Source organism: Lissotriton vulgaris, chromosome 7, assembly GCF_964263255.1.
Source record: "Lissotriton vulgaris chromosome 7, aLisVul1.2, whole genome shotgun sequence".
Classification (NCBI taxonomy): domain Eukaryota; kingdom Metazoa; phylum Chordata; class Amphibia; order Caudata; family Salamandridae; genus Lissotriton; species Lissotriton vulgaris.
This window is the reverse complement of record NC_141695.1, coordinates 1,630,954,253-1,631,076,148: the sequence shown is the minus strand read 5'-3', so window position 1 is coordinate 1,631,076,148 and position 121,896 is coordinate 1,630,954,253. Positions and strand designations below refer to the sequence as shown.

Below are 121,896 nucleotides of genomic sequence, written 5' to 3'. Positions count from 1 at the left end.
AGAGTATATCCATTTGTATCTCCTCCTTGTGTGACTTTACATCTTGTACATTTCCAATTTTTTCTGTTAGTATCCTTTATGTAAGGCATGTAATCCTAAATCCTTATGTTTCTCAACTGGTTCTTGTGTAAAGCGCTCTGACACCTTCGGGTAAAGTTCGCGCTATTTAAAATCGCATAAATAAATAAATAAAGTGTGTACCACCCACTCATTATAGCAATACAGCTCAGATACAGTTGCTAGCGGATTTCACAGCTAATCAGCACTCCAATATTCTGTATGGCGCACTAGGATTGGCTAAGATGTCCACAATGCTCCAATCATAGGTCACCTAAACCATTAGCAGTTCCGCCCCCTCACAGGCCATCCTACAAATGTTCAGCCGTGGGATTGGTTGTTACATATCCATAAGTTTTACCGACAAACTACGTCAGTGAAACAATATAAAAAAAATGGATGACGGACATTCTATCTGAAGTCCTAGACAGTTAACAACGTCTGCAGCTGGACAGAATAGAGGAGTTTTCCCTATGGTGAAGAAACGGCGGTGAATGCAGATCTCTGGCTGATCGAACGGGTCATTGGTTCCGCCTCCAAGGCAAGTACTAATGCAGGAAAACGACAGCCTTGTCAGTCCCTTTCTAGCCATAATAGCTTTGTGATACGTGGCGCTGGTGCAGAGGACATGCTGACGTCTCACACCTGAAAATCCATTAGAGGGGGGCGGGCCAGCACAACTAACATATTTGTTTTGGCTCTAGGCGCCCATGCACAAACCGATCCATAAAGATGATTGGCATGCACAACCTGCAACACACATCATTTAAAAACATGACGGTCTCTTCGAATTCAGGAAAAATTTATTTCTGATGTCAATTTATTAAACGAAATTTGATATGCATAAACTTAGGGTGTGAGCGTTTCCTTGTACCAGCTCCTCTTCCGCAATGTAACACAATCGTATGTATTTATCTGTAACATGTCTTTTCTGTCTTTGTTTACTTCAAATATTAGGATACATCATCGCAGCTCTAGAACACGTTTAAAAGTGCTTTCACTTTATATTTGCTGTTTGAAGTATTTTCAGATGAGGCTCAAAAAAATACCAGCTTTTCGTGATTTTGTTTATTTTTGTACCGGCCGTACATTAAAATGCAGGTGGTGCAGGTAGAACTGTTTGGATGACAACACTAACCTCCTTCAATCGCACATACAATTCTAATGACAGTTGCCACATATGTGACCATTGCTCAGAGTAAAATGTAGAGAGCCCAAGGATTTGTTGAGCATGTAGTTTTTAACACCTTTCTGACCAGCAGAAGAGCGCTGTTAGAGACCTGTATTGCAGGGAAATGTAGTAATCGCGATACTCACAGATATATTCCAAATAGGTTTATTGGGAACAACCTCGGAAAGACTGCTTCTCAGCAACTGCCTACAATAACATTCTAACTAATGCACGCACACAGAATATAGAGATCGAATATAGAATACAATAAATACATTCTAAGCACTAATAAAGAATCACTACAGGATACTCAAAGTACGCCTGGGGGCCGCGTGCTGCCGTCCTGACCTTTAAATTGTGGCACCCTGGTGAACAGCAGCACTGAGCCGCTGTTAACTTAACAGAGCAGGACGATTCAGAAAGCTGCAAAACATTCGGGCATATTTTAATTACACGTTTTACACATTAGCTAAAGTAACCATAAGGAAGAAAAGAAAGTATCCTAGACAACTTAACCTTAGGAACACCTTTAGTTTCAAAGACCCCTTTAGTTTTAAACTCTCTGCAAACCAGTGTATTTTATTAACGCGCATTAGAGTATTTCCTTAGTAAATCAGATTGTCATTGCATCGAGAGGCATTTATTACACTGATAGTTTTCAAGCATGATCTTGTAAACTTTAATGACCCCCCCCCCCATTCTGAAAAGAATGCTTTTAGTGAACCAAGAGGGAAGTAATTTGTCAGGTGCACCTTGTGTGTAGCCTTGGTTGTTATATAATTGGAACACCAGTACAGTTTGTTAAATGAAACACAAGAAGGTTTTGTACTTAACAACTCATGTATTTTAAGGGGCTCCCATATGTGCAAATGAAGAAATAAGAGGCTAAGTGAAATTATCAAATTGCCTAGGATCACACAATTTCATCAAGTGGAAGAAGTCAGGACTGATATCAGGTTTTCTGGTTTCACATTTTGCAATTCAGACACCAGATGAGTATCTCTTTCATTCTCATGTTTTACATTATAAATGAATGCTTTACCTTTAATTCTTGATGCATGAGAATAGAGCATAGGTGGCAGACGCAAGTCACATGAAGGCTTGGTTTGTTGTCCACACTGTGCATCTGTTTCGAGTCCCCCTACACTCACCATTCATCACCCCAATCCTTCTATTGTTGGCATTGGTGCAGCCCTTGGGCATGCCACAGACAGTACTTTGTGACTATCGGGGTAATGTTTGTGAGTATCCATGCCGTATTTCCTTCAACCTCAAATCTAGATCTCTAAATTGTTCCCTATCTTGAGCACCCACCCACAACCTGAACATACCAAGGCACCCAGAGGCACCCCATTTCACAGTATGTGTTGTACAGCAGTCCTAAGTTACATGAGAAACTTACTGAAATGCTACATCTTGCAGTAGTATTTTGCCTGTAAAATGAAGGACACAAATATATGGCCGTTTATAGACCTATTTCAAAGCCATTGTTTAAAGGTCTTCCCTGGACCTGATACAAGCATCCTGGGACTGGTTTTGGGGTAACACCCCATATCAGCCATACTAGCTTGAATCCAGTGGCAAAGTGAGCATGTTTCAGCGCTCCGTCCACATCTCCTTGTGCTTGCTGTGTTCGCCCTAAGTTGGCAGGATATGGCCTGACGTGGGTCCCTTGGTCACTTTGTCACTGGATGCAAGCTAGGCCTGGCTGATGAGGGGTGTTACCCTGAAACTGGTCTCAGGATGCTTGTTTCTGTTCCAGGGAAGACCTGGCTTGGCAGTTCAGGCTGGAATGTTCCAATGAGGAAAGGGATCAAGACTGATCTGCATATGGCTGAGTCTGAACTGGGGTGGCAAAGTGAGCTAAAGAACAATGATGGATTCAACCAAGATCTGTGACTGGGGTTCAGTGTCTGAAAAGTTTCAGCGCTTCATCCATCATCTCCTTGTGTTTGCTTCAATCAAAGTTTGTAGCCAGTACAAGGCTCATATTTGCCAGGCTTGTATAGTAAAATGGGCCCTACTTTTCATTGTGAAATCAAAGGCTCCCCTTTATTTAAGGCTCCTTCATATGCCTCTAGCAATGTTCAGGCCAGTGCATATGTGTTTTCCATGTAAAAGTTTACAAGTAGGCTATCGCAGACCTGAAGCTCTCCTATGCACATGTTCTGAAAGGCCTCATATGTTTCAGTTTGATGTAGCTGGAATTTACAAATAGCTGACATCCACAAAGAAGTCCAACATTTGCCTCCTCCTGCGGTTTAATTAAAGTTCAAATTATATTTATTTAGTACTTAAAATTCCAAAAAAATGTGTATTGATAAAATACATACATAAAACATATCCAATAAAATGTCAAAATAATTTAAAACATAGATTCAATAAAATCTTAAAAGTAGAACGATAACATTTGGTGCATGGAGCTGAACAAGATTTGTTAGGAGTTTAACTGTTCATAACGGTTTCTTATTTTTAGAGTGCCCTTTATAAAAATGCAGTATTCCTGTGCATATTTCGAAAGAGGAGAGTCTTTGTGAAAACTCCATTGCAGGCATATATTTTTGATACAACCAGCTTAGGGCAGTAAAGGTTTTAGGAAACCGGATCTGGGCTTGCATACAGGGGACAAAACTAATAAAGTGGAATGTGAATTGTTTGGATACATGATTAAATGACATGGGGGTAAATCATGTTTTCAAGTACATTGAATGGGGAAAGCCACTTTAACCCCTTCGGTGCTCATGACGGAACGGTTCCGTCATGAGCGTCGGTTGGCCTGTGCTTATGACGGAACCGTTCCGTCATGAGTCCGTTGGCCCAATAGAACCTTCAGCACAGCGCGAAAATTCGCGCCGCGCTGAAGGGGAATGTATAAGATTAGATCTAAAAAGGACTAAAAGCAAACAGTTAAAAGGGTGTTCAAGCCAACACAAGTATGGCTCAAGGCTTTTAACTGTCACAATGCGGATGTAAGCTTCCACAGTTTTTTCAAATTCAACATCTTGCATAATCTTTTGTTGACACAAAATTCCTGGCAGCGTGACTTCAGTGTCTTTTGTGTGGGTGTAAATTACAGATAATTCAATAAACGTTTCCGGGAGGCCTAAATTGTCAAAGCGTTTTTTAAAATATATATTTGCCAGCCAAGGTGTCTTAGACGCGTTTTGGGGAGACAATCGGTTATACACTGTACTGTCAAACCCGCCTCAGGATTTAGCTTATATTTCAGCCGAGCTAAAGTAGCACCAATTTGATTTGATCTTCTAAAAATGAACCTCCCACTTCATGACAAATGAGATCTGCTACATTTTTGGGGGTAGCCAGCAGCCTATATGTGAAGCAGTTTTCAAAACGCTGGAGCAGGGGGTCTCTTAACATTTCTGTACTGAGAGGAACATATGTTGAAAGAAACTCATTAAGAGCTACTAATATTATTAGTGTTGTATAATATACATTTTTTATATGTATATTAATTCAACCAAACAAAAGTTTTCTAATTTAATAAACTGGGCTGCACACAGATGAGCTGCTCGGAGGTAGCTGGAGAGTTACAGTAGCTCACGAGCTAATGGTTGGAGATCCCCTCTAAAGTGTCTGAGTTGTAATATCCCCCATACCCCGCCCCATAAATAGTGGGTGAAATGGATTTAGTTTTGAATAAAGTAATTGTCTCTGGCAATGGTTTTTGGCTTAGTTTTCTTGAAGAATGGTTTCTGTGCTTCTTCCATTCTTTTGGAATTTCACCTGGATATGTGCCTTCAGCTTACGTTAGCACTAAAAGTAATCCCCAGATAATTACAAACGTAGGCCTTACTAAGCATGCCCCCACCCAGCTAAAATGCATGGATTTAAAGTTTAAGGGTCTAGATGTCATTGTATATGATTAGACTGGTTTATTTTAAGATCCTGTCCCTCCATAAACTCAGTAAAGTGGTCAAGCATTTTCTGGGAGCTAATGGGTGTGCGGGCAAGCAGAAACGCATCATCTGCGTATAAGAGTATGGGTAATGAAAGGCCACTCTTCCTTGGTACGGGCACCCCAGCTTTTAATAAATGTTCTGTTATACCATTTTTGTAAATCAAGAATAAGAACAGGACTAAAGCCTTGTCTTAGGGGATTCAATTAGTGTGGTTAGTTCCCCTTGGAGGACAAAGCGCATAGCAATTCCTAACTCCGAATGTAAACCTTTTATCAGAGTAATGAGGTCTGATTGAAAACCCATTTTCTGCATTATTACCCATGGTTTTACCCTATTGGCTAGGTCGAACGCCCATGAGAGCTCAATAAAAGCCAAATAAATTCCCCCCTTTTTTGCCTTAACATATTTATTAATCATGAGATGCAAATTTAGTATTTGCTCAGTAGTACCGATACCAAGTCGAAACCCGTATTGGACATGAGTTAGGATCTTACTTTTGTTTGCCCATGATTCTAAGCACGGCAGGATTACCTGCCCTAGGTTTTTAGCAGTAGCATCGATGAAGAAAATTGTACTGTAACAGATAGGGAATAATTTGTCCCCTGTGTTTTACATTTTTTTTTTTATATAGATGAGGACCAAAGTTGCATGTCTCCATGATTCAGGGATTTCACTCTCCAGGGCACTTCTCAGAACATTTGTTAGGATTGGGGCTCACAGTTGGATGTCGGTTTTGAATACATCTACTGGATCTTCGTCCGGGCAGGGGGCTTTCCCTGGTGCTGATATTATTAGGGCTCTTAGAAAATCTGTGTAGGGTTTTGTAGTATACAAGAAAAAGTGGCGCCTATGCTGGTAGCGGTTAGTGTGGATAAACAGATAGTAAATGCAAGAATGAAAAGTAAGTTGAACAGTGCAACATGGACAGAGGAGACCCCAAGAACCTCTGTAAGAGTTGGCAAGGGCCCAACCAAGTAACCACAAAACAATTCCAGTGCACACGTTATAGTCAGTTAATCATATAGGTTTTGTTTATTTCTTTGAGCAAACGAACAAGCAGTGTAAATCCTGAGTAATGAGACAAGATGGACACAAGTAGGCCAAATAATTTAGGATGTATTAAGCCCTTCTGTTCTAGAAGGGTGACATCAAGACAAAAAAATATAGTATATGACCAGCCGACACGTGTTTCGTCTAGCGAGCTGAGGCCCTCGTGACTCTTCAAGGCTGAAGGTGGTAACGTTAGTGAGTTTCGGTAGCCGGTGATACTTCCAACCCGGCGTATGTCGGGTGAGTGAACAGGATCGTTAAGTAGAATCCAGTATTGGAAATATAGTATCATAAGGCAATGTACACTGGAAGAGCCGTTGTCGGAGAGTACCATCACTACGATGGATGTACCCGCCCGCCGCTACATTGCCTTATGATACTATATTTTCAATACTGGATTTTGCTTAACCATCCTGTTCACTCACCCGACATACGCCGGGTTGGAAGTATGTATTATTAGGGCTCTTATTACTTTGTCTAAACTTATGTGGCCGGATAGTGGTACAGGAGTTAAGTCCATAATCAGTCTTCGAATTTGATATGATACTGGAAGGTACCTGTAAAATTCGTAACCCAAACTGCTTCGGGGATCAGGGCTTCCACTTTGGGTGTATTGTTGCTGGGGAAAAAAGGGTGGTTTATTATTCCTCAAAAGTTTGTGCTGTTCTTAAAGGTAGCAGCTTTAGACAGATCCTCCCAAGTGATTGTCATTAACTTACTTTTCCTTTCACCTAGTGTTTCCTTGTAAAAGCAGTAGGCGTTTCTCACCTCCAGCGAGCACCTGGGGATACTGTTTAGGGTGTCTTTTAAGCGTTTGTGGGCTGTAGAGCTTGTATTATTGAACCATTGATACAGGGGGCATCCTTTGGTGGTTTGCTGGCTGTAAAACCCTCGCTAATTGCTGTGCATTGGTTATTAAAACCCTCTGGTACCACCTGGTTCGAGGGCTCCTCTGTCAGGCGTACATTTATGGACTCCATGTTCTTCCTGACTATTTTGTGTGTAAAGTTTACCGGGTCAATATGTTCAATTGCAGTCTCAAACACCTGTTTTTGCCTTTTCCCGGGGGTTTCATTTTTGTATTTAGGTCCAGGGTAATGCAGAGTTGTGATCACTTAGGCAGTTTGGGCTAATTTTGTCATCTATAACCAAGGGGATGGGCTCAGCTGAGGTCATCATAAAGTCTATTGTGCTCCCCTGGGTGCCCCCATGAAAGAAGGGATATTTTCGCCGGCGTTTGCCCTGGGTTCCGAGAGAACTTGGAGGACTTGCTTAGAAATGAGTCGCTCAGTATGTTTGAAGTGGACCCTATCCAATTCCTCATCTTCTCGTGGAAAGTGCTATCACCCTGGGTGCAAAGTGACAGATTGAAATCCCACACCCAGAGCACCAATATTTTCTTATTGAAGTGCATAAGGAAGCTGTCCAAAAATGCTTCAAGGTCTTCTATTACCTTGTATGCCTGTTTATTGAAGATGTTATTATGGAATTTTTAAAACAAAATATCCCACTCACTAGGGAGAGAGATTTATGCTACGAGTGATGCCACAGCAAATTGAAATAATGCATGGAAACCGTTTAAATGGAAGGGGTGTGCCGTCCAAATTTCTTTCACACATATCAAATCAAACAAAGACAGAAGTTTAGCCAATTTGGATTGCCCAACTTGCTGCAACCCCCTGCAATGTTGCACGTGGCAACTTTTAAACCTTTGTTGGGGTCATTTGGAGCTGAGGGGTCGAAAGCAAAGTTTGTTGTTTCTAAACCTCCTATACCAAAGTCCTTCCCAGGCGGGATTGGAGTAGTGAATGCCCTGCAAGAGTTCCGGCAAGGAGCTGGATTTTCGTACACTGTTTCAATGCGGACCCTGGTTATACACGCAACTGGGGGCCATTTCTCGCCTACAAAGAAATATCATGAACTGGCGTGTTAGCATGTGGGTGACAGGCCCTGGTGAAGAGTCCATCCTTTTAGACAAGATAGGTGAGAGTCGTGAATCTATTTCCTGCTAAAACCCACAGATCAGGTTGGTCACTCTGACGGCTGAATTGGTGTTTCTGGTTTTATGTGACCCACCTATTTAACAAATGTAGGTGTTATGTTAAAAAAAAAAAAAGCAGAGGGGCAGGATTTTTATTCTGGTGTGGTTTTTGTCATCCCAGTTTTCACCATTTCCAGGACTTCCCCATTTCCAGGACTTCCCCTTCTTTAAGTTTTTGAAGTTTATAACAATTGAATCCCCTGTTGATGTATGTTTGAGTGGACCAACCCCACCTCACTTCGAGCAAAAATAATATAGTTGAACAGATGCCTTTTAGTACTAACAATTCTGTTTAGCAAATGCGTTACTTTGTTCAATAAGGTTGTGGTTGACTCCACCGTGTTGTCTGGTATAGGGGGGGAAGTTCAAAAGGATCACCAGTTAGGGACCTGCAACTGGTGGGTAATAGATTACTGGGTGCTGGGAACCTCTGGGTTCTGGGTCGTGCTGGTTTGGTCTAGGTGTTATAGGTGAGGAAAGTAACCCTTGGCCCACAGTTGTGGAATTAGCCTATTTTGGTAGAGTAATATGGTTCCTTCCCAATGCTGGGGCCTGCCTTAGGGGCTTTGTCCTGGCATATATGTGGGGTGATAGCATGCATTCTGTGGCCCGATAAACCTCCTTATCACTCCTTGATGTGAATGCAGTTTGGGGTGAATTTAGAGTGGCTTTATTTGGAGTGGACAAAGATTTCCATCCAGCTTCAATGATAGTGAGTCTTTCCATTATTGGGCACAGCTTTGAATCCAGCAACTCGCTGAGTGGTCCAATATTGGTTTCCCATATGGCCATGATCCAGCGGTTCAACAACAGATACTCAAATACAATATAATCACCTGGGCCCATAAACTCAGTATGAGTAAAACCGCTGGGGTCACGTTTTTTAATTTTCAAAGTGTTCAAGATTAGTTATTTTAATACCCCCTAACTAACCTTTTCACTGATCAAAAAGGTCTTTCCTCTGGTCAATGGACCATTAGTTGAACTAGTTTATGGTGAAAAATAACATAAAACGAACTGTTTATTTCTGGAACGTTTTAAATCTTTATCTAAAATTGATGTATGTGAACCATTCCAAAATACAGTGCATGCACTGTCATTCATAGGAGAGAACATTTATTTCATAAACACCAAGCATATACTTTGGACTCCTACAATGATCAATGCTCAGAAAGGGAGAGGACAGAGAGAAAAGGACATCAACAAATAATGAGAAAAATATAGTTACCAAGGATGGTGTGAAAGACCAACCCCCTGGCCAAAGGGCTGGTGAGGGTCCCCTGGGATAGGGCAGGAGACAAAGACTTCTGGACAGGAATCTGGACAGGATAGATGATCTCTCTAGAAAACAGACGATTGTGCCGCACCCCTCTCTGACACTCTGTCTCCCCCCGAGATTCTTCCACAAATCTTCTGATCTAACCCAATTAAATTAGGATAGAAAGTTCTGCTTCAGGTTCTGCATTCGGTTCTTCATCAGCATCTCTCCCAGCAACAGCATCTCCCAAAAAATTGCTATCTAACTAAGCTTATCTTAATTATACCTTTTTGTTATTCTTGTTCCACCCACTAAAGTTTAAATGTCGTAGAAATACGAAATCTGGTCAGGCAAGGGGGAAGCTCCATCCCACCATGCTTACATGTCATTAAAATCAGTTCAACTATTGTTTGCAAACCCGTCCCCTTAATTTCTATTAATAAATTTCGTTCTCATACGGTTCTGAATTTACTTTGAAACATTTTGTTAACGTTCTGAATAAGATTCTTCTGCGTTGAACTCTTCACCATCTGTTCCCATGCGTGTAACACTATCTTGGCTTTCGTTCAGCATCTTAGTCATGGCCTTCATGGCTCCACTCAGTGAGCATGCGCGGGCATCGCGTCACTTCATTCAGTCCAGTTATGCAAGAGAGGCCCAAATTCGCACTAGTGATAACGTCAAAAGACGAATGTTACTTTTCACAAATAAAATGGTCGCCCTGTATACCACCCACCTCTATTCTAACCCAGTTTATTTATTTGTCTTTTCCCGCATTAACATTAGTAGAAACCACCCGTTAGCTCGTCATACTGCGTAGATGCAGTTGACGCATGTGCACAAGTTTCCCCGTTTAAAGCGGTTTTAGTCCGTTTTCATAATCTGCATTAGTACACACATAAGCAAGCTTCACTAACCCGCGTGTTCAGTGTGGTGCGTATTAGTTATTTACAAACCTGATTAATAACTTGTTAGTGAGTTAAACAAGTGAATTGCTCCGAGCAAGTCTCTTCTCTACGAGTCCTTGCTCCATCAGCCGTGTGTGGCGAGAATGATGAGGCTGAGGTGTTTTTGCCCGAATCCAACTGGTCTTGCCCGGCTTTGTTTTTGAAAAAAAAAAACTAGTTTCCTGCACTTTGTGGCCTGTTTATGATCGAGTGGGTAGATCAGTTATCTCTACATTGAGAGTCTATTGCTAGACACATGCATTTCCCCTGCTTGGCCCGCCTTTTCTACAACCTCAGAAGAATATTCATATGTACTTCCTGGTATTTCTGATATGGGGAAGTTAACACTGGCAGCTGTGGTGCAAGGATTTGCTGAAGGGCTGGAATTGGTTGGTGAAGGAGTCCGAGATTGCAACAGATCCTCCGCAGTGAAAGAGAGCCTTCTTTCCGCCAGGCTTTGTTTAATTTGAAATCACATGAACTGCTCTAATCAAGAAACTGTCAATTGGAGTTATTCGGAGTTGGGCCTGTGGGCAAGACTGGGCAGTGATAGCCATTTTCCTTTTCCCCATTATCCCAGGTCAAGTATAACACAAAAGATTTGAGCAAAAGATCTTTGAACAGTACCTTCTGTGGGAATGAGATTGCTGAACAGTCAAAGGCTAGGGAGAGCCCTTTAGGGAACCTGGTAGGCTACTTGAAAGGGGGTGTCCCGGCCTTTGTCGGTATGACAGGCTTAAGCGCTTTCCATACTGTGGGCCTCCTTTGATTATGTAGCTCTCTTGATGCTTAGTGTGACCACTCTGGAAAGCTGGGGAATGAAGTTTCATCCCAGCGAGTACGGGAGTACACCGGCCGGCTTAGAAGTTGTGGTAGCAGTCTTTCTGGCAGTGTAATTGTATTTTTATAAGGATCTCTAAAGTGCCTAAGGAATACAGTTAATGTCTTTTGATATACGCAAGTCACCCTCTGCAGTCCCCTCTTTTTCCTATCCACTAGCCAGGCCATAACTGTGCCCACTTTATCTCCCTCACTAGTCATGTATTGTTTATAATCAAACTTGCTCATGCATTCTCAGTGTGACAAATGTTCAATTCGCTGTCCAGGTTTCCAAGGGGCCACTTGTGGTTTTCAGTCTAATGCCTGAAAAGTAGGTGAATGTCTACTTACGCAATGGGCGAGGACCTTTGAGAATGACGTAGAATAGCGAGGCATTGTAACATGAAGGCCTACCTAGTCGATCCAGTAGATGAAATTTATTTGTCATTGCCTGCAAAAGAAAAAATAATCTCTGTTTACATCGCTTTTGAAAGGAGAGTCTTGAAATGTCGTGGATTGTTACATCTATATATGTATCCAACTGATGTCTGGCTCAGTTTGGAACTACACATCGAAAGGCACACGTCTGAAAACTAATAATCTAAATACTATTTTGATGTGATCTTGTCTGTATGACAGTAGTTTATTTTGGAATATGTGCGGTGCCCTGCAAAGTTAAAACAGAAACCGCATTTCATTTACATGTGGTGTTCACATGCTTCTAGCAAATTCTAATTCTTCATTCAGACCGGTCAGGTTTTGGTGGGTATCTCTTTCTAGTGCTGGCTCTTGAGGTGTCCCTACTTTTGACCAGAAAGCATTTAAGTAAATCATTCATATTAACTGTAGACCAATATGTTCCCTAATGAGTTTTGCCATTCTTAAAGGACTGTATTATTGATGCTAGACCTCTCTCGAATACCTCTGAGGTCCTAATGAATCTGCCTGCATTGTTTTATGTTGACTGATATTTATAAAATACTGTAGTGCCATTAGTTTTGCTTTGCATCGTTGTTAGATCTGAGAACTATAATTCCCTGGTCTTGAATACAAAACAGCCTGAAGTCTGTTTTTTCTTCAAGTGGATCATCAATAGTTTGGGTGCAGTTACTGTTTTTGTATATGCATGAGTGTTCCTTGAGATGTGTAGCAACTGTTTCTACCTGTTCAGGTGCATGCCTTTGAATGATTTGGAATGTACGTATCCTGCACCAGCTAGGTACCCGAAACTCCTTTTCTAGTAAGATTCTAACCACAGATTCCTCAACGATCCTCCCTGTTCTGCGAACTGGGCTCTTCATTCTAAAGATCCAATTAGATGGGGCACACTGGTCAAAACATTGATTTATGTGGCTCTGAGTTTTTGGTGTGGAAATAGCTAAAAAACTGATTTCAGTGCATCAGGTTGGCGCATATATGGGACCACAATGGCATTTCCTTTAAGCCGATTGACATCATCTACCGGCGCTCAGAGGTACTGCTTAAGATTTTCCAGATCCAGCCTGATGCCTGTGGAATATTCCAAGGTGAGAAATTTCTGGTTACATTGAGTCTCTACCAGAAAAGGCATTACCGAATGGAAGTAGCTTGTTCTTTTAGTTCAAGTCTACCAAACAGCACAAACTGTTTGGTTGTGAAAGGCATATTGTGGACTTATCAAGAACTTGCAGGGACGTAGAGCCCACTCATTGCTTACCATCGATTGGCTTTATGGTTACACAGTGCTTGCTTATTTGATGTCTTTCCTTGTACTTCTCCCACACCCCCATGTTGCTGTTTCCCTTTTGTGCTTCAACCTCTACACCGTGTTGCATTATCCCTTATGTGCTTCTCTACACTCCATGTTGCTTTCTCCTTCGTATGTTCCTCCCCTGACCTTGTGGTGTTCTCTCCCTCGTGTCCTGACCTGCTCCCTTTTGCTTTCTCCAGCCTACTCCCCCACCCGCTCCTCCTTTGCCCCCCACCTCTGCCATTCTTTATAAAGTATATCTTTTTGAAAGACAAGATGTGAAAAATCTCTTTATTCGCTGTAAGTCTTCTAATTTCACTACTATTCTTGGTGACTCATTTGAGATCTTTCTAGCATTTACTAGCGTTCCTCGGGTGCTAGCTGTGTGTAGCCTCCTCCCACTGTGATTTTGTCTACCGTTAACCCCTCCCATGCTGATGTCATCAGCCACGGCGCTCGTGTGCTGATGACTAGCTGAGCTCGTCATGGCCATTAGAACGCTCGCACGCTGGGATAATTCCCCTGCTGTGCTGAACGTTCTAAGGAAACGGGTGTGGCCGTGACGAGCTCAGCTCATCATGAGCACAGGAGCACTGTAGCTCATGACGAGCTGAGCTTGTCATGAGCACCGGGGCGCTGTGTGCGCCCCCCCGCCACAGCAGGAAAATTACCCCAGAAGCCAAGGGGTTAATGGCGGTGCCTTGCTCTTGTCTACCACCAGTTTTATTAATTGTGACATTTACCGTTTATGCACTTTTGATGGTGCATCATATATGACCAGACATTTGGAATTGGGGAAACCTAGTTTCAAGCTATTTTTTTTTTAGGGATCAGTGCTTTCCTGATGTAAACAAATAGGTCACGGCACTGAGACAATTATCCTTACCCCATACTTTATGGTACTTGATCGGGCTCGGGTTTATTTAAACTGTAATTTAGCTCGTTTATTTCTAAATTTTAATGTAAACTATCCTGCACTTTTAACAATGTGTGTATATATATTTGTGGTTCAGGTTATCTGAATCAAATAAAGTTATTTGAGACGACGGGTAGCATAAGCAAGAGGGGACCGGGATTTGCCGGCATTTACAAGCGAAACACTGTGCCATTGTAAACTAAACTATATTTTTTAGCAGGGGCAGGAGAAGTATTCACATGTAAACTACTTTGCTCTGTCTGGGGGGGAAATACATGGATTGGCAATGTCATATAGGTCTGGCTTATTAATCTAAATGCCTTTTATGCGATTGAGTTTAGAGATTTATAAGTCGTCATTATGCATGTGTTGCCTAGGACTATTTTGTATATGTGTCTTGATTGACAACTTGTTCTCTACGCGAGAGAGGGATACTTATTGCTAATATAGACCGAGTTAGGCACACAATCTATTCTATATGGTTGGTTGGCTTATCAAGTAGTTTCCTACTTGGTAGATTAACGAAGTTCTCTTATATTTTCTTGTGTTCCAGAATACGTGTCAGATGGCTTTCTCCTGATGACACCCTTTTAGCAAACTTTGGGTCGAACGTCAACTGCATAGTAGGGTTCAGTTACCATAGAATTTGGGTATATAGGGTTAGTCCATGTTCATACATTTCCGTATACTACACTTATACAAAGACATTCATCATCTGTACAACAAACCCGTTCACAAGCACACACTCCAGCACAGCGATGCAGCGACGACCTGCTTTCTGTAGAAGGTTATTTGGAGAATTTAAAAACAATAACCAAACAAACTTGAGATCAACCATGTTCTGTTTTGCTGCTTGAGTAACATAACATTAAAAAATAAAAACTAGCTATTATGTATAGCGGCACACATTACAATCTTGAGCGCACCAGGAAGCTGGATTCAGCCATTTATGGTTTACAATCCAGGATCCTTGTACAAAAAGCTTTTTAAATCCGCACCCAGAGAAATATATGGGTTAAACTAATATCAGTCACATCTTTTTTTGTTCCACACACTTGATGCTCCAAATTTGCTGTTTAGTAACGCTACAAAAAAAAATCAAACTCCTAAAACATTTTATTCCGAGGAACTTTTTTAATCACGTTGAAGAAAGACTTGACCAATCAGACCAGGATTCGACTTTACAGGGGATGTTTTGGACACTGTACTTTGCACTGAGCTCTAAAGTTTATGGTGCATTTTATTGATTGAAATGTCTGATATGGTACAGGATCCTCACTACAGTTGATGTATACTTTTCACTACCAGCACAATGCAGAGCACGACCTTCATGGAGGCCTCTGGTTGGTCATTGGAGCTCCATTGGAGCTGGTGGATGCTGAGCCTTCTCCCCACTGACACAGCCGGATAATTACATGCACTCACCCAGATTTAAAAGCAAACACACATTAAGAAATCCAAAAGTACGCTTAGGCATACAAACATTGATATGCATAACAAACAAGTACAGAGACCCAACCACACTCCAGCACACAGATGCAGTGGTGCCCATTCAATCTAGTGAGCACTAGGAGCTGACTCAGCTCAGATCAACGCCATGCCATGTTGGACACTCCATGATCACTGGACGAGGCTGGGCTTTCAGGTAGAGAGGTGTTGGCTTAGGGATTCACATCAGCAAATGACATAATTTCAACACACTTGCCTGAGGAATGTCGATGTATATTGTTAAGGTTGCATGTACTATAACAAAGTCAAATCTGTTACCTTAGCCAATGCTGTTTTAGTTTGTTTTGTTCACCGATTAGACTTCTGTCTGCCATGTCGGAACGCGAAAAGCCAAAATGGCTGCTGTTACCTTCTGAAGGCGAGGCCTATAGGCATTGCCAGTGATTGTTCGGGTTGTGAGTTTCCGGGTTGTGTAGGACCTGGTCGTGTAAAAAGGATAGGCTGAGAAATGAGCCTGTGAAAGAGCAAAAGATAAAGGGTTAGTCAACAAGATATCGATGGATGTTAGTGTGAAGTCTCCCGTGTGAAGCATAGATATTTAAATAAGGTCCAGGGGCTGATTGGGAAAGTTAATCGAACTGAAGTACTGTGTCTGAGGGCAAACCATATGCCGTTTGTCGAATGACAACCAGCTTTTTACAAAGGTGTTGACCGTTGTCGCCATCAGCAAATACCTGGGAAGACGTTTTAATGCGATTGAGGGCTATATTCTCTTTGACCATAATACAATCTTAGTTACCTATTTAAATTAGGCTGGCCTTTGGCTTTATTAACACAAATGTTAATTGATGATTCTGACGCGTATCAACTTAGAGTGACAGTCCTGTGTGGAGAGCACTAGGGTTACATTGACTATTTTAACATTCGAGCGAAAGAAGGGTGTTATTTTGCTCAACTGCTTTGTGGTGCCAAAGGAGGCTTTGGGCCCGGGGTCTAGGAACGGAAATAAAGGCAAAGGAAACCGTGATATCAAACAGGACTTCAAAAGTTTTTGCATTGACACAAATTTCTTTGTGAGGGATGTATTTGGGCACCTTATTATATGACTTTGTCTGAAGCTAGTTTGTTCCGTGCGGCGTCTGTGGTAATTATGTTTTGATCTCATTGCGACAGAGCCCATTGGTTAATATGCAATTTTCGATTGAGTTGTCTGGTAGGTTTGTTTGCTCAGGGCCGGTGTTAGGTTGTCAGTTGTTCTTGGTTGGAAAATGTTGCAGAAGCAGACTTTATCATTGTATTCAAAGAAAGGAGAAAACCAGCACTCAAACCTGAGACTATCGCATGCGTCCGTTTTAACTTTACGCATACCATACATTGAACAGCTGTTCAAAAGTAAGAGAACAGAGCTATGCTTTTTTGTTTTGAAGCTGTAGGGAAAAAACATCTAGATTTTGCAGCCTTAGAAACAAGGGCTTTGCATTTAAGGGTTCCCTGGGAAGTTTTTGGACTTTAGTGATGGTACTAGAGGATGCGTATCAACAGTTTTAGAAATTGTTCCTACAAACATGTTTGAACATGTGAGCAATATAGAGGAGTAAGAATTTCTTTTTTGTGTAAAATTGCATTCCTGAATGTGCAAGGGTGTTTGACACTGAGGGCCACCAACCCATCCTCTTGGACAGTAAATATTGATGGACCAGATCTTCAAGCAAATCTAGTTGTCCTGTGCTTGCTGAGATACAAGGGATCCTGCCCCCTGATCATCCTGCATCGTTCATCTGTAGACTGAGTAGTTTAGGTGTGAATATGAAGCAATGCATGGGAGTGTTGTTTTTCAGCGTGTTCCTGTTTGGATCAGTGAAGCTAGAGGAAAATGGCTCCAGGCTTTGCTTGGGTTTCCTGTACAATAGAATATAGCGAGGAACAGTGCCTCATTGTCAATTATGAAACACCGCTGAGAGATGAATAAAACCAAGCAAACGGGTAGTCTCACATATAATTTACTTGTGGAATCCTGTGTGATCTGGCAGATGCAGGATTCCGTGCTGCATATGGGTAGAAACTAGACCGGGCAAAAAAGGAAGCACTCTGCGTCGCTAGGCGAGACCTAAAAATTTGCACCGGTGGTGAAATTGCTTCAAGACCTGTTGGGAAGAGCTTGTGGCTGCTGTTTCAGCACGTAGAATCGAGTTGCTTAACATGGAGACAATGCAAGGCGGCACTTTTTTTTTGTAGCTCGAAATGCATATGTGATAACTTATTTCGTACTACAATGTAACACTAAGTGCCAGATTTGCATTTACTTTCTTTTTCCTAAAGTCGTGTAATTATTTAAAAGGAAATTATGTGAATTTGCATACCCCTTGTTGTTCCACCAAATCGAGCAACACTAGGTTGGCAAAGCGGCAATAAAGAACACATGTAAGGGGAAATTATTGAACTAGAAATGGAAAGAAAGAAGAGGATAATTAAGTGTGGGGGGTGGTGAAGAGAATGCTATTGTAGAGGGGCAACCATGAGGTGTGGGAAATGGGCAAGGCTGGGGAGGTCCTGTTTATTTAGAATAGACACACCCAAGTTTGAGACCCATAACAGTTTCTTTTTAAAACATGAATATCTCCACCTTTACAGGCAGCATGCAGTGTATTTCTTTATACTTGGTGTTCGACTTGGCCCTTTTGGCAGGTTCACCCCAAAACTTTTTGCATTTTCCTAGCCTGTTTCTGTAACCTGGTGTTGGTGATTTTAGGCTTCTGCACACTTTTTCCCTGTGGTCCAGTGTAAAGTGCACGCGCTCTGTGTATGTGTGGTGAGAGTGGCCTGCCCTTCCATGGGAATGCATGGGGAATATGTGTGTCCATGGTAGTTCCTGATGTATGGGGAGTACAGAGACTAGTTTGGTATGTGCGAACTCGTGAGATTAAATGCTGCGTGATGATGTGCGCAGATTTATTGTGTTTAGTGTAGAAGTGCCACTTTTAGAAGTTGGCATGTCTGTGCAGTGAATGTGAATTGACTGATTGGCTTGTGATTGACTGGAGCTGGGTGGTGTGCTTGGATCGAGGAGCCAAGATGGGTCTGCCCGGTGGTGAATGGAGAGATCTGCATGTTGATGGGAGGGAGGAGTGCACCTGGGACCTGAATAGGGCTAGGCCTTCCCTCCACAATGCTGGCTCCACCCCCTGTGGTGTGTCTGATGTCCCTGACCCACCCTGTGAATAGGCAGAGGGGCTGAGCAAAACAAAGTGCTCCAGAACCAGTTGCATCTGGTTCGCCCCTTGCCTGCACCTTTGGAAACAAAGGATATCCATATCCATACTAATATAATAAAGAGAGAGCCCAAACCTTTAAGGCAGGTAATCTCAGGAACCACAGCACCAATCACAACACCCAATACAGCGTTGGAAAGGGCAGTTGCAGCAGAAGAACATAGGCTATGCAGACGCCCACCATATACATTTAAAAGGTTAAAGAACCGTGCCAGCAAAGTAGTCCCTTGTGGGCGTGTCTGCGTTGTGCTGTGGGCGTGTGCTGGGGGCGTGACAAACGCTGGGGGCGTGTGGTACGTTCCGCCCTTCATGCCATGTCTCATATTGTGTGCTAATCCCACCCTGCTCCCTTTAAACACCTCTGCACCCCATAATCATAACCCACCCATACTCCTTAAAATACCCCAACACCCTTAAACACGAACCTATCTTAACCCTATAAATATACCATGTACCCCAAAACCCAAACCTATCCCTAAACCCTAAAAATACCCCAAAACCCAAACCTAGCCCTGAACCCTATAAATATGGCTGTACCTCAAAACCCAAACCTACCCCTGAACCCTAAAAATACCCCTGTACCCCAAAAGCCAAACCTAGCCCTGAATCCTAAAAATACCACTGTACCCCAAAACCCAAACCTACCCCTGAACCCTTAAAATACCCCTGTACCCCAAAACCCAAACCTAGCCATGAACCCTAAAACTAACCCCATAACCCAAACCTACCCCTGAACCCTAAAAATAACCCCAAAACCCAAACCTAGCCCTGAACCCTAAAAATAACCCCAAAACCCAAACCTACCCCTGAACCCTAAAATACCCCTGTACCCCAAAACCCAAACCTAGCCTGAACCCTAAAAATACCCCTGTACCCCAAAACCCAAACCTAGCCCTGAACCCTTAAAATACCTCTGTACCCCAAAACCCATACCTATCCCTAAACCCTAAAACTACCCCTGTACCCCATAATCCAAAACTATATCTGGACTCTTAAAATACCCAAACACCTCAAAACATATACCTCAGTACCCCAAAACATATACCCCTATACCCATACTTACCTTATCCAAACATAAAAAAACAAAACCTTTTACCATTCATGCATTTACAACGAATTTCGTTGTAAATGTAGACGTGGTAAAAGCATATAAAATGTAATGCCATGCGTTATAATGGCATTGCGGAGTCATGGTACTTTCGTAATGAAAGTATGCGGAGTGATGGTATGCGGAAAGAAAGTTGTGGAATAATGGGTATTTACCCTCCCCCCGGTAAGTACATTGGTGGCACGGCGGCCCAGATCTCTAGCAACATACTCATATTTTTTTCACCACCCATTTGAAAAATGCACAGGTCTCTCTCATTGATGGCCAGCACCGACATACACTTTTAGACACACCTCTCGCCACAAGTTTTAGAATTGCGAACTTTTGAGCCGGGGAGCTACGTTCGAATCTCGGCATCAGCTCAACATCCTGTGATGTTGAGCATGAAAATGTTCTTGTTCCTGCTTGTGACTCGAATCTACCAGGGGCGTGCTGCTGCTGGGGCCCAGGGGAAGGCTTGCCTCCCTGGGCCCTGCCCTACCTCTGGATGCTGGAGAACCTTTTTGCTGGAACCCTTTGTTTGCTTTAGGGGTCATTCCTTGGGGGCTTGGTGGTTTCTGTGCCCCCAGCGCCTCGTGAGCGCTTCATTTTTAATTGTGGGCAGAGCGCTGTTTTGCTAGAAGGAAGCGCTCCTGCCTGTTTACTCACAGCGCGGGTGCCCACCCCGCTTATTTTCATATTTTACATAGCGGGAGCCTAGTCCGCAATATGGGGGTTTTATTTAAATTACGGGTGCCCACCCCGTTAATGCCGCCATGGAATCACCGCTGCTGCCTAACACGACCCGGAAGTAGAGTAGGTGGGCGGTGGCCGATGCCGGCCAGAGTCTCGCGGGCTCCACTTCCGTTTCGCCCCCCCCGGTCGGGGAGAAGCCGCGCAGAGCCCGCTGGCTCTGTTTTCCAGTCCCGGTCCCGAGAAGGGTAACCGGATGAAGATGCACCCGGGTGTGCCTAGCGGGGCTCCCAGGAGTGAGCGGAGTCCCGCAGTACCACCACTGTCCCCCGAGAGGAGACGGCACCGGCGAGAGGAGAGACCAGGTGAGTAGGGCTCACAGTGCTTAGTCAGAGCGGCCTCGTGTGTGCAGCGGGCCGCTCCAACGTGGAGATGGTGGCCAAGAGGGCCCCGCGGGGGTCCCAATGTCTGTGGCCATATCGCGGTGCTTTGTCGGCGCCTGGGCGGCCCCGCTTGCGAGAGGGCCGCCCCAACGACCGGGGGCATATTTGTTTAAGGAGCCTAGGTGGCTCCCCTGCCCCCCGCCCCCCCCATTAGTTTTCTGAGCCAGATGGCTCCAGCAAGGGCGATGTTATTTTAAAGAGCCCCCAGCAGGGCCCAGAGGACACAGTTGTGCCGGGCCCATTTTGTCCTTTCCCCCGCAGTTCATTAGGGGACGCCTGTTTTTCAGAGCCCCGTGGTTCCAACCTGTGGCGCAGTTTATCCCAAGAGCCAGTGAGAGCCCATGCCGCAGTTTTGCTTTCACAGCTGCCCAGCAAGTAGTGGGCCGCTGCACCGTTTAGGCATTTCTTTTCAGGGGACATGTCTTTGTGAATCTGGGAGTGAGACGCACTCCTTCGCCCTACCTTGGCCTTCCACAGCTGCGCAGTACTTAGTGCCAGCTGCAGCGTTTAGGCCTCCCAGTGATTGTTCCCAGCTGCCCAGCAAGTAGTGGGCAGCTGCAATGTTTAGGTCGGCGCAGATGGCGCACCCCTGACTGGCGCTGCCTTAGCAGCGCGCCCTGACATTCTGGACACAGGGCCCCTTCTTGGATGGCCTGTTGGCCAGGGGGGCTTGTATATGGATCGGGCGCAAGGCCCTAATGTTATTTATGTGCTGAAGTGATAGTGGTGCTAGGCAATGTAGTGCATTTAGTATGTTTTATGCACCCTGTTTTTGATACCTCTAGATATGGTGTATGGTTTATGAGGTTGTTTTACCTATTTAGGTTTGAGTTGGTGAAATTATACTTCTCTCTGTGATTTACGCCCTTAATGTGAGTTCTACTTAGGAGGTAGGGTCTAATGTGTTTAGACTGGTGAGAGATCGCATAATGTGTTTATGCTAGTGAGGTTGGCGCAGGATGTAATTTGCGCCCGATGTGACTGTGCATAATGTAAAGTTATGTTACAGGTTGAGGTGGAGTACAATGATTACCAGTGGCTACTGGTTGTAAGTTTATGATCTATTTTTACTTTTACCAATTTCTGCTGAGTGTTGATCCTGGCAGTGGCCCACGTGGCCCTGTCCTCTGTAAATAATCCCTTGTGAATATTGCCCGTGCCAGTTGGCACAATGTTTATTGTGTGATTACTATCTGATGTGTTTTGAGAATACAAAGGCTATTTGTATATAACCTTGTGTGGCGTTCCTTTTGTAGTGTGCCTGGGATGTTGTTGCTGTGTGCGTGCGCAAATGCTTTACACATTGCCTCCGGGATAAGCCTGACTGCTCGTGCCCAGCTACCAAGGGGGTGCGCAGGGGTTATCTTTGGCGTGTAACTCCCTTGCCCTGACTAGAGTGGTGGTTTCTGCCTGGCTTTGGCGCAAGCCTTAGCCAACCAGAAACCCCAGTTCTAACACTTGGGTTTTGTAACTTTTCTCAATCACAAGGAGGGCTAAGTATTTCTCTGTCATTGGCGAGCAGTCATTTTTCTCCCTAGCTAACACTGTCTCCATCTCTCATACAGAGTGTTGTGCTGCATACTTTCTTACATGCCCTTACTGTTCCAATTTATCAACCAGGGAAGTTAGACTCTTCTTATTGTTTGGATGAGGTACTAACAAATTAATTCCTTTTTACTTTTTTCTTTCTTTAGACCTTTGAGAGGAGGGCGCTCATGGTGCTACACACATGGCATTCAGCAAGTGATGCAAGCCAGCGCCGCAGGAGACAACTCCAATCCATGCACGAACAGGATAGCGATACACCAGAAAAGAGCTGAACCAGCACCCTTGAGCAGTCATCCTGCTGCATGTGGATACAGGCTGAACCTGTGTTTTATGGCAGGCTCAATGCCAGGTACTTCTGAATCGTCTGAACTCGAACATTGCTATATGAGCTGCCTTGCACTCCACTGTTAAAACTGGAGGAACTTGTTGCTTGCTGATGAGGCAGCTGCATAAACCGGATCTGGAGATGCAAACAAAACTTATATTTCAATATTTTTTTACCCTGCGGAGCCCGCTTTATCATTCCAAAGCCATAGCTTGTAGGCTGGTACTAAACAAAGCTGCACTCTCCACCTTCTCGAATACCAGGCAAAGGAGCCGCTCAGGGTTGTTGCTTTTATCGCCCTCACACAAGGGCGGAACCTGGGAGCCCACGGTGCACTGTGTCTCCTGAGCTTGCATCCTACTGTGACCTGAAGGGAGCTGAGATTCCAGTAGTGACCATTGCGGATGGGGAAAAAGGCACTATGCTACGGATTCCTGAGAAAGGCACTCCTGACTTTAGGATTGGTTCTGTTCTACTACTGCTTCTCCATTGGGATCACTTTTTACAACAAATGGCTGCTGAAGGTACCTACTCGCTGTGTGCAGTTCCCTGTGAGGTGCTGTGGGGCTGAAGGAGAAAGCATTAGTTGTCTAACAGCGCACCAGCTTTCTAAATGTATACACTAGTACTATTCAACTTATGCTTTCCTCGAAATGGAACACCTTATCCTCTGCTGTTGAACCAACATTCTGTACAGTCTGTCCCTTTGTTTCACCACCACAAGGGCATTTAAACACTTCTGGATTACATTGTATACCTGCATAATATGTTATTCCAGAACTTGCAACAGCTTTCAGGTCTGCCATGGGGCCTCACATATACTCCCAGGACTACCTTCTATCCCAGTATGCTCCTCCTTCACCCTTCCAAGCATTGCTCTACTAGTTCTTTATACTTGCATCTCACACAGCTCATTATTAACAATGTGCTTTCTAATGCTGGTGCTAAACCCAGCATTGCCAAAGGACCACACTTTTGTCTAAGCCGAACTGTGCAAGCCCCACAGTATTCTCTGCTCACCTGAAACGCTACCTGCTGCATTCCCTGCTTTTAGGCATTCAGTGAAACCCTGTGTCATTCTGCCACTTGGACCCCTGCATAATTGTCATGCTCTTTAATCCTGACCTTTTCTGTGCCTTAAGGCAATTTGAGCACTGCTTCATTCTTTACGTTGTCCTTCGCTGTCTACTCTGGCACCTCCTACTATCTTCATGTTATGTTTTCTCGCTCCGTCTTTCTCTCTGTGTCTCTCTCTCTGGAACAGGGTAGATATACCAAAAAACAAGTTTTACATAGCTGTTAACCATAGCCACGATGGGATGGGAAACAACTTTTACAATTCAGTCATTACATTGCACTACCTATACATAGCAGTCATTACATCGCAACATCCCTTACATCGCAAGTCATTACATCGCATGTCATTACAAAGCATAGTACCCTTACACTATCCCACACTTACCCTACTGTTGTACTCACTGTAGTTAGAATAGTAATATTTACCTCTACAACTGTAGGGTAAGTGTTGGATAGTGTACCCACTGGAGATAGAATAGTAATTATTACCCCAATGCTATCCAACACTTGCATTCAATGCAATGTAATGGTATGCATTGTAATTGTATGCATTGTAAAGGTATAATGCGATGTAATGGAATGCGTTGTAAAGGTAGTTTCTGAAAATGCGATGTAATGGCATGCTATGTAAAAGAATGCATTGCAAAGGATTTTGTGATGTAAAAACTGAGTTGTAAAGGTATGCATTGTAAATGTATGCATTGTAATGTCATACATTCTGGTGGGGGGTGTATGAACTTTAAGAGTTTTCTAACTTTTACACTGGTGGCCAAACTAGTATGTGGGATGATGGCATCATTCACCTACGTTGTAAAAAGTAAAGAGGAGCCCCTTAAGGCCAAAGGATTAGGGCACTATACAGTGATCAAAAGGCGATATCCTTTGGGCCAGATTATATTAGCTACACAACATCCACTCCGTACGTAGCATTCAAGCCTGAATTTTCCCCTCTATTTTCATTTATCCATACTTCAGAAGATTGAATCATATATAGCCAACATATAACCAGACCGGATGATCAAATGAAAAAATACAAATTGATTTATTGTTAAAGAAGAGAGAGACAGTTGTTGTTCATACCATAGCTCGTAGTCCTGGTTCATCACATAATTCATTGACAAATCTTTTTTTAATTAAAATTGTTTTAGTTTTATTTTTGTTTTTTTTATAAATCTTTTTATTGCAAAGGAAACAAAATTAGGTGGTCATCACATACAGGGAGTACACTTGTTACATGATTATTGTTGGAAAACACAGTTTACATAGATCTTTTATAATACAGGAAAGCTCTGGATAGTGCCAATTCAGCTATAGGTCACATTTTAATCAGCTCGTCAATGGGGTTAAGTCGAGGGGGTTCACATATGTTACCACGATAATCATTCCAATTGGACCACACTGCTACCCACTTCCGGGGGCAGCTCCGGGCCACATATACTGTCTTCTCATGGATCATACACCTGTCCATGTCCTTCTTGCAGGAACAGAGCGTTGGAGTTGTTACTGCCCCCCACAGTCTCTCTATGTTTCTCTTTGCAATTGTCAATCCTAACGTTACCCATATTTTGCCCTTTGATGGTAGGTCTGTGGGCTCCCAAATGTTCAGAAGGCACCTCTTAACTTCTGGACGCAACTCTACCCCCACACCTCATGCATACAATGAAGTACCCGTTTCCAATAGGTGTGTAGCACAGGGCACTCCCACACTATGTGAAAGAAGGTGCCAACCTTCCCACACCTTCTACGGCAGAGTCCATCTTCACTTCGGCCCATCAGGATCAGCCTTGTGCCAGAGATATAGACCCGGTGAAGGATTTTCAGTTGAATCAGTCTAAGTTTGGCTGATATTGCTATTTCCTTGGGGGATGCAAGCGTCTCTCTCCACTCCTCATAGTCCTTTTCGAGTCAGTCTGCCTCCCATTTTCCCCTAAGAGCATTTCGGGCCCGGACGAGGTTGCCATTTGACCTGAGCAAGTCGAATGGGCAAGGTAGTGAATCCGGGACAGGGAGAGAAACTGAATGAGAAGTCTAGCTTGGACATTTAGAAGCTAAATCAGACGAGAGACCACCATGAAGGTGCATATGTACTTAAGTATGTATACCTTATGCCACTTACTATTGCAGGATCTGTAGTGCAAGTGGTGTTCGCCTTTGTTCAAGCTAATACATTAACTGTCACATACTAATAATGGATAATGCCACTGAAACACTTCTAGGCGCCACACGAGAATGGGGGCTCAGTACATTTCTTTCGACTACCAGGGTACCTGCTGAATATTAACAACTATAGTAAAAGCAGTAGCCCAATGAGAGCCATGCAAGTGACATGAAACAAACTGACTACAATACTTGCACTTCAACCTTTAGGGTCCTACTGCTCATGAACCCCTTACCAAAACAAAGATTCTCAGCCCAGCCAACGCATTTAGACCCACACGACGAAATGCGTTGGCGTCGAAATGCGTTGGCTGGGCTGCAAATCTTGGTTTGATGAATATAAATTTTGACCTCCACATCACTGACTCCTGTGTATTAATGGTCTGAAAGAAGAAACGTCACTGTTTCATATAATTTGGACATTGGTGATTAAAAATGATAAGCTGCTGCTGTGATATTGGAAATTTTACTCTTGTTAGTTTGTATGTACTTCCCTGAAGGTTGCATGAGATTGTTGAGACGGGCATAGCTTTCCACTGCAGTTTGCTTGCTTTAAATTTTCTTTTCTCTTTTTTTCTTTCTGTTTTTCTTCAATATATATATATCATATCAATGATGGCCATTGCACACGCAGTTTAGAATGTATCTGAAGGTCTGAGCTGTATTGTGTTGTATTGTGCTGTAACATTGCTGCTACTTGGCTCTGGGTGTTTCGTGTGTGTGATTCTTCTTGAAAATTAATACAGCGGTGTGTCACGTACAAATCAAGTCCACTCTTGATCAGCTCTGATGTCAAACTGAAGTTGAAGTCTGAAGTTACTACAACGATGGTTGTCTCAACAGAAGAATGTGCTGAAGTGAGCTATTTCCTTCTCATACTTAGCTTTGCTGAGTAATAACTGCACACTCGTTAGAACTTCATTTCAGAATGACAAATCTTTCGTTGCTCCGGGTTATCGTCTGGCTACATGTACCTTTTTAAACACTCCATTCTTGTTTAAATGGACAACACAAACAACCGAATACATTGGGAGAAGATCTAACAATTTGTCACTTGTTAGTAGTAGGAATCTCTTGCACTGCATCTGCTCACCTTCCAGGTGTCTAGCATATGAAGGCTGCCATTTAGACCAGAATCGCCTAAGAGAACTTGAAGGGTGTCTGTGCTTCTCCCTTCCTTACTCCTAATCCAAACGATCTCATCAGTTCTGAACCTGTCAAACATCAGGATGATTCTGATGGGTCTCGAGTAGCTCCAGCTTTTGCTCCCGAATTTCCTCCAGATGTTCAAAAGACCACACTTAAAATGTAATGGATCCTGAATCGTGTCTCCAGGTTTCAGCGAAGGATACCCTAAAAGAGGCTTCCAGCATTTAGGTTTTCTGCCTGGCTCAGGAATCTTTCCTTTATTGGCATCCTGAGTCAGTCACCATATGGCAGAAAGACCTTCAAGGGTGAAAAGTCTACCCCTTCAGCTTGTCTGAGCAGAAATGCATTAACTCCTCAGCTTTCCGAGAAGAAACAATGTTGCCATACCCTCCCCACTTAACCAAATCCTTTCTCTCCCATTAAGTTAGGCACGATGACTATGAAATTGAACATTAAGTAAAGTCTTTGACGCAGCTACCCTTTTCTTTTAATTTCTTTTGAAAGGGATTTGGAAATTCTAAATAAGCCTTTTAGTTTCATTATAATTTATTCCCTGATTGTATTCTTTATAGAGCGAAAATAAAAACATGTAATATTGCCTGCAGAGAACCGATTGATCTGGGATCTGCACATGGGCAAAGAGATTCAATGTTTAAGGTCGAATTAAGACTCCCAGTACGGAGAAGTGAAACGTTAGTTATCTGTAACAATTGCCTTGCATCTTGTAGTGCAGTAGTTTCATATGCTCTGCGTACTCCTACCATCTACTGTTTTATATTAGATGTTGCAAGTTGTTTTTCTTAGGAGTTTCCGTTGTGAAAGGACTCTCGGTCCTTCCCCTGAAATAATGCACCAGGATACAGACTCCACCTCCGATTACGTTGTTCCCCTTGGGTAAGTGTTAGTGTTGAGGCACACATGAATGGGGGTTCAGAAGGCGGCCCCACACATAAAGGTGAATATTGTAATCCGAATAAATAGATTGGTACCAGTGTAGATGGTATTCCACCTTAGTTAACATTGCATAAAGCTTTTAACAAGAGGATTTAAAAAAAAATGGACTGATGTTGCATGTTCTGCAAGTAAGCAGCTGATGCCGCGAAGTGTATATGTATTGAAGAGTGTGCAAGCTCTGACTTTTGCAAAGATAACAGATGATAATTTGTTCTCCGACTGTTAGTGGCTTGATGTTTAAATTATGGCAGCAATGGATAAAGTGGTTTCATATAGCAGCATAACCTGCTCAAGTGGTAGGTTTTATAGCCTGTTAGCATTACTGTACTTTCTCTAGGAAGCTGTAGATACCTAAATTCTAAAAAGTCCTTCGGATGCGTCCTCCCTGAGGGTGGGATGTGCTAATGTTGATGTTGAGTTGACCGATTTGGACATAGTTGCACCTTTTCATGAGGCTTAATTGACATTTTGAGAAGTACTGAGAGCTATGGATGTTTAACCAGGTCGCAGCTATGAATACCAACCTCATTAGATTAATGTATTTTTCTGGTAAAATACAGAACTGGTGGTAGCATGGAAAACATCTGCCAATATCCCTGACCAGCTGATTCATGGGGCATTGCCTATGGACTGCTGGGGATGATACCTGGACTCTACGTTTTGGCATTTTGCATTCTTATGTGTGTCAAACAGCTCAGCTACTGAGGTGCGCTAATATTGACAGTAATGGTTGATAACCTTAGTGAAGAGGTTCCGCTTGTTAATCTGCTGACGGCTTCTGTTGAGCATGTCTGTAAAGTTGTTGTCCACCTCTGATATTTGTTTCTCCTAAAAATGTGCTTGGTAGCGAATGGGCAATGCCAAATTTATCTGTTAGATGGAACAGTTGTGATGAAGTGGTGCCCCTTGCTTCTGATTGTAGTACATGATTGTCATATTGCCTGTATGAATGAGAACAGCGTTGTTGTGTATTTGCTTCTGATTAGCTGAAACAGCAAGCTGCACTGCTGCTAGGGCCCAGCACATTGATGTGTAGTAGCCTTTCTTGTGCTGAACCACCTGACTTCGATTGTAAGGTTGCTCACATGTGCTCCTGAACACATGAGGGGGCATGACCTTCCCGGAAAAGTGTTATTTAGGCTGGGCTCCACCAACACCAGATCCTCCCATTTTCCTCCGGTACTGGCTTAGAGCATAATGGATAGGCATATGGAAGTCAACCTTGAGGGTCTCGTATAATGCCACACTAGGAGCAGTGAAACCACACCCTGTAAAGTGGTCATTTTAAGTGATTGGTCGTGATGCAGCAGTTGAGAGCTTGAAGATGTAGTATCGCTTGCAAAGGCCTAATTACCTTTCTACACAACTCTGAACTGTAACAACTATTACTCTGCAGCAGCCTGGTGCTAGATTTGTGGACCTTTTGAGAGAACGGCCATGTACAGCTAAGGAACACTGGTGTTAAGACAACCCGAAAATCTGTTCTTTAGTCAAGCTTAGCCGAAATATACTTGTTGCTATGCTTTTACCAAGGAGCTGGGATCTGAGCATGTACTGAGCACGAAAGGGCAGGTATGGGAAAGTGGGAAAGCATCATGTGGGGTGAACGCAAGAAAAACACATGGACTATCATTTAGTGCTCCAAAAAAATCTATATATGTATATAGTTCCCTGATATGAGCAGTCGAAGGGCATAAGTCATCCATTCAAATGGATAGTAAACAAGCATTTGCAATGCAATAGGTCTCGCATTAGGAAAGCGTGAGCTATTGGTATTGTAAATGACAATTTTTTTAAATATGTGTTGTCTTTGAAAATATATAAATTAATAACGTTACTCACAAAGCCAATAGCTTACACTTACCTAATGCGAGTCCTATTGGCTATGGCAATGTTTATTGGTAGCAAGCAAGGACAGTGCTGTTGTAGTGCTGAGTGATGATGTGGTTGGGCTGAGTGATGTGATGGTGTATTAGAGTGATGTGGTGGTGTATTAGAGTGCTGTGGTGATGTCCCCGAGTGATGTGGTGGTGTCCCCGAGTGATGTGGTGGCGTCCCCGAGTGATGTGGTGGCGTCCCCGAGTGATGTGGTGGCGTCCCCGAGTGATGCAGTGGCGTCCCCCGAGTGATGCGGTGGCGTCCCCGAGTGATGTGGTGGCGTCCCCGAGTGATGTGGTGGCGTCCCCGAGTGATGTGGTGGCGTCCCCGAGTGATGTGGTGGCGTCCCCGGAGTGATGTGGTGGTGTCCCTGAGTGATGTGGTGGTGTACCGGAGTGATGTTGTGCAGCAGCACAGAGACTGAAGCTAAGCAAACGCAGGGTTGAGTGCTACAAAGCCCCTTCAGTTTATCACAGCACAGAATGATGGAGCCGGGAAAAAGCAAGGGGAAACAGGAAAACACAGGGAGAGTGTATAATGATAGAGGCAGCGAGGGTTGGTGCTTGAACAGCTATCAAGTACGGGGTCGAGAAGGCACTGAATGGGAGAACACGGAAAACACCCAGGGCCAAGGAAGGAAGAAGCAAGCACACAAGCAAAACAAGCTCTCAGCATTGCTGTGGCTGGGGGCGAGGGAGTGGGAGCGCATTCCTTTGAATTCTGATGCGGGGGAGCGGCAGCCTTTGAAGTCTGATTGGGGGGGGAGCGGCAGCCTTTGAAGTCTGTTGCGAAGCACAGACAAATGGTGGTGTGTGCTGGATTGCATTGTGCATGCGCATAGATCACATGAACTGTGTCTAATCCGCCGTTTTGGTAGACTGTTCTTTTCCCCTTACTATAATCTCGCCGGAGCAATGCACAAGCGCATTGACTCAGGCGAGACCTAAAAAGCAATGCTCTGTGGAATGAGAAACTCAAAGAATAGGAAACCAAGCCTTCAATAAGATGCATCCAAATGACATGAAAGCCATCCAGAGATAGGCAGTGGGTTGGCTCTAGGACCACTAAGGTACTGCCGTGCCCACAAGGAGTTGTTTGAATATATACATCTTAAAACCTGTCTGTATGCAATGCCTAAAAGGAGCAAACGTTTTTTCAAGGCTGTGTTTCACCTCCTTAGGCTTTAAAAAAAATAGTTTTATAGAGCTCAAAGGGCTGGAGATCTAATTAATTCTGGGGCACTTTTTGACACAGTTGATCAGCAACTACATTGTATGTTTTAGAAAATGGGCAATAGCAGGTAACTTTTACCTCATCAATCTGTTCTTCCTTTTTCTCTGTTGTCTAGATGGCACACTCTAGACTACTTCTTTATCCAAAAAGAGTGAATACCCCAAAATCAATTGTGAGGCTCTGTGGATTACCTCCTGGGTCATCTCTAAGTTAAAAGGACCATCGCTCAATAGTGTCACTAGTGGCATGCTTCATCCTAGGGTCCTCACCAGAGCTGCCTAGTGTAACTGGGCGGGCTCGAAATTTTTGAGACAACAGAGTGCTTAATTGTTCTTGGGATCTCTAGCTGTAAAAATTGCCTACAGGTACCTTTTTGGCTTGTTATGTTTATTCTCTGGATCCTTTAACCAGACAAAAATAAGGCTGATGTGTATGGAGTTTTAATGTGCTTCTATATCGAGACATCTACGTATTTCAGCCATATCTTGGCTAAATGGTTGGGTGGCTTTCTTCAGGACCAGGCTATGCATTAAGATTTTGTGAGTGAACTCAACCTTTAGCCGCTCTATATGTGTGTTGTTCACGCTTTGTGTAAAGGCCTAACTCTTTGCATATTGTTGCATCCAAGCCTCTTTTATTCGTGCATGCCAAACTATAACCATTAAACCAATGGAATTCCTCTTTGGGTTACTTTTTACCCCCACAGTAAAACTAAAGTAAAATGGAATTTTTTATTAACTGATCGATTAATTAAAATCATAACCGTTAAAACAACAGCGCTTTGGGTGCATAGTGCAATCCCCAATATTACCCATTTTTCATTTATACTTAAAACCATTGATACAGAACGTTAAAATGCTCGGACTTGATAGTTTTGAGTAGCTGGGTGAGACCCCTTAGTGCCTGACGGGGGCCACCCTGATTGCTTCGGCATCATTTGGCATGTCCATTACAGGAACAAGGTTGCATTCCTGTGACTCCTTTAAGGCAATCCTATTCAGATTCGTCATTTTCCTCATCTCATTCTTGCTAGATTAATTGTCGTTGATTTGGAGAAGCATAGGGCTGAGGCCTCTCCAGGTCTTTGCCCCGTTGGCGAAATAAATCAGGCGAATAAGTCACCTTCGATCAATATTTAGTTTGGGGCAGCAAACCAGGAGATGCAGCCAGGATTCCTTCTGAAAGGAGCACAGCCGGCAATCTGTATTTCCCCCCCCCCCCCATACATGCCCATGCTGGATTGAAATCCGTGAAAAGTAGCATTAATAGTCTCATAAAAAGTATTTTACTGCAGACTTGCAGTGTCAGGGCCTTGTTAAGATGGAGTTGGGCTTTTCCCGGCATATATGATTTATTCAGTGGCTCTAAGTTGGATCTTGAGCAGAGGGCTTTGATGTCTTGAGAAAAGGATGTTTCATGAACTTGCTTGTTTACTGCTCTCTTCCAGGCCGTAAGCGGGATTTACAAGAGTCGCAGGCTCGCTGCCTCTATCTTCAAAGTATTGATTCTGTGGCCCAGATTGGCGTTCCAAACTGTCCCTACCTCCTCCAAGGCGGATCTCAGTTGGTATCTTAGGGAGTCAGCTGCGGCCCTCAGGATCCTTGGGTATAACTTTATATGGTCCCCCTGGCACGTCCGGTCCAGCCTCTCAAGGCCGAGCTCCAATCTCAGCCTTGGTTTTCTGTCAGCCCGTGGAACAAGCCGCACTGATTTATAGGCTTTAGCTTGGACTTGGTTCTAGAAGGCATCTAGTGATCCTGGGAAGGCCAGATGACCTTAACTGATGGCTGGAAGCAGTTTTGCTTTTAGTGCCATCAGTATTGGGGCCACTGTAGGGCTTAGCAGATGTTGGCTCAGCTGCTTTAGCGAGTGTATGACGTTCTTGGCCTTGGAGTTCAGATGGTTTATATGAATATTTGCATTGGCCCGCTTAGAAAACCAAACACCAAGATAGTTATAAAAAGCCACTGTGCCGATTTGTAAATCCCCCAAGAGCCATTGTACTTGCCTTTTGAAATGATGGCTCCCAAAGACGATTACCTTGGTCTTCCCCTGGTTGACCATCGGGGAGTTTGCTTTGTTGTATCTGTCCAACGCATGCAGGGCTCTCTGGAGGCACACTTTAGTGTGGTCCATTATTACTGCACCATCAGCATATTGTAGTACTGGCAGACTCGCACTTCCCAGCCTGGGAGCTACTAAGTTGGCACCTTGCAAAGCAGCCCCCAGATCAGCCGTGTATCGGGTGACGACGTTGTTCGCCAACACACCGTATCCCATGCAAAAGAGGCAGTCTGCTTGCCCTGTATGTACACCCTCATTCCAGCCCAATATCACTAGTCCATAAAAAATGTATTAGGATTCGCCTGCATGTTTTCCATGCAAAACAACGGTGGTGGTGGGGGTGGGGGAGGGGGAGGGGGTACGGGGGCTATAAGATTTTTAAAATCTCTACACGTTCATCGTTTGGCAAATTGTAAATCTGTACTTTTGTGTCTTATTCCCAGAGTTTCCATTTTCCCCTCTTCATGACTCTTGTGCACCTAGTAATGATTTTTGGAATGTCTGCACTGAGCAGAGTGGCAATGCGATGTTACAACAAGAGGTCAAGGGTCGTCCTACCATGGTCCCAATATCTGAAAAAAGTGGCTCCGACAGGTAAGTGCTAGCATTGTTGACGTTATGTATATTTGTGTGTGTGTGTGTGTGTGTGTGTGTGTGTGTGTGTGTGTGTCTGGGCTAAAAATGCCTCCTGACATTTGACCTGTTCTGACCAAACTCTATTATCTAATGGCTGGTACCCAACTCCTCAAAGATCGGAATCAGCATTAGGTGATCTGTAGCTAGAAAAAGGTACAGTTTTGCTGATCCATAGCACCTCATTGAGCTGGAAATATGGCTTTGAGTAAGATTATTTTCACGAGAAGCACACACAGCATTTACCATGTCACTTTGATCTCATTAAATGTTTTTTAATGATAGGGTTCTCATTGGCTCAGGTCACCTGTTCGCTAGAGCTCCATCTCCTAAACTGAGCCTCTATTGTGTAAAACCCACATAAAGAAAGTCTGGTTATGGGTGCGGCCTGTTATGTTGCATGCAGAGAACCTTGGGCCAGAAGCATTGCCTCTCTTAATTCAGAATACCATATAAGTGGCCACTCGTTTATGCCATCTATTTGTATTACCCCTTAAAGACTTAGCTATCCTAAGTAACACCCCTCATATACATTTACAGGGTGAACTAACTACTACTGAACCATCAACATCACCTATATAGCCCCATTAACCATGGTTACAATCGCTACACCGACACCCCACAACCTATTGTAAGCAAAATACAGTAATTGTAAAACAGCACTCCCTAAACAGCTGGCATACACAATATAACTTGCCCAGAGAAAATTAAAAATCAAGTGAGGGCACAAAGATATGCTCACTAGGTTCCCCTGCATCTTCCACCACCCTCCTAGTACTACTAGGCCCTACACGCCCTGTTCAAACCACCAGATAGCATAGCAGCCTATGCAAAATAACTTGCACCCACCTTTCAAACATCAGTATTATTGGACTATCAAGACTGATTTGCATATGGCCATGTCTGAACTGGGGTGACGTGAGCAAAATAGCAAAACATTCACCCCCAGTCACAGATCTGGGTTTAATCCATCGTTAATGTGTAACATTCCATCCATCATCTTGTGTGTTTTGCTGTTTGCCCTATGTGAGAAGGGTATGCCCAGACGTGGGTCCTGTGCTCACTACGCCACTGGAGTCAAGCTTTCCTGGCTGATGTCTGCTGATAGCCAGAAACCGGCCCTAGGATGCTTGATTCCGGTCCAGGGAAGATATGGCTTGGCAGTTCGGGCTGGACTGTTCCCATGAGGCACAGGCTCAAGACTGATTTGCATATGGCTATGTCTGAACTGGGGTGACGTGGTGAGCAAAATAATGATGGATTAAACCCAGATCTGTGACTAGGGCTGAATGTTTTGCCAATGTGCATCATTCCATCCATCACCTTGTGTGTTTTACAGCCTGGGATCTAGCCAAAATAAACTGAGATAGCTAGCGTAGCGCTTTCCCAGCGAAAATGTGATCGAATGCCAAGAACTGCTTTGTAGACCTAAGACTGTCAGAGCTGCTATGCCATCTTGATCCTTCAACCAATAGAAGATGCTTCATGATGACTTGTAAAGTAACGCCTGTTGCATGTTAAGGGCGAGAACTAGCTTGTCGAGTCACGTATGCGGTCAACCAGGTGAAAGTCAGAAAGCGTATGATTCATTCTATTAGCTTTGCCTAAATGTAATGCAAGAAGTGGTGTAGAAGCTGCTAGGATTAACTGGTACGACATTGGGATCCTTTAACAATCAGTCCTCAGTAGCTTCCTTTCAGCTATTGGGTGCGATGGTGAAGTCAATGGATTGATTGTAAATGGTTACGGTATGGGCTTAGCAGACATGAGAAGGTGTGTTGGCACCTTTCCCCTGTCATGGGTTCTGCTTGCTTGAGGATAGTGTTTGGCCCTTGGTCTGGTTGTGAGCATGGATATTTGGGTACTTGGTGGTATACATTGTGTTCTTGTGCTCTTATCCTTTGAGTAGTGGAGTATGCCTGAGTTGTATCATTTGAGCCCATTTTATGTTGTTAGTCTCCGAGTGCTGTAGAAATGTCTCTTAATACTGTGTAGTGTTGCATGAGTTCCCCAGTCTTATCAGATACGGGAGGCCTGATGCTTGTTTGTTAGAATTTGCTGTGTTTATCTTGGTCCCTTGTCTGTGCCTTCATTTTACATACTTGTTGTTTGTGACTAATCTCGCTTTAGGGGTGGTGTTCCATGTTTTGATTTTGGATATTGTGCTTGGTTGTTAGTTCATTGTGTAGAAAACTTTGCAAAATCATTGCTGAATGTTGATCTGGGCTTTTGTATTGCAAGGAAATGAGGTACCATATGTCTTGTGCTGTGAATGGTTCATTTGGTGTTGTATCTGCCTCTGCATCTAGCTGATGTATTAGGACTGTGTTCTCTGTGTGCCAGCTACCAAGCCGTCTGACCAGAGGTCTTAACTCAGCTGTAGATCTTCTGGGTTTCTTGATCGAAACCTGGTTAGACCAAGCCTGTGTACATGTACTCTAACTGGAATAAATTACCTTGAAGATACTGGCCTACAGTCACTGCCGCTTAAGTGCCACTGCAATGACTCGACTCGTATTGCTGTGTACAGAGCCAGCTGTTACGATTTTGTGTTCTGCTATACTTTTTGGTAACCTTCTTCTCTTGCCTAGTCAGACTTGTACATTTTGAGTTCATTGCTGTTGCACTTCTGTGGTCTGTTTGGGAAAACATCTGATCATCTTATTTGCTTCTCACTAACTCTGATCCTTTTGTCTTTCCTATTAGCTCTGGCAACAGCGCTAGACATTGGCCTGTCAAACTGGAGCTTTCTGTACATCACTGTCTCGCTGTAAGTATTTGCAGAGCATAATCTGTTCCTGAATCTTTCTAGTATCTTGAACTTTGTGGGTGGTGAAGATTGCAGTGGGGTTACTTTTAGAAATGGTCGCAGGTGATAATGGGAGAAAAAAGAGCAGAATCTCTGCTGTCACTAGCCGGAAAGGTAGCTCAGCGACTTTCTTGTGGATTTCAAATGTGTCGACCTCATTTCACGTTTATAGATTTGTGTCGGGGTAGGCTGAACCTTTCATCGTTTTAGTGATCAATAAGTTGAATTCCATACATTTGGCTAATGGGGTATACTGCTTTGCAACGACAAAACCGTTATACCTGTGCTATATAAAAAAAAGTCTAACCTATACACCAGTGTGGCCAGGGCAGCGGTGAGGGTAGGCTCTTGTGCAGGAGTCACCTGCTCTTCCATATTGTGGGCACTGATCGACTTCCTTGTTCACTCCTGTGAGCGGTCCACTGACCTCACCTAGCATCCCTGAGCCTTACGTATACCTTACACATTCACACTGGATTAGAGGCGCTGATTCGCCCTTTCATTGGAAAGAAAAAGTAGGAACTGTGGTAGTAGTAACTGCACCTCTGATATTGGTTGTGGGCCCACTCATTTTCACCTGTCTGGATATTAACCATTTGCAACATTCAACGCCTGCATCCAGAATTTTAGATAGTGAAGTGGAATACAAATGACTTGTCCATGTAAATGAACTCATGATAGCCACTTTCTCACAGATTTTTGTCTTCGGGTAACCTTTAATTGATTGGCTTTTTTTATGGGTCATAAAACTTTTTTCATAGAACTTTTGCCATATAAACAATAATGTGACATAGATTTGATAGATAGATAGTGCTCTAAGCACTTGTTACTGGTGTTGAGCACTGCACATTAAGTGTAAAGAAGCAGACTGTGAAATAGGGTGCTTTGGAATCTAGTGATGTCTAGGGAAATCGAGCTCAGTGCATCACATTTAAGACTGTACAGCCATAAGAATGTTCTGGACATTAAAAAATTTACATTTTGACACAACAAAAAATTGAAGTGACAAGGTTATAGATTGCAACACCTGTATGTTACCCTCATAATCTTGAGACTTATATTATGGTGCTCCAAGGAGAGGAAGTGGTCTGTCGCGTCCAAATATCAGAAGCCTGCCCACAAACTAAATAGTGTAGAGTCTCCTGAGCAACCCCTTATATACAAAAGTATGCTGTTCAAATGTCAATTCAAGATTAGTTTTTCTTCTTTTTATTCCTTCATCTTCACATATATTCAAACGACTTCAGCAAAGATGCGTAGCCAACACGTGTTTCGTCTTTCAGTAGATCAAGCACTGGCTTCATCAGGGCTCCACGTATCACTATACTATGTCCTATAGTTCTGTGTTAGAATGAATTAAATTGTAATCAAAGGACCAATATCGTGGTTTCCTTGCCAACATTTCACCTCACTTGTTAGCAGTCCACAGTCCAAATAATCATTCCCGACAGTCCAGGCATCCGTCTGTATTTCAGAAATTCATTTCGATCCTTTGATGACCATTTAATTCATACTGACACAGGACTGTAGGAAATAGTTTGGTGATACATAGGCCCTGATGAAGTCAGTGGCTTATATACCGAAAGACGAATCACGTGTTGGCTACGAATCTTTGCTGAAGACGTTTGAATGAAAGTGAAGATGAAGGAATAAAAAGAAAGACCAATCTTAACCTTTGAACAACCTATGGCTGTATATAAGGGATTGCTCAGGAGGCTCTATAATATTTACATTTTGATATGTAGGGTTGTGCCACTCCGTTTCTGAACATTTCTTGGCTAGGGCTTCATGATTTGTAAAATGAAATGATAGAAACCAACGTATGTTGGTGAAATCTCACTCAAAAACATTGCATTCTCGATGCTAATGAACCTAGACTCTAGTGGTCGATCACAGTAACCAGGTTGATAGATTGCCTGGTGGGACCAGCTGCCAAATTTATTCATGAACATCTTCACAATATTTGTGTTAATAATGTCCCCAGTCTTTGGATTACATTTTGAACTTCCAACCCTAATCTCTGTACTCTTCTAACTCAGGGAGTCGATTTGCAGAGACCTGTACAATGATTTTAGATCAATGTTCCTAAACGGAAATCACAGTATATAGCTCCAAGTTACCGGATAAAAAAAAAAACGTTTTAGACAATCATTTAATTGGGACTTCTCATCCAACACGACATCATCTGGAATGCAGACAAATGTGTCACAAGCAGTTTTCTGGCAATCCAGTGTCTTTGTACCTCAGCCTTGTTTGATGGTATGTTGTGTTTTAATTGTCCTCTGTCACTTGCTTCTCTGCTCACGCTCCTCCCTTTCCTCTCTCATTCCTCCATTCTAGGTACACAATGACCAAGTCTTCAGCGGTGCTCTTCATTCTTTTTTTCTCGCTGGTATTTAAGTTGGAGGAGCTGGTGAGTTAGCTTTTTCTGCAGCCTTTTTATTTGTGACATGGTCCTGTTCGATTCACCCTCCTTATAACTAAAATTAGAAGGAACAGACTCTTGTTAGACAGGCTACCAAACTCAAATGTGACTGCAATGTAAACATGTTCTGTTGAAAAAGTATGTACAAGTCGGGTGCAAATATTTCAAGAGGAGATTATCCGTTGTGTTCCTGTTGTAGGGATACCATCATATTTTTTAATGAAAAGATCGTAAATACCTGATCTCTGCTTTAGCTTTTTTTGTGATCAACAGATTTTATTGATTGAAAAATAAAAAACGATAATGACAAGTCACAAAAAAGCAAAGACTATAATAAAGGTGCTTCAAGTCATCATGCCTCCACCCCACAACCTCCTCTCTGCCGTCTTTTCCCGAGAATGAATTTACATGACTCCCCAAGGAGTCCAATGTTGAGGATAAGCCATAAAAGTCCCACCATTTGTCCCAAATTATAGAAAATTTAGCCGGGCAGTCCCTGGCAATATAGATGGGCTCCTCCAATTTAGCGCACCAGTCCATGCCATCAGGCAATTGTTTCAGCGACGGTGGGTATGGTTATTCGCAAGTTCGAGCCATATCCCTTTCCGTCCAACTAGATTACCTACTCCCCCCTCCCGCCCCCACCACCACAATTTTCATCCAGCACCCCCAGCAAAGCCATTTTGGGTGACGACTGTATGGGAATGCCTAGAACCACAGCCATGTCATGTGAAAGAAGTTGGCGTCTGAGGAGTGCAGCCTGCTTTAGCTTACTATGCACACTTCAAATTCCTTTGTGTAGATCTAAGACTTGGATAAATATATTTGGTGTGAATTTCATTTTTTTATTGATAGAGTAATGACATTCCAGAATTGCTGAAGGGTCTGATACATTTTATTGTTGTTGATGGATATGCCAATCAATCTGATCAAGAAGCATCTTCCAAAGGGCTTCTTCAGTCACAGGAAAACGCTTTAATTTCTAACTTGATTCTTTATGGTCCTAACCAGAAAAAGAACACATTTCAGATTACAGAAGCTCTTGGTCAAGCCCCAGTCTACTTTGGTAAAGTTTTCCAATGCTCCGGATGTCCGTGATCTGCAGTGTATGATTTAGAGAATCTAGTCCTGAAAGTTGTAGTGGGTAGATAAATAGAAAAGCATATTGGTGTACACAAAGTCATGGAAATCCTTATTAACGGAAAGTCATTAATAACGGAACATCGAAAACTAGAGGAAACATTTAAATGGAAATGCATTTACATCGAAAATGTTAAGGAGCATTTAACTGGTGGAAGCACACATTAATCAAAACTACCGTAAAAACAGAACAGTGTCATGGGTGATTTATTGAATGTGAAACAATTGTTAGTGTCACTAGAAATAGAACTCCGGAGGGAGCAATTGTAGGGCACAAGGGTTAAAGTTCACACGCAGACCCGCCATTTTAGAAGACCGCTGCTGCAAGGGGACGGTGTTTGCCTGTTTGGATCACAGTGCTGAAGGAGACAGCACACCTCCCTGAGGGGGGGGAAACGAGGTTTTCAACTTTCCACATGGAGAACAGACGAAACAATGGCTGTATTACACATTTTTTTGTTTCCAGAGGTTCTGTTGTGTTTTAATACCATGTGAAAGTTGATTTGAATGGGTTATTTGTGCAGTTTCAAACTAAATGCAATGGCTCGAAGAAAATCATGTTTGCTATATATTAGAATATTGTGGAGAATAAGGATTTCTGGTTTGTTTGGAAATATCATCCGCACCAATAAATTGAGATACACGGTGTATAGCCGATTTGTGTCAGCAAATGGTTAACTTTACCTTTTGTTTGACTGACGGAGCTAGTACGAGTCTTGTGGTGCTGCTCTCTCTGCTGCCTTCCAGTTAGAATGACAGTTGATCTATCGAAATATCAATATTCTAAACTGCTGCCTCATAGGAGTAGAAAATAGTTTGCAATGGACTACAAATAACCTTTCTAGAGAAAAAAGACATTCCTCCAAAAGGTTTCTTTCAAGCAAACAAACCAATGTTATATTCAGAATTCGACAAACACTTTTCTCTTACATTTTAACAATGTAAATGTAGTTAGAATAAAATGTTTTCCATTTATTCACACACAACCCTCGAAGTATGTAACATCAATAGGACAGCACCTTTTAGGTCCTGATAATGACAATTGCATGGAACTGCAAGGTGGTCTGCAGCTTAGATATTCTTACACTGAACGTACTACTCAGACTACCATTTAACATAGAAGATATATATATATATATATATATATATATATATATATATATATATATATACATGCATACATAATATATTTCTATATTATGTTCTGACTCAAGGAGAATGAAGTTATGTGCTTCGGCAGCTGAGGCATTTCCTATTTAATCAAATATTTGACGCAGTTACATGGCATCTTACCCTAAATATTCTGGGTTTAAACCTTGCAGTGACTGATGAGCAAATGTGCATCACAGCCCCGCATGACATCTGCATGTGGTGCCTGAGGCCGGACCACCTGCGGTTCCTGTCTTAGTATGCACCCAAAAGCTATCAAAGGAACAGGAGGTTAAGATGTTCATGGCGTATGCTTGGGTTGAACATCGACTGAAGAAGAGATCCAGACCCAAAACAAGAACACCGGAGTTGACACCTTTTTCAAAGTTGTGAAAACACAAGTAGAGTTGTCACAACCCCAAGCGACGCTGATCTTCCAAGAGTAGCTCCTCCCAAAGGCCCCCACACTCCTCAAGCAGCCTTTATTCGGAGCCAGAACTCTCGGAAGAACCTCCTTCACACCCGGTACCGATTGCGGACCCGCTATCGCCTGTGGTGTCTGCTCAGGCTGGGTCCTTCATACAATCTTGGTGGTGGTGAGTGGGCAGTGGCAGTGTCCACAGCCATTGTGCTCGGCGCTGAGTATTTTAAAATAGCGTGTTTGCGCTTTTACTTTTAAATTTGCTTGTGGCAACAAAAACTTTTATTTCTGGGGTCTATTGCAGGCTTACCTGCCTTAGCGGACGCCGGGGCTGTTCTCTTCTCTCCTCTCCTTCCCGCCCTGGTCCGACGCGGTGACTAGCACCGTTGCGCGGAGGGCGTGGAAGGTCGAGACTGCCACTTCCGGTGAGCGGGGGAGACCGGTTAGCGGTCTAGTCATCCTGAGGCACTCGCTCTGGGGCATATAAGGCGGATGTTGACAAGGCAGCGCAGCGGACGAGCGCAGCGGGCGCGTCGAAGGCGCGTCGAAGGCGCGCCGAAGTGTCGCCAAAGTCGAGCCCGTCTGCGCCCGTCCGCGGCCGACTGCGGGCTAGGGCGATAACCCCTGGTCGTAAGATCTACTGGACTAAGGAACAACTCCTTGGTTTCCGTCCCCGCACTGCCTCCATATTTATGCACGGTATGATGAGCAGCGATAGGGTATGTCCTCACTGTGGTTTCCGTGTGACTACTATGCCGCGGGATACCACGGAGCAGGCATTGTCTTGTGGTCTCCTTAACGTCAGGTCACTACGTAAACATAGGCTTGATGTGTTCGAGCTGATTACTGATAAAAAGATCGACCTACTGTTTCTAACAGAAACGTGGTTAGATCAGTTCTCTGACTCTGACATTATCGAGGCCACGCCGGAGAATTACTCCTGGGTCAGGCAGGATAGGCCAGAGGGGGTGGGAGGGGGGATTGCGATTATTTTTAGGAAAACTCTGGGCTGTTGCTTAGAGCGCACGCCGATCGTGGAGAGTGAGGCAGGCCTCTTCTCGATTAAAATCAATGGGGGCACGACGATCAATGGCTGTTTGGTATATCGGCCGCCAGGGGCCTGCACTAAGTTCAGGGAGAGCCTGCTAGAAAGCCTCATGGAGGCGACCCTGCGCAGGGACAAATTCCTCCTATTAGGAGACCTGAACTTGCATCTTAACTGCCCAGAGGACACAGGGGTCAAGGACTTTTGTCGGGACATGCTTGCTCTCCAACTGGATTTGAAGCTAGTGGACCCCACGCATCGACAGGGACACCTCTTGGACCCTGTCTATGCTAATTGGGGAGGTGGGGAGGTGTCAGGTGTTGAGCCCATTCCCTGGACCGACCACTTCCTGGTGGCATTCTCCATACAGAGCATAAAATCCAACAAAGCCAGTCAGGTACCCCCTAATTATCTTAGGAGGAAGTGGGCTAAATTCTCGGTGGAGGATTTTAATCAAGCCTTAAGTAGGGATGGTCAGCCTGGGGGCGAGGACATAGAAACAGCGGTCTCCAACCTGAATCAGCGCATCACTGAAGCGCTTGACCAGACAGCCCCACTCTGCCGTACAACCACATGTGCTCGGAAAGATCGCTCAGCCCCATGGTTCAGTGCTGAGCTGAGATTAACAAAGGCGGACTGTAGGCGGGCAGAAAAAGTCTGGAGGGTGTCTTATGACAACAAGGCCAGGGAATTGTTTCTGGAAAAAAGGCGCCTTCACCATAGGCTGATAAAAAAGTCTAAGGCAGCCTACTATGCTGGACAAATTCAGGGGGCGGAAAACTCCGCCAAGGAACTTTTCGGCATCTATAAATCCTTGACTTCGGTAAATGCACCTACAGAGCCGGAGAGCTGCTCAATGGAGTCATGTGACCGGATTGCCGAATATTTCTCCGCTAAAGTAGAAACGATCTACTCGACTTTCCCTAATCCGCCGACAGGGTCTGACCTGGAGGTAGCAATGGGGGACACAGAGACGGCAGGGCATATTACATACTTCCGCACCCCTCCTCTTGAGGAATTAATAGTGGTGTGCCGCTCTGTTAAATCAGGGTCCCCGTGGGATCCGGTGTCGCCAAAACGCTTGGCAGATAGCCTGGAAGTCCTGGAGCCTTATATAAGGCACATCCTCGACGTCTCTTTCGGATCAGGAAAGCTGCCGGAGGGGTGGAAACAGGCGGTGGTGCTCCCGCTCCGGAAGAAACCCCACTTAGGCTTCGAGGTATTAGAAAATCTGAGGCCCATCTCCCTCCTGCCTTTTCTGTCAAAAGTGGCGGAAAAGGTGGTCAATACCCAAATTATGAAGCACGTGGAAGAGAAGGGACTGCTCCATGCGACGCAGTTTGGCTTTAGGCCACGACATTCAACCGAGTCCGCCCTTCTCATGGCTACGGAACATCTGAGAGAGGGTGTGGATGCAGGCCAAACTATGGCCTTGATCCTGTTGGACCTCAGCGCGGCGTTCGACACTGTAGCGCATAGCATCCTGCTACAGTGTCTGAACAGAGGTGGCATCTCTGGCACCGCGCTGAGATGGATCCAAGACTTTCTCAATGGGAGAAGTTTCCGAGTCAGGCAGGGAGACTGCTATTCAAAGGGGGTGCTTCTGGGCCAAGGCGTGCCGCAGGGCTCGTCATTGAGCCCAACCCTCTTTAATATGTATGTCGCGCCTGTTGCCTCGATTGTGGAGAGCCATGGCCTCCAACTGGTCTCTTACGCCGACGACACGCAGCTGGTGATCTCCCTATCGCATGCGCCCTGTCTTGCTGCCGATGGCTTCCGTTCGTGCATGAAAGATCTAGCCGAATGGATGGCCATCAATTGTTTGAAGCTGAACGGCAACAAGACAGAGGTGCTGGTGGTGGGGAGAGCCCAGTCTGCCTGGTCGTCGGCATGGTGGCCTTCTTGCCTTGGACCTACCCCAACCCCCTGCCAAGAGGCACGCAATCTGGGGGTGTGGTTTGACGCTGGTCTCACTTTTGGCCCCCAGATTAATCGGGTGGTGGGAGTCTGTTTCGGGATTCTGAAGAAGCTGAGAAAAGTCCTGGACTTACTCCCGATTGAAGCCCGTCAAACCCTGGTCCATGCCCTGGTGACAGCTAGGTCGGACTATGGGAACCTGCTGTACCTGGGGGCTCCAGAAAAAAGCATGGCTCGCCTGCAAGTGCTGCAGAATGCGGCAGCGCGTCTGATTCTTAGACTGCCTAAAAGGGCGCCTTCTAAGGCGGCCCTCCAGCAGCTACACTGGCTCCCTGTGAGGAGAAGAGTGGAATATAAAGCCCTCTGCACATGTCATCGCATCTTGAATGGCAGGGCACCCGACCCTCTGACTAAATTGATCGAAGTGTACAAACCAACACGTGCGCTTAGATCCACAGGGGGCGGCCTACTGAGGATTCCAAGAATTAAGAAGGCCCGCATGGGAGGCAGGTCCTTCAGATGCCTAGCGGCAACTAACTGGAATAAACTGCCAGCGGACTTGCGCCTGGAACCAGAGGAGGCTAGGTTCCGAGCGAAACTCAAAACATTTCTCTATACTAAATAGCGGCCCGCTCAGTTTTTGTGTCCCCTGCTATCTGCCTCTCCCACTTTCAGCGCGTGGACACGCCGGTGTGCGTAATCGCAGCGCTCTACAAATGTCCCAATAATAATAATAATAATAATAATCTTAACTGAACTGTCCCATCCCTGGAATGAATCCATCACTTTTTTTCACTGCAATATGCCATGGCCACCTCTAGAGTGCCTATCTGTCCAATGGTATATGCTTTTGGAGCTATTCTAATGCTGTTCTCTACGACCCTTGCTCTGTTCCTTCATTGCCACTAGTCACTTTGGCTGGAACTATGGCACTGATCCCTGCTGCAGGCTCAGCACTATGCCTGACTCTGTCTCCTCTTGCTAACCCCGCAGGCTCTTCAATTTTGGCACTGACCTATCCAGTGCAACAATCCCAGTGGACGCCACAGGAGCCCCAATCAACTCCTTGCACAGTAACCCTAAGACTGGTTTTGTTGTGTCTCATGGAGTTTACGTTTCTTCGAAGGGACGTTATGCGCCTTATAGACGAAGGCTGATACTTTTTTCAGAGACTTTGACCCCATTGTGGATCCTGGCTCGGACACGGACGATGGGGAGGACATTCTATAATGCTGGACCTAGATTTTACTAGCTTTAAGGATGCTAGTCTCCTGGCCCCCTCACCTGAATGAGGGCTATAATCCACAATATGATGACCTCCCTCAGAGGTCCGCTCTTTTTATTTGGTCATTAAGATGTTGGCAGAGGTGTTGGGTCTCCAGCTTCCATCCGCTGAAACCAAGACCAGCCTCTTGATAGAGGTGCTACATGCTACATCACACTCTACAGAACCTTTTTTGCCTTTCAACAAGCCCTCACTGACCCATTCTTCCTGAGTGGGAGAGGCCCACATTCTCTAAACTGTGCACGGAGTAATAGTAAGAAGATCTAGCCTGGCACTGGGTGACCCAACCTTTCTGTTGTGCACCCTTTCCTGAAGATCCTCATGGTCCAAGCATGCTGTTCATCCAGACTCTTCAACCCCCCCCCCTGGAGCTTCTCCTAGCACCCCATCTGATAAGTGTCCAAAAAGATCAAACTGTTCACTAAGAAGTCTTTTTTAGGAGGCAGTATGGGCCTGAAATCTTTAAATGCCACCTGTCCCCTGGGTCGCTACATCACATGGCCCAGTTGGTACTTTCCAGTTTACCGGATCACCTTTAATCCGGTTCTCAGGTTTGCTTAGGAACAGACCAACTGTGGTGAAACTAGTCATTTAGTCCTGGCTGGACATGGCGGATCCAATTGTCCTAATTGTTGGAGGCCTCTTCATGTTTATTCTAACCATACGTAACATTGTATAAAAAATGTACCGGCTAAAGGAGTGATGTAAAAGCGATGTTAGTGTAGAAATCTACTTTGTCGTCCATTTGATTAAATGAATGTTAAACTGTTGTATCACTTAATAAAGAGAACTAAATGAGTGCATAAGGAAATGTCATTTGTGTAGCAATTCTGGTATTTATAGTCCTGGAGCATTTTCTGAGTACCAGTATCTAAACTCTATTCTTGACAAAGATTTAAACTCTGGTCTACAGATTAGGCATTGTAATGTTAATAATTGGTGGGCAGAACAGTGAGCGAGTTGAGAAAGCTGAATGGACACACTTGTATGTTAGCGGCTGCAACCAAACTTTACATTAAAACGTTAAGATGAGGTTTCTAGTCTGCCTTTGAGTTCCCGGTATTCCCCTACCATTAATAATAGAAGTAAGACTAGAGATTTAAAGTAATACAGCTGTAACCTTATAGTGAAGCAATAAACCTACCTAGAATGTGTTAGTTCCAAAAATATATGACCTTTCAATTCCTGGTTTCTCTGCTGAGTCATTCCACTTTCCGTTGATAGAAGCAAAAGTTGTATTGGCAGTTGCATTATGAACCTCTGTGGAGCTATTTTAGTGTTCAGGTAGTTCTTGTAGTCTTTTTCTGTCTTTTGGGAGTGGATGTACTGATGTTGTTGTCAAGTCATGAGAACATAGTTCAGAGTTCTTGAATGTTGACAAACAGGTCTGATGATGCTTCTGTGAAGTTGCCCACTTAAGTGGTGGGCTAGTTGAGATCTTTGCAATAGTAAGTAAATAAGTTGACATATTGTGAGGCCACCTACTCATTTAGATCTCGCACTTCAATTTTTAATTTCTAGTTACTTCCTTTGAAGCAAGAAAATATTGATCCTTCTCTAAGGGATCCTGTGATGCCAGTGGATCCACCAAATTTCGGAAATAATTTTTTATACTTTTCTAGCATCCGTGAGGCTCTTCTGCTTGAAGGCTGGATGCTGATCATGTTCTGAGGGTTTCCTTTATAAATTCAGGTGCTTAATATTTTTCTGTAAATGTGTCCTCATACTTTTGTCTCTTTTCTTTTTAAACAGCGGGCAGTTCTAATCCTTGTTGTTTTACTAATTGCTGGAGGCCTCTTCATGTTCACCTACGAGTCTACGCAATTCAACGTTGAAGGCTTTGTGCTAGTCCTCATGGCTTCCTTTTTAGGTGGTATACGGTGGACACTAACCCAGATCCTAATGCAGAAGGAAGAGCTGGGTGAGTGCATCTGTAGATTGACTTTCTGTAATTTTATGTCCTGGATTCTAATCTCAATCATGCGCTGGATAGTGTTGCAGAAGAATGCACTTGCTAAAGAAGAGAGGGTTGTCATTCCTAGCCTGCTACATGTCACCAGGGCACCTTGTTGGAGGTTGTCTTTTGGAAATCTAGTCTACTCTGTAGTTGTATCATGGCTGCTTCCATTGAGCCATTTGGACTGACAACAATTATCTGCAACGGAAAAGTCTGTAGTTGAACATATGGTGTCTTGGTAACATGGACCGACGTGTAGCAGTTTGATGGATTTCAAGGAATTATGCAGTTTAATAAGGGTAGGCAAATGTATGGGTATTTTATTTTAAAGGTTTTATATGGTGCTGGCTAGACCCGGAGGTATCAGAGCGCTTTACTTGAGCATCAGATCATAGTTACAGATTAGATCGTTACAAAGGTTACACAGTTATTGGAGCCTGGCATCATAGTTACTTGTAAAGTCAAGATAAACAATAAGCACAAATACGAAAGGGGAAAAGCAAGCAAGGGGAAAGATTCAGGGGAGGGGGAAGGAGCTGGGGAAGTAGACAGTTAATGAAGGCGGGAAAGAGGAGGAGAGGGTGAAGGACATCGCATGGAAAGAGGGGGAGGGCGACTGGGACACACACCGGTAAGCTGTGATCCCAGGGGAAGTGGTATCACTTCCCTATCTCTGTTGTGGGAGGCACCCGTTGCACATTGGACTCTCTCAGAAGGGTATCAGACTCCAAGGCCTACAACCTGGATCCTTCCCCAAAAAGGGGAGAGGGAGTGCTTTGGCAAGCGGTGCCATACCATACCTCAGCTGTGAGTGGCTCCCTTGGCGCAGTGGACTCTCTAAGCGGGTACACTGAGACTCCAGAGTATAAATATTGGATCTTTCCTCAACTAGGGGAGAAGGAGTGCTTAGTCAAAGGGCACACAGGACAGGGGGCTAGGCAGACTAGCAGGCAAGGTGAGAGATTCAGGGGAGAGTGGATAGGAGCTAGGGAGATAGACAAAGGGAGAAAGAGTACTAAATGGGAACAAATTTAATTAATGAGTTATTATATAGCGTTGGCTAGACCCGATGGAATCAGAGCGCTTTACATGAGGGACAATAATGTTGCAAATTACATCAGTTAAAAGTTACAACAGTATCAAGAAAAGCATTTAAAGAACATAGGGGACAAGGTGAAAGGAGCAGGAAGGGTAAGGGGATAGGGTAAAGGGGTAGGAGGAAGACAAGAGGTAGAGACGAGGGGAAAATAGTTACAAAAGATATCAGAAAAAACTTTTTAGGAGCATAGAAGAAAAGGAAAATGGGGTGAGAAATGGAAAGGGGGTGAGGGCAAAAGGGGTAGTGTATAGATACAGCTGAGAGACAAAGGGAAAGTTTGTCCAAGGTCCGGCTGGGTAGGTGGCGGCTGAGGGGGAATCCTCGGCCCATCTCCTCTTCAGCTATCAGGTAGCTCCACCGGGCATCGGTCAAATGGCTAGGTCTCAACAGAAAAACATTAAAGGGGAAGAGGGCGAGAAGGAGGGAGCGTAGCGGGGGAAGGGGGTGGGGTGAAAGGGTAGGAGGGGGAAACGACAGAGAGACAAAGGAAAGTCTGCCCAAAATCCGGCTGGGTAGGTGAAAGCCAAGGGGGAATCCACAACCCATCTCCTCTTCAGCTAACAGGTAGCTCCACCGGACATCGGTCAAATAGCAGGGTCTCTACGATCGAGGGAGGGTTCAGAGTACACTTCCAGGAGGGTGAGCAGGATCAAGGTCAGGTGAGGGATGTGGTTAAGCTCAGGACGCTGACCAGGTCTTTTGTCTGGGAGCGTTAGAGCATCGTGGAGAGAAACTGAGGCTGCCAACTTGAGGTCAGGCAGGGGGTTGAGACCTTGGTGTTAAGTTCAGTAGGTCCCCAAAATTCACAAAGCATAGGGGGTGTAATCTATGCCGTGAAGCGGCAAGAGGACAGGGCCAGTGTCCGCTTGTCTTCAGAGGGGGTGAGTGGCAGGTCTGGCGTGGCGTCTTCAGAGTCATTCTGCAATAATCAGGGAGCCCTCCACGTTCTGCAGCCCCATCGAGCATACCAGCTCCTCTTGTACATAATTACATCAAAGAACAGGCACAGTAGCACATAAGAACTCTATTCTACGCCAACCTCATAAACCTAAATCTAGTAGACCACAGCTCCTAAACATTACTTGCATTAGGAAATAAACTTAGTAACATAACCTGCAGTAGGGTATAAATCAAACCTAGACCACAGTAGAAAACATAAGACAGTAGGTAAAACTTAGTAAGCATAAAAGCACATCTATAAGCATAAATCAAGGTGCATAAATCACACTACAAACGTTACATTTCCTAGCACCTATAAAACGTACACTAGCACCTTCCGCCCTACAAACCTAATAGTCCCCTGGGCCAACTGGCCATCTAAAAGGGGCTCAAATGCCCTCTGTCCAAAAAGTCAGGGCACGCTGCCAATGCAGCGACTGTCACGGGGGGTGCACTTGGCGCCAACCTAAACGTGGCAACTGCCCACTACCCGTTGGGCAGCTGGGAATCTTCAATGAAGGGCCTAAACGTTGCAACTGGCACGAAGTGCTTCGCAGCTGTGAAGGCCAAGGTAGGGATGGGGCAAAGGAGTGCATCTCACTCCTGGAGTAAAAAGACATGTCCCCTGAAATAAAGAAGAACCTAAATGGTGCAGCTGCCCACTACTTGCTGGGCAGCTGTGAAAGCGGAAATGCGGCACAGACTCTCACTGGTCCTCAGGACAAATGTGCCCCCCTTTGTTGGAGCTACTCGGGGTTCAGTAAATAATTATCAAAACGCTAGAGCCATCTGGCTCTGAAAATAATGTTGCTAAACTGACCAATAACTGATGTGGGAGCGATTATTGTGAATGGGACACCGAGAACGCCTGGAAAGTTCACTTAATGCACTATTGACAAATAATTCAGTTTAGGAGAGGCTTATGAAAGAACCAGGCTGGCCTTATTCATTGTAACTATACCCCCAAGCAATATTGAGCTCTTTCCGGAGGACACAGCAGAAGAAGGGAATTTATTTTAAATTTCCATATAACTTAATCATAAACACACTACACACACATTATGAGATAATCAGAAATCGTGGAAGAAATCTGCTTCATCCCAAATTCGTTACACTGTTTTCTTTCACGTTGTACGAAGATATAAGGAATCATATATATATATACTAAACTGAATTCGTCCAAGGTATTGGAAGTGGCAGGAACACCCTGAGGATGAGCCAGGCATGGGGGCCGCTGCGGCTAGCAGTCTGTGACTTCACGGAGACGTGGGATCACTGAATCTACACGCCACGACCCGTTTTTTGGACTCTAGTCTTGGGGTTGGTGCGATAGGGGACTCGAGGCTGCTTCCAACACCATTATTGCGAGTTTTTCTCGGCTGACATTAGCCCCCTCCTCCCTTGCTGGGCACAAAAGCACTCACTGACTCAGTCACGGACACTTACCGGAATAATGCCTGCTGGGATTAGAAGTCCATGAATCAACGGACGACAGCTGGAGGCAATCAACTTCGGAGCCAGTTACACTCCAGATAAAGGGAGCGCCACGGAACACCAAGGGAGGAGCGAGTGAAACATGCAGCAACTGGGTGTCTGACGAAGGCAGGAGCCGAAATGCATTATACCTGATGTTGCTGGTGAATTAAAGGCTGCCAAGAATCTCCCCGCTGTGTCCTCTCGTCTTTTCTGTTGGAGGGACTTATTCGCATACTTTCACGTGTTGGCCAGTTACACGTGTAAAAGAGGACCCGCCCCACAAGTTTCCTGCTACAAAAATTGGCAACTAAACTGAATTCGTCCAAGGTATTGGAAGTGGCAGGAACACCCTGAGGATGAGCCAGGCATGGGGGCCGCTGCGGCTAGCAGTCCGTGACTTCACGGAGACGTGGGATCACTGAATCTACACGCCACGACCCGTTTTTTGGACTCTAGTCTTGGGGTTGGTGCGATAGGGGACTCGAGGCTGCTTCCAACACCATTATTGCGAGTTTTTCTCGGCTGACATTAGCCCCCTCCTCCCTTGCTGGGCACAAAAGCACTCACTGACTCCGTCACGGACACTTACCAGAATAATGCCTGCTGGGATTAGAAGTCCATGAATCAACGGACGACAGCTGGAGGCAATCAACTTCGGAGCCAGTTACACTCCAGATAAAGGGAGCGCCACGGAACCCCAAGGGAGGAGCGAGTGAAACATGCAGCAACTGGGTGTCTGACGAAGGCAGGAGCCGAAATGCATTATACCTGATGTTGCTGGTGAATTAAAGGCTGCCAAGAATCTCCCCGCTGTGTCCTCTCGTCTTTTCTGTTGGAGGGACTTATTCGCATATATATATATATATATATATATATATTGCACTGGTGCGGTCTGCTGGCACTGACGAATGTACCGCTCACCGGGTATGCGTCTGATTGGATTAAGGGTTAGTTTCTTGGGTGGTTTCATCGTTCTACTTTGTTGGCACCGCCTTCGGCCGCAGCCACCATCTTAGGGTCAGGCATTTAGCTTTTATTGCTTCTCTTCCCTCCGGAGCATGCTGCCAGCCGCAGGCCTGGTATCAACTCATGGGCAGTCACCAGGGGGCCCGCCACTCTGGCACGCATCAGTCAAAACATTCTCTGCCAGGCCACAGCACTGCCAGGCAGTAACTATCGTCAGGGGCCTCCCTCGCTGGTTCACTTCACTGGGCGAGTGCTTATTCCCCTTTACTTGGTTCCCTGTGGATTCCGCTACACTCTTGCTCCTCTGGGTCCCCAAGTCTCGGCCACACACTCCTGTGTATCCACTCCTCTCCTCCACTCAGTACCAGCTGGGAGGTCAAAACTTGCATCGAGAAGCGGGCGGCAGGAGGGGGTGGGTGGATGAGGCCGTTATCAGATGATTAAAGCGGCAACCAGCGATATGGCGGTCAACTTCTCTCAGCTCCCGAGTGTTTTTTCACAATTCCCCGGGTGCCATCTTAGTTCGTTTCCGTGCGGGGAAGACGCAGATCATATCTCGGCAAGGGGGGATCGTAGGGAGGCAGTTAATGTTCAGAATGGTCCACCACTTCTCCGATTTGCAAAAACTGATAAAATTGGCAGGATTAGGACGCAGTGAAATGCCGCTCTAGATGCCGGTGTGCGGGTTCATCAAGGAACTTCAACTCCGGGCGGCCATCATGGTATGCATTTGTAAACTCCCTGCATTATATTTTATATGAAGTTACTAAGCCCAGAGCATTATATTCTATATGAAGTTACTAAGGCCAGTGCATTATATTCTATATGAAGTTACTAAGGCCAGTGCATTATATTCTATATGAAGTTACTAAGGCCAGTGCATTATATTCTATATGAAGTTACTAAGGGAGTGCATTATATTCTATATGAAGTTACAAAGGGAAGGGCATTATATTCTATATGAAGTTACCAAGGCCAGTGCGTTATATTCTATATGAAGTTACCATGGCCAGGGCATTATATTCTATATGAAGTTACTAAGGGAGTGCATTATATTCTATTCATGCTCGAGTGGTCAGTCATGAGGGTGTGTGAAATAGAGTGAATTTGGTCCATGAAGCAGCAGTTGAAAACTAGTAAGGGAGAATGGTACAAGCTTGTTTAAGGGCAGATGTTTGGTATATTGGGAATAATGGAATGGGAATAGGCAAATTGAAATTGGATTACAACAAATGTTCTGGTGGCTAGAAATGAATTTATAAATGTGCTTCAAACTGGTATTTTGCTGTTTCTTGCTTACTTTAAAAAGTTGTGTGCGTAGAACAGAATTATGTTGTTTACCTGTTTCTAATTTTACACATTTAGGTCTGCAGAATCCCATTGACGCCATGTTTCATCTTCAACCACTTATGTTCCTCAGCCTCCTTCCACTGTTTGTCTCTATCGAAGGTACTGGAAATATATTGTTCAGTGTGAGGAGGGGAGGGTGGGGTGGGGTTACTTGGGTACAGAGAGACTGGCAAAGAAAGGAGAGGATGTGAATAATAGGGGTCTTATTTTGAGTTTGAAGGACTGATCACTGGGTCAGAATGTGGTGGATATCCCGTCCTCCTTCTTGCAAGTTTCACAGACTTTAAAGCAATTGGAATACATCAAACTTTATATATAGCACTAAATTGGTAATGGCATAAACTCAGTATGAGTTGCTACAGGAGGGTTAGGCCATTGACATCTGGATGCCATGATCTCTTCCTAAGACTAGTTTTTGATTACTGTCCAACATAAAATGTACACATTTTACAAAAAAGCTTGGTTTTACTCTTAAAACTGGTTGGTCAAGCTTCTTTTAATTCAACATTGTGGTGACTGCAACTGTGTGACCTTTTTCAGAAAAGGTTAATATATAGGTAAGACAGAAAAGCATGCACCGCCGTCGTGCTCCTTTTTCGCCACCACATTTTATTGGATCTCATATACTTCACCTGTTTTACTTTTTTGATAATGTACTGTAGTCTAAGCAGTTCTTTTTCCCTACATCAGAGTGCAGTAAATATCTACAGATTGCTTGCAAGTTACCAAAAACATCTGGTGTAGGAGAGATTTCTGAACAGCTTAGTCGTTGGCAATCCACCCTGTGTTGTATTTGCGTCTGTTTTGGGATCTGCATCGTTCCAACTGGTAGAGTTATTTCTTCACAACTCCATGATATTCAGATGTTTGGCTCCAAAACTGATCTCAGAAGTTTCATCACTGCCTGGTCAAGATCAGAATATTGTTGCTCCATTTTGCCAAAGTCTTGTGGAAGGCCAAACAAAAAATTATCTGAGACTACACCTGAGTACCAGGCATTCTTTCTTTACCAGAAAGCCTCTATCCCCAGGTCAGCAGTTTTTTTCTGCCTATATATCTTGTTACTATGAAGTTCTGTCTGAACTACTCTGAGCTGAAATAACGTATTTTGTTGTTTCTTCTCAGGAACTTTCAGTTAGGGAGACGGAGCTACGAGGGGTACAAATCGGAATTTCTTCACATCTGGAGGAACTAGTGGTATATTGTGGGTGTCTTCAGAAAAGAAAACTTGGTCGGCGAAACCGACTGCTCCTACCCATTATTTTATATCCATTGCCCAAACGTCTTCGGGGCCTATTCACAAACTGCATTTTGTAGTACGTTTAATAGTACTACAGTAGCAGTACTCGCATACTGCAAATGCTATTCAAATTAAGTTTGGAGGGCAATGCCGGTCCTATCCTTTGAGTAAAGATCTCCACCCTTGTTTTAGTAGTACATTTGGGAAGCACTGAGGGAGTTACTGTAAAATTGTGAAATGTTCTACATGTCAAATATATCCAATGTATTTTAATTAATATTTAACATATTACTTTTACTATGTTTAAGTTGTTAATAGTTTTAAAATTTTCCTACACTTTACCATGAGGACATCGTGAAAAATTCCTAGAAGTAACTCTACACTTATAAGTTTGTTTCCAACCAATTTAAGGGGTGTGGAGACACGTAAGGCTACACTTTGTGGAAATTTTGGCTATTCACTATTTGCAAGCGTACATTTTACTACAAAATGTGAGAGTAAATTTACATGTGTATTTTTCCTCATGTGTAAATTGACCTTTGTAAATAGGCCCTTTGGCCTCTAAAGCACATTTGCTTGATCATATAAAACAATTTCACACTACAAATCCGCTATATTGCCTGGTCCCGTAAGATCACCTTCGCGCTAACCATCTTCTGCCAAACTACCAGTCTGGTTTCAGGTCACTCTGCAGCACGGAGACAGTCACCTTTGACATCATAGAAAATGCCCTCTTGAGCACAAATAAAGATGAACCCTGCCTCCGTATATTGCTGGACCTCCCAGCTACCTTTGACACAGTCTACCTCCTACCCTTATAAGCACTCTCGAGTCACGAATGAGATTCACTGGTAATGTCCTTCACGGGTTTTCCTCCTACGTTTCCAAACAAGACCAGCTTGTTCACATGGTCATCACTCCCAGGTCACAAAAGATCCCGATCATGTGTGGGGTTCCCTAGGGTTCCTTACTGTCTTGTGTCCTCTTCAGCCTTTACATGGAGCTGCTTGGTGTTCGACTTACAGGTTGTTACAATTGATAATCAACGTGACTTCATACAGTCAAATCATCAAGTCCTGAATGTCCTACACCTTTCTGAAGCTCAGTTCAACCAAAACAGCATTCCTGTTACTTGCAAGAACAACAAACAAGATACAGTACAAACCTGGCGCAGTGACATGAACCGTGATGGCTTAGATCCCCAGTTCTCACCGAATGCCAAGTCATTTGGAGTCACCCCAGACACCAACCTCACCCTCCAGGAACAATCTGTCAAAATAATAAAGATGGTTTGCTACCAACTTTCTATTTTAAAGAAAGTCCAATTCTTTCTTTCAGAACGAGTCATCAGGGCTGCTGTACAAGTCCTTGTACTTTTCCCATCTGGATGTTGGTTATGACCTACTTCTTGGCCTTCCAGAGTTTACATTGGCATCCCTCAGGGGTACCATACACACCGCAGTATGTCTCATCCAGACATTAAGACAAGCTCTAGTGGGTCAGGCAGTTTTGAATAGCTTGTATCAATTCTCTTCTTCTACTGCAGTACCCATAACCTTCTGTGAGATGTGAAGGGAGTGCTTTACAGTGTATGGTAGCTAATAAATTACATTAGATACATTCTGAAAGTTAAACATGTTGACTGTAACAGTGTTGTATATTCACATGGGGCTGATGTACCAAGAACTTATGAATTCATCAACGTAACAAAATGTAAGGAATAATAAATTCCTTGCCTTTGCAACCTGTTCACTTAGACATGTCAGACTTTTGCGAATCGCTATCATTCAGTAATTGGCTTAGTCATAGTGACTCGCTATGCCAATTTCACAGCGATTTACAAGTAATTTCTCCTCTGCTCCTCTTTCTCTATCACTCTGCCTTACTCCTGTCCTATAATTCCCATTGCCTGCCCTCTGTCTCTTTTGCATTTTCTTTCCTTTCGCTGTCTTCTGCTATAGACTGGCTTCCCTTCATTCCATTCTGTCAGCTCGTTTGACCTGTCCCTTTCTTGTGGCAGGCCTTGGACTAGTTCTTAATTTGTAATATGAGTGCTGGTGCCCAATTTGGATCATCTTTATGATTAAAAACTGCAGAAGCTGATTGTAGGAAATTTGATATTTCTGCAGGATTACCCCAGATATTTCATCTTTTGCTGCACTTTATACATTTGTTGGCTTTAGGACTCTGTGTACTGTACCTCTTCAAACCAGGAAAAAGTGTGTTCTCCCCACACACTTTCAACATAGTGAAATTAGCATACCCCTAATTGGCATATATAACTTACCTATAAGTCCCTAGTATTGTACTCCGGGCATGTAAGTTAAATGTCACCAGTGGACTGCAGCATCCATTGTGATCCCGCTGCAGTGACAATAAAACACAAATGCAGGCCTACAGTTTTTAGCTTGGGCGTTGTTGCAGTTTTAAACTACAAATTCGACCTATCAAAATAACCTCTTTTGACAGGTCAAAACATTTCTTTTAAAAAATAAATATTAAAGGCAGGGCTCTTCCTTTGCCACCAAAACAGGGCACGTGCAAATCAGCGTGCCTCTGTTTTTACATTGGTGTCACATTTTGCTGGAGTGTCAAACCCTGCTTCACATGTCTGCTGGGGGTTTTACATGTAATACTTGGGGTGCACGTTGAAGGTCTGAAACAGAATGGCAAAACAATGTTGTGTATTTGTTGTATGGTTGCTGGAAAATCCTGCTTTGTTCTACCAGATTTCAATTTCTGGATTCATTGTGGGTACAGTGATGGCCCGCAACTGGATTTTAGTGGTAGAGGTGGGGGATTACCACGCACACACACCAACATGCATATACACACGCACACACCAGCACACACACACACACACACACACACACACACACACACCAGCACACAGACACACACCAGCACACACACACACACACCAGCACACACACACACACTCCAGCACACACACACACTCCAGCACACACACACACACACCAGCACACACACACCAGCACACACACACCAGCACACACACACACCAGCACACACACACACACCAGCACACACACACACACCAGCACACACACACACACCAGCACACACACACCAGCACACACACACCAGCACACACACACCAGCACACACACACCAGCACACACACACCAGCACACACACACCAACACACACACACCAACTCACACACACACCAACTCACGCACACACACACCAACTCACACACACACACACACACACCAACTCACACACACACACACACACCAACTCACACACACACACACACACCAACTCACACACACCAACTCACACACACCAACTCACACACACGAGTAGGGAAAGAATACAGGTGGGAAAGCAGCACGGAGGGTGAAGTCACGAACAGCAAGCAACATGAAGGGCAGGCACACAGGGGTGCATGGTGAGGAGCAACGCAGAGGGCGCAGGTGGAGGGGGAGGCAAGACAGAGGTCACGGTGAGGGAAGCAAAAGGAGAACGAGGAACCAGGATGAGGTTGGAAGCGAACAAACAATAGGTGCACCATAGAGTTAAAGGGCCCAAGTGAAAGCGTACGTAAAAGCAATTTGAAGGACAAACTTGTGGAAAATTACATTTTTATAGTGTTGTGAAAAGAAATGTGAAGAAAAGCCAGGCTTCTCATCATTTCGAAGGAGATCCATTTCATTTGGTCATCGAGATATGTTCATCCTTCCCAGTTATTGACAGCAAGCTTTGAGCAACACGCTATCAACATAACAGACCTCTGTCCGCTACGCAGAGGAAAGGTGGTGTATGGAGGGGAGAATGGGCCGGGGACGTCGACCACTGCCTGATTTGGCTTCTAGCCACAGTGGCATCTGCTCTGTCTTAGATGCACTGAGCGGGCGGTTGGGGCTCCACATAGAGACAACTTCCAATCTCCACTTGGAGACCACTTCCAATCTCCACTTGGAGACCACTTCCAATCTCCACTTGGAGACCACTTCCAATCTCCACTTGGTTACTCAGGTGTTGCCAGTGCTTTAAATGGGGAAAAAATAAGTGCAGGTACTCATTAATATGAGCTAGAGGTGTTGCAGGCGGGGCTAGGGGCGGGGCTAAGAGCAACATATGATGATACATCGCCAGTGAGCCTACCTTTCATGAGTATTGGTACTCTCCTCAGCAGTAGAGAAGTGCCTGTACTAACAGGGATAAAAATAATAATAAGTGTTGGTACACAGTACCTGTGAGTACCAGCCCATTTAAAACAATGCCACTGCCCTTTTCCCTACGACCGAGCTCTTCCTGGTTCCATGCCTTTACATAGGCATGTCCTCTCCATTCGCCTCATCTTTACCCAGCCTCTAAGCTTATCTCTCTAGTTCTGCTCCTCTTCCTCCCACCTTTTGCTTGCTCTCACCACAAGTCTTTAATTTCCCCACTATTTGTTCCCTACGTGTCTCCTGTTCTCCCCTCCATGCTGAACTCATCCCCTAAGTTTGCCATCTGGCCAGTATTTTGTTCTGCAGTGTGTGTGCGTGCGTCTGGGTGTGCGTGCGTCTGGGTGTGCGTGCGTCTGGGTGTGCGTGAATCTGTGTGTGTGTGTGTCTGCATGTGTCTGCATGTGTCTGTATGTGTGTCTGTATGTGTGTTTGTCTGTGTCTAGGTGTGTGTGTGTGTCTGTGTTTGTCTGTATGTGTGCCAGTGTGTGTGTCAGTCTGTATGTGTGCCAGTGTGTGTGTGTGTCAGTATCTGTTTTCAGTGTGTGTCAGTGTGTGGGTGTCTTTATGTGTCAGTGTGTATGTGTGTCAGTGTGTGTATTTGTGTGTGTCTGTATGTGTGTCGGTGTGTGTGCCAGTGTGTGGGTGTGTGAATTATACGAAATGCACCAGTTATGACTTTACAGAAATGTCTGTTTAAAAAAAAATACAATTTCTAAGATGATTCATGAATACAGAACTCAACAAATAGCTGGTATTTTTATCAGAAAATAAGTGGCAATCCTAACTTCACCTGTCACCTCTCTTCTTAACATTCATCCCACCTCTTTCCTGCTATGTTCACCTTATCTTTATCCCCAACCAAAGCCATTGCCAGTTGTCATGTAGTTCATTCCTAGAGTGCTGTAGCGTTCCCTGCTATTCATTGCCCTATGGGCAGGGCTACCTTCACGTCCATAGAGTCACTAGTATCTTGTAAATACAGTGATTAATGTTGGAGGGGCTCACAAAGAGGAGCAGCTCCTGTCCTGAACAAAAAGATGCAAAGAAAAACGGCTTCGGCGAAGGCAGAGGATTTTGTTGGGCTGCCACTCGCTTTAGTACAGTCAGTGCCATCAATATCCTAAATACAACTGGATTACTGACTGTCTTTCTTAACCCATTTACACACCTGATTGAGAGGGGCGGGGTGAGGCTAAAGCACTTTCAGCTGAATGGTCGTTGCGTTTGTGATAGACAGGGAAGGGTCTGTCTATCTAGACCCTGTCCTGTTAATCGCAGAGTGACGCAAAGAAAGCCCTCTTTGACCCCTGTGGTCAGCGTCGGATTGGTAACAAGGGCACTCAGGCAATGCCCGAAGGGCCGTTGTCCAGTTCCTGCTGTGGGCTGCTTTTTTTTAGCAGTCTGGGGGGGGCGATTTGTGCTGTTTCTGTATTGTTCAATGCTGCCAGCAGCCCAGTGGGTGCCTGGGGGGCATTTCTGGAGGTAAATGAGCATCCATTACCTCCCTCTTATTAACGGCAGAGGTGTCACTCCAATTCTCTCGCTGGGCCGGCAAAATAATGTGTGCATATTGAGCGGGGCAGGGGGCCTGAGCTAAAGTGGCCTCACTTTTTTTCAGGTGTTTCACCACTGTAAACTAATCTGTGCATTTTTTTGACCCCCCCCCTTTTTTTAAATAAAATTTCGCTGAAGGAGTGTTTTGCAAGGCAATATGCAAATGTGGGCCACTTTTTATTTGCGTGCCCGGGCCGATTTGTAATCCCAATCCAACCCTGCCTGCGGTCTCAGGCCATTCACATGGGTGCGGCTGGAATCTCCAGCAGGGAGAGGCTTGGTGTGCTTACAAGCTCCTGTAAAGCCGAGCTGCATCTACCTTGTGCAATAGGAGAGACTTAACCGGAGCCTGCAGTCCCGTTTATTAGGATACTGGTACTCTCTCTGGCTAATGAGAAGTGCCAGTACCGAGGGCCTGAAAATACAGAAGTGCCAGTACTCTGTACCGATGAGTACCGGCCCATTTAAAGCACTGGGTGTTACCGTGTTGTATTCCAGTATTTAATTTATTCCCAAATTTCCTCATCACACCTATTGAGGTCTTCAACTACTTAGGTGTATTCTCCATTAGACTGAGTGTACTCGCTGCTCCCCTCACCCCGGTCACATACAAGATTCTCCCAGGCCTCAAGGACCTCTTTAGAGCCCTACAATTTGGCGGTGTCTCAGCTCTCTCATTTCTTTTGTAGCCAGGACCCTTCCCTCAGTCCACGTCCAGTAGGTCGCATCTCGTTTTCATATTTCAGTTGCGGGCCTGTCTGCAGATTTACAGGCCATTGCTATCCTCCTAGCTAGGGCCAAGGCAAGATCCAGAAATCTATGTCCCACACGTCGTTTAGGCGGGCGGGGGGAAGAGCCCCAGCACACAATCATGGGCTCTAGTGCACGCCCCACCACCGGCCCACAACACTTCCTCCCAGAACCTGTGTAACGTGACACATCCCCAGGTCATATGTACAAAATCCGCTTCGTTGTACTCCCACCTCTGTCGCTTGTGTAACTCTGTCACTTGCTCTGTCACTTGTGTAGGCGACCCTGAGCCTGTGGGGCATCATGTGGGTCATGTGTTTATATAGTTAATGTGCACGCATTTCAGTCTGGTGTTACGTCAAACCCTTTTGGGGCATGCAAGAATTCTTCCCCATTACTGATGGGGAGTAAAACTACCCTTCTCCCGCCGCTCAGCTGGCCGGGATGTATGGGCGATCCCCCGGCTCCCAAGGATGCGATCAAAAGCCTTGGAGTCTGGCTGGAACCAGACCTGTCTTTCCGCACTCAAGCCAAGAAAACAGCAGGAGTATGTTATGCCCTGCTCAGGTCGGCTCGGAAAATCTTCCCCCTACTTCCGGTAACATCGAGGAAGTTGTTGATTCAGGGCCTCATAACATCTAGACTCGATTACTGCAACGCCATCTTCTTAGGCGCCCCTGAATCAACCTTTAAGACTCTTCAACAGGTCCAAAATGCAGCGGCAAGGCTGCTCACGGACATTCCGAGGAAACAATCTGCGAAACCAGCACTGAAGGCACTGCATTGGCTCCCCGTGCGGGAGAGAGTGACTTTTAAAGCACTCTGTACCGCTCATAAAATTCTTGCAGGCAAAGGTCCCCTTATTCTAAAAAATCTAGTGACTCCCTACAAAGCTGGCAGAACGTTGCGGTCAGACACAAAACATCTCTTGATGGTGCCCAGAGTCAAAAAGGCCCGCACTGGTGGGAGAAGATTTTCATTTAACACGGCAAAGCTCTGGAACTCGCTTCCTCTAAAACTCCGAGCTGAGCCCTGCACACTGCGTTTCCGCAAGGGTCTTAAAACCTTCCTGTTCCCAGCATAACGCCTTGATGCTGTTTCCTTACCACCCGATGTTGTCTTAAAGCGCCGGGACGCCCGAGGGTAGCTGCGCGCTATATAAGATTTAAAAATAAATAAAATAAATAAATAAAAATTCCCAGTCCAGAAGGTCCCTATCCAATATTGTCTCCCAGCGATCGTGCAGTTTTAATAGAGGGACATGGGACATCTCCGACAGTGAGTCATAAAACCACTGTATTTGTTGCTTCGCCGCACCAACTGTAAATATGGAGTGTGTTTCTTGGGTTCCTCTCGACCTACCTCCCACTACTCCCTGAATGTCCGTACCACGGCTACATATAGCAGGAACTGACCTGGCTGAAGTTCAAACCCCTCAACTAGTTTCTCGAAGGGGGCTAAAAGGGATTGTTTGTAAGTCTCTCACCGCCTCCAGTCCGGTTTCAGTCCAAGCTTTCATTTGTTCTGATGTGAATCTTGTTCTGGGTTGTCATGCAGTAGGCCAACCAGGGGCATGACTGGGGTATAAAAGGGGGCTAGCCACTTTAACCATGCATAGTTACCAGCATTGAAGAGCTGAGGTCTGTAGCAGAGATTGGTGGGGATTGGCCACTGCTATAGCTTGCATTCAGCCCAGCAGTGGATCCGTATGAGTCCAAGAACCCGTCGAGTCTGTCCCCTCAAGGCCTGTTCCTTCTTGCCATTTCGTTAGCCCTTGTAGCTGAGAGAGCAGGAAATAAAGCTTGAAGTTCGGTACCCTAGAATACCTTTTGCAGTGTTACTTACGATACCATCCATCATTCCTTCTCCCGTATAAGGTCCCCCAGCAGTGAGTGCAGCTGTCGGAACTACGTGGCATGTATTGTAGTTGGCAGGGTAATAAAGAAGTATAGCAGGCATGGCTGCATAACCCTCTTAGATAGGGACACCCAGGCCATAATTGGTAGTTGGAGAGAGCACCGAAAGGGTCAGAAAACTTAAGGGACCTGAAAGCCCTCCCAAGATTCCTTAACACTAGTCATACAAGGAGTAGAAGATATGAATCCCTAAGTATCTAGAAGTAGAAGGGGCCCAATTGAGGTCCCCGGGGAGGTCCAGGGGGCGGGGCAGATCCACCACTGTGGGAAACAAATAGATCTTGCTTTTATTAACTTATAGTCCTGGCACAAGCTCAAACTGTCCCATTACGTCCAGAGTCGTCGTTAACAACAACGTTCTCCCAGCACTCAGAAATCAAAGTTGAGATTGTGGTTTAAATAGTTCCTTTTTATTTCTTGTATTCAGAAACCCCCTTTGCCAACACGTGTTTCGCCTTCTTGCTGTTCCTATTTAATAATAGATTTAATCAGGGCTTAACATTAGAATCCGTTCTTCTAATTTAAAGGTGTAGGCGTTTTCAGAGCCAGTCAGTTCTGATGTGTATTCTCTACTAGTCCCAATTCAGTAGTCCTTAATAGTAGATAGTGAATTCAAATTTTCCTAAAAGCAGCATAACCCTTGGTTATCTCCAGTCCCGCCGTGTGTTGGCGATGAGTCTGTGTGTGAATTCAGCGTCAATCTTTCCTCTACTGTGTATCGGGGCGCCTGCGGTTTTGCGGATGTAGATGGGAATTCCAGGTCTCATTTCGCTCATGATTTATTTGGCAATAATAATCACCTTATGATGAAATGATGAAATTTAATATGTGTTTCTCAATACATTTAGCAGTATGAATTTTTTTTTCCCTAATACCTTTGTGGGTAAGGGTGAGGGCTCAGTTATTGATTGTGTTTACTGTCTGCCATCTTAGTTAATATGGTAGTTGATCATCTGCTGCACAACCTTGCTATGAGTAACCATCTCCCCCTAAGCTTTATTTGAGATATTTCCAACTGGCACGTTGTGACTTGCCCAACTAGGCGAGTCACCACTATCGCTGCCAAAAGAAAAAAAGTACTTGCATTAAATGAGTTTGTTTATACTGAGGCATTTTAGTCCCAGCTGGTTAAAGGAAATTGCACTGCATTGATGTTTGTCTAGATGCAGAGGCTTATGTGGCTAATATAAAGAATGCGTTTATTACCTAATCTGAGGCAGTTAAGGGAGCACCATGTAAGTCAACAAACGGGAGTTCAAACGAGAAGGGGATGCGTTGATGCAATATGCTCCAGATCCCACAAAGAACTAAAGCCCTCTCTCCATAGAAAACCGAGGTCAGCCCATAAAGTTGCACGTTCTAGGATGGCTAATAAGAAGGCAATATTGGACTGGAAGAATGCACTTTAATTGAAGGCTTGGGAAGATCTACAGGACGATACCCTTGGGAATGATCAGAAAGCATTTTTTGAATGTTATAAACAATTGGTTTTTGAAGATTCTTAAGAACTGTCTATTGAAATAGCCATAGCCCTGCATGATTGGCCTGGCTTTTTTTTGGGCATCTATTCTATTAGTGAAGGAGTGAGAGGTGTAAGCGAGTCCTCTTGCGCAACAAAGGAACACTTCCTTACCAAATCCTGCCCCTCCCTGGAAAGGTGAGAGAGGCTGTAAGATCTAGCCATAGTGGGAAATCCCCTGGCTCCAATTGGGTCCCCTTAGATCTATTCAAGAGCCATTCTGATTTGTGAGCCTCACTGTTAACTAACATTTTCAGGGTGATTCTTTTCTCTGCCAAAATCCCATAATTGTCTGACTCATTAAATGTACCGATAAGGAAGCGAATCGAAAGGACTCTAGCTTTTATTACCAGCCAATCTCTCTCCTGGGCTGTACGATAAAGGTGTTGGCCCATGTCTTACTCGCCCACCTTGAGATGTGGGCTGAGAAGAACCGTATATTTTCGGATATTCAATATGGGTTCAGGAGAGGACTGGGGACCCAGGACCAATATCTCAATCTTTCCATCGTACTGGGGAAATATGTAGTTGCTAAGCAAGGTTTCATGTTCGTGAGTTTTATGTATCTGTCTAGCGGCTTTGATTGTGTATCCCACACTAAATTGAAGAATATAATGTAAGATCTGGGCGCTGATAGATCCAATATCAACATCATTAGGGAAATATATAGTAATTTCAAAGCTGCAGTCCGGTATGGGCTGGGAGAAAGGGGGGAGGGGATTTGTTCATAGACGTTTAGAGTAAGCAGGGGCATTAGGCAAGAGTGTGTCTTTGCACCTTTCCTCTACACTCTTTATATTATCCATCTGGAGAAGGAGTTAGTGTTAAGGTGACCCAGGTTGGACAGGGTCCCTTAGCAGCATTATTCTAAGCTGACAGCGCTTTCCTTCTGGTCCGCACACCTGTTGCCCTGCAGCGATTATTGGATGCATTTTGCTCATTTATGGAGGGGCTAGCTTTGAGGATTAATGAAGCCAAGTCCTTTGTAATGTACTTTGGATATTAAAGTAAACTGAAACCAATCTTTCAGCTACATTCCAACCCATTAAAACATACAGGCAAATTCAGCTATCTAGATGTAATCCTTAATAGCAGAGGCTTGTGACTTCCTCAGTTGGAAGTCTGAAATAATCAACTAGCAAGGAGTAATAATGCTCTCTTCTCCTTCGCAGCTAAACCTGGGTAAAAGTTTGATTGCACATGTTAGAACGGAGGGTCTCTAGTTGGCAGCGGTAGGTACCTTTGACCAAATAGGGACCCTTGCTCCTAGTCAGGGTAAGAGGCTACACTTCCAAAATAACCCCTGCTCACCCCCTTGGTAGCTTGGCACAAGCAGACTGGCTTATCTCGGAAGCAGTGTGTAAAGCATTTGTGAACACATACAGTAATACAGTGAAAACACTACAAATGGACACCATACCAGTTTAGAAAAATAAGTAATCTTTACTAGACTTAACACAAGACCAAACAACAAAAAGACACAACACTGTAATCAAAAATAGACTTTAAAATGGTAGAAATAGCTTAGTTCATTGTAGATGGTAAAGGCAGCACTTTACTCTCAAAGTACCTTAGATGCATCAGGCAAAACAAGCAAAAGGGTCACAGGGAAGTTGATGCCCTGTTTTTTACACTTGGGAGTGGACGCGTTGGTTCCTTACTGCTGTGCAGGGGAGTTGAGGCTCGCTTCCTTACTATGTGGGGAGTTGAAGCGTCCTTTCTTACTGCGGCCCAATGATAATGCAACAAGATGGCGCCGCAATGCGACAAAATGGCGTCCTTATTGCAATGCAACAATGTTGGATGTGATGCATGCATGCCTGATGGCCGTGTGGTGAACTCTGTAACTTCTGAACCGCGACAGGCCCTGCGACATACCTCTTAGGTGATACGACTGCAACCTCTGCGGCAGCAACACGCTTCCCTGGTGATGTGACGCGCTTTGTCAGTGATGCGCCGGCGAACAGCTGCGGCAGTGACCTGCTTCTTCGGGATGCAACTGCTGCGGCGGCGACACGCTTCTTCTCATTGCGTCGAGCTTCCAGCTCCCAGCGACAAGCAGTCTTCTCAGAGGGCCCAAACAACAGTAGGCACCTCTCTGCAAGTAGAATTCCCAGCAAGGAAATTCAGGGGGAGCTAATGGTGAAGCCTTTGTGCCCATTAGACTTCAGAACAGGAGGCAAGCTCCGCTTCAAGCCCTTGGAGATCTTCCTCAAGATTGTAAAAGTACATGCAAAGTTCCTTTTCTCCTTTCCTTGGCAATAAAGTAACCACAGCAGGCCAACCACAACAGCACAGCACAGGGGCAGTCTCCTCCTTCAGTTACCTTGGTTCTTCTCCTTGGCAAAGGTACGTCTTGATTCCCAGAAGTGATCAAAAGTTCTGGGGTCTGGCCCCAATATTTATACTACTAAATCCTTTGTTCTCTGAAGGCAGAGAGTGTCTGTACCTAGTCAAACTAGTTCTGGGTGCACAACTTCTTCCTTTTTCAGTGTGGGTCAGGGTCATCCGGAGGTGGAGCCAGCATTGTGGAAGGCAGGGATAGTCCTATTCAGGCCCAGGTGCTACTCGTCCCACTACTCCCTATGCAGATAGGTCTATTCAGCCTAGTGCTGACTCACCCTGACTCCTGGAACCGCCACAGTCCCTGTCACTGACAAGAGGTAGGCTGGATGGTTAGGTAAGAAAATACCTACTTTCTGAAAGTGGTATTTTCAAACCCAGAATGTTAAAACCAACTTCACTAAAAGATGTATTTTATCATCTGAGTTCAGGCATACAAAACTAATTTCTACCGTGCTCCCTGGGTCAGTTAGCATTATAAGCTTTTATAATCAAACTGCCCATTCTGGCCTATGGGGACTTGCAATAGTGAAAAACACAATTGGCTGTAATTCACTATCAGGACATGCCACACACATCTGTGCATGTCATACCTTTCACATACTATGCACGCTGCCCTAGGTCCTACCTTCGGGGTGGCTAACATGTAGAAAAGGGAAGGTTTAGGGACTGGCAAGTGATTGCACTTGCCAAGACGACATGGCAGCCCCAGGCTGCACACAGGCTCAGCAATGGCAAGCCTGAGTCACAATTTACAAGCTGCTTCTGTGGGTGGCACAACCAGTGCTGCAAGCCCACCAGCAGCATTTGATTTACAGGCCCTGGGCACACATGGTGCACTGTACTAGGGTTTGACAAGTAAATCAGATAATCCAATCATGGAGTCACTAATCCATTACAACAATTTACAATAAAGAGCATATGCACTTTAGCACCGATCAGCAGTAAAAAAGTGCCCAGAGTCATAAAACTTCCAACAGGTCAGAAAAAATACTGGAAGAAGGCAAAAGGTTCAGGGATGACCCTGCAAAAAGGGCCAAGTCCAACAGCACATATTTGGACCATCTACCTGACAACATGGCATCCTATGGGGCAGGGTATTGGGTATACAGGTTAACAGCAAGCAAATCTATCCTCCACTTAATTTTTCTTCCCCCTTCTTTTTTACATTTGTCAAAGGGAGTTAGGGCTATTATACCTTGAAGGCATTTTAAGGACACACCTAATAATGTTGTGCCACAGGGACTGGATTAATGAGGCTCTATCACTGAATAGAATGTTAATCGAGATTTTCTGACCCAAGGATGAGAGATTTCCTGGTTGAGGGGAATTGGGAATTTGGCCATGGCCTTGGGTAGGTGGGATTTGTATGAAGACCCATCTACAACCTTAATCTTGGTGGATAAAAAGGGGCTGAGGGTCATGTGTTACACATATTGGGAAGACCAATGATGGGTAAAGGTAACTGAGTCCCCTTCTGTTACTTCATACATGCAGCCTAACACTTAATACTGTGCATCAAGTAACAAGAATGCCCCTATCAGCACGCTATTCTATTCAGGTTTCGGTTTAGTCGATTACCCACAGGTAACCCACTTCACCTCTGTGTAATGCCTGGACACATGATCTTTTACCCTGTCCGTGCTATCAGAAATCAGCACTGTGGACTTTACACAACTTTTTTTGCACTTTTTATTCTAACTGCGGATCCTGTACCATTAAGGCGCTTTTGATCAAATATTCCTTGCGTCATTGCTCTGAAGCACTGCACGTTTTGCAGACCCTGGCCTCAGAGGAATAGTGTTAAATGTTTGTGTACACTTTCCTGAGGCTGGTGATCAAGACAAGGAAATTGTGTGGGTAGGTCTCAAGCTGAATGCTTTTTTAGGTGTGTTTTTTATTTATTTATTTTTTTATAAACATTTCTTGCACCTCTGCATTGAAGTACCGCGCCTTTTTGTAATCCTTGGCCCTAGATGTCATTGTGTTGACTTTATATCTACCTTCTAGCCCTGTGCTTAATGCTGGAAAATTGCTAAGGGACACTTCCCAGCTAAACGCTATTGAAGTTTGTGCACTTTGTGATCTCTGTTCTTAAGAACTTTTTATTGTATTGAGGGAGGATTGTAGTTTTTATATTTTTATGACAAATGTGCAGTATGTTTGATCATAACTTGTGTTTTATAATATATTTGTGTATTTTACTTTTAGGTTTTCTATTTTATGATGAAATAAAGTTTGACTTGAGCAACAATAAACATCCATCATTTCAACGCAAAGTTGACTAAGGGGTGATCCTGCGCTTTATAAATACACACTATCTTAGGTTAAATTTGAACTAACTTACTGCATGGGAAGGTTTCCTGCAGCATAACAATTATTTATCTATTTCTAACACAGTTGATAAGGTAGTTGCTAATGCATCTGCTTCTAAAGTCAACAGATCTATTCCTCCAAGAGCAGCATATCCAAATACGTGTTCACATGCAATAAACATGTCACTACAGGCTGACCAATGGTCAGTTGCCAGCGTTCGTAATAAACCAAAGACAAATCTGTAGCATGAGTGCTCTCGGAGCAACATATATTTAATAAGATCTAATGCTGCTCAGTGATGTTTCCATATCTTTTTTTCAAGTTTTATTTCCAGAATTCCATATTAGCTGAAGCTCATCAGGATGAAGCTGTTTCTAAAACCCACTTTAGTGCCATTATTTAATGTCTTATTCCTCTACGTGCCTCACTCTTTGTATTTTCTTCAACCTCAGATAAAGAAATCCGTGTTGAATTTTTTTTACAACTTTAGTGTCTTTATTTTAGATTGCGTTCCAAACTGTAATCACTGGTTTAGCATCTGTGATAATATTGGTGTAATATAATTTTCTGCTTCAAAATGTTTCTAAAACTCACCACTTTCATGTACCATTTTATTTATATTTCAATACCTAAAAGCCTAATAATATATAGAATCAGACTGTTAAAACTGTACTTATTAAAATGTTACACAATCCTTTTGATGATGCGGCTTTCTCTAGCGGTGTGTTGATCTAAAGGAGATGCATACACTCTAACTTCTGTTAAATGGAAAAAACTTTGTAATCGTCTTCAATCCTTTTATTCCATTTTCAAGTTTGTCACTTTTATGTTGGCTGCTGAAAGTTCTACCTCACAGGAGTATGATGACGTAACCCACTGGTATTAATAGTCGTTTTTCATAAATGTGACATTTCTGTGTGTCCTGTTCACCAGCCGTCTCTTTTCTCATCTTTCTCAGGTCTTCACCTTTCCACATCGGAGCACTTCTTCCGATCAAGTGATGTGCACGATATGCTGCTGCTGTTTGGCATCCTTTTGGCAGGTGGTTTTCTTGCTTTTGGGCTTGGCTTCTCAGAGTTCCTCCTGGTTTCCAAGACTTCCAGCCTCACACTCTCCATTGCTGGGATTTTTAAGGTAGGATGATTTTTACATTTGTTTAACACATCCATATTCCACCACTGGTCACGTTTTTGGGGTTCTGATGCTGCCTGGCAGTATATTAATGGAATATCAACTGTCCATATTTTGTAGGTTTACCTGTAGGGTAGAATCAGTATGACTGCAGTACAGGTGTTTGAGCCAAGACTCCCAATATAAGTAGCCTTTGGTAAGCAGCTGTGTGAGTAAAGTTTTTCTGATATTAGAAAATTGTAGAAGCAAGCACAAGACCAGGAAAAGGATGCATGCCGTATCAACAATCTGAATCTCAACACCCAAATTAGTTGAGTGATAGTGGTCTAGTGCATTGGCGAAGTTCGCTTTTACCGGCTCTCTGCAGCACCGCTATGTTGTAGCTCAGATGCCCCATTCATGAGCCATCCTCATTAGGCGAAATATAGCTGTATTGTGAAGGGCTTTGAGATTCCCTCGAGCAAGATGGCGAAAACTATCAATGGGTGTTAAGGTGGGAGGGGGGGGGGGAGTCTGATATTGTGTGCAAGAAATAGAAAGGGGAGCGGGATGGAGGAACCACTTTTGTTTTTCTCAGGGGGGCTGTGGGAGCTTGGAGGATCCTTATTGGTTACAGAGAAGGTATTCCTTGAGTAGAAGACATGGAAGTACCAGTTTGTTGTCATTGACTGAAGATATCCTCAAGAGGCAAGACTGTGACTGAGAAGTTGTAGGCAGACAGAGCAAAGATGTTCAAATAAAGCTTGATGAGGATGAATATGGATACCTGAACAGCTGTTTGAGAGTTGTTATGCCGTCAGTTCACATTTCCCTTCTTCACTCCTAGGAGCTGTGCATACTGCTGATGGCCTCCCGTCTGATGGGTGATAAGATGAGTCCGCTGAACTGGCTGGGTTTTGCGGTATGCGTGTCTGGAATAGCTCTCCATGTATCACTCAAGGCCCTTCATTCCAAAGGTAATTACCAAGATTTGATCTGTCCGTCTCCTACAATTCCTGTGTGCAGCTTTAGCTTTCACCTCTGGGGTGAGACTTGTTGAGGAACACAGCACAGCCAATGCAGAATTTAAACCACTATTAGTTTGAATCCCTTCAGTAATGAATGATCAGAAATAGTGTAAAGAGTAATTGTTTGGTGATCTGGAATGTGCACACAGTGACATGTCTGTCATCAACTTGTCGTACCTGTGTAGAGCATACATTGCCTGCGTTTTCATGTCATCATGAACATATTGACAATTTCTCTTTTCAAGGCGGAGCATCAGAACACCTTATAATATGAAATAAAAAAATACAACAATATGTTTATAGGTGACACCCTGAGGAAAGGGGTCGTTTTCTTGAACTTCGCACTCAATGATTCTAAAATGTTAGAGTGGGAACCTGGAGCCCCAGCTTGCTTTTGACACAATTGTTTCTTTAGACAGCAGCATTCAGTTTTGACACCTGAGCCTTTTTTGATTCCTGCTACTTTTGTCTTTGTTTTATTAGAGATTTTTTGTGTGATTGATGTTTTTTATGGTAAGTGGCAGCCTCTTACTGACGGATGGAGAAAATATGTTTCTTCAAGTTCTGTCATCAATTTGATGGCAATATTTCGGATGATTTGATTCTCTTTGCCTTTATCAGCTGACCATGAGATTTCTGCATGCAGTTTTTTTTTTTAATCGAACTGCAATGTTATCTTACCAAGGAATGCAGTTTAAAGTTTCATCCCTATTGAAGGAGAGACCCAGGTCTAAGAATTTGTCTAGCACTCCACATCTGATACCGGGCCTAGGAGACAATCTTTCCCTATAAAGGTGCTTAGTAGGAATGCCGTCTCTGATTCGGTCATTGAATCATCCTATTTTCAAATCTGTGAAAATAGGTTTCATCTAGAGTTTGAAATATCTTGTACACTTGTTGGAGAGAGGGCTTGTCATATAGGATGTCCTATTTATTGAAATTGAAGGTCCAGGGCAGGCCCTACAGCATTCGTGCATCAACATAGCTTTTAACATCTTTCCTTAGGTCATCTGAGATTGCCTCCACCACTAACATGCATGGTCAGTCGGGGTGGGTGGGTTTCCGAGGGCAGAGGGCCTCCAGGTGTTGTCCCATGTGGTGGGAGTGGAGCCACGAAGGAGGACTTCTGTTTTCTCTGAGTTGAGTTTCAAGCAGCTGTTCTTCATGCAGGTTGCCCCTGCTTTCATCCCTTCTTGGTAGTTGTGCCTGGTGATGTTCGGTTCCTTAGTGAGGAGAAGATGAGCTGGGTGTCATTGGCGTAGAAGACCATGTTGAGCCCATGGTTTCTGAAGATGATTGCGAGGGGAGCCATTTAGATGTTGAAGAGGGTGGGGCTGAAGGATGTACTGGGGTGCTCTGCATCCAATCTCTGTCGGTTCTGAGAGGAGGGGGTGGGAGTCTTATTCTCTGTGTTCTGCCTTGGAGGAATGAGCACAACGCCGGCATCCAAGGAAAGGCCTTTAACTGGTTACGGAGTCTGGTGGCTAGTGTGCCTTGGGAAATGTGTTGAAGGCTGCTGAGAGGTCCAGCAGGATGAAGGCTGCTGTTTGGCCTTGGTTGAGGAGGGCGCAGATGTCGTCTGTGGAGGCGAGAAGGACGGTCTCGTTGTTGTGATTGCTGCGGAATCGGATTGAGGGGTGTTTGGACGTTGTTGGCTTCGATGAAGTGTGCTAGCTGGGTGTTGACTTCCTTTTCGGTGAACTTGGTTGCGAAAGCAAGCAGTGAAATGGGCATGACGATCTTAAGGTCCTTGGGGTTTGCGGAGGGTTTCTTCAGGAGGGGATTGACTTTGGGGCGCTTACAGTTGTCGGTTCATGTGGCGCTTTCAAGGAAGCAGTTGATGGTTTGGCGTACCTCGGGTGCAATGGCTGTGTGCGGCCCTGTGGAAGAGGTGCAGCGGGCCGGGGTCAGAAGGTGCTCCGGAGTGGATGCTCTTCATGGTCTTTAGAGTGTTTTCTATCATGTGTAGGATCCAAAAGTAGGGTCTGTTTGGTGGCGTCGCTGGGGTCGGGGTTGATGCTTGTGACAGGCTTGCTGCTTATGACAGGCTTGCTTTGATCAGTACAATAGAATCCCCCATTCCAAAAGTGGGCTGCTGTTTTAGTTGCCTCTCCTGTCACAAGACAGTGGTTGTGGTTATTTCACCATATTGTTTAGGATTTACTGGTCCCTTTTCTATTTCCTCTACTCTTCTACCCTCATTTAACAGTCTTTCCAGCTTAACTTGGTGGTGGGTTGTTAGTTTGTTGCTAATGTTTAAACTCCCATACGACGGTGAAGAAACTGTGCATAATTTCCCTGCTCCTCATCGCATATTGCTAATTCAGGCGGATTAATTATATTCTTAATAACTAATGTACATGAGTAAATTTGCTTCATTACAAACAATTAAAATATAAGCTGAAGAGTCCTCCTTTAGAGAGCATAGTTATTCATCTGCCTCGAGACACAAGTAACCACTAATAAAGCCACCAGATTTATTTTAAAGTAACAGATGACATATTGCTTGCTGTCCAACAGTGCATTGGCTGTGTACTACTTCCCTAAATAATTGTTTAATAAAAGCCATGTTGGTCATTGTTGGCCAAATTACTCTCCTGGGGACAGATTACCGCCTTTATTCTGCAATATGTGTGTAGTTTTAATATGAATATCCAGATAAACGTGTCCTAAACGTGTTCTGATATGGGTCACACATGTAGGTAATAAGGATTTTTGGACCCAGCGGTTTCTAGATTCCTGTTTTCACATTTGGAATGCCATGGTTTGTAGTCTTTAACATTTTAATGTTAAGATGTTTATTTTATTAAAAGCTTGAGTTTTGACAGAAATATATGATGCAAGACATTCATATCCTTGTGCATAGAATATGCAATTCTACAATAAAACATGTTTTTAGCTAAAAGGACTTCTATTTTATTTTGCCAGCTTCAGTGAGGTATACAACATTTGCCTCCTTGCGTAACATTTATAGAGTTTTTAAGCGTTCAGACTCTAGACCTTTTGTCATATTCATGTTGAATTACTCCATGCTTTATTTGGTCATGCAGGATGTTTTTTACCTTGCCAAGATCACTTTATCACTTTTTAATAAAGGTTTATAGGGATTATTGATGTCCACAATTAAAATTCATAAACCCTTTAATTGTCATTTAAAACAGTATGGCGTTCTGGTCCGACTAGCCTGTTACATAGGTACAAGACATTAAGGGTGTAAAAGGTGGCTGTTAGTTTGCAGACTTTACATGCCAGTTCTATAACTAAAATCAACCAGCAGCATGATTATCAGCCTGCAGATGAGACATCGCCTCGGATTATTTTATTTTTATTTGTATTTTTTAATAAACGCAGTTTCGGAGTTGAAGGCGCATCATGAAACTAGAACATTCGATATCGGGAACTCTCAGCCTTCAGTTGAGCTTTGTAATGGAGGGTTTTAGTTACAACGCTTTCCCCCAAATTCATGCTCCTCTCCCCGTAAAGAAAGTTAATAGGTTATTGGCAACCAGTTAGTTCAAGTCATTTCCATGTTTTCATCGATAAATGGTACTAGATTGCTCATGAAAACCGGACAGTTTAGGCATGTGCGATAGTCCAAAGGTACACGAAGATGTGCATTGGTCATGTATTTGTATAGTCTTATTACCGTAGCTTAACATTTTAAAAAGCTCCTGAGGATTTAACATTTTAAAAAGCTCCTTAGAGATCTGATAAGCATTCTTGAATCACACGGACATGCATTTTCCTTGGTGGTATTGCAGTCTGCATAAAATATCTTTATAGAGTTCCTATATTCCTCCAGGCTATGAAGGCTACAGACATTTACAAACAGGAAAGTGTCAGGATAACTCATTCGGTAATAAGAGGGCTAATGAAGCTGTACTCCTTCACTGTGTACTCAGAAGTGACAAGGACAAGATTCAGCTGATTGCTTCCCTGCTGCAGGATAAAAGTAGAGCGGATGAAGAGTGCTGGAAGGCCAAGCAAAAACCCATCAACGTATCGGTCTCAGCCAGTTGGTGGATGAGGGAGTTGTCAGTAATAGATTTGCTAATGAATCTTTTGTCTTAACAGTTCTCCTTAAGACTCTGAACCTGATATTGAAGCCTGCAGGGCCTATCTAATTTACCCTTATTAAGTGCTACATCTTTATAGTGCATATAGGCAACTATATTCACCAGAGAAAGAGTCCAAATGATCAGTTTGGTAATGGGATCAGTGGTTTTTGGGCCTAATGAGTAAATGTCTTCTGCTGAAAAGCAAGATTTACCACCCTTAAACTTATAGGGCACAGTTCCTTGTTCTTGCCTCATTTTCTGAGCTGAGGCGCAAGATAAATACTGAACTGTCTAGGAGGACAGACATTCAAGTTGGGTTACCCTGATCAATTTGTTATGGACATTGCTCCAAAGCCCACATGTGACGGATTAGAGTTTGTTCCAGAGATTATACCAATTAAATGCCAAGAGGCAACAGGACACTGTGCTTGGGGATAGAGCCATCCTTTCTAAATCCCTGTATCTATTATTATTATTATTATTATTATTATGTTCTTATATAGCGCCAGATTCGACCCCCAAAGGGGTATCTCCGCGCTTGCCTTGGGAACCCGTCCTGGCTTTTCCCTGTGAGATATTAGTCTGTGAAACATTTTTGGTTCCCACAAACATCTGCATTCCATCTCCTGTTTAGCAGTTCTGGGAAAAATGTCAGATTGTGATTAGTATCCAGATTTTCCTCACAATTGCAGGGGACTTGTTCTTGCTTTAAGGATAAAAGTAATACAAGCTACAGATAGTAAGTAGATGTATTCTTTCCAACCAGTTATAGTTCACATTCATGCTTCAGTATTTAACTGCCTTCAACAAAATGTTCTTGCCACAGCTTTACCCGCCTTCAAAGACTTACTTGATTCTGTGAGATAGTACAATCTAAGTGATTTGTTGCTGCACAGTTATGGGCTTCTCAGTCCCATTTCTTTGATCATGGATAGACTTTTCAACTCTCTTCAGTTGCTAGAAATCTTGAAATATCCCAACAAAACCAATTTGATAAGTTATTGCTGCTGAATAGCCCAGCACAAAGTCTTACCTAGGTCCCAACAGCAAGACCTTTAAGGAACCCAGTCTTGTCCCCAACAGTTCTGCTCTTCTGACAAGTACTGATGTTCACGGGCTCCTTGATGGACAAGCAAATCATACGCATCTAAACCTAGCAGCCCAACATTTATGCTGATGAGTAAACTCTGGTGGCAAACGTGAATCCATCCAACTGTTGCGTTTAGAAAACTTTCTCTCCTCATATGAGAGACCTGTATGTTCGTAACGTGTTGCTGCTGTAGAGACACATGCTCAGCATACTCCTGCCATCTAATGTATGGCTAGGATGTTTGCAAGTCGTTTTTCTTCAAAGTATTCTCTTGAGTCACAAGATACATGGTGACTCCTTCTTATGCGTGCATTGCTCATGAGCACCATCTCTATTTCAGATAGATTTTTTTTCGTCCACTGGGTTTGGTTGTCCGAACCAGAGCTCCAGAATAGAGTTCTCCTTTGACTTTTTTTTATCAGTCTTATTTGGACATTAATCAGAGCAGAAAAATACATACTACCGAGACCTCCGTAACACAGAGGATCAACAGATTTTTCACAGCTGAGCCGCTGGCCCGCCTTGAAGCCTGGGGCACCAGCTGGTGATAAAACAGACTAGGTTTCAGCACTTCTGCTGCTGTAATGCCACACATCACTAGTCTGACCACCACCAGGTGTGTAATTTGTGTCAGTCTTCTCAGCACAACACCACCAAGTGTGAGGCCTGCCTGGCGTTTAGGTCCAAAAGACTCCCTGTCATTGAAGGGGCAGGCGCTGCCACATTATAAGATGGGAAGACACTCAATGGAGGGCCCCATGAATATCTTGAGGAAAGAAACTCCTAGCTATGAGGATGTTAATGAGACCGGGTCTTCGGACATTTCGTCTCTTTAGGCTGTCTTCTACTCAGGTTGGATGAAGAGCAGGAACAATCCCACCTTGACTTCGAGGTAACACCACAGACTGTGAGCTTGGCAGACCCTCATACCAAACTCGCCAAAGTCCCTCAAGGCAGAGCAGTTAGCCCCTCAAATTAGTTTTAACCCTTTGGAGCATTGTAGGGCTCTGACATGTCCAACTCATGAGAAGCCCACAGAGGGGGCACTTCCCACATCCACAGGCGCTCAACAATCCGGACCAGCCGCAGAGGCTAACATTTCAGCCTCCTCCATGCTGAAGCCCATACTGTCCTCAAACTCCAACAGGCCCAAGATCCCACCGGTACTGAAAGCCGTCTCGGGGCCGACACTACCTTCTGCACAGAAATATTGGGAGCCAAGATCTACCTCGGGCCGAGATGGCTGACCTTGTAGTTGTTGCTTTTAAAAGCTAACCCTTCAATATCAAGGACCACCGGCTCAAAAAGCTCCTACAATTCAGAGCATCCAATCCTCCAGCAGCTTAAAGCAGAGATCGATGCCCAGCAAAAGAGACTATACATACATCCTCCGATGGGAGAAATTGCTACTGAGCCACCAGCCAAGGTGGTTGTGTCCCTACAAGAGGAAGCTGACCTTTGAAGAGGCCTTGGCTTAATCACCAGCACTGACTCCCACCCATAAAAGAGGCACAAATACAAGGTCACCAGCCCAATCCACTTTGCCCCTCCCACTCCTCCCTGCCTCTTCTTCATCCACCACCTCCTCTCTTTGGACACACTAGCAGAGAAGCCAGGTGAGGGAAGGAGAACCCTGGGATGATAGTTCTGCAGACCCTCCTGGGTGCCATGACTCAGATCTTTATTCTTCCAAATCCCTGGAAGCAGATGCAGCAGTTACTTCAACCGCTGCAGCCTCAATACAGAGAGAGGGGAGAGGAAATTGGTCATGGGGGGCAAGACTCTCTTGACCATGGCTGCATGTTATGCCTTCGATGCAGGAGACACTGCAGCACGAGGAATGATTACAAGGATCCTCATTCACTGCTGACAAGCATGGCTATGTATTTCGGTGTTTGAACCCGAGATGCAACAACATCTACTTAATCTCTCCTTTGATGGAGAACATTTGTTTGGACCACCAGTTGACCAAATGTTAGATACTTAAAAAGGATACTGATAAGGCTAAAACCATGGGAACTTCATGTACCACTAGTCAAAAAGGGTCTTTTCCCAGACAACAATATCGTGCAGGTTCTAAGACCACTTCCCTGCATCCAAACTCTTGCCAAAGGCAACAGCAGCCCTATCAGCCCTGCACCTCTAGAAGTTGCACACCAGGGGGCATAGAGATAATAACCACACCCAAAGAAGGTTCCGGTAAAAAAGGCTCTGCTACTACAAAACATTGACTCCCTACAATTCACCTCAGACAAATGGGTTCTAGCCATAGTTCAATACTGTTACTGTCTGAAGTTTTACTCTCCTCTCCCTCCCACCTCACACATCAGAAAGCACTACATTCAGCTTCTACAGGAAGAGGAACACGCCCTCCTACTAAAAGGGGCCATCAAACCTGTCCCCTCACAAATTCAACGAAAGGGTATTTACTCCATGTACTTTCTCAGCCCTAAAAAGGACGGGTCCCTCTGACCTATTCTGTCTCAACCAATGCATAGTGTTGGAATACTTCACACAGTAACCCTTCAGGGCGTCATACCTTTCCTACAGCAAGGGGACTTCATGGCAGCATTGGACCTGAAGGATGCATATTTCAATATCCCAGCACAAACAGGCAACCAACTTTACCTGTGCTTCATTATAATTGGTCAGCATTGCCAATTCAAGGTCTTACCATTCAGCATGACCACCACTCTAACTTACTTTACCAAATGCTCAGCGGTGGTCACAGCACATTTAGGACAAGGGGGCATTCACGTTTTCCCCTATCTGGACGATTCGCTGATCAAGCACTCAAGGTAGTGACTATACCTTGCCCATAGGCAAACCTTTTATATCTCTATTACACTCTTTGGATTCTCCATCAAAATCACCAAGCCAAATCTCATCCCTCTGCTAATTCGACCTTTTTAATGCCAACTCTCCATGGAGTGGCAGGCAAAGCCTGCCCCAGCCAACTGAGCCATGGATTTCCAACAGCTTGTCCCTCTTTTTCATCCAAATTGTCATTTATCAGTCGGAACATTTATGCAACTTATCTGCATAATTGCTTTGTGCCAGGTAGCACATGCATCTGTTTCAACAGTCCCTAGCAGCACAATGGTCCTGTTGCAGGACCGGCCTTTGAAAGAAACTTTACTGCGGGTTACCTCCAGCTTGGGAAACTTCTGGAACTACGCGGCCAGATCCACGAGTTCCGGAAGCCTGCAAGTGTAACCAGGCTTGCCGAAACAACGCATTTGCCTTAATCACATATATGCGTGGTTAAGGCAAATGCGCTCTAGTGTTCGGAAAGGGTGGGGATTTGAAAGAGGTGCGTCGGAACAGGAAGCGGACATAGACAGGTAAGTGGGGCTGGGCCAGGTCTGAGGGTCGCTTTTGGGGAAGGAGGGGTTGGGGTAGCTTTTAAGAGCTGGGTTTTTAGGGGTGTGGGGTAGTATTCCGGGGTTGGGGGATCGGGGTATTTTTCATTGGTGGGGGGGGGGGGTTCGTGGTCGTTTTCGGGGGGGGTTCGGAATAGTTTTCAGGGGTGGGGTTTGGGATAGATTTCAGGGGTGGGGGGTCAGGGTAGTTTTCAGGGTTGAGGTGGGTTTGGGGTCGTTTTTAGGGGTGGGGGGGTTTGGGGTCGTTTTTAGGGACTAGGGGAGGGCAGGGTCGTTTTTAGGGTTCAGGGGGAGGTCATGGTAGTATTTTGGACTGGAGGCAGGGATGTTTTTGGGCTCAGGGTGGAAGAGGTTGTTTTTCAGGAGGAAGGGGCTAGTTTTTGGGCTCAGGGTGGGGCCCCAGTGGTTGGAATAAAGGCATATTTGTGGTGAAGACCTGCGTTGTACAGACTGCGTGGAACCGGCATGCGTGGTAAACACGTGTGGTTCCATCACACACACCTACAGCATGGATGAATCACGAGCAGGATGTTCCCAATGTCTCAGCAGTACAAGCGTACAGGATTACCACATCAACTATCTCGCACTATGCAGCAAAATGGTATACTTTGGAGTGCTAGTGTGGGAAGTGGACAACAGGGAGCAAGCAAAGTAGAGATCTTGGTACCAATGGGTGAAAGAGTGCAACATGAGGGTGAGCACAACAAGAAGGGTGGGTTAGAGAAGCACATAGGCGATAAACCACAACACTGAGTGCAGGGGGAGAAGAATATGAGGGAGACAGCTGGAAAATGAATGCCCTCCCATAGAATGCTTAACCTAAAAGAAAAAAAAGTAGTGCTTGGAAAGCAAGCAATGGAAGCGTTGAAGCCAGACAACTGAAAATAAATTATAGAGGCTATGCTTCATGGGTGGGACAAACTCAAGATTGACAAGGTGGGGCATGGGTAGGAAAAAGAAAGTAACAGGAAAGCCAACCATTGGAAAGCAGTGGGTGGGCTCCAAGCTTATGTATGTTCTTAGTAAGCCCACAATATGTTAAGCAAGGTGTCCTATGCACTGCCTACTTGGCAAGACCTAAAAAGTTATTTCCAAAAATGTATCCATTTTCAAGAAGGTGCCCAAGAATCGGGTTCCATATTAAGAAAATGGTGTGGAACTGAATGGGGGGGGCGACCAGATGTCCATGGAATTGAGATGGATGGACGGTCACCTTCACCTAAGGCCTGCAGTGAACTCTAGTGATGGTCCGCTCTGGGGATTGAGCTCAAGACAAGGTCTCTCATTCCTCAGATAGACCATTCGCCTTACAGTCACATGCTGGAAAACTATGGTTTTTCACTGAGCCGACTCTAGGTTTTCACCATTACTTTGTGTCCTAAGTGTGAGAGGGCTACCATCTTTTCCTGCATTGCTACTGGGGTGATGATACTGCTTCTCCTCAGATCAAGTCCTTCAGGTGTTGCACTTAGCTCATTCGTTGCATAACTGTCGGTCAAATGCAATCGGTCTAAGGTCTTCAGCTATGTTCACATTATCATTGTTCCCATGCCTTCCTTTAGGTGTACCTGGTCATCAGTCTAGTTCACCTGACTTGTGATGTTCCTCTTAATGGACTCTGTGATCACCACCAGTCTATCAGATTGTGGCACCCCCTTGCAACGGGCAAATTTATAGATCGATATCTACAACCCATGGTCTCCGGCCTACAAAGCTACATTAAAGACACCACGGAGTTCATAAACAGACTTTCTTCCATACAAATCAATGAAAACGAAAAATTAATCCTGTGCACAGCAGACGTTAAAAGCCTGTACACTTCCATTCCCCACGAAGGTGGAATTGTTGCAGTGGAACAAGCCTTACTCCAATCAGACATTAGCGATCCTCTAAAATCCTTCATTCTTGAGCTTATGATATACACCTTGTATCATAGCTACTTTGTACACGAACAGAAATGGTACCTGCAAATGTCCGGGATGGCCATGGGCAATTGTGCGGCTCCTACTTACGCGAACCTGTATATGGGCAACTTCGAATCCAACCATATCTATGGAGAAAAAACCTGGACTGACAATCTTAAACTCTATGTACGCTACATAGACGACCTGTTCTTCATTTGGAAGAACACACAGGAAAACCTTGAACTCGCTTTAACAAACCTCAACACCAAGGATGACCGGATAGAGTTCACGTGGAACATTAACCACCAAGAGATCGCATTCTTGGACGTCCTAATCAAAATCACTCCTCAGGGAATTCAGACGGACATATTCCGAAAACCGACGGATCGTAACAACACTCTACTGTATAGTAGCTTCCACCAGAACTCCCTCAAAAGACATTTACCTTACAGCCAGATGTTGAGAGTAACTCGTATAGTATCTGATCCAGACACCAGATTGAACCAAATCCAATCCATGGCGTCAAGATTCCTTAACAGAGGTTACCCTGACGAAATATTGAAGGAAGCCATCGAGAGAACTACTGCCACTCCCCGTACTGATGCCCTCCGGAGCGCCTCAAAAACTGATTCAGAGGATGGTCCTCTTATCTAGATACTCTACCACCAGCAAATGTTACAAGAACATCATACTGAAACACTGGCGTATTCTGGCATCTGAACCAGACTTTGGAAATCTCTTTAAGGAACCCCCCATTTTTGCATACACACGACCCATGAATATCAAAGAAATTCTATCAAAAACCACTCCCAACACCAGCTCGGATCAACACACTGGGACACGTCCTTGTCACCACTGTAATAATTGTAACAACATCATTAAGGGAAACAACATCAATCACCCCATGAGAGGCTTCAACATCAAGCTAAACGTGGATGCCACATGCGACTCCTCCAATCTAATCTACCTCTTTAAGTGCCCTTGTGGCAAAATTTATGTGGGGAAAACCAGCAGGAAAATAAAGACCCGTGTGAATGAACACAAGTCAAATATCCGCACCAAGAACACCAAATCAAATGTAGCCACCCACTTCAATGAAGCAAACCATAACGTGGCTCAATTAAAATATATGGTCCTCGGAATTGTCCCCAAGATTGAAGGAAGAGACAACAACAAGGTTCTCTTGCAAAGAGAAACAGCCTGGATCTACAGACTTCAAGCACAGAAACCATTTGGTCTTGATGACCGGACTGAGTTTAGTTGTTATTTATGATGCCGTGTTGGCACTGCATTGATGCAATGTATCTTTACTCTACTGATTGTTGCTATAGCATGATGAAAGTTACCCTCTTCAACCTTCCTATGGTTCTATTCTTTCCTTTCCTTCTCCAAGATGGCCGCACCATTTTTTCCGTTTTTCTTCAGTCCTTTTTCTCTTTCCATCTTATTCTCCCCTCACTCTAAAACTCCACGTTCACTTCGCGTAGTTTCAGCTTCCTGAAACCGGCTCTCCGCACGCAAGCATTGACTCCAGTTCCAGTAAGTCACCCCCCGGCTTCTCCGGTTTAGTTTACCCGTATCCTATAACCCGCTCGGGGTTTAACGCATCTTTGCGACTATTTTTTCCTTACAGCCTCCGCAATCCATGCGAAGATAACCACGTAAGCCTCGCTTCCCGAGGATATTTGTTATCTTGCTATAACTTCCCCAGCCTCCCCTGACACCCACGGCATGCACCCGTTTGCACTCTTTAAATAGCCTTCACCGCTAGTAGCACGACCTTGGTATTCCTGACCTTCCATAACCAGCTTTCCTTGTTCTTCGCTTTCCCTGGCACCTTCCCGCCTATCACCCCTTGAATACATTGGAGTTTCATCACCTTTTTACCTTTCACTTTGTTTCATCATTCACCGAGGGTAGCATGTGGTTGACCCACCCATTCACTCATGTACATTAGTTTTGCTAATTTAGCTGTATCACTGATTTGGGTCATTTTATTGTATTCTCTGTTGTAGTGCTCCTTGAGAAAGGACTTGGTTAGTCCGAAATGCATCAGAGCCACGTTAATCTAATGATGAAGACTAAATCGATCATTTGATGTCTAATAAAGTAACAAATGAAAATTGTGAAATTAAAATCTTCAAATAAATCCGACAACTTTATAACTTGGAACTTTTTCACTGAACTTTATTGGAATCTAATGTGTTACCCGACACATAGAACCTGCATAAGTGTGCCCACCACAGGGATGCGCCTACACCCCAGTAGCGCACTCAACTTCTTTTACCCCCTGCTTTGTGTCATTTGCCTCTAGGCAGCTCTCTCGCCTAACTTTATTTCCCATTTGGAACAGTTCACTGATCGTGGTGATCATTCACTGCCAGTTTAGTTTGCTGTGTGTCTTTGTTCTTTTTCTTTTCTGGCTCTTGTCTGTACATTGTTCACATGGGAGCACTGCTGCTCGCTGTCCACGATTGAGGGGGGACGTAACCTCTTCCTCTTGGCACCATGCATCTAGTGTCATTCCCACCGCATTTTCCTATTGGCTTGTTTTTGCACTACTGGAGCATTATGCTGCTAGTCTCAGGAGCAATTCTCACTCCAATCTTACCCTGGTGACTCGCTGCGAGTGGTGTCCATGACTTCCTTGTCATGTATTGTGGGTTTCATAGGCCCCCAGATGAGACGCTAATTAGTGAACGCACACCACACTTTGCTATATCCAGACTGGAGACCCAGAGCAATACCAGTCCCATGTATTTATTATGGCTGAGAGATGCTTGCCACGTCACCCCACTGAAATTGTCCCAACACTGGGTAACTTGCTACAGGTGGTGTGGCTCTTGCATCAATCAATCAATCAGGGAATTTGTAAAGCGCAATACTCACCCGTGAGGGTCTCAAGGCGTCTGGGGGGCGGGGGATGCTACTATTGCTCGAACATCCAGGTCTTGAGAAGCCTCCTGAAGGTTAGTAGGTCTTGGGTCTGACGTAGGAGGATGGGGAGGGTGTTCCAGGTCTTGGCGGCGAGGTAGGAGAATGATCTGCCGCCGGAGGTTGCTCTTCGGATGCGGGGGACGGTAGCTAGGGCGTGGTCGGCAGAGCGGAGCTTGCGGTTCGGGTTTAGAAGGTGAGACGTCTGTTGAGGTATCTTGGTCCCGTGTCGTGGAGTGCCTTGTGTGCGTGGGGAGGAGCTTGAAGGTGATCCTCTTGTTGACCGGCAGTCAGTGCAGGTCTCTCGGGTGGGGTGTGATATGGCTGTGTCGCGGGATGTTGAGGATCAGGCGGGCTGAGGCGTTCAGTATGCTTTGCAGTCGTTTCAGAAGTTTGGCCGGGCCTCCCGCGTAAAGGGCATTTCCGTAGTCCAGCCTGCTGCTGACAAGGGCCTGGGTAACCGTTTTTCTTGTGTCGGTGGGGATCCATTTGTAGATCTTGCCCAGCATGCGGAGGGTGTTAAAGCAGGAGGATGAGACTGCGTTGACTTGCTTGGTCATGGAGAGTGTTGAGTCGAGGATGAACCCCAGGTTGTGTTTGTGGTCGATGGGTGTTGGTGCTGTTCCCAGGGCAGTCGGCCACCAGGAGTCGTCCCAGACTGAGGGGGTGGAGCCAAGGATGAGAACCTCCATCTTGTCCGAGTTCAGCTTCAGACGGCTGTTCATCCATTCGGCGACTGCTTTCATTCCTTCGTGGAGGTTGGTCTTGGCGGTGAGGGGTCCTTGGTGAGGGAGAGGATCAGCTGTGTCGTCAGCAAAGGAGATGATGTTGAGGTTGTGCAGTCTGGCGACGTGGGCGAGCGGGGCCATGTAGATGTTGAACGATGTCGGGCTGAGGGATGATCTCTGGGGTACGCCGCAGATTATCTTGGAGGCTTCGAAGCGGAAATGGGGGAGGCAGAAGCTCACCGTTCTAATGGCGTGGAAGGAGGTAGTCCATTCCAGGGCTTTGTCTTGGATTCCTGCGTTGTGGCGGAGTATTTGTATGGTGCGGTGGCAGACCGTGTCGAAGGTTGCTGAGAGGTCCAGGAGGACAGTGGCGGTTTTACCATGGGGGCGTTTGGGCGCCGCCCCCCCCTGCTTTCTCGCCGTGCGAGAAGAAGGCAGAAACAAATGGTAGTTATTTATTTATAACTACCATTTGTTTCTGCCTGCCCTTCTCGCACGGCGAGAAAGCAGTCAGCAAACTTCCTGTTTATTCGAGCCTCAGGGCAGGGGGGAGTGGCTTGGGGGAGTGGCTTGCCCACTGTTGTGAATACGGACTGTTTGGACAGCCTGAGAGGCTGTCCAAACAGACAGTATTAGCAACAGTGGGCAAGCCGCTCCCCCCTGCCACCTCCCACTCTCCGTTCTGCAGCATGCAGACTAGGAGAAATGACATGTTTAGGGCACCCGGCCGAACCAATCGGCGCCGGCTGCCATGGAGGGGAGGGAGGCTGCCTGCAGCCTTCAGTGACGACTCTGGTCACGAGGCATTCAAAAAAATCGAGGATGGCGCGCGGGAGTCTGCAGTCTCGGGACAAGACTCGAGTCGAGAGTCAGAGCGGGAAGCCAAGCCAAGGTAAGTTTTTTTACATTTATTTTATTATTATGAGTCAGTCAGTCCGAGTCTGTTATTATTGTCCAATTAGAAGCAGCGTCCCTTGCCAATGAGGTGCGGCAGACTGCTGCTTCTTTTGAAGTTTTTGAAGAGTATTTTTTAAAACCCATAATTTAAATCAAGTGCATGGCAATGCGCGATACTAACTCTGACTGCGAGACGTGGTACAGTCAGCTGGGAAAAACAGTCCAAATGTGAATGTACCCCCCACAGAGCGTGGAATCGTAAAATATATTTCAATTGTGCTGTTTTACACTTGCACACTGGTGTTTGAGTTTGACCCACGAGGAGCATAATTTTCATTATAAAATCGGAACACTCTGACTGCGAGTAGGCCCTTTGAGTTGTTCCTGTATGGACTTTTCTCCACCGCCAATTTTACGCCCCGCCTATTTCAAATGTCACCAGCCGCCACTGCAGGAGGATAAGGGCCGCAGTTTCGCCGTTGTCTAGCAGGGCCCTGATGTCATCTGTGGTGGCGATGAAGGCAGTTTCGGTGCTGTGGTTGCTGCGGAACCCGGAATAGGACGGGTCCAGGATGTTGTTCTCCTCGAGGTAGCGGGTCAGCTCTTCGTTGATAATTTTCTCGATGACTTTTGCCAGGAACGGTAGCAGGGAGATGGGCCGGAAGTTTCTGAGGTCCCTAGGATCTGCCTTGGGTTTCTTGAGCAGGGTGTTGATCTCGGCGTGCTTCCAGCTCTCTGGGAAGGTTGCGGTCTCAAAGGAGATGTTGATAGCCTTGCGGAGATGGGGTGCGATGGTGGCGCTGGCTTTGTCGAAGATGTGGTGTGGGCACGGGTCTGACGGGGAGCCGGAGTGGATGATAATCATGATTTTGATGGTGGTGTTGTTGTTGATGTTCGTCCAGGTGAGCAGGTGGTCGTTGTGGGTGGCGATCGTGGAATCTGAGGCGTTGGCTGTCGTGGTGGTCTGGTCGTCGAAGCTGTCCTGGATGTCTGCGATCTTGCGATGGAAGAAGGTGGCCAGGGGATTGTACAGGTCTTGCGATGGTGGGATGTCGTTGGTGTTGGAGCTGAAGTTGGAGAGTTCCTTCACGATGTTGAAGAGCTCTTTGCTTTTGTGTGCGTTGTTGAGGAGGCCCTTTTGGCGGATCTGATGATGAGGTGGTGGTGTTGGCGCATGGTGTTCTTGAGGGCTGCGTGGTTCTCCGGTGTCTTTACGTGGTGCCATTTCTTCTCTAGTCTTCAGTGTTTTTTTTGGATGTCTTGAGGTCCACGAAGAACCAGCTGGCGCTCTTGTTGGTGTGTCTGTTGATGGGTTTCTTGATCGGGTGAGGGTGTTGGCGCAGTCGTTGATCAGGCGCTTGAGGTTGCGCTTCGGGCGAGGGCGTTGTTTAGCTGGTATTCAGTGACTTTGCTCCAGCAGCGGAGTGGGTTCTGTTGGGTGCAGTGGTGCGTGGCAGGTTTCTGGAAGGTGAAGTGGACGCAGTGATGGTCGTTCCAGTGGAGTTCGATGGTGTGGCTGAAGGAGACGTGGGAGCTTGTGGAGAAGATTGGGTCAAGCATGTCGCCGGCGGAGTGGGTGGGCATTGAGACGAGCTGTCGTAGTCTGAGGTTGTTGATCAGGGTGGTGGAATTGGTGTCGTCGTTCTCGTGTTGGAAGTTCGGGTCTCTGAGGAGGATGTAGTCCATGGAGGCGAGGGCGTGCTTGCTGACGAAGTCGGCGATTGAGTTGCTGAACTGAGGTCGGGGTCCTGGGGGTCTGTAGATCAGAGTTCCTCTGAAGGTGGTGTTTGGATCGATGTGAATCTGAAGTGCAGGTGTTCGGCGGTGCTGAGGGTGTCGTCGGTGCTGGTCGAGACCTTGAGGGTGGACTTGTGGAGGATGGCGATTTCCACCTCCTATTCCATTGGCGCGGTCTCTGCAGGTGATTTTGTAGCCGTCCGGGATGGTTATGACTATGTCCGGTGCCGAGGAGTTGTTCATCCAGGTCTTTGTCAGGAAGGCGACGTCCGGGAAGGATGTGTCGAGCAGGTCCAAGAGTTCAATGGCGTGTTTGCGTGCGGAGCGAGTTATGCATCTGAGGTGGTTGTTTCTTGTTCTGGTGGGTGGATTGGCGAGTCGGATGCTGGTGAAGCTGCAGTTCCGGCATTAGAAGGGTCCTTGGGTGCGTTTCGGGCGGCCAGGAAGCAGGTGTGTGATCGTCCGGCGTTGAGTGTGTGGAGGGTGCTAGCATCGTAGCGGAGGCGGGCGTCATGGCGTTAGTGGGGGCCAGGGGGTCTGGTGCTGGGCGCGGTCTAGGCGTGAACGGGCGAAGATGGGCTTGCCTTAGGCGCGCCTTCATAATAGGGGAGGTGGGGGGGAGGAGCAGCTGGGAGGAGGGAGCGAGGTGGCTAATGGGAGAGCAGGGGGGCATGGACGCAGCAGCGGGAAAACACGTGAGGGATGGTGGGGGGAGTAGAGGGAAAAACCGGGCACAGAAATGAAATGCAGAAGCAAAATTAGGCAAAGCAAAACAAGTCTAGCAGTCCAGTCAGGATTTTGAGTGCACAAATCAACTGTTTCACTCTTTTTAGTATTTTCTCCCAATAAAATAAAAAATCCATGCTGACAGGAAAATGTAATAAATAAAGACATTTCCTTGCCGAAAATATTTTCTAGTTATGGTTTCCAAAGCCACTGGTCATCTTTTGATGGTGTGCTGCAATGTTACGGCCTTTATATATTGGAGAGCAAGAAGAAGGGTGTGGTTTTAATTTTTTTTAAATACCAGTTTTTTTATTTAATTGTAAGAAAGCAATATTTGAAAGGTACATATTTCCATCTTTCGCTCTGATAACCAGAGACCCCAATTTTAGAGATCACAATTGAAAGCCATTGCATTACATGTGTGTTTCAAAACTGTACCGACTATCTTGTGTGTTGAAATAAAAATACCACTCAGATCAGGAAATGTCTCCAGCAAACATTAACAAGTACAGCCCACTTATTGTTTGACCTGGAGAGATTCTCTCAGACGCCTCTCTTGTGTGGAGCTCCTTAGAGGCTACATCCATAAGTGATGGGAGCTCACTGATTTCTTAGCACCTGATGCTATGTATATCACAAATAGAGAATGAGAAGCAAAGAATCCTCACTCGCCCTCCCTTTTCAAGACACTAGATCACAAAAAGTCCAACGGATTGATGGCGATACCCACATCAACCAACTTACCTGGTTAACCAGGTGCTTTCTGAATAAGCAAACCTCACACACTTTTCAGTTGCATAATTTCTTATATGTGACCTTACCCCACCCTGATAAGATCGGGGTAGACTCTACCTGTACTTGAGGGAATTCTTTAGAAGAAATTATTCCAAATGCATTCCACAAAAAGCAATAGGCAGGATCGAAGCTAACAGAAAGACTGGAGTATAAAATGCTACTGTGGGATGACCCATTATGTATTTAACAATGTCTCAAGACAGTAGTGGAAGAAGGTTTGTTTCACTTACAAAGCCCTTCATACAAAAAAAATACCTAGAAACTAAACTATCTAGAGCAGGAAGAGGCCGGGCCCTGAGATGCACCAACTCGCTTCTCATGCCTCCAGATCTCCAATGCCCTAGACCCCCGGCCACACGCACTATCATCCCCACAGTACCCCAAACGATTAAACATACAACAGAGACGCCGCCCACAAACTGCATGCTCATAAACTGCAGATCAGCCACCAAGCATGCCACCGAGCTAGCTGAATCCATTCTTACCCATGACATAGACCTAGCATTTATCACTGAGACCTGGCTAAATGACTCCTCATCCCCAATCATGGATACTATTGTCCCCCCCGGCTTTATCACCAACAAAGATAGAAAAGATCAAAGAGGTGGAGGTATAGCCGTCATCCACAAAAACAATATTTCTGTGTCTGAAATAGACTCCGTCACCTATAACACTTTTGAGTGCCTAACCGCCAACATCAACACCAGCAATAAATCTGCCACCTCATTTATCACCCCTAAGCAACACCACCACATTCACCGAACACGTGTCCGACCTGATTGCCCACTGCTCTCTCCGAGATACGAACAACCTTATTCTGGGTGACTTCAATCTTCACTGGAATGAAGAAAGCAACCTGCTAATCCAGAACCTGAAGGAGCTGCTTCACAGCAACAACCTCACCCAACACTGCTTAGAGGAAACCCATAACAAAGGAGCAATCCTAGACGCTATTATCGCCCAGCACGACACTGTCATGATAGACCACATCCTGCCCGTGGACTGGTCCGATCACCACTTAATCCTTTTCCACCTCACTCAGCCTATTACTCTTAAACCCCCCCTTCCAAAACCCTCTGAAATTGACTAGAAACTTCACTCAGATTAACATGAATACCTAGAGAGAAGGGTTAACTCTCTCCTCACTGCCCCCACGGACAATCTATCCACAACAGAACTAACTGCACACTACAACACAAACATGACATCCATTCTAGATGAAGTAGCCCCCCTAAGACTAAAAAAAAACAGGAGCATCCCCTCCAGGACTTGGTTTAACACGGACATTAACAAAGAAAGAAGACAACGAAGAGCTTCAGAAAGACTATGGAGGAGCAACCCCTCCTCAAGCCTACTCGAACTCAAAGCAACCCGAAAGAAATACAAAAAACACATTAGCAATGTAAAATCAACCTTCTTCTCTGACACCCTGGACAACGCAAAAAACAGACCCAACAAACTGTTCAGAATCATCAAACCACAAACCTCCAAACCCCCAAAATCCTCCCTAGAGGCCTCCAAAGACTAGTTGAAAACTTCGCCAACTTCTTTGAAGAAAAAATCACCAAGATTGAGCTCTCACTGGAAATCAACGTCAACCCCGTCTGCAAAAACCTGCCTCCAGTGACAGTAAATAGCTAGCCCAAGCACCCCTCTAAAACCTGGAAGTTCTTCATCCTCAAACTAATCTCCACCTCCAAACCAGCCTCTCGCGTCCTTGACCCGATTCCCACCGAACTGTTCCCACCGAACTGACCAACCAACTGAGTCTCTCCATAGCCCCGTTCTGGTGCAAGATCATTACCAGCGCCCTGAGAACCGGCATCATACCTGAATGCCTCAAAGTTGGCCAAGTCACACCACTACTTAAAAAACAGGCCTTGACTCCAAGAAACTGAACAACTTCAGACCCGTCTCCAATCTACCCCTCCTATCCAAAATACTGGAAAAATGTGTCCTCCCAACAACTGACTCAGCACATGGACAACATCAACCTTCTTGACCCCAACCAACCAGGTTTCAGAAAAAGCTACAGCACTGAGACTGCGATCCTTAACATCACTGACGACAGACGCAAATACCTCGATACCAACCAATGCTGCCTCCTCATTCTCCTAGACCTTTCGGCAGCCTTTGACACAGTTGATGACCCACTTCTCATCTAGGTGCTTCAAGAAAGGGTAGTAGCTGATGAGGTGGTCCTACGCTGGTTCTGCTCCTTCCTACACTGCTGCTCACAAAGGATAAAAATAAAGAACTTTACCTCTGACCAACACCAGATCAACGGGGCATCCCCAAGGTTCAGTGCTTTCACCCAAACTGTTCAACATATACATGGTACCCCTCACCATCATACTCAAAAAGGCAAACGTCCCTTTCCACCTCTATGCAGATGACACCCAAATCTATCTTGAAACCACCTCCATCGAGGACATCCACAGACTAAATGCCACTCTATTAGAAATTCAACATTGACTGTCACTTAACCACCTAAAAGTCAACTAAGACAAATCCGAAATACTCCTCCTCTCCAACAAAGAGGAGAACCCACGTATTTCAGAATGGCTAAAAGCTTTGGATGCTCTTAACGGCAATCACACTCTGGCCCACTCCTTTAAGTCATTAGGAATTACCCTAGACTCAAAACTCGCCATGGCCAATCACATCAAGAACTCCGCAAAGAGTGCCTTCATCAACTTGAAGTTACTTAACAAAATAAAATCATTCATCCCAACCTATGACCTCAAACAAGCCACCCAATCACTGGTGCTATCCAGACTCTATTATGGATTGCCACCCTCACTGGTACAGCAATATCGCACCTAGCCCCCCTCAAAACCACTCTCAATGCAGCAGCCAGAATGGTCACTGGAATCAGGAAACACGATCACATCTCACCAGCACTCGGAGAACTAAAATGGCTCCCAATAGAACTGTGTGCCAGATGCAGAACTGCCTGCCTCACATATTAAGCCCTTCACCCAGGTAAACCGGAGTACTTGGCTGCCAAACTCAAGAGGGCTGGTCCGATAAGGACCCTCAGGAGCTCCAGTACCCTACTACTCATCCCCTTCAAAACACGCAAACAAAAAACTGCTGCACGATCCTTCTCCAGTAATGAACCCAAAATTTGGAACACCATTCCAGACGATATCAGGACCATCCCGTCCTTCACAAAATTTAAAAATCCTTTTCCTCAACCGCTCCCTTCCGAATGGATAGCCGCCATCACTACACTTTTCCCTGCTTGTCATCAGTCCCTGACATTGTAGCTCTAAGACTTTCCTCCTTCCTGCTATTCCAATTGCTCCTCCCCCTTAATTGGTTTAACCCCGAGACAACGTGCTCTCTATGAGGTTATCTCAGGACTCGCGGACGACCTCAATGCTGCTCAGCACACTTGGATTTCCGAACCGATCTTGTTGAACCCTGCTTTATTGTATCAACCCCAAGACAACTTGCACACTAAGAGGTTATATCAGGACTCGTGCTTCCTGACATACTACATCTAAGACTCTCCTCCTCCCTGTTATTCCAACTGCCCCCCCCCTTAATTGGTTTAACCCCAAGACAACATGCACACTAAGAGGTTATCTCAGGACTCGCGTACTACCTTAATGCTGCTAATCTCTTCCTGACATAGTAGCTCTAAGACTCTCCTCCTCCCTGCTATTCCAATTGCTCCCCACCTTAATTGGTTTAACCCTTAGACAACGTGCTCTCTATGAGGTTATCTCAGTACTCGCGGATTACCTCAATGCTGCTCAGCACACTTGGATTTCCGAACATATTTTGTTGTACCCCGCTTTATTGTATCAACCCCAAGACAACATGAACACTACGCGGTTATCCCAGGACTCACGTACTACCTTAATGCTGTTCAGCACACTTGGACTACCAAACTTATATGTTAGAATACTGTTTATTGTATGGATCTTGCTCAAAAACTCTTGTGAAGCGCTCCGATACCCTTGGGTCAGGCTAGCACTATATAAAACTCCTTAAATAAAAATAATAAGATCTGAAAGAGAAAAATCCCATGCGCCCTCCTTCTCTAGAAACGCTCCTAGGATTTGGAACTCACTCCGTTGGGATCTCTGCTGCAACCCCTCCGTTTCTTGCTTCAAACGGGACCTCAAATCTCTACTGCCTATCAACTACTTCAACACACTAACACGCTTATCCACGTTTGCCAAAGATCCAACCCCATGCACAATGGGAAACTGCCTGAACAACGATTTTTAAACAACGAGTGGCCTTAACAACGACTCATATACAACGACCTGGGACTGAACCACGACCTCCCTAACAACTACTTTATTAAACGAGTGGCCTTAACAACGACTCCAACCTTTAAACATGAAAAAAAATGTAATTGATTTAAAGTACACTTCAAACGTATACTAATTTTAATAAACATCTAATGATAGTCCGTTTTAATTTACCTGGGTTTAATTGGCCAGTAGATGGCACTGTAGGATTGTTTTCAGGCAGGAGGACCCTGGGCACGAATCACGAAGATCTGTGTTTCACTGTCTTAAAGCAGATGAAACATGTGATTTGAGATCACAGACCTGCATGGTCATGATGTTTTTCAGCGGGGGTATGTGGCACACCACAAGGCTCATCTGTTTCTGGGCGCCCCCTCCGCCCCGGCGTAGAGGCTGTGGTGCAGTGTGGAAATGCACCCCTTGAGAGGGTGAGGCACACTACACTGTGCTACGAGGACTGCAGAGGGACAGTGTGTCGCAGCAACCCCTGCTGGATGCAGTTGGGGCCAAGAGAGAGGTGCTGGTGCACCCCTTGCTGGAGAGACTTTTCGGAGTGAAGTCAGCCGCTGGGACCATGGTGCCTCCCGCACCATGAATGAAAAACTAATGAATGGAAGAATTTGGAGCGCCAATCCTTTCCTTGCTTTCTGCTGAGGTAATATCCTTCAGAGGGTTTTTCTGAGGAATTTACTTAAAATGTTAAGGTTGGCAACCTCATGGCAGGTCTTTCTAATGAGGGGTGATTTGTCTCAGAGGATGCCCTTTCCTCTGACCCTGTGGAAAAAAAGATCAAGACTGACATTTAGGGGAAGAGCCCTGGCATCCGAAAATTTTGCTGATGTTGGTAACCGGGCAGGGTGGCACAAAAAACACTCTCGCAGCAGAACTAGCACCTGTTAATAGTGTTAGTCCATACATTGTTTTTATAGCGTTTATGTAGCCCTAATCATACTCAAAGCACTGACCACGAAACTGGAGAGACATAGTAGAAGATTTGGTTTATATGTAAATGGAATTTATTTCGTAGTTCTGTGAGTCGTGGTTCAAAACATAGTGGTTGGGATTAGGTCGTTGTTTAGCCTTCGTGGTTTAGGCACTCGTGATTCCAGAGGTAGTTGTTAAATCATACAAGCATTAACAATATCTTCTGGTGTGGTCACTGGACTCATTCAGCGTTTAAACTCTTGCTAATGCCACTCAGTACCTTAATGTTGTGTTGTTCTAGACTTTTTTGACACAATCAAACCCTCGCAATTGAACATATTCACATAACCTATGAAGTGCTCTAATACTTTTGGGTCCAGCTAGTGCTATATAAAACTTCAAAAATAAATCAATAAAATCCATTTAAAAAAAGAGTAATTCCAGTGTTATCCTATGGGAGAGATGCCTTGCAGTAGTGAAAAAACGAATGTAAGCATTTGTCACTACCAGGACATGTATAACTTAAACGTATATATGTCCTACCTTTTAAATACATTGCAACATTTTCTCTGGGCTGTCCAGGGCCTACCCTGGGGTGACTTTTATGTAGTAAAAAGGAAGATTTAGGCTGGTAAAACGCTTATTTTGCCAGGTTGACATGTCCTTTGAAAACTGCTCAACTACAAGCTGCAATGGTAGGCCTGAGACCTTTTTAACCACATGGCTGCTGCGGGGATTTTTGCGCTGTGCTGCAAATTGCTCTTTTGCTGCAGATATGACGAGCTCAGCTCGTCATCTGCACACGACACCCGTGGGTGATGACGAGCTGAGCTCGTCATCAGCAGCGAAAGGGTTAAAAGGCTCACTAGTAGCATGTAATGTACGGGCCCTGGGCACAGGTTGTTCAATTTTACTAGGGACTTAGAAGTAAATTAAATATGCCAATTGCGTATGAGCCAATTCTACCATGTTTTAAGGAGAGAGCACAAGGGCTTTATGCACTTTGCCACTGCCAACCAGTGCTTGAGTCCTAAGGCCAGAAACAGGAAATTCAGCAAAAATGGAGGGGTGAAGGCAAAAAGTCTAGGGATGACCCTGAAGACAATGGTCAAATCTAACAGTGAGTAGTTATAAGTAAACTTTTCCTTGGAAAAATGTTCCTATATCTCCCTTTACAGTCGCAACCAATTCCAAGTTTATGTATCTGGGGAGAATTCCCTTGCTAGAGAAGTATTTTAAAGGTAAGTAGCCATTCCTTCTGGTGGATGTAGCTCAGAGAATAGATTAGTGGGTCAAGAATATGGAAGTAGCTGTCAATGTGCAGGGCACAATGCAACCTGAACAGGCGCTCTCATGTTTTATTTGCTTTCCTTCAGTATATGACGGGCTGACAATTATATATCCGTAACAAATGCTGGTTCACCCATCCAATGGGTTCTATGACGTCCACTTTTATTTTTCCTTCATGCTTGCCTCATACAGTGTAAGTAAACCAGGCACTCTAAACTACACATAGGAAGCTTCTCATTGAACCCAAATTAATAATCGCATCAAATGTTGTTCATTAGTTGTTACTGATCCCTGTTACTATGCCTTTGTTTTCATGACTTGGTTTTCTCCACCTTATCACAGTTTTATTTTAAGATCTGAAAGCATGTCCTTTTCTGTATGCTCAAATGTAATCGAAAGTTTCATTTTCCGCTACATGCTCTGAGATCTGTCCAGTTTCTATGTCCTTTCCCTCCCACAGCAAAATGTCGGCTACATGTCTGTCATCTGTTATCTTGTTTTATGACTCACCAGCTGTTTCTCTTTATCCAAAGGTGAGAAATTGCCCATGACGTATAGAACTACCAACTCAGACTCTGGAATGGAGATGCTGCTACACCATAGAGTGAACGATGAAACCGAATCCTCTGGAGAAGAACAGATGGAAGAGTCCAGCATAAAAGAGGCAGGGACTGGAGGGAAGCAAATATCCAACAGAAGAACCACCACCTCTGCAGGTCAATCCCCAGACAGACTGGAATCTGAGTTTAATACATGGACAAATGATGGCAAATGGGATTTCAGCAGTGAGGAGGACAATGACAGTCGTAGATAGGTGCGAGTTTTTACGTTGTTCTGTTCTTCACTGGCTTTGGTATCTGCTGTCACCATCTCACTCAGGTTCCGTACTGAGATGTGGCTGGCATGGAGCTATCATATCGCGGACCATGTTGATTGTTGGCAAAGCCCTGCATTATTCCATGACCCGCGTCTGACATTCCTTTAGATTGTCAGTAATTGGTTCTGAACAGTATAAGTAGTTATAAGTGTCTGTGGTGTGGGAAAGTCTCCTTTCATTGTAGATACATCCTTGCTAATAGTATGTCTAGTGTAAACCATCTACAATGAAGAAGCTACGGGAGAACATCAGGAGAACCTCTGGGTTCCTGCAGTTGAACAGCTCTATCATGAGGAGGTACTGTGTACCACAAGAAGCAATAAGACACCAATGTTCTCTGTTATTGATGCATTGGATAGAACGATTTCAGGCTACTTTTGTAGGCCTTGCCTGGCCAAATCAGTTTGGGTACATGCTAGCAACTGAGTATTCACTAGCCTTGTGACATGGCCCAAACGTAGAACGAGTGATTACTTTTTGGAAAAGCAACCCTAGACTTGGCATTCACAGGAAACCTTAGACTCTTGGTTGGAGCAGGCAGGGCCAACACAGAGCAATGAAGGAGGGACCCTGTGTTCACACTCAGCCAGGCTTTCTTGCACTGGAAGGCTGCCTTTTTAACTTTGGCAGCAATAACTTGATTAACCGCTGAATCCTTGCTCTTTACTTTTAGTGATAAAAGTGAAGGTCATAAAGTGTTCAGGAAACAACATGGGTACAGTAGTACAGACCGGTTAAAAAAAGTTCTTGCCAAAATAGATGCATAAATGGTTACCAACACAGAGTGATGTTCCTCATTCGTTATTGAGGTGTAAACCATCCACTGATGAAGCAAAACAAACATTTTTTTTTTTTATATGTGTGCCTCAAACAATGCGGGTACTGGAGTACACCTGGCAGTACTGAAGAATAAATATAATTTTGGTATAGAATTCTTTTCTTGTAAAAAATTGGTAAACCTCTAAAAAAATAATTTACATTATTTCTAAAACACAATTGCCTTGCGTTTATTCGTGTGCCGCTAACAAAATTAGGTATGAAGCTAAAATAGACAATGGTAATCCTTTCCTCTGAATTCACCCTTCTGCAGTAACCCGTTTTTTTGCAAAAACGTTTGCTGTGTGGATTTGAGTTTCTACCGTCCCTCGCCAGCTTTCTGCCTTCCACACACATTGGTGTTGCTTCTACAAGCCAGTCTGTAAGATACAAAGAGATCTGGGAGCTAGCTTGAGAGCTAACCAAAATGTTGGGAGTAAGCTCAAGAGCGACACAAACTGCGAGTATACATGATGAACTAAGATACAAACCAAAAAAAGACCCTAACAACTGTTGGAAATTGGAATTTATTACCTGAATTCGAGTAAAAATTAGAATCTATGCAAGGCTAACGGGCCCGTTGAGCTAAATTACATAGAGCAACTATCTTTAATTATTATTAAATGGCTATTTGTTAAAGTATAAACCTCTGCGCGAAAGTGTTGCAACACTATAGAACACTAACATTTACTGTGATGTGTACAGTATTGACTGTTAAATGGGAAGGTGCCAAATATGAACAAATTTCATTTGTCAAGTGCAAGCTTTTCAGCTTTTTCCAAACAGAATTTGAAAAACCCATTTTCCGCTTTTTTGTATGCTTTGCCTGGCCAAAGCAAAGTATGTTACAGCAAACTGATCATTCACTAGCCCCTTGTGACATGGCCCAAATGTAGTAACAGTTTGGAAAAGCAATCCTAGACTTGGCATTCACAGAAAGCCTTAGACTCTTGGTTAGACCAGGCAGAGGTAAAAAAAAAACAAAAAAAGCTGAAGTGAAGGAGGAACCTTGTGTGCTCAGCCAGGCTTTCTTGTACTGGAAGGCTGCCTTTTAAACTTTGGCAGCAATAACTTGATTACCTGATGACTCCTTGGTCATTTCTTTTTTTTCTTTTAAACTTTTTTTAATTAGTTCTCAAATTGCAAACACAAGAAAACAATCTAGAGCATAAACCTACCTCGCATCTCAGTATCCCACTCTTAAAATCAGCAGTAAGTATTATAAAGTCACAAATATACAATATTACTATTTTCACAACACCGGAGACCCAACTTCTGTTTTGCCATCCTTGGTCTTTTCTTTTAGTGATAATCCGCTGACGAAATGAAGGCCAAAAAGTGTTCTGGAAACAACAGGCGTAAGGTAGTACAGACCTGTTTGTTTTGTTTTCATTGTCCTAATAGATGCATAAATGGTTACCAACACTCAGTGTTGCTGCTCATTCGTTATGGAGGTGCAAACGATCCACTGATGAAGCTAAACTGATTCACTCAAATGATTTTTTTTTTAAATGTGTGCCTCAAACAATACGGGTTCTGGAGTATACCTGTCAATACTGAAGAATACATATAATTTTGCTTAGAAATCATTTGGTTGTGGCAAGAAATTGGTAAACTATAAAAATATTTAAAATGACTGCTATGACATAATTGCCTTGTGATAATGGTGCGCCGCTAACAATAAAATTAGATATGAAGCTAAATAGACTATGGTAATAATTTCCTCTGAATGAGAAAATTTTTTCGTTTAAAAAACGCTTGCCGTTTTGGATTTGAGTTTCTACCATCCCTCGCCAGCTTTCTCTGTTCCACACGCATTGGTGTTGCTTCTACAATCGAGTCTGTAAGATACACAAAGATCTGGGAGCTAGCTTCAGAGTTCAGCAAAATTGTGGGAGGAAGCTCAAGAGTGACACACACTGCGAGTAAACATGATGGACTAAGATACCAACCAAATAAGACCCTAACAACTGTTGGAAATTGGAATTTATTACCTGAATCCTAGTAAAATCTATGCAAGGCTAAAGGGTCCTTTGAACTAAATTACATTGATTGAGCAACTATTTATAATCCTTATTAAGTGGCTATTTGTTAAAGTATAAACATTTTCGCAAAGAGTGTTGCAACATTACAGAACAGTCACATTTACATTATGTACAGTGTTGACTGATAAATGTGAATGTGCCAAATATGAACAAATTTCACTTGCCTAGTGCCAGCTTTTCAAAAACAAAATTTGAAAGACTTATTTGCAGCCATTTTTGAATGTCTTGCCTGGCCAAAGCAAAGTATTTTGTGCAAACTGAGCATTCACTAGGCCCTTGTGATATAGCCCAAATGCAGTGACATTTTGGAGAAGCAATCGTAGACTTGGCATTCACAGAAAGCTTTAGACTATTGGTTAGACCTGGCAGAGGTATAAAAAGAAAATTGAGAAATGAAGGAGGAATCCTGTGTTCACACTCAGCCAGCCTTTCTTGCACTAGGCTACTCTTTTAACTGATAGAAATAACGCGATTACCTGCTAATTCCTTTATCTTTGTGATGATACTGATGAAGTGAGTCAATAGATCCTTCTGGAAACAATATGGGCACAGTAGTACAGATCTGTTTTTTCCATTTTCAGAATAAGTGCATAAATGGTTACTACACAAGACAATAACTCATTCCTTATTGAAGTGCTAATGATTCACAGATGAAGCAAAACTGAAAGTCACTGAACTGATTTCTTTAAGCAGTGCTCGTCAAACAAGGCGGGTACCACAGTACATCAAAAGGGGGAGCAACCTCCCACCAACCATCCCAAGGAAAAGTGGGGAAAAAACCAGAAAAGAAAGGGAAGAAATCAAAGGAAACTGACAGGGTGCATAGCTTGGGGCAAGGCCTGCAACAGTGATCAAACAGCAACCAATTTCTCACAGGCAAATGCAACAAGGGAGAAGGAAGAAATAAACCCCACGACCACCAACTGTGAAAATACTGGCACAGTAGACAAATCTGGAGTCGGCCCTGCCCTATCCAGTGTTTTAATCAGCAGCCCCGTGCCTAAAACCCAGAAAGACATGTTGAGTACGCCAAAAGGGGGAAAAAACAAAGGGCTCACTGAGAACGAAATGGGGCACAACCCACAAAAAACCTCAGACTCATCTGACAGTGGCACGCAAAAAAGAACAAAACAAAGCACGGTACATCTCACTAAAAATTGCCCTGAAAACCGGGCTGAAACGCAAATCCCAGGAAGCCCCAACTTGATCATAACGACAAGGCTAAATCTCTCAGGCCGCAACCTGCGAGAATGCACCGCAAAGACTGACCAACCTAAAAAAACTACCAAAGGCAACCCCCACTCAAGGGGAAATCAAACCTGCTGACGAAGAAAACACTAAGTCAAGAGAGAGCGGGCCAGACGGTTCAACAACGACATTAATATTCCATCCTGAATACCACTCTAGAGGGTCAATGGACTTCTTAAACAGGGGAAACATCTTGCGGCTACTAAAAACATTAGAGAGTCTTAAAACCATTACATCGGCAGACTTGGAATCCGTCGAATTTATCGAACCTCGGAGCCACCCCGGGGTAGAGTTGACAAAAACCACATGGACCACAGGAGAATTCCCAGAAAGAATACTAAAAGAAAAGGAAAGATTTGACTCTTGGGGTATAGAACTTCAAACTCTCCCGCCTACAAGATAACCGGAGCCCTTCTTATATGACACCCTCCAAAAGAAGTCCAATGAGACGACTCTTAAAAGAACTGTCTTAAGAGGAGCTCGAAGTAAAACGTCAGAGAGACAATTGCACTCGAACCTGGTAGAAACAAGAACACTGATTGGCGAAAAGAGGGCTTCACCCAACTGGAGCTGGCTCGCAAGGTCCCTAAATGCGAAAGAGACACACCAATGACAAACGAAAACAAAAACAGTCAATAAACTTAATACCTTAAGTATATGTTCATGGAACATTAATGGCACCGGCGACAAGTTTTCAGACACGGACGTAGGCAATCACCTGCAAAATTCGACATTATCACCATACAAGAAACTTGGACTGAATCACCTCCAATTCTGTCAGGGTATACACTGAACTCTTACCGCCTACCCGGAGCTCGCTTTTCGGCCACAAGAAAGTAGGCCTTGCCATTTATAGCGCATTAACAGAGATACTAAAAGTAGACCAGCTAGACTACAACTTACCTGCCCCAAACGCAATGCTAGCTCTAAGACTCTCACCTCGTGTGCAAGACCCAAATGAGGACATAATCTTTATAAACCTCTATCTGCACCCCAGGGAGAAAAAGAAGGGAGTTCGACAATTGAAGGAAGAACTCATGAAACTGGTGAAGGCCGAGCTCACGAATAACATCATTATCTCAGGGGATTTTAACCTAAATTTGCTGAGCGAAGCAGCCACGGGCACCAAATACGACGAGGACCCATTCGCCTGGGAACCTAATTACCAAGACCGCACCTCGGGGGGCAGAAGCACAAAAACCACAAGGACCATGCTGGCTACACTAGAGGAGCTCGGACTTAGGGCTCTTAACGGAAGATTTCCAGGGGATCAACCGCAGTCTGCAACTTTCTATAGCACCCAGGCAAGTTCCACTATTGACTTTACCTTTGTATCTCGTAGTCTATACCATAGAGTTGTAGACTTTAGAATCGGTCTCACTGACTGCAGCGATCACCTACCTCAGGAAACAGTAATGAACACATCAGCGACACTAAAGCCTCCCGGATCGAATAACACAGGCACAGACTTTACATCAAATAAAAGACGGGTACAATGCAAAGTCTCCAACCCAGAAAAACTACTAGAGCAAGCGAGACGCTCTCTCAATGCAGCTCAAAGCCTCACACATAACCCGATAACAAGCTGGGAAGCGTTTGTAAAACAAATGAGACCACGCGCAGAAAAAAAAGGGCTTGCAACACGAACAAGAAACAGCTGTAACACGAACAAGAAAAGATGCAACAACTTCCGAAACACCAGTAGGCTAAAAACACTGAAGACCACGATTAACCGGACTCTACGAAGAGTAAAAACGGATCCGTCCCTCCTCCTAGAGCTCAGACAGCTAAAAGGAGAGCGCAAGAAATTAATATGGCAGCAAAAAAGGGAAGAGGAAGAGGCATTTTTGGGAAAACTCCTACATGACGCCAAAACAAATCGCAGTGCTCAATTCTGGCAAAAGATCAATGCTCAGATCAATGGGAAAAACCGAGGGATTGATTCCCAGGTGACAGAAGATGACTGGATAACCCACTTCAGCACTCACTTTAGGGAGACTAAAGAATGGGGGAAAGAAACAGGCACTGACATTGGAAAGATGGATGAACACCCGTTCCTACACCAAGAACATCTGAGAACGAATGAAGCTGTAATAATCACGACAGAACAAATAATTAAAAGGATCACGAAAGGTAGAAGAGACGGAGCCCCGGGCCCAAATGGAATACCACCAATAGTATTTAAGCAGGACCCAAAATACTGGGCAATTAACCTTAAACCAATGTTCGAAAAAATCTGGCAATCATCTACAATCCCACAATCGTGGAGAGGGGCAATAATATCACCTATCTACAAAAAAGGAGATAGAAAAGTCCCCAAACGTTATCGGCTAATAGCCCTTTTAGACAATGATGCCAAGTACTATGCAGGCCTCCTACTTCAGGAATTAACTTTATGGGTAGAAGAAACTTCAATAATCCCGTTTAACCAAACCGGCTTCAGGAAAAACATGGGGACATCTACCAATATCCTAGCCCTGTCACTACTGATCGACTCAGCGCAAGAGGGAAATTATCCCTTGTACCTGTGTTTCATAGACTATAGCGCTGCATTCGACCGGGTAGACAGAAATCTGCTGAGGAAAAAATTGAAAAGAATGAACATCCCAGACGATCTACTGAACCAGATAATTCTCTTGCACAGCGACACGTGGGTCCAGATCAAACTAGGCCCTGGAGAGTTCTTAACCAAGAAAATTCAAACCCACACAGGAGTAAAACAAGGCTGTGTGTTGGCGCCAACCCTATTCAACCTCTTTATGGCCAAACTTTCCACAAAATTAAATGCAAATAACTCACATGCCCCAAAACTAGGGGGCAAACAGCTCTCTAGCCTATTTTACGCCGATGACCTGGTGTTGATCAGTCGGACCAAGATTGGGCTACAACGGCTCCTCGACATCACCGCGGAGTACTCAAAAGCTAATAAACTCTGTATCAACTACAGTAAAACAAAAATCATGTTCCTTAATTATTGCAAGAAAAAATCACCACTCAGATGAAACCTAGACTCGAACAAATTGGAAACCATAAACAAGTATTGTTACCTGGGAGTGATTATAGACGAAAGGGGAAGCTTTAAACCACAACTGGAGGAGATCAAGAGGAGAGGCCTAATGATAGCAGCATCACTTAGGAACCTCAAAAATAAAATTGTTGGCCTAAACCTCGCTGCCCTCCTACAAGTGACTCAAGCCAAGCTGATTCCATCTATCACATATGGAAGTGAAGCAATGAGAGGAAGGGACACGGGAACTCTGAACATAGTAGTTTCAAAAGCAATGCGGATCATGTTCGGTCTTTCGAAATACACCTCACCGGCGCAGATCCGCCTAGAATTCGGGTTGGCCAAAGAAGAACTTGCACGAAAGGGAACTTACCTTAAGACTTGGTACAAAATAAGCAGAGGAGAGGAAAACACCATTAACACACTCCTCTGGAAAGATCTACAAAGTAAAAGAGACTGCCCAGCAAGATATTTCCTGGAGGATGCCATCAATCACCTTGGGGCAAGGCAGCTATGAGATCTCCAAGGGAGTCCGTTAGGCTTTAAAAAAAACATAAACAAAATTGTCAAGAAAGAATCCCTCCTGCAGGACAAAGCTTCATTAGCCAAGAGAGCACACGGCTGGCTGACTGCAAACATATAACAAACTTACTCCACAGGCGTATCTGGTGAACAGTTTCTCTAAAACAACAAAAGAATCGTTTTTAAAACTACGACTTGGAGTGCTATCAGCAGCAGACCACATGGCCCCGTGGCTGCGACCATCAAAACCAGCAAAAGGCCGCCTGTGCGGAATGCACGAGGAAAACATCACACACCTCATAACTATTTGCAAAGAGCAGCAGCAAGACCGGAAGAACTTACTGAGACCCTTATTTTTACAGAAAGGAATCCGGTCCTGCAGAGAAGCAGTTTTGAGCTGCTTTAGAGGAGACGACGTGCAAATGGCCTGCCGACTAGTAAAATATCTCGGAGTGACAGAATCCAGGCTCAAAACGACCAGAGAACAAGTGGACACCAACATCACCTATACAACCTCATCCGCCGCAAGTCCTCAGACCGGGCAAGAGACCCATACTGACTGAGAACATTAAAGTATCCTCCCAAGAGGTACGAACACTCTGGGAGATAGCCGGTCCGTCCTTGGAGGGGAAAGAACAACCCACTTGTCGGAAGCAAACTCATGGAGAGACACACACATTTTTATCTAAAACAGAAACTTACTTGTACTTAACGCTGGATGAACATTGTCCCACTTTTTACGGTTTTAGACAGACCTTTTTAACCATTTTTGTTGTTGTTTTAATAGACCATTTTCTTTTACCGTCAAAAGCTATTTGTAATGGTTTTTATTAACTGTACAATAAAGCATTTACTTACTTACACAGTACATCTGTCACTACTGAACAATAAGTATAACCCAGGTTTAGAAATCACTTTCTGTTTGCGAGAAATTGGTAAACGTATCAGAAAATATTTTAAATTACTGTTAAAATATATTTGTTTTGCAACATTGTGTTGCTGCTAACAATCAAATTAGGTATGATACTAAATTGACCATGAAAACAGTATCTGGTTTCGTAAGTATGTTTTTCCTACCACATCCTAATTCTAGTGATTGAATGCTATTATGCTTTGTTCTTATTAATCATTCATACATTGTCCGCAAGAACCGTTGTTTCCTTTGATACTAAATAGATCATAGCAATCACTTCCTCTGAATTATCCCCTCTGCAGTAATCCATTTTGGTCTGTGTGTGACCCACGTAGGAGACAGCAAGTTCGAGATCTAAGCAAAATTATGGGAATCTTATTTAAGATGGTTTTAATTCCATATGGATATCAAGAGGGGTAGAGTTCCAAAGCAGAGTTCTAAAGCCTCTTAAAGCTTGTCCACCACCTTGTGTTTTTTACATCTGTCCTAGGGACTGCATTGTAACTGGCAGCCCTATGGTTTCCAAGAAATTCACATGCACATACATTACACAGTGGCGCTCACCAGTGTGGTTAGTTGAGTCAGAGTATCCATAGAAAAACTGTTTTTGTGTGAGCTAAAAACAAAGCCGTCATTTGATAAATTTTCACAAAACTTTCAATAAAAATAGTTCAGCCTCCTCCGATTCTCCATGGAAAATTTCGGAGTAATTTTATTAATTGTCTGGATACATTCACAATAAGGTATTTGTATACATAGTTACATACAGCTTGTATTCATTAGTTCATTATACAGTGGGAACATTTATTTTATGATTTGCCCTGGAAATTTCTTTTTTCCACCTCCCCTACTTGTTAGTGCCTTGCATGAAGTCAGCCCTCCTGGATCATAACTTGGGCAGATCCCATCTGTGGAAAATCCTCCCACGCGCCTTTCAGAGAGAGTGCTCCACTCAAAGTAAGGTCCTTCTTCTTGGGCACCAAACTCACCATTGGATTAGTAAGTGGGGTCTCCAGACCTGAGTGCTACCGCCTCCCTGTGTCCCAAGTCTGGAACCTGTAAGTCATCATGGATCGTGATCTATCCATGCTCAATCAAGTCAGTAAAGTAGTGGGCACTTGCTTTTCTATCTTAAAATTGCTGTAAATGCTGTAAAAACGTTAAGGATTTTATCTATTGAGGCCCATAAAATGGCAAACAAGCCCCAATGATATCCAGATTGGACTATGGAAATTTGTTTGCTTTGGGCAGCTTGGAAAGATAACTGTCTTGTTTCTAGGTGGTCGAAATGTGGTCATGCTACCCGGATGGTTCTTAATATATAAAGAACTGTACAGAACCGTACATATGACTTCCTTCCTCAGAACATTACATCTGCTCCACGTTTGAAAGAAGACTCTATTTAAGTCCCTCTGTTTGGTACACAGAACTCCTACTGAATTGATCTAGGGGGACCTTGCCGGGAATATTCTGCCATACTTTCCAAGATGCAATCTTCGCTCAGAGAATGCTGTTTGATAGCATAACGTGGATCTCATGAAACTGGGCTAGTGCCTGTGCCTTTAACTTTTTTTGTGCATAAAAAGTGGAATAAATGGCCTTTCTTCATTGGTCAGGAGACAGATTTTTTGTTTAATAAAAAAAAAATGTAACTACCTCAATCTGCCAAAGGCCTTTTTAAATTGTCCTCTTTTGGCTTCTGCTAATACATGCACCTCCGCCCCAGTACACACTGTTTTGGGCTGCAGCGTGCATTATACATATTTGAACATAGCATTGTGCGGTGTTTATTCTAGCAATGATCAGGGCTTTATTACCAAACAATCATTTCTATTTAGAGATCGATGAGCCCCTCCAGCCACACAGTGCTGCCAATCTCGCTGGCACTTCAAATTGAGCCCCCGTCACTCTGGTATTTTGATACCGGACATTGTTCCAATAGGTTTTTATATGAGGACGCTCCCATAGAATATGCATAAACGTACCAACTTGGTTGCATGCTGAAGATAATTCTTGTTGTTCCATCCCATCCTGCATTGATGGCCATTTCCTGTGGGTGCCTACATGCTTTTCCCCAGTCACTGTCCAGTGTCTGTACATAATTCTTCCTTTTTGTTCTCCCCATTGTAAATGTCACTAGAAAGTTACTTGTGAGAGTTTTAAAAGCCATTGTGATGATTTCTTTGAACAGAGTATCCAGTACTCTTTGTCCTACTGCAGAGTATTACTACAAACGATGTTTAACCAGTCGATGTCTGTACTACTTGGAATCTGCTAATTCATATTCCTCTTGAGGCTCTCTTATGACTTCAATCCGTCTGACCCCCAAATGTCGGCCAGCTTTGATATGCCCATGGTATAACACTTGCAGATCCCATCATTCAGCATTACAGAGTTCATTGGGGGTGTCTCCAGGGTTAGTTCTCAATGCTGATCTACTTTCTGATTTGGCGGCATTCCAGGCCGTTGTCTGTGTTTTGGTTCCCCTCTAAGCTCGTTCCACCATACAGGTCCCACCGATATCCCTAGTCCTATTGGTCGTCTGTTAGCAATAAGTGATAGTTGAATCATAAATACCCAGTTATTTATGACGCCATTTGAGGTCATGAACAAGGAGTAACCAACCACGTTCTCTTCTACTCGTTGTGTGGTGATCTTCAAAACTCTTTGGAAAGAGGTAGTATAAATTGATGTGTTCCTACATCGTATTACCCACTGGGTAATCTGGGCAATGATGCAGTATATAAGCGAGATCTGGGGAATTCAGAATATCCATCTGGGCACTGAAGGGAAAATAAGATTGATTATCTTTTTTGCTTAATCATTCATTCATACCTCAGAATTTCCTTTTGCAGAAAGCACATTTGTTTTATCAGTACTCCATTCAAATCGGCATCCCATGTATGTAGTAGTTACCAGGTGTCCCACTAAAGATTGAAACCAAACCTCCTATTTTCCAACAATTTCCTACAAATGTCAGGTATGCATTTCTTGTAAAAGCCCTTCTTCAGGGGTAAAATGAACTATTTCAAGTTTGAAAATCGAAACCCCCCAAATTAACCAAACATTTTCAAACCTGAAGATCATCACAAACATGTTCATGTTCTTTCTTCTCTCCTTTAGCAAATTGACTATTCTGATGTCAATTCTAAGCCCTACTGTTCCAAGTAATCTTAAATCTTGACATGCTGTAAATATCAGATAATTGTACCCACTCCCATACTAACATAAACAAGGCTAACAGTGACATATATGGAGAGAAATACTACTCTATAGATTAACCTTCCCATACCACAACAGTTCTCACCAATATTATTTGAGGGCAGAAACCTGTTTGAGTAAGGGACCAGCCGTGAACCTAAGGTGAACTTTAGCAGCTAAAAAGAAAACCACTTGAGACCACAATATTTTGGTTTGAGAAATAATGCACCTTGGGCATATTTTCTCATAACCCACTTCAAAAGGAAAAACAACAGTTCAACAAGACCATAAAAAAACACTTAACATATGTTACAGATCTTTACAAAATCTTTGCTCCCCATACAGAGTTAGCTAGACATAGACTTCTTGATCATCCTCCATCCCTATTTGAAAGTATGTTTTTGTGAGCTCACAAATGTACTCGAAGGATGAGTGAGGCCTGCTCAGATGCAAACTGAAACAAATATGTTAGAGGTGTCCTTTTGTAGGAAGAAAGCCCTAGGCCCTAGCAGCCATGGGAGAGATGTGACTGGGCAACCAGGCCATAGCTTGGTCCCCTGATGCAGACTCCAACTCCTCCTTTATCAAGACCCATCAGAATAGAGCACCCAGCTACATAGAGAACCAGGATGGCTGCATTGGTGTCCCATGCCCACTGGCAAGAATTAAGGCCATAACACCACTTGGAGTCTAAAACTGAATTGACAATTGAATAAATTGATAAATGTAAATTGATACTTGTATAGCGCACTACTCACCCGCAAGGGTCTCAAGGCGCTTGTACGAATACCGCTGTGGAACCCATCCTGGCTTTCCCTTTGAGGTGTCCCCTCCTGGGCACCCCCAAGGTGGAGGCCAGGCATCCTTAGCGTTGTGGGGGCCGTTGTGGAGATTAAGCAAGCTATTGCCCAGCGTTGCAGAGTGTGACTCCATGATTGGAATAGGCACCGAGGCGAGAATTTTCAGGTCCGTGGAATTTTGAGCCCAAGACCCGCCGAGGCGGGGTATTGAACCCTGATCCCGGGCCAGACCTTTGCATCAGGGTCTGCCGCTCTAACCATTGAGCCACACTTCTCCAGAATACAATTTGCTTATGCGAGATGCCTAGGTGGCCAGAAGTATCACTGCCAACATTGAGTCCTCCCTGCCACAGGCCGAACATGGTTGACCTACCAGTTGGCATTTTCCTCCGTGATGCTTGCTACAGTACTGGTGAAGAGAACAAAAACGACCTATTAGTTCATAGGTCGTTTTGCATTAAATGATTCCATTTACAAAAACTTGATGCAGAATTTACAACCACTTTTTGCAAATGGAATAATAGTACAGGAAGCCCTATGCACTTGCCCTTGATTTTAGTGAGGGATGTATTAATGCATGCAACCAGAGGGCACCTTAGTGGTGCCCCCCTGAAAGCCTACAGACTACTTGTTCTTTGGCTGACTGGTGTGGATCAGCCTGCCACCACATACCAGTTTCTGACCTCCCTGTAGGTGAGAGCCCGTGCTCTCGGAGGGCAGAAACAGTGCCTGCTCTGGCCGGATGTGTTGCCACCCCCTCCAAGCAGGATGGCTAAGTAATCAGCATATCTAGGTAGGAGGCTTCATAGGCCTCTGCTGACTTTGATGTGCGACCCAAGGCTTCCCTGGACAGAGGAAATGCCACCCCCTGCCCCAGGCACATTTGGCACCAGGACAGGTGGGAAAATTAACTAGTCCGGAGACATGCTCCCCTCTCAGGTTAGTACCACCCCTCAGGTAGGCTATGTGATGTGGACACAACCTTAGAAATTCCACCATCATAGTTTTGGCGGAATTGGGCTCTATTGGTCAGGGTTGTGCCCACTTACCACAGGAAGTGGTTATAGAGGGTGTAAACACCCTAAAGGTAAGTAGCCCATTGGCTACTACCCGTCATTCCCCGTAATGTCCCTAAATTGAGTAGGTGCACCCCTGAGCTTAAAGAAAAGTGAGAACTGAAGACTGCTGTGGACTTTAGGCACCAAGCCTCGACAATCTGGACCCATCAACTCGTCCTGCAGCTTACCAGCTTCCAAAAACCCTAGGAGACTGCCAACCTTCATAATTTGCCAATCAAGCTCCCCTGGAGTAGAGTAGCTACTGCCCTCTAGCCTGCAGGCTCTGAAATGCGAAATCCGGTCTACTGGGTTACTGCTCCCCGGCCAGCCCGGTGCTGCAGCTCCCCAGGAAGAGGACCCTGCACTCCTAAAGGTCAGATCTGATCCATCCTCCACCAGGTGATAGGACACCAAAACCAGCTGGAGCCACACAGGACCAACAGCCGGGGTACAGGACCCCTTGCAGCAACCCTGAATGTCTAGTCGGGACTCCAAGACAAAGCCGCCATAGAGGGACGGCGACACGACGGGACCCACTTTCAAAGTAACAGATGTCCTGATTTTGAACCCTCAACTGGCAAGACCGACGACAGCAAGGTTCCAAGGAACACAGAGCCCAGCTGACATTTCCACTCTGCACCCGAGTGCCCCAACCTGGGTACTGACAAACAGATTGTACTCCCTTGTCCCCAGGACCCTTGTGACCTGAGCCCCCTATTGGGAGCTTCTGTACTTGTCCCTAAGTTAGCCTCTGCAGCCTGTTTGTAGGTGGCCCCCCTTTTATCAAACATTGTAGCGCACATAGCTACCAACCCGACCAGGACCTCTGCAACCGGATGCCCCCAGGCAGGTAACTAGTAACTCCTGGTGGTACTTTGGACCTTGGCCTCCTACCACCCTAAGTCCCAAAGGAGAACCCCAGAAACCGAATGCAAATAACTGTATGCTATACATGCCTTTTCTCCCATAGAAAAGCATTTTGAGTAAAAGCGCATTTAAGTGAACATTTTACTTCTCTGCTGAAATCTTGGTATAAAACTTATATAAAAATACAATGTATTTTTATAAATTGGTCTTGGATTATTCTTGTGTGTCTCATTTATTTCCTATATGTGTGTCAACAAATGCTTAGCACTACCCTCTTATAAGCCTAACTGCTCACCTGCACTACCACAGAAGAGAGCATTTGGGTGATCATCTGTGCCTCTGTAAACCAACTATGGTTTGCCTGGACTATTTACACTGTACCTCTTTTTGGTCCACTATATAAAGAGCTAGCTTCCTACAGGAGATGGCGAGTATAGCTTTGAAGTGACAACCTGTGTGAGCCAGGGATGCGTGATGTCAGCAGTGCTCTTCAACGTAGTCATTGACTGGGTAATGCGACGCGCAACAAAGACATAGCTAGAGGCAACACCAGTCTATGCAGGAAAAGACATCTTGTCTCAACATCTGTGGACAGCAGGGGGGCCTGAAGTAGATCAGTAGTCCTGCCACTCAGCATCCCCAACTCTTCTCTAATCAAGGTGGATGGTGAGGATCTAGCAATGACTGAAATGTTCATCTACCTAGGCAGTACTACCAAACATGATAGAGGGGCATGCAGTGACATCAAGAGCAGACTGAACAAGGCAAGGAATACCTTCAGGAAGTTACACAATGTGCGGAGGTCATCTCAGTACAAAATCCTCACCAAGCTGAGGCTTTACCGGAGCTTTGTTAAGTCCACTCTCTTGTATGGATCAGAATGCTGCCGCATGACTAGAAGTGACATCACCAAACTGTCAGCCATCCACACCGGTATCCTGAGAAGAATCTTGCGAAAAACAGTTCTCCACTGGACCACGGAAGGCAAATCGCATAAAGGCAGACCAAAGTACACCTGGAGGCGAACTGCGGAAACAAATAAAGAACCTGAACCACAGACGGGGCACCACACAGAATCGTGCTCAAGACAGACCGAAGTGAAGATCCTTTGTTGCTGCATTACAGGTCAGTCAGCTAATGAGCCGTAAACAAATACTGTGCTTAAAAGAAGGCAGTGAGTGGAAACTGCTTTCTGCTCCCTGTTTGGGTATTGTGAGCGTTTTGTATTGCCATTGGGGTTGTACAATACTCCAGGCAACGAGTTTGGGTGAAGTGAATAAGAGTGAGAGCTGCTGACCAACTTGTTCTAAGTTCTAAATTCTCTTTGAATGCGGAGTGGGTGCACTGCAGAGGACCACCGCGCAACTAAGTATTGGCATTTGTCTGACATCCAGCTTCCCAGAGATGAGGGAACATCACCTGTAGTCATATTTGAAGGATGAATTGCTGAATTTGTTCTGGATACCAAGCTGGAGGAGTAGCGGAGTGTGGAAGGGACTGCAACAATTGATTTTGGCATAGGAGTCTTTCTAACAGAGACTTGTCATCCAACACAATCAATGAGATTGGGCATGCTGAACAGTGCATGCATCTGCATTGAAAGTGCCAAGTGTCTGGCAAGCTCCTCGTATAATCACTGTTTGTCACCGCCAAGGCATCAGGAACTATATGTCTGATTTGGTAGAACTGACAGAAGCTGGGATAAGTGCCTGGTTGTGACACCTGTGTTTGGGCCCAAGAACATGAATGGTATGACCACCGCCCTGCTGTGAGAGTCTGACCGGTCCCCCAGAAGTAAAGACTTCCAAACCTGAAGTACCCTCAAATGCCTGTAATCAGTAGAAGACCCTTCATTGTCCAGAACTACCCCAGGGCTGCTTTGCTCAGAAGGTTTGTGGCTGTTACCTTGTTGCACTAGGTGCTGAAGATAGCACCTGGCAACAGAAGCACCAGAGACTTGTTCAGGGTATTGCCATCACATGCCAGCACAGCACCTCGATGTGTGCCGCAGTGACCTGAGCCACCCATCTGTAGAGGAGGATTGACATCTTCCTCCACCTGGGTTGCCCCAGCATGACTGACCCCAAGAGACTCACCGGAGTTCCAGGACCGCGTCCACTGAAGTCTCACAGCCCACTGACCTCAATCAAGGTCTATGACTGGAAGAGTGCCACGGCCAGAAGCACCTGCTGCAGCCTTCCAGGTGAACTGCTGCTCTGCATCCAGTTGGAATGCCAGGTGCTGGGTGTGTAAGGCCCCATCTATCGCTGGTGAATGCCCCCATGGAATAAACCAATGCAGCCCCCATGTCGCTCCAACCAAGGAGGATAAGAGAAGTCCCCGAGACCAATTTTTTAATTTTTTTTGTAAACATGTTTTATTAGTTGCATATGAACAAAATACAGGGCATAATAGTCATTGGTATAAAACTTCAAGTCCGTGCCTAGCACTTTATGCTATAATACTTGAACTGTAGTCAGCTGTAACATCAGATCTCCAATTCAATGGCAGCAGTGCAAATTACTCATGGCCCCCATCCTACTTCGCATGGAGAGCTAGCCAACTACCCCAACTGCCTCTAACCTGATCCAGCTCCCACCCCCCTCCCCCCGCCACTGGTGTGTAACACATGAAATATCATAGAGAAATCACATCACTAAGATCGCCCGCGATATAAGCATTCCCTTTTCCAATGTTCAGGCCCCCCCTCCCCCCACAAACCACGCTCCCCAGTTAGTCCTCCTCGGTTTGTTGGTCATTCAGTGACTGCACCAGCATCTCCCAGGTCGTCGCCGCTTCTAAGACTTTTTCATTATTCGAGCGTCGTGCCTGTTGGAATCTAAAAGCACTCACTGCTGGCCCATTTACTGAACTCTACCTTCCATCTCCTACTATTGGAACCCTACTTCGATTTCCAGTGCATTGTTATTTCCCGTCCCCGAGACCAATGTAGTGTGTATTTATTTCTGTGTTCTGTGTAATAAAGTACTTGTATTTTATAAAGCGAAGCAATTGTCTGGACATTCACCTTATTGAGCTGCTGGGGTGGCTCTGAGTGCTGAATCAGAGTACCACCAACCTAACCTCCGAGATGCTTTTGAACATTCACCATAACTACCTCTGAAAGTCAAGAGCTGAAATGGTTTTATTTGGAATAGTTTGCAGAGCCATACTAGGACAAGCCCTGGGACAGTAGAGGCAGATGAACCCAGCCAGCATGCCTGTGACTTAGCCAACCCTGCCTGCCCTTGACCTCCTGAAAGGGGTTGAACAGTTGTCTTCCCAATGTTTGTTGTCTGAAGTTTCCAGTCCAAAATGGTTCCATCTTCTTTTCCTGTTGCAGGAAAGTGGAATATTATGTGGTGTGGCTGGGTGGCCTTACTATGTAATATCACAATATCCCAAACATTGTGCTTGGATTCACACTAATAATTCCTTAGCGCAGTCCTGGTAGAGTGCCAAAGAGCAGCCAGGATTTACTATAGGAACATGTCATGTGTTAAGCATTTCAGATTACCAACATGGATGATAAGTAATTGACAGGACTCAAGAGGAATCCGACACCATAAAAATAGAATGTATTTTTATCTTAATTTAGACACCAAATCGAACAGGATTTCATACATCTAACCGGAGTTATAGATTTTTTTTAACTAATATTAGATCAGTGCAGTAAAATACATAGACAAAATAAAATTGCCCGTCAATTGCAAAATCCACTAATGAAAATCCATCACTTGCAGGTTGAGGTACTTTGAACCCTTCTAGGGGAATGGCCCTGTGGACCCCAGCAGCAGGCCACAGCATTCATATACATTTTACCATGCCCGTGAAGTGTGGGTGCAGAGTTGTTCAGGCTGTTCTTGGTGCCGGACAGGAGCCGCTGGGGGTCTGTTTTTACCACTTACATGGTACAGCAAGAAACAAAATGCAAAAACACAACAGGTTCACCGCTGCTGATGTGGGATGATGGTTGCACAAAGGAGCGTTGAGTTTTAGACAATGACCAGGGTCATTCACTCAGTTCCAAGTCTGTTTCCTCAGCGACAAAGTATCCCTCTTTTGCTTTGTGCTGGTAAGCAAAGTCCTGTTGTCCGCAACACAGGTCTCCTCTTGGTCCCTTCATTAAGTAAGTTGTTCAGATCTGAGTTTCTGGAGTCGGGAAGGTCCCTTAAACCCTAGATTTAGGGGATTTTTGGGGAATGGGGGAATGGGAGCTAGTAGCCAATGGTCAGCTAGTCCACCCCTGAGGTAATGTAATGTAAGGGCATTCTTATATAGCGCGGCTGCCACCCAATGGGTATCCTGGTGCTGAGATTGTAGGTGTAGGTCTCCTTTTCTACACTTCTAAACTTAACCCACTATTTCTGCCCTCCTAAAGATGGCACAATTCACTTTTAGGAGTTCAGACCAGGCTGCCCGCTCTAGAGCTATGGCTAGCCTGCCTGTGGGTGTACACGTCATGCACAGCTCATTTCGCACCTTGCCCCAGTTCAAATATGCCTTTGGAAAGGGAAGGGCTGCTTCCTCCTCAGGGGGGACAGCTCCGATGCATATCAGAGGCAGTGCAGCACTTGAAGCTCACCACTCTGATGTGGAAATTCACTAGCCATCGGAGAAGGAGGGAGGTGTGACCTCCTTCCTACCCAGCCTTTGTCTCTGACTCCTGGGACTGATCACACTGCCTGGCAGGAGTTCAGAATCTTGTCTTGGCGGCAGCAGGCGCAGGAAAGGGTGGGACTGTCAGCCAGAACATAGGAAAGCCGGTGGCAACATCTAAGGAATCCTCTGGGTGCGTGCCACATCACCCAGGGCATGAGAATCGTATAATGAGTGAGAAGGCACGTTGTTTGATAATAAACATGGCGTATTTTAGTGGTGTCTTCACAGAGCTGCCAATCTCGAGGATACCCGATTGGCAGCCCATGTTCTCCTATGGACCCCTAACACATATATTAGTTTCCGATGAGGAATGCCACTATTGGGCTTGCAATTACATGTTCACACCTTAAATGTAATGCACCCTGCCTCCTAGATGGAGGAAGCCTTCCTTAGCGTTCCTTTACATACATTAAAGGCAGTGTATATGACTGTGCCACACATGGGGATGCCACAGTCGATTTTGAGCACTTTGCACTGCTCCTGCTGTCAGTAGTTGGCATGGATGATCCAGGGTGGCACACACTTGTGCTGCAGTCCTAGGGACCCCTGTACCGTCTATGCCCTGAAAACCTCTGGTACCATATACTATGCTCTTATAAGGGGGTAAAGCTTTTGCTAATCTGGGATTACCAAGTTGAACATAACCGTTTTAGGAGTGAGCACGGGACTGGGCTCTGGGCAGCAGAATCATAACCATCAGCATTTGGAGCAAAAAGTGGCATAGCAGATGTTGCTTTTTAGTTTTCGGGTGTGGCGAGAGTGCTTCTGGAATGTTCTCGAGTTCATCTATTCTTTCCATCGTGGCGCACTTGATATTTCTTGAGTGCGTCTTATAATTATGAAATTATTTTCTCTTCCACAACCTTTGAAGACTTACCCGATAGCTGGACATTCGTCTTCATGGGGAAATGAAAATTCACATCGGAAGCATAACTTTGATTTCCTCGAAGATGCCAACTTACGTGTATCTTGCTTTTTCTTGTACTAGCTTTTTCTTGTCGATGCGGATTCATTGAGTGTTGTTCCTGCTTCCTATGTCAGCAGCTTTTTGGTCTGCTCATTCTTCTGCTCTGGCAGCCGTCAGCATTTTCTCTAGACTGTGTGTTTCTGTAAGTTTCTCTTCTAAACTAATCTGAAAGGCAGCCATCAATGATTCTAAGGAGCGTGGCTTCTTCGTCGGTGAAGTCTCAAAACTTACAGCGCTTAATTAGTGCGTCAATTCTTTTAGGAAACTCGTCAATTGTTTCACCAACTTTTTATGCTTGGTTGAAGACATACCTTTAATAGTCTACATTTAGCATTGAATTGAACTTGGCTTTGAATGCTTGTTTTGTCTTTTGGTACGATTCACATTAGTCTGAGAGATGTTCTTTAACACTTCCTTCAATCCATCGCCTGCAAATTAAAAAACAAAAAATTATGATCTTCTTCTAGCGCATATATGAAGTCATTGAATGTTTCGATCCACCCAGCCCACCTGGCATCAATGTTCTGTTTCTTAGAAGTGTCGAAAGGCAGTCAGGGTTTCAGGAACACCGCTTCATTATACTTCGCACTCGCTTCAGGCGCCATTTGGAGCACATGTTGTTCAGGCAGCCTCTACTGTACCCATCAATGTCTGCAGCTTCTGTAAGCACAACCGTTGTGGTTAATCTTGTGTCACTACACCCAGTCAGAGGTCGTAGAATGCTTTGCTTGTTTTTTTGTTTTTGGCATTGAGTAAATTCTCTCTTTCTCATCCCTGATTGTCTCAGTCCTTATCTCTCTGTTTCGTTTGGGTAATTGCTCCATATTTGAGGTGCAGCGCTGTGTTTCTGTTGACCACTTCCCTGGCGGTTTTGGAGGGCGTTTTGAATATGCTCGTCTGTAGTGCCATCATCTTCCTCTTTGGCCACGAATGGTCTGGAGCAGGGCTTTGCCTCCACATGTACCAGTTGCAGTCTGCTTGGCATCGATTTAAAGCAAATGTGGCATGCACAAGCAGTTTGCTGTACCATTGCAAACTCTCAGGAAGAGCAGACTTGTTTTCTTCAGGGCATGTATCCTCTACTTGTCGCCTGGCCATGGCCGGACCCCCCCCGCCTCGCTGCAGGATTTAGCTGCCGTTTCCCACCGCTTAAGATCCCAGGCCCACTGAGACATGCATGGAGTCTCACCGAGGTATGTAGGGGGTCCCGTGAGGTGTCACTACATGACCCCAGGCCTCCGGGCACCGCTGCCCACCATGCCTCGTGGCCTTTCAGAGCCGTAGGTAGCCACAGCACACCCTGGTCGCGTCCGCCTTTGCTATTGCCCACAGCGGTATCTCCTCACCTCTGGAAAAGGTCTTCAAGCCAGCTCACAGTCCCCTTCTGTGGTCGCGGCTCTCGCCGGGTCATGGCTCCACAACTATCCATGGCCTGGCAGCAGCGTGGGCCAGGCAGCGTCTGTGCGTCTGTATTGCATGGTCCGATCCAGTCTCCGGGCCGTCATCGCCACACAGACAGAAGCTCAGCCCAACCCCACCGACCAACATTGTGAATTTAAATTGCTGGGATCCGAATTTGAGCAGGATCCTGGCCTATTTTGGCTTGGGCGACTGAAGCCTCATTGGGCTGCGTCTGCCATGTTGGCTCTCCAAGCCACGCACCTCTTAAATAGCATTCTTAATTGCTCATTTGGAATATGGCTCCACAGTTCTTCTTTATGGTGCTTGAACCTGCTGTCTCTGTACCGTGGTGCATTGAGAGCCAATGGGGCCTGGCGCATTAAGAGCGGTGGTCCGCACCCCACTAACTATAAAGCAGAGGAGAATGTCCCAAATTATTCTTCCTAGTAGTAATGAAAGTAGAAAGCACCCATATTGTCAGAGACATCTGCCTTCACTGGGCAATGTTTTAGGGGTGAACCTCTGTGCACCATTCTTATAGACTTTGAAGACATTGGAAAGCTAGTCCCAGCCACTGCTTCTGCTATACCTGGAGGAATAGATTTATTGCCCAGCACATTAAAAGATTTGGAACAGGGATGGAGGTGGAGCAATCAGCCTGAGTCCACCTACAACATCACCCAGGCTTGGTCTCTTTCTTAAACCACCTGAGTGACGGGGGCGAGCTTCAGGGGGGAGGGGGGGGGGTGTTTGTGGTGTTACACCCCCTCAATACATGTATTTTCGGATGAATAGTTGAGTACAATTGCTTTCAGTCGGGTATGGTGAAGTATTTGTCAGATTTCACCTGTGACTTTTGCATATGCACACACTGACAAAAACACACACAAACTTGTCCTCTCATCTTTGTTTTGAAAGCCCTAAACACGTTTATTTGACAAAATATTGTTTCTCTCATTGTACTCCTATTAATTCGTATTCCTCTCCCTTTCCACTGCCTCTAAAGCCTCTCTCATGCGCCTTGCTTATCATGTAACATATTTTAACATTATATGCCAGCGTGATGGTCAGGAAATCTGAGGCTCAAACCCCTCCATCGGTTCCCCCCAATCTTGCTGACCAAGCTACGCCCCTACAGAGTGAGCTACCTAACTCTGGACGTTCACCCTGGCTTCCTGGTCACATAAGTTGCAAGGTGGCTGTGGGGTTGGAATAGTAAACTGGTAGTGTTCACACACTGGAACTGAAGCCTATGTTGGAACAAAGCACGTCTTCACCTCCACCTCCCTCACAGGTCACCAGTGTCTGAGCTATGTGTCTGTATATGTCTTTTCATAGAAGGGTACACTTATATTTTTTTAACAATTTGAATCTATAAGCTGAAATGAAAACAGTGTTTATTTGTACAAAAATAAATGCTGGGGCGAAAGTATTTCTTAGAAGCCGTCATGAGCACTGTCGAATTGCGAGGCTGATGAATATCAAGACTGCATAGTACTAATTTCTCCTCATATTTCTGTCTTCCACCACTGTGCACTTCTTGGGCCTCATTTACAAACATTTGATGCATAGCAGCGCAGCAAGCCTTCCTACTGAGCTGCAATGCTTTAAAAGAAAAGGGCAGGAATGCACAGTATCTACAAGATATGGCACATTCCTGTCCTTCTCCCAGGCGCCAGCGCACAAACAGCAGCCGTGCGCCAGCGCAGGCACTTTTGCGTCGTGTTGCAAGGGTGCCTGCATTGTGGGGATGATTATTTTTGTACAGAAAGGAGCACCTTCCTGCATGAAAACAATCTTTGGTGGCATTTTTCTCTTTCCATACCTGCTGCAGAATGCATCACGCATAGAAGGAGGAAACAACGAGAAATAAAAGTATTTCTCCTCGTTGAATCTGACACATTCCCAGGTTAACGATTCCTCTTAAATATGGGAAGGCTTCAGATTCCATGGATGTTGCAAGGGAACACCCACAGCAACACCCATGGAACGCCCTTTTCATGCAGTGTTCAGCGGGAAAGGAGCACATATTTAAAAGGTCATAAAAAGCCATGTGAAGTGGCTTTGCATGGCCTTGTAAATATGCTGCAGCACATTACACCACCGGAGCATCAAAAAAGTGATGCTCTGGTGGTGCCAAAGTGCCGCTAGCATCTCTTAAATGAGGCCATTAGTCTCTGTCTCACTGTTGCAGGTTCTTTTTCCTCCTGACTTTCTTTCTCCCTGTGTTTCCATATTCTTGTTTTTCTCTTCTATCTTGTTTTTCTCCTTTCTGCCTCTCTCTTTTTTGAACTGAGGATTAAAAAAAACCTTCCTGTTAGATGTGGAATCTTTTGGGGTGTTTCCCCTGAGTGTTTTGGTTTCTGCCCTCCCGATTTTGACTCTGTTTTTGTTGGTATAACGTTTCTGTGCACTTTTCGTACTGCTAATCAGTGGTAAAGCGCTGGTGCTCCTGTGGTAAATTGTGTTATGATTGGATGTGTGACTTACTTGTCAGTCCCCAGTAAAGGGCGCTGTGGGTGCCGAGGCTTGTGAGTCAACCGCTACTCATGGGCCTGCAGCACAGATTGTGCCACCCACGTATGTAGCCCGAAAAGGGTATAAGTGAATGAAGTTTGGTATGCCTGAACTCATCGTCTAAAGATGCAGCCTTTAGTGAGGGTACCCTTTTCATTCTGAGTTCATAGAGGCCACTTTTAGAAAGTGGGTATTATTTTGCTTGGTCATGCCGTGTGCCTCTGCTGGAATGTGGATTGCCTGTCTGGTTTTTGGACGACAGATGGCTGGGAATCTGGTGGCTCCCGATAGTCTAGGTAGGTCAGGGAAGGGCTAAACATACCTGGGTTACGATGGGGGGAAGAGGGAGGAGATTTTCTTGCACCTGAAAGGACCTGGTCTGCCTCTGACAAAGCTGTCTCCACCTCCTGCCAGGAATTCACACCAGAGAAGGCC

The 121,896-nt window shown here is 44.7% G+C and overlaps 1 protein-coding gene across 1 annotated transcript; it reads left to right on the top strand.

Moving 5' to 3' along the window:
* The first annotated feature begins 376 nt into the window (after nucleotides 1-376).
* Nucleotides 377-99,956, top strand: SLC35H1 (solute carrier family 35 member H1). The gene is made up of 10 exons (XM_086932588.1): nucleotides 377-598; nucleotides 22,544-23,246; nucleotides 33,678-33,828; nucleotides 36,574-36,637; nucleotides 39,017-39,089; nucleotides 47,811-47,979; nucleotides 53,861-53,944; nucleotides 70,644-70,819; nucleotides 71,643-71,772; nucleotides 97,094-99,956. Exons 2-10 carry the CDS (start codon nucleotides 23,127-23,129, stop codon nucleotides 97,372-97,374), a joined length of 1,248 nt encoding a protein of 415 aa, XP_086788714.1. The 5' UTR covers nucleotides 377-598; nucleotides 22,544-23,126; the 3' UTR covers nucleotides 97,375-99,956.
* Nucleotides 99,957-121,896: the final 21,940 nt, after the last annotated feature.

Bases quoted from the DNA above. Each gene is read 5' to 3' on its own strand.
- SLC35H1 (XM_086932588.1), top strand. From the start codon at position 23,127: ATGGGGAAAAAGGCACTATGCTACGGATTCCTGAGAAAGGCACTCCTG. The intron at 23,247-33,677 runs GTACCTACTCGC...TCTTATTCCCAG, and splicing joins ACAACAAATGGCTGCTGAAG to AGTTTCCATTTTCCCCTCTT. The intron at 33,829-36,573 runs GTAAGTGCTAGC...CTTTCCTATTAG, and splicing joins GAAAAAAGTGGCTCCGACAG to CTCTGGCAACAGCGCTAGAC.